The 122,180-nt window shown below is 55.0% G+C and overlaps 8 protein-coding genes across 9 annotated transcripts; 5 read left to right on the forward strand and 3 right to left on the reverse strand.

Moving 5' to 3' along the window:
- Window positions 1-39,943: 39,943 nt before the first annotated feature.
- On the forward strand, window positions 39,944-53,357 carry CAMK1G (calcium/calmodulin dependent protein kinase IG). Of its 2 annotated transcripts, none has more exons than XM_058039724.1 (13): window positions 39,944-40,071; window positions 42,864-42,980; window positions 45,206-45,334; window positions 45,579-45,653; window positions 46,585-46,723; window positions 47,225-47,348; window positions 47,840-47,915; window positions 49,065-49,177; window positions 50,000-50,078; window positions 50,530-50,617; window positions 51,027-51,631; window positions 51,745-51,864; window positions 52,785-53,357. In XM_058039724.1, exons 2-12 carry the CDS (start codon window positions 42,889-42,891, stop codon window positions 51,839-51,841), a joined length of 1,617 nt encoding a protein of 538 aa, XP_057895707.1. In that variant the 5' UTR covers window positions 39,944-40,071; window positions 42,864-42,888; the 3' UTR covers window positions 51,842-51,864; window positions 52,785-53,357. The 2 variants fall into 2 exon arrangements, with proteins under 2 accessions (XP_057895707.1, XP_057895708.1); XM_058039725.1 differs by having other exon boundaries at window positions 51,748-51,864.
- Window positions 53,358-53,861: 504 nt separating this feature from the next.
- LAMB3 (laminin subunit beta 3) lies at window positions 53,862-76,068 on the reverse strand. Its single transcript, XM_058039864.1, has 22 exons — window positions 76,020-76,068; window positions 75,162-75,319; window positions 67,541-67,655; window positions 67,329-67,402; window positions 67,037-67,216; window positions 66,388-66,451; window positions 65,989-66,164; window positions 65,198-65,318; window positions 64,531-64,719; window positions 64,296-64,451; window positions 63,639-63,838; window positions 62,711-62,822; window positions 62,049-62,421; window positions 61,328-61,488; window positions 60,497-60,705; window positions 59,358-59,561; window positions 58,402-58,546; window positions 57,274-57,481; window positions 56,158-56,299; window positions 55,879-56,055; window positions 54,975-55,128; window positions 53,862-54,198 (listed from the first exon to the last, which is right to left on the reverse strand). Exons 1-22 carry the CDS (start codon window positions 76,066-76,068, stop codon window positions 54,062-54,064), a joined length of 3,504 nt encoding a protein of 1,167 aa, XP_057895847.1. The 3' UTR covers window positions 53,862-54,061.
- A 9,434-nt stretch (window positions 76,069-85,502) lies between these two features.
- On the forward strand, window positions 85,503-86,777 carry G0S2 (G0/G1 switch 2). The gene is made up of 2 exons (XM_058039894.1): window positions 85,503-85,559; window positions 86,238-86,777. The coding sequence occupies exon 2, from the start codon at window positions 86,272-86,274 to the stop codon at window positions 86,569-86,571; it is 300 nt and encodes a 99-aa protein (XP_057895877.1). The 5' UTR covers window positions 85,503-85,559; window positions 86,238-86,271; the 3' UTR covers window positions 86,572-86,777.
- A 4,764-nt stretch (window positions 86,778-91,541) lies between these two features.
- LOC131093035 (11-beta-hydroxysteroid dehydrogenase 1-like) lies at window positions 91,542-96,701 on the forward strand. The gene is given in 8 exon segments (XM_058040036.1): window positions 91,542-91,602; window positions 91,605-91,671; window positions 91,771-91,868; window positions 92,624-92,754; window positions 94,251-94,362; window positions 95,077-95,262; window positions 95,799-95,942; window positions 96,475-96,701. Coding segments are annotated over 8 exon segments (1,026 nt in total).
- Window positions 96,702-98,137: 1,436 nt separating this feature from the next.
- Window positions 98,138-101,712, forward strand: LOC131092933 (11-beta-hydroxysteroid dehydrogenase 1-like). Its single transcript, XM_058039897.1, has 6 exons — window positions 98,138-98,225; window positions 99,582-99,712; window positions 100,146-100,257; window positions 100,343-100,528; window positions 100,976-101,119; window positions 101,492-101,712. The coding sequence occupies exons 1-6, from the start codon at window positions 98,138-98,140 to the stop codon at window positions 101,710-101,712; spliced, it is 882 nt and encodes a 293-aa protein (XP_057895880.1).
- Window positions 101,713-104,206: 2,494 nt separating this feature from the next.
- On the forward strand, window positions 104,207-112,884 carry TRAF3IP3 (TRAF3 interacting protein 3). Its single transcript, XM_058040037.1, has 13 exons — window positions 104,207-104,541; window positions 104,655-104,679; window positions 104,909-104,938; window positions 105,186-105,281; window positions 107,659-107,730; window positions 107,984-108,124; window positions 108,822-108,959; window positions 109,590-109,725; window positions 110,464-110,526; window positions 110,605-110,664; window positions 111,193-111,353; window positions 112,386-112,634; window positions 112,801-112,884. The coding sequence occupies exons 1-13, from the start codon at window positions 104,207-104,209 to the stop codon at window positions 112,882-112,884; spliced, it is 1,590 nt and encodes a 529-aa protein (XP_057896020.1).
- Window positions 112,885-113,609: 725 nt separating this feature from the next.
- Window positions 113,610-114,699, reverse strand: C23H1orf74 (chromosome 23 C1orf74 homolog). The gene has a single exon (XM_058039876.1). The coding sequence runs from the start codon at window positions 114,697-114,699 to the stop codon at window positions 113,905-113,907; it is 795 nt and encodes a 264-aa protein (XP_057895859.1). The 3' UTR covers window positions 113,610-113,904.
- A 613-nt stretch (window positions 114,700-115,312) lies between these two features.
- IRF6 (interferon regulatory factor 6) lies at window positions 115,313-119,289 on the reverse strand. The gene is made up of 7 exons (XM_058039785.1): window positions 119,116-119,289; window positions 118,071-118,275; window positions 117,526-117,648; window positions 117,280-117,426; window positions 116,659-117,051; window positions 116,165-116,283; window positions 115,313-115,874 (listed from the first exon to the last, which is right to left on the reverse strand). Exons 1-7 carry the CDS (start codon window positions 119,287-119,289, stop codon window positions 115,653-115,655), a joined length of 1,383 nt encoding a protein of 460 aa, XP_057895768.1. The 3' UTR covers window positions 115,313-115,652.
- Window positions 119,290-122,180: the final 2,891 nt, after the last annotated feature.

The raw sequence follows: 122,180 nt of genomic DNA on the forward strand, positions 1-122,180 counted from the left end.
AATTTATTGTTATGGCAGCCAGCGCAGCACTCGATCAGAGCTGGACTTTCTGTGCAAAATGCTCCACTAAAAAAAATGGATGGTCCCTGCTTGGAGAGATCAGGAGGCATTTCCAGGGTGATTCAGTTACAGGGAGCCAGCAAAGAAATAACCAAGGAGGAAATGGGAAGGGCTGCATCAATCCTGACTGCTCCCAAACCCCCATTTTCCATACTTTCCTTTTCTACCCTCCTTTCCCTGTTTTCAAATGATTCCACTACACATTAAATTAGGAAGGGGACATCCACACTGTGGATTTTAATTCCCAGGGGAATTAAAACACACTGAGGCTGACATGCTGAGAGAATGAGGCTTTCCCTGTGGTGGTGCACCTCCACCATTTTATCACAGAGGGAGGAGAGTTCTGGAGTAAGAATCTCCCTCTTGAGCACGAGCATTTCAAAGGACAGGAGAATCTGCTGAAGGCTTGGGAAACATCAACACCCTTGGAGATGTTGAATGAAGCACAGATGGTTTAAAAGTGCCTGTGATCTGGTAATCTCTGAGATTCCTGCTCCAAGGAAGGCAGGAGGAGATCTGGAGGCTGCACACCGAGGTGAATTCTGTGCTTATTTAGGAAAAAGAGGATATCTAAGGAAGGGACATGCTGAAAGGAACACCATTGCCTGTGCTGCATCAGGAAAAAGTAACGTGAGGGTTTGTTCCAGGAGAGAATTTATTTATCTTCATTTTCTACCAGCAAAGCATGAAGCAATTTAAAGACATTGGATCATTCTATTCAGTAAAATAATAGAATTATTCAAGATCACTCGAGAGATTTGGGCCCAGGCTTGCAGGTTTTCATTATTTTCTCCATGGCCTTGAGGGTGTGATTCATCTGTGTAAACGTCTGGATCTGAACTAGGCACCTTAGGCTCCTCTGAGAGATAAGAGAGAGAAATCAGCACTTGCAAGGTGTGATTCATCTCCTCCTGAGGCAGACACCCAGGCTGGTCCCACAGAGCCCTTTGGAGCAGCCCTGTGTCAGTGAGGAGGAGCAGAGCTGCCCCAGCCCTGCCTGCTGAAGGGTTGTAACCCCAGCTGCTGGAGGAGTCTCACTTCTGGCTGGCTCTAGGAGAGGAAATGTGGATGTGCCTCTGATAGTACAGACACAACCTAAAAACCAGCCCCAGACCTGTCCGTTTACTTAGGAAAAAGAAAATCAGTCTTCCTTCATCTCCCCAGTTTGTGCTCCTTGAAATCTGTGGGACATGAAATTTTATTCCAGCTATTGAATAAAATATCTTCCCTGTTCTTGGTTGCTTAAATTTCAGTAGCCTGTCATCATCCTTGTGCTTTATGAGCTCCCCCATAAGAAAGGCAGCTGAGGATTTCTGGATCTGCTTCCCTGCTATATTCCAGATGAATGTATCCTAGATTGAGTTTGACAGAAGCAGTATGAGTTCGATTGTTCCTGGAATATCTCATCTGTAAAAGAAGAGGAGAAATCAATTCCCCAGAATACCTGGGGGAAGAGAACAGGAGGAAACAACTCCCTTGGAAAAGGAGGTTTTGCCATGATGAGGGAGTGAGGAAAATACAACTCTGGGGTTGTTTTGCCAATGCGCTCTTGCCTGTCCCGGGGAGCCTGGCAGAGACCAGGCTGGAAGAAAGCAGCAGGGAAAAAAAAACATAAAAAAAAAAACAAAAAAAAAAAAAAAAAACCAGCAGGGAGTAAAGAAGGCCAGCAAGAAATAACAATAATGAGAAAAATGTCACATAAACTGTGAGCGCAGCAGAGGCAGCTGCCTGCCCCTGGAGGGGCTCAGTGCGTGCCGCGGCCTGCGCAGATTCCTGCGGCCTGCGCGGCTCCTGTGGGGCAGGCCCCGGCAGCCCAGAACATTCCAGGGCAGCCATGGCCTGCCAGATTGCTGTTAACTGTGAGGGGACACTCATGGGGGAGTGCCATGGCTCGGGCAGCCTGCTGCTCACTGTGAGGGGGGACACACATAGGGCAGCCATGGCCTGCCAGCCTCATCCTCACTGTGAGGGACACTCACAGGAGAATGTCATGGCCCCATTTCTGCAGCTCCTCAGAAGGGGAAACACACAGGGCTGCCATGGCCTGCCAGCCTGCACAGCACAGGGAGATGGGGCTGCTTGAACACCCCAGAGCTCCTTGAACACCTCAGAGCTCCTCAGAACCCCAGAGCTCCTCACACACCCCAGATCTCCTCAGAACCCCAGAGCTCCTCACATACCCCAGATCTCCTCACACACCCCAGACCTCCTCAGAACCCCAGGGCAGCTCCATGGCACGTGCAGATGCTCAGGCAAGGGGCAGCAGGGCAGGTTGTGGCAGGACAAGTGGAGACGTTGCTGTTGATCCAAAGGGGTCTAAGCCCACATCAGCCAATCTGATAAACGTCAGGCTTCCCCAGCTCCATCTGCCTGGGCCCAGAGCACCAAACTGAGCGCTGCCTCCTCGGCTGCTGCTGCCTGGAGAGCTCTGGAGCGACATGTCCCAGGCTGACCTGGAGCAGAGTTAACTGGGTGAATTTGTCTCCCTGTGTTCTGTAGGATCCCCAGCCTGCTCTAAAATAAAAGCTGGAAGGAGTGGATGGGTAGGAACTGAAAGCACATAAAGGCTCAGCTCAGCAGATCTGTCTTTGTGCTGTCTCCTTCCAGTTCTCATCTGCTGCCTGCTGAGCTGACAAGAGGTGCACTCCAGCTCGGGTTTTTTTTTCCTTTTGCCTCCTGTTGTCTTCACAGAATTTTAGAATATGCTGCCAGATGCTCATTCATGCCAGAGCAGGATGAGTAATAGTTTCTACATTCCGAAATGAGCCCCTCTGATTCATGGTATGTGCAAGTCATTTTCTGCAAACACCAAGGGAATCAAAGTTCCTCCTGGGCCCCCTGTAGAAAGATGAACATGCCAGCAAAACCCTGATTGGGAATGTGGGCAAATAATGCTGGTTTGTGTGTTTGCTCTTTGCCTGCAGTTCTTCCTCTCTGAGCAAAGCCCATCAGCATTTCCATGGATATTACATCCATTATCATAATGAGGAGGAGGTAAATCTTGCTCACCATCTCCTTGCTAATTCTGCCCCGACTGTGCTGCCGTAATCTCCTCCAGATTGCATCTTCTGCAGAGATGCAAGGGCTGGAGCTATGAGATCATGGCCAAAGAAGCCCCAGGTTTGTAGCCATGGCTTTATATGGTTTTTCTGAGGAAAACACACAGAGGAAACCCATGAAATGTCTGCTCTTTCTTGTGTTGCTTCAGAACTAAGAGACTTGTAAATCACTGCTGAATGGGATGCTATATGCTTTTCTGCCTCTATTATGTATTATGGGGAAATTAATAAGTAATGGGATTTGCAAGATGAAAAGCAAGGAAACCCACAGGGTAGGTGATGGAGAGGCATAATTTAAAAAGTCAATGAAAGGTTCCGTTAAATCACGGCTAAATTATGCTGATATTCACCAAAGTCCTATGGTGAAATGCTTTTTTCATAAAATATTGAGAGTCCTTTCTGCAGTGACAAATGAAGGTTCTCCCAGTCCTGGAGGACAGCAGGAGCAGGAGATGAGCCCTGTTTGCCAAGGTGTGAGGTGCTGCACCTTCAGAGCACTGGCTCACCTTCCCCAGAGCTCTTTTTGGAGCTCTGCCTCTTAGGACAGGCTCAGGGAATGGGCTTCATGCAGAGGGATGAGCAGAGGCAAAGCTCTTCAGGGATAAGTACTGCTTGCCTGTCCTTTAATGGAAGGAGAAAGGGGTTTTTCTCCTCATTTGAAGACCAACAGGACCTGGGCCTTCAGACAGGAGCATCCGTCCCTATCTTACTTTCTAAAAATAGGTGTCTTTCCAAAGGAAACCACTCCCCTAAAACATCTCAGATTCAGATAAAGCTCCCATCTTGCAGAGTTATGTTCCCATTTGCATCCAAACTCGGTGTCTGACACTTTATTTTTACAGTGCAACAGAGAGAAAATTTGCTTAGAAATAGCCTGACAAGAGAGGCTGGGATTGAGGAGCTTTACAGCCCATTTTTACTGGGTGATTCCACTTTTATCACGCTGGCATTTTCCTGAGATTCCGTTACAATTGCCCATTGTTCTCTCTTCGGTTTTCACTGGGGCAAATCCCGGTGCCCTCACAATTTTCCATCTCCACTCTGCTCAGCCCCAAGAGGGACATTTCCGGTGCCAAAAACGTCAAAAAAAAGACACAAAGGCCTCATTCTTGTGTCCTTTGGGGCTCTGAACCCTTGAGCATAAAGGCAATGAGGGGAAAGAATATTTCCAGTGAGGTGAGCACATGGAGACCCTTCCTGCTGCTCTCCCCATGCTCCAAACTCCCCAATCCCAGCTGGGCCCCGGGAATCTCCCAGCACTGACAGGATCAGGGCTCCCAGAACTGCCCCGTGGGGCAGCATTAAAGCCTTGCCCTGCCCGATTCCTCCTGCAGGGAATCTCTCCTGTTCCAGGCAGAGCTGCTCGATTGTTTGCAATTTCCCTTCCTGAGGAAGACAAGGATCACTGCAGGGCTTGGGGCATTTTCCAGCAGCGTCTCTGGGCGCTGCTCTGTTTGGGTTGGCGCTGGATTTATCCCCAGTGCAGGCACCGACTTGATCCGAGGGGCTGGGGGTGGCTGAGTGCTCAAAGGGGGCTTTGGGTCGGAGCTGCAAGGAAACCTGGGAGGGATGGAGGTTTCCTTGGGGCTGGTGCTCCTCTGTGCACACCTGACGGGGGGAGGAGGAGCTGCCTGTTGTTTTAAGTCTCCTTTTTCTTCTGTGCTGTGTCTGGGCAGGACCCACACGTCTGGAATGCACCTTAAAACAGCCTTATCTGCAGAACCCATCATTACATGGCAGGTGCTGGAGCCTACTTGATTTTCTCATTTCTCTTCTGTTTCTTCTCCTCCTTCTTCCCTCCCCCTCCACCCCAGGGTAGGAATTTCTGAACCCCAACCAGGGAACCTCACACACCTGGACTCCACTGACGGCTCCAGCGCAGGAAAGCAGTGGGAGGAAGAGCATGAAAAGCCACAACAGAGAGGCCATGGGCTAATCCAGAAGACAAATGCCCATAATATCTTAAACTTGCACAGAAATGTAACGTTAACTTCTCTTCCCATTTACTTGCCCTAGTCCATGATAAAGACACCTTGTTTCCTCAGCAGGCACTCTCCAGAGGTGGTGGCACTTGGCTGGAAGGATGATCTGGCAAAATTCTGTGTCCAAAAGCACTAAAATGAGCATTTAGTGCCAGCTCTGCCATCAGTTCAGTTCAGGGAGAGCTGCTGAAGCTGCTCCAGCCCAGTCAGCCAGCGCACGAGGCTTAAACAGGACAACAGAGCTTTAACCTGGACAAGAGGAGCCACAGAATGCCCCTGGCCCTGCTCAGGGTGCAAAGCTGACGCTCTCATCCTCTGACAACACCAACATGTCTTTGTTCAGAGCTCTGTAACTGCAAGGGCTGGTTTACAATCATTTCCACACTCTGTAACTGAGTTTAAGCCATGTAGGAGTCTTTTCTATCTTTTGTGCTGCATTTTTGTCCCATCAGAGCCTGGTGCTCAGCTTCTGCAGTTATTAAAGCATCATTTGTGTGCCTGCAGCAAAGGGGGAGTGAATGCTGCAAAGCCAGGGCTGCTCTGACTTGGGAGAACTTCTCAGATCAAAGATTTGGGTGCAGGACGGGCATTTAGAGGAAAAACCCTGCAAAGTGCCACAGATCAGCACTGACTGCACCAGATCTGTTTGAGTTAACTGCAAATACTGTTCCAGGATCAGTCCCACAGAACTTGCAGACTCACCACAGAAGGCTGAGCAGTAAAAGAAAATCTGTTGCAGTCACTGATGCTTATTTTTGGTTATTTTCTGCTCTGAACTTGCCTTGCTGCACTCCTGGGCTCTGAGATTTCTGTGAGGACGTTGCACAGCAGCAGCAGGAAGGCAGAAGCTGCAGAGCCCCAGAGCCCCAGAGCCCCAGCCCAGCCCGGCAGCTCCGGGGTGGATTTGGGAGAGCAGAGCCTGGCGCTGTTCTGACTTGTGCAGCAACCACCCAGCCCAGGAAAGCCTCAGGATCAGAAATATGCAAAAATGCTGCAACTGTATTGCCTTTGCTCTGCCAGGCCTGAAAACACAGCCCCCAGTTATGCTTTCCGTGCTGGAAAACCCCAAAACCGCAGCGCACGCGGAGCCGCTGGGATGAATTAAAGGCGCTTTTATCCCTCAGACGTCTCGGGCTGGGGGAGCAGGGGGCACACAGCCCCATCTGGGACGGGTTCCAGCACCTCACAACGTTTGCTGAGCACCCCACACCATCCCAGCCCAATCCACACCACAGGGCTCTGGGAATGTCCCCAACCACCTGGAACTGTCATCCCTGGAAATCCAAATTACACCATCGTGGGGCAGGAGAGAAACCTGCTGCTTCCAAAGCCTCTTGAATTCCTCAGGTTTAATTATCTTACTGGTTCACTTCTGGGAGAAAAAAAAATCTGGCTCATAAAGTTACTTCAGGTCTGTGTTTGAAACAATCCCAGGAATAAATGAATCAATATGAGAAACTAAACATAGAGAGGCATTTTGGGTTTGTTTGATTCTTGGGAAATCTGCATAAATTATTTGAATAAAATTGCCACTCAGCAAATTCCTGGAGTTTCACCTTTGTCTTTTTTACTCTGCCTCTCTTTCCTGTACTGGACATTCAGGAATAAAATCTGTTCTTACACCAAGGTGTGCAATGACCACACACCCACTGACACTGGGTACCAGTCTCACCCCAGAGCTGGGAGGCAGCAAAACTCTGCTTGTGCTGCCTGTGCAGAGGCTTTGGGGAGCTGGATTTAGCTTTATTTTTACAGCCGAAATGCAGAAAGAGAAATTCAAATCAGGGAAAAGCAATAACATCCAAGCCTGCTGCTCATCAGCGCATCACCCCTTAAAGAGCAGAGCCCTTTATTAAAAAGGACACGTCTGATTAAAAAGATATGAAACAAAAGTGATTTTTAATTTTATTGGGGAGCCAGAGTCATTGCCAGAGACAGCCCATGGCAACATGTGATGATGGAGACGAGGGAGGGCGGCGAAGCACCAACACAAATATGGAGTTAATAACTTTTTCACTCTTAGGGAAAGTGCTGTTCAATTCCTGCTGCTCCAGGCGGGTGCAGCTTGAGTGGAAATTTAGAGAAATTGCATCCACCTGCTTCCATCTCTTCCATCCAGGGCCAGATCTTCAGCCAGCGTAAATCAGTTTATCTGCATGCAGCCAGGCAGATTTATGCCAGCTGAAGACGTAGCCCCTGGTCTTGCACTTCACGGTAAGGAGCTTTAAAATACAAATGAGCGTGAACCCCTTAAAATATTCCCCACTCCTGGAACTCAGGAGGAAAACCAGACTTCCCAGGCTGCCTCAATCATCCCCCAGCCTGTGCTGCCCTTGGGGCGATCGATGGCAGGATCCAAAGGTTCAGCCGCGAGCAGCCCCAGGCAGAGGGCGGCTGTGAAAATCCCTGCAGAGCTCCAGGCTGATTTGCTACTTCCTCCTTCTGGAAGGGATCTGGGATAATTCCCTCAAAATGGATCAGATGAAGGAGCTCAGACAGGGCAGGGAGGTGTCACACGAAGCTCTGAGGCTGCCCTGGCACACACACACACCAGGAGGGACCTGTGCCCATGCCGTCCCAGCCACAGTCACAGGATGGAGGTGCAGGATGGTTTGGGCTGGAAGGAGCCCCAGGCACCACCTGGTCTGAGCCCCCTGCCAGTCCCAGCACAGAGATTGTGTCTGAACAGTGTTTCCCAAGAAGTGCCTTGAGGACAGACAGACACCCTTAGAGGCAGGACAGGGCCAGGTCACTCAGCCCTGGGTCTGGTTTGGTTTTCAGTGGCAAAGGAGGAGTTCTGGGCTTTGCTCTGCTCACAGGGGAGTGAGTCCTGGTTGGTTTTTTCTGAGAACACTGAGAGATGTCTGCAAAATCACTTTCTGCCCATCCAAGTCAAGATAAATCACTCGTCTCTAGAGCAGTTAGTGCAGACTTTTCCACTGTTCATGAACTGAAGTCAACAAAAAAAGATTACTTTCTAACTGTGAAACAGCTTTCAGTCTTGGCTGAATGAGACACGTTCCCTAAAGTAGCACCTATGTTTATATTTAACACTCATTTCTTACACATCCAAAAATGCCCTCTCGGAACATGAAAATACAAGATAACATCAGGGAAGGCAACCAAACACCTCCTCACTCAATCATTAACAGAACAATGCCAGACTGGGATTCTGCAGAAAGCCCCACTACATCAGCTCTGCAAAAAGCCAGAATGTAAAACAAGGTCTCCTGTGGCAGGGATTTTGCTGAGAGTTAGAAATCTTCAATTTTTAAAGAGGCAGAGGGATCCAAATCAAAATTGAGCTGCCTCTCCTCCTCCTCCATCTCATTACAGTTGTCATCATCAAAAATCCGAGCCGAGATGGCACCTCAGCCAGGAGAGGCTGGGAGCGATGCTGCACAGTGAATAATGCAGGAGAACATCCAGCGCAGCAGCTGCCTCTGGTGCTGCTGGCAGGTGGGAGCAGCCCAGCATCTGCACAGCACTCACAGCCCTGCATTTTCATACCCCCAAGGTGGGGCCTGAGCTCCTGAGGTTGGCACTGTCCTGGAGAGGAGAGGAGAGGAGAGGAGAGGAGAGGAGAGGAGAGGAGAGGAGAGGAGAGGAGAGGAGAGGAGAGGAGAGGAGAGGAGAGGAGAGGAGAGGAGAGGAGAGGAGAGGAGAGGAGAGGAGAGGAGAGGAGAGGAGAGGAGAGGAGAGGAGAGGAGAGGAGAGGAGAGGAGAGGAGAGGAGAGGAGAGGAGAGGAGGGGAGGGGAGAGGAGGGGAGAGGAGAGGAGGGGAGAGGAGAGGAGAGGAGAGGAGGGGAGAGGAGAGGAGAGGAGAGGAGAGGAGAGGAGAGGAGAGGAGAGGAGAGGAGAGGAGAGGAGAGGAGAGGAGAGGCTGGGCTTCACCTCCTCCTCCTCTCCAGGTGGGATGCAGCACATGGGGCCTCTCTTTGACTTTGCAGCTTCAAAGGCCCCCCAGAGAAGGGGATTTTGCCTTTGGAGGTGTCACTTACAGACACAGAAACAGAAATTATGGGTTGTTCCCTTCAAAGCTTCAGATTCCAGACTGCGTCACACAGCTGCCCCATGCACATCCCTGAACTCAGCCAGTGCTCGCTTGGCCAGAGGAATGGAGCCTCAAATTACAAATTATTTCTCTAAACCCCATTTAAAAGGCCGTGGGTGTTACTCTAACACATCCCACCACAAGCAAGGTGCACACACACAAATATTTGACACGCAGGGCAGAGCCTGGACGGCCCCAGCTTTGCAGGAAGGTGGCACCGGCCGTGCCCAGGCAGGCTCCCCTTGCAGCCGAAGCTGTTTTCTGGGGCTGTGAGCGGGCACTGCGGGCAGGAGAGCTCACGGAGGCTCTGCCAGCCTCGAGAGCATCCCCGACAAGTCGAGGCAGCCCCGAGCGGCAGGAGCTGGGTAGGGAGCGTTCCCAAAGGCGGGCCCGGCCCCGGCTGCAATTGCTGCTCAGATAAGCCGGCGTGTTGCTGCTTGCCGGGCAGGGAAGGGCTGGGGCTGCTCCCGGCGCTCCGAGCCCGGCACAAAGGCCAGGAATGAGGCGACAGAGCCCCGCGGAGCCCGGGGCGTGCTGGAACAGCTCCGCAGCCCGCGGGAAAGGCGCTGAGCCCCGGCACGGCTCCGAGCATCCCCGCAGGCTGGGCAGGGAGGGCTGGCATCCCGGGATGGGCACCGCGGGCATGGGCAGGGAGGGCAGGCATCCCGGATGGGCACCGCAGGCTGGGCAGGGAGAGCTGGCATCCGGGATGGGCACCGCAGGCACGGGCATCTCATCCCAGCCCCTTACCTTTCACTGTCCCAGGTCTCTGGGCAGCAAAAACACAAAAAGAGCCCCCAAACAGAAAACGAACCTCTCAGTATTTTCAGCTTCACTCATCACAAGATAAATCACGTCATGAAAAAACAAATCCCCACTGCTTATCAGGAAGTGGATTCAAGAAAGGCCAGAAAGGGATGAAAAAGCCTCCAGAAGCCAAGGATACAAATTAAGCCCAAGTTTTGCACTGCTACATTTTGAAACTCAGCTTTGTCAGCACTTGCAGCGTTATGAAGAGGGAGCCAGGAGCTCTCTGGTGTTTTTGGGATCACACACACACACGCTCAGGAGCAGCGATTGCACAACCCCAGGGCAGCCACACTCCACATTTCACAAGAAACCCCAAGTTCTCCCAAAATGCCCAGGCTGGCATGAGTACAGAACCACCCTGCTCTGTCCAGTGCTGCTTTCCTGGAGGCTGAGGGAGGAACATTTCCCTCCAGTCACGGAATCTGTCACTAGAGGCTGGCAAACCCCCCAGTGCAGGGGGCAGAGCAAAGCCTGCCCTCCGCCACGTCTGTGCTTCACCAGGGAAGAAGATCCAAGGCTGGGGCCCACAGATTCCTTGGAAAACAAGTCATCCCACCACCTGCAGAGTTTTCAGGCTCTTTAAAATGCCTGCAATTGCAGAATGTAATTTTTTAGCATTGTTTTGAACTCCAGAGCAGAGGGAGGAACGTTACCGCCGCATTTCCAGGAAAGAGTTGCTGTGTAATTTAATTTCCCCGTACATTTCTGCAGTATAAATAACAGAGATCTCTGCAGACGTTTGTCTGTGCCTGTGACTCACTTGTATCAGCTGCCTTATGTGTTCCCTCCTCAGCCCTGAACTTCTGCCATCGGGTTTTTCCTTTGCTTGGGAGCACGGGAGGCAAAATTCCAGCCCAGGACAAGGCAAACAGGGCTCCTAAAACCCAGCTGTGCACAGAGGCAGAGACATCCAGTGATCTGCACGCTAAAGCAATGCAAAATGTTTCTTTCAGGGCATTAAAATTCACTGAGGAATCAGAAATTTCATCTCCTTTGCTTAAAAGTTCATTCTCTGTGAGAGCAGATGCTGAGACTTTTTTCTTGCTTTTTTTTTTTTTTTCCTTTTGCAAACATTAAACTGAAAAATACACTCCTTAGCAATGCTCTGGTGGCTTTAGACCACATACATCAGCTTAAAAGGTTTATTTTTAAATGACTGCTGCATTAGTTTTGTCAGCAGGGTGATTCATTCTGCCTCCTCACCACCGCAGGCAGCTCCAGAGCCGAGGGTGGGCACAGCGAGGGGTTAATCCTGCCCTGACTGGGGCTGCAGAGCTGATTGTGCCCGATGTCTGCAGCAGGTGGGTCTGGAGGATGCATCTCTGCACAAATATCTTTGTTAATCAGGTTTAGACAGAGTTTACAGGTAAAACTCCCTGACAGCAACGAGCTGCCCAGCCAAACACTCTGTTAGGGTTGTTGGTCTGATCAGTGACCCTGTGGTGGGGGAAATCGTCTCCTAAAGTTCTGTTCCACTGCAGAAATCCAGGAATTACTGTAAATCTCAGTTCTTGACCTCTCGCAGACACAGAAAGCACAGGTAACCCTCCAGTAATTAAAACACAGCCACTCTGATCTTCAAAGGCAGAGCAGGCCCGGCTCCCTCCAGAGCCTTGGGATGCTGCTGTACAATTAAGGTATAAATCAATCTCTAATTATTTCCTTTGAAGGTTGTTTAAGGCCTTGCCCCGTGCCAGCCCCTCTGGAAGGGCTGAGCAGAGATGGGGCAGCAGCTGCTGAATCTCCTCCTCCTGGGGAGCCCTGCAGAGCCCGGGCAGGGGCCCTGCCCAGCCCCGCTGCTGGGACAGGAATTCTCCATCCTCCCAGGGAGGAGGAGTTGGCACCGGGGCTCCTCATTGTCCTCCCAAGGAGCTCCAGCTCCAGATTTGCTCACTTGAGCAGCGCAACTGCATCCCGCCACCTGCACCAGCCCCGGGCTTGGCACGGCCTGAACGCTCCAATTTATTCACTTTTTCTGTTGTTCCAAGAAAAAATAATCATTTTATCTCCACCACAAACCTGCCTCACACCAGCACTGCTTGGGGGCTGTTGTTTTCCCAGTCACTGAATGAGAAGAGCCCATTTCAGCTACACTCAAAGGCTGTGCTGCCTTCTCCTCCCTGGTTTATCACCTCGGGATTTGGCTGGTGAATCACACAGTGAATCATGGCATTGTTAAGGCTGAAAAAGACCATTAAGAGCAGCAAGTCCAACATCAGCCCAGCACCAGCACTAGTCCTTGTCCTTGAGAGCCACATCCACACCTTTAGAACAATTCCAGAGATGGGGACTCCACCGCTTGGACAAAAAGATTCCAAAGCTCGAAATGTTAATTTTGCAGCACGTGTTTCTCGCTGTTCCCAGAAAAGCTGGGCGAGAGCAGAGAGAGGAGCAGCAGAGGGAAGGGACTGGCTGGGAATTGCTCTGCTCCCACAGCCCCCAGCCCAGGAGCAGGGCAGGAGGCAGGGGCTGCTCCAGGATCAAACAGCAGCTCTGGCTCCATTCCGAGCGGCCCCAGGGCTGCTCTGCCTTTCGTGCCCGTGGGAGAGGGAGCAGTGCCCAGGGAGGGGGCAGCAAGGGCTGAGCACGGCCAGGGAGAGCAGGGCAATCAAAGCAGGGCTCCGTGGTGCCCCTCTCTGCCATGGGCACAGCAGCAATGCACGCTCCGGGACTCTGTCCAGCCCTCACTCCCATGCAGCAGCTGCTTTATAAATACATTTTCACAGCCATAAACTTCTGAGGCAAAAGTGAAAAACCCCGAGAGATTCTTCTCCAGCTGCTTGTGGAGTGGATTTACAGTGGGCAGTTGCAGGAGACGTGGCCCTGAGCTTCCCTGGGCCGTGTTTGATGTCTCAGACCTCCAGACCCTGTAAATTGATCCCATTTATGGGACAAATTTAGAGGTCAGGGCTGACAAAGCTTCAAGACCACACAGGTTTGCTCCTCGGGAGCCGAGGGATGGAATGTGCCTGCAGAGCCTGCGGGGCAGAGCCTCCATCCCCTGACACGTTTCCATCAGCAGGGCTGGGCTGTGCAGCAGCGCTTTCGTGATGTGCTGGCAGCTCTTCCCACCTAACGGGGACGTGTTGAAAGTTAAAGGAAGGGGTAGTTGACATAATTGGGTATTATGGAACAACAGGACATTCCTGCAGCTCCCCGTGCCCCAGCCAGTCCCTCCCTGTCTGTCCTTGACAGCAGCAGCTGCAAACTTTAAAGGTATTTGTTATTTTCCAGTAGGAGATAAAACAAATAAAAGGACCGATTTGTATCTGAAAGAACAACAGTGCCGGCTTCAAACTGTGCAGAGTGAAAATTGTGGCAGGTTTGGCTCTTGGTTTCACAGAGCCCTGAGAAAATAAAAGCAGGCAATGAACACTGATAACCTTCAGTTCTTATTTGTCACATGAAAAACACTGACTTCCTTTTCTCTGAAGGTACTGCAGGAGCCACATTTATAGAGTGATGTGCTCACCTCTGTGCTTGAAACATGTGGGCAAAAATCAGAGATTTTCATTCCTGACTGTGGGCACTTGTGCTGGAAACTGCTGCTCAGGGCAAGTCAGTACAGCCCAACTTAGAGCAGCAAACCTTGTGACCTGTGTCACTGCTAAAGCAGCCTGGCTTTGGAAACTCCAATTTACCCAATAAATAAAAGGAAAATCACAATTTGTGTGCAGTGGAAAGCAGTGTGGAAGAACAGGAGTACACTGTTAGCACTACAGAAAGAAAACAAAACGAGCAGTGAGGTTTATTTTTTTGTTATTTAGTTATTTACACCCTCCTCCACTGGAAGGGCAAACCAGCTGGAATATTTCCCTTTGTGCAGATGAACAGACCTAGAGGACCCAGAGCTCTGCCTCCCAGGGTGTTTTGGCTAAATGCAAGGCATGGGCACCTCGAGCCTGGCAGGAAACCCTGCTGTGCCCACCCTGCAGGGCAGCCCCAGTGCCAGCCAGGGGTGGGCACCCCCTGCCAAAGCAGGGCAGAGATAAAGGGGCAAGGAAAGGAAGGCTCCAGAGAGTCACAGAACACACAGAGTCCCACGATGAATGGGATTCCTTTGGAATGGAAATGAAAACCAGAGCATGGAGGCCCTTGGACAGAGCATCCCTGCATTTCCCAGAGTTCTCCTCTCGGAATTCTGTACAGGTTTGTACCCCAAAGGCCGGTTCTGCCACCTGAATGATGACTTTACAGGGGTTACATCACAGTCCCTATCTCACCACTCACGGGGCACTCAAGAGCCAACACATCTCCCATTTCTTCAACAGCTTTGGAAAAGTAAGATGAAATATTTCTTGTATGGAGAGGTGAGTTTAAAAAAGGCAACTGATGGGGCAAGAATTAAAGTGGGCATATTGAAAACGCTCTCCTACACTTTGGATTAACACTTTGGGTTTATACCAAGCCCCGGGAGCGCAGGACGAGGAGCAGCAGGGCAGGCTGGCGAGTTCTGGGGCCGTTCGGGAGCTTTTGGAGCGCGGGGCGGGCCGGGCCGGGCAGGGAGGAGCCCGCAGCTCCATTGGCTGCGGCCGCAGGTGAGCGCGGGGATAAAGCCGCACCTGCGGGCCCGGGAGGGGCCGGGACGGGACCGTGCTGTGCCGGGTCCCCGCCCCCGGGGTCTGCTGCAAGCACAGCCCGAGCCCCCAGCTCAGCCCCCAGCCCGGTCCCTCGTGTCCCCAACCTGGCTTTGTTGCTCTGGCTGGAGTTCAGCGCCGCGGGACGGGACTGGGACGTGCCCAGCAGAGCCAGGTGAGTGAGCGACCCTCCGGTGTCCGCAGGGCTCGGGGACACCTGGGGCAGGGATGGGGACACCTGGGCAGGGATGGGGACACCTGGGGGACACAGGCGCAGGATGCGCTAACGAGCTGCCCTAATTAACCCGCTCCTGTGGCAGGGTGCAGCTGGTTCCCTACAAACACCGAGGAGCTGCCCTTGGCTGCGGGGCAGCAGAGGCCAGGATGTGGTTTCTGAAAGGAAAAGTGAGACCTTCCTAAGCAGTTCCTGGGATGTTTTAAGTCCTGGTACAGGTACTGAAAGCTGCAGTTGATGGTACATGGGGAGACGTTCCCAAAGCAGCAGGAATGTGGAGGCTGCTGCTGTTTGAGAACACTCAGGTTCAATCACAACGCTGCAGTTGCTCTGGACTTGCACTGGTGTGACAAATACCAGACCTGAGCCGCTGTCCAGGCCACCATTTGTAAGGATTTAACTTCTTTTCAATCGGTTGACTCTTCTCTTGATTTTCTATGTGAATCACTTAAAATTGTTCCCTATCCAGTGGTATCCTAAGAAGTGAAACATTTGGAAAATGGTCACACTTGGTAGTTTGCCTCATGGAGAGGATTTTATTCTGATTTAGTTTGAGTTTGCCAAGGTCTTTGAGGTCCAAAGTCATTGTGATGTGGTGCAATGGGATGCTGACGCTTACTTTGGGTGAGCTCCCTCCTGGTCTCTGGGATCAGAGGGACTGGGGGCTCAGGCTGCCCCTGCCCCTTGCTGTGGATCTCTTGTTTGTGTTGGCTGTTGAGTTCCAGCAAAAGTGTCCAAAGGCTTCTCTCACTTTCCAAGAGAGAATCAGAAGCTTGGACCTCAGTGCTGCTGAGCAATCAGGTTCCTCTCCATGTGCAATGCAAGGGGTAAAGCCAATTTCAAATGTAACTGATTCTTATGGGGTAAAACTTCCTCAAAACCAAGAGAAATTTCCCTTTTGAAAGAAATAGCAGCCAATTGCAAGGAAAACATTTGGGGAAGTGAGAGGATAATGTCTGAGAAAGGCAGGGAAATAATGGAACCCCTGAATGAGCAGGAGCAGCCCAAAGGCTCTTGCTGGGCACCACACCTGGATGGGGCTGTGGAAGTGCTGACTCCGGAATTCAGGGGGTCAGAGCTGAGCCCCTACCCAGGGACAGAATTTATTTTGTATTTTCTCTCAGGATGGGGAGCTCCTGGCACTTCTCAGAGCACGCAGGGCATGGCACTGAGTTTGCAGAGTTTGCCATCCCTGGGGAGAAGGCAGAGCCCTTTCAATGCTCAGAGCATCTGCCTTGGCTCCCCCACAGACAAAGGAACACAGAAATGTTTGCTCACTTGCTCTCGTTAAAGTTCAGGCAAGTCCAGCACAATTTTAGCTGACCTTTAGCTGAAGGTTTGCCCTTGTGAGGATGCACCAGACCTTTGCTGCTGTTCAGGTGAAGCTGCAGCCTGACCCCCAACACTTCTCCCCAGCAAAAAGCAAAAATCAAGGGGTATCTCATTAAAATTTAAAAAGCCCAACTCCCCACACTTTAAATTGGCTGCTCAGGAGTGAGGGGAGCCGTTGGAGGTGGGGCTGGTATTTCGGGTTTTTATTAGCATCGATTTGATGTGCCATTCCGCTGATGAGCACTTTGATTTAATGATGTGAGCTGCTCCCGAAGGAGGCTGCAGCTGGGCTCCGAGGGGTTAATGCCCCGCAGCTCGGCAGAGGCACTGAGGGGCGAGCCCGTCCCAACTTGCCCGATAAAAGGCGTTTCAAAGCAGGCAGGATTGCACGGAGGAATTTCGGTTGATGGGTTCCTGCCGAGGCCACCCTTTCTCAGGGCTTACCCAAAGCTCCCGACAAGTCCTGACACAGCCGGGGAGAGGCTCCGAGCTCTGCCTTTAACAGCGAGAGAGAAACACCCCGAACTATTTGTTCTGCTAAATCGTCCATCAGCACCTCCGCGCTGGGGTTTGTGGGCTGGGCTTTTGGGTGGTTTTGGTTTTTTTTAAAATTCAAGTGCAGGCAAACGTTGCAGTTCGCCCTCAAGGCAAGTTTTGCGCCCTAACCTCTCTTTTCCCAAGCTGGGAAGTGCAAGCCAATTAAAATTGGAAATCTGAAGTTCTCCAAGAGCGTGGGAGACTTGCCAAAAGTGAGAGCTGGACCCTCCTGAGAGCCCCGGCGTTCCCAGGAGGGAGGAGCTGGGAGCTTCATTTGGCAAAGCCACCCAAACTGGAAACACCATTTGCAATTCCTTGTTGGGACGTGGAGAATTTCCATTTCATTCATGGAATTCGTGTGTTTTGATGTAGATTTGTTTTGGTGATTGTGGTTCTTTAGAGGAGAAGCAAAATGCAATGCTAAGGATATGCATTATATTCTTATTTATTAATTTTATCTATATATAAGGTAAAATATTTAATCTATAATCAGATTCCTTTGCAGGAATCTCAGAAATATCTTCACTGCACAGATGAAGGGATGGGTTGGACTTTGATGAGGGAATTTTCCTAATAGCCTTAATGTTCATTATTTTTGTCTCTTTCACAGATGGGAAGCTCTCAGGAAGAGGCTGCACACCTTTTAGAGCGTTTTTAACTACTCAAAACTTGAGGGTGCCCCAGGGCAGTCCCATGAAATCCAGGACCCATCTCCCAGAAGAGACAGGGGCGGCCTGGCTGGGACAGGGTTGAGTTCCCTGCTCTGTCCGGGCTTCCCAAATTAATGGGATTATCTCTCCCCTATCTGGGCTAAAGGGAAGCAGTACCTTAACTCACTCCCGGGATGGCCAGAGGTCTTTAAAAAGCTCCAGCACTTGAGGCAGATCGCCTCCAGGCATTCCTTGGGTTTGTAAATTCAGGGTTTAAGGCGAAGGGACCCTGGCCATAATCTGGTCGCACCTCCCTTGTAAAACCATGAAAGACAACAGCACCGCCTTGAGCAGTTAATTTGCAGGAGCTCCTGGTTTTGGTTTTTAATTTGCCAGCTCCTGGTGGCTGGAGGGCCCTCAGTAGATGGAGAACGTGAGTAATATGTGCCACATCCCGGGGCCAGCTGCTCCCACAAGGAACGGGACAAAGTGGCCAAAGTGGCTGCTGTGCTCCAGGCTAAATTACGGAGGTGAGCACCAGGGATGTGTGGGGGGAAGGAAATTAGGATTTCAGCCCAGAGAACCCCTCCAAGCTCCGAGTGCACACCTCCACACACACCTGACCAGCCAGGCCTCCCTAACACCCCCAAGCACCCCAAACCCTGCCCGTGCTCCGAGGGCAGTGAGGAAGGACACCCATGGGTTCTGTTGGCCTTCATTCCACCGGAGTCTGTCTCCAGGGCAATGAGGAAGGACATCCATGGGTTCTGTTGTCCTTCATCCCACCGGAGTCTGTCTGGAGGGCAGTGAGGAAGGACATCCATGGGTTCTGTTGTCCTTCATTCCACCGGAGTCTGTCTCGTAGCTAACCAGATTTCAGTGGAGTGAAGCACAAGAGGCATGGAGCTGAGCCAGCACCGAGGAGCTGCTGCCCTGCAGAGGGGGGCACCACTGGAAATGGGGGTACACCAGCAGAGACCACACTGCAAACAGAGAGGAGCAGCACGAGGAGCTCTGCAGTGACCCGAGTACCTCCTGAAAATCCGCAGTAAGCACCCTCTGCCAGCATGTACTTCCTTTCTGCATCATGTGTAAAGATTAAAAGTCTACAAAGACCACAAGCTGCTTTCTGGAAGGTTTAAATACCTTATTAGCAGGAAATTAAACCCTAAAGTGGATAAATGAGCTGTGTAACATCATCCCTTCAGTCATCTTCCCGCCAGGATGGGACAGCCAGGGAAGAAACCAGAAACGAACCTTGCTTCAGTGCACTTGCACCAGTGAATTCCCTCAAAAACCCCTCCCTACAGAATCCCAGCCACGCCTCCTTCCCTCCAAATCCCCTGCCACACCACCCTCAGAACCTGTAAAAACTCCATTAATATTTTAGACCCATTTATTTAGTAATAAAATGAATGTAAATAAGATGGAAGTTGAGGGAGAACTCAGATTTTTCAGGCTGAGCACAGGAAAGATCTTTCAAGGTGTCAGTGTAAATTCCTTGAAGGTTAATGCAGTTAAACATATTTGATGCATAAATGTGTCACATCTAACGCTAATCATTCACCACTTGTAATTGCCTTTTCAAAGTCCTCACCTCCCTGAGACAAATGCAAAAAGAAATGAGATCTGGCAAATTTAAAACAAAAAAACAAATAACGTCTCGCTCCCATCAGGATGTATTATTCGCCTTGATAGATTTAGTAGCAGATTTCAGGAATTTATTGTCCTGTATTATTTCTCAGCTGCCTGCCCCTTCTCTCTGTTTGGAAAAGCATTCAGGAGCCTCTTGCTGATGGTTTTTCCTACAGGAACAGAGCACAGGAGGGAGCAAAGCCACAGCCACCATCTCCCCCTGCCCTGGTGCTGAGCTCTCCTCTCAGCAGTGCCAATCTCTGGTGTTTATTCCCAGAGCCACTCCTGGTTGAACATCTCACAAACCAGGTTGTCCTGCTCAGTGCTGAGCTCACCCTCGAGCTCAAACCAAACCGTTCCAGCCGCAGCCCAGAGCACAGGAGGTTTGCAGATGGGGCTCTGGCCAGCCCTGCCCTGGTGCAGCTTTCTGTGCTTTCTTGTCCATCTCGTCCTTCATCTCTTGAAATTCATCACCACCAGAACCAGTCCTGGGAGCTTTTCACAGAATGGTTTGGTTTGGAAGGGATCTTCAAGGTTCCACCATCCCAGGCTGCTCAGAGAATCCCACCCAGCCCTTAACGCCTCCTTTTCCTGAAGGGCTTTCCCTCAGAACCTCTGGGAGCTCAGCAAGCCACTCTTTGCAGCTCTGGTGGTGGGTGACAAGGACACTGGGAACAACTTGAAGGTTTTTTTCCTTTGTTGTTCCAGCAAAACAAGGAGTCCAAGTGCACCAGGGTAAGTCTCGCGTGTCAAGCACAAGTGGATGACAAACACGCAGCTTTGTGTATTTACCAACTAAAATCAATAAAACAAGGGGTCCTGCCTTGCCCCAGGTGTGGAGGGCAGAGTTCTGTGCTTCTGCTGAAGATCCATTGGAGCACTTTTGCCTTCCTTCCTCCCCTGAGCTCCCCAGCCTCCCTCTGCAGGGCAGGAGAGGCCAGGGCACGAGGACACAAATAAATCTGGGTATTAAAGACATGCTGGGGACATTCACAGCACCACAAGGCACATATTACTCATCCGTTTGTTCTTTCTCCCTGTGTGAAGGACACTTTGGGTAACAGTTTTCCATCCAGTGAGGCGAGGCACGTAATGAGGCAGCAGCCAGGCTGGCAGAGCCGTGCAGAGCCTGGACGGGGCTCTGTCAGCTCGGGCTGACTTAGCAGAGCTCCCTTCAAGCTGACAGGTGCTGTGTAAATGCAAGCTCGTTATCAAAGCAGCCACGGCTTGCTGCTCACACTGATGTAGCACCAGAGACAGGAAAAACCCTGCAGTCACTCTTTGGAGCAATGTCTGCAGTCTGAGACTGAGCGTTGCCAGGCCTTGGAGAGCAGCTGGTGATACAGATCTGGCACTTGAGACAGGGGAAGGCTCCTCTCGGGGGACAGCAGTGACAGCAGGGCCCAGCAGCCAGCAAGTGCCAGCAGCAGGGTCTGCTCCAGCACTGGGGAGCTCCTGAGGCAGCTCGTCCATCCCCAGTGCCCTGTCCTGGGGCACCTCGTCCATCCCCAGTGCCCTGTCCTGGGGCACCTCATCCTCAGTGCCCTGTCCTGGGGCACCTCATCCATCCCCAGTGCCCTGTCCTGGGGCACCTCACCCCAGTGCCCTCTCCTGCCTCAGTGCATTTGCACCAGTGCATTCCCTCAAAAATCTCTCCCTACAGAATCCCCAGCTGTGCCTGCTTCCCTCCAAATCCACACCACCCTCAGAACCGGTAAAAACTCCATTAATATTTTAGACCCGTTTATTTAGTAATAAAAGAAACGTAAATAAGATGGAAGTTGAGGGAGAACTCAGCTGTTTCAGGCTGAGCACAGGACACATCACCCTCACCCCCAGGGCCCTCTCCTGCTGCACTTGGGGACACCAAACCCTGAACAGCTTCTGTCACTGCAGCTCGGTGAGGGAGAATCCCAGACAGGGCTGGATTTGGGGCACCTTTCCTTGGGGTGTGTGTGTGCTGAGGTGCATGAAAGCCCTCAGGCACGGGTACCCCTGACCTGTTGGAGGAAAAGAATCACACAAATAATCACACAAATAATCACATATGACATAAATAATAACATAGATAATAACACAAAGAACAACACAAATAATAACCCAAACAATGACCCAAATAACCCCGAGCAGGGCAGTTCCCACTCCAGGTTCACTGACTGGGAGCAGCAGCACAACATCAGCGAGTGCTCACCCTCTGCAGCCTCCTGGGAAAACCTGAGCTGTCAGGAGCTGAGGGATGCCTGAAACAGCACAGAACCAGGCTGGCTGGTTCCAGCAGAAAATCTATCCTTCCTGAGTATTCCCCAGAGGAAACAAGGTGAGGAATGGCACTGCTAAGCCCAGGGAGACACGCTGCTGGAAAAGGCACGAGTGTTCAGGTTTTTTAATGGTTACATCTCTGTGTTGTGCCTCAGTGCCTCACTTAAAGCAGTTTTGATTGAGGAGCCAGCCAGGCCTCGAACAGCATTTCACTATAGAGCTCCCAGCCCCTCGAGCTGCTCCACATAGACGCTGCCTTGCCTGGTGTTAACTTAGCCCAGCTCAGAAGCAGAGGGGAGGTTCGGATGAGAGGCCCTTTAGAAACCCTTTACAAATGTAGATTTGATTGACTGACTGATTGAACTTAATTGCAGACATTCTCCTAATTGTACACTTAATTACTGACACTGTGTCAAAAGATTTCTGATGCAGCACCTGGAGGACAACCTTGCAAGTGCCAGTCGGAGCCAGCTGCACCAGGCGTGGGGAGGTGCCACAGCTTGGAAAGGGGGGGGAAAAATCATAATATTTTAATAATATACAATTAGGGCTCCACCCTCCCTGCACCAGGCTGTGCACATGCACACAATCCCAGGCCGTGCCTGGGAGCAGAACAGGAACAAAGGCTGGGTAATGACAGCCTGGTGACAGTGCCACCCTCCGCGAGCATCCCGCAGGGACACAGGGAGGGCACGGTGCCAGCGGGGTGGCGGCGCTGCCACAGCTGCAGGGCGCCCCAAACGGGGGAGCTGTGGGTGGCAATGGGGAGCAGAACAAGTGTGGGAGCTCTGGGCGGGGATGGGGCGCCCCAAATGTGGAGGTGTGGGTGGGGATGGCAGCAGAACAAGGAGCAAACCCGCGGGGCTCAGTTTGGGGTTCAAGCCCTCAGATCCTCAGTGGCATCGTGGGGTCACTGCAGGTGTCCCTGGGGATCCCTGCCCGCCGTCAGAAGTGGCTGCAGGAGCTCTGAGTGCTCTCCCTCACTTTTCAACACCAAAAGGAGCCTTTTGGTGAACGCCAAACCCCGAAGCAGAGCCCACCAAAACTCCAAGACAAGCAGCAGAGAAGACTGGAAGTGTTTCGCACCCACAGAACTGCAATTTGCTGGAAACACCTGGAGCCTCGTTAATTTACCTGTGACATGTTGCCATACTTAATTGCCTTTGACAATTAGTAACATTTCAACACCTCCTTTAATGGCCCAATTATGAGAACACTTGTCTTCCATGCAGCAGATAGAGGAAAATAGATGGGTGAATCTCCAGTGCAAAGCTCCTCTGCAGGTATTTTAATGAAGAAGTCAAAAAACAAACCCCAGGAGGCCTCTGGGCCGTGGTTTGGTGACACGTGTGTGTACCCAGGGGCTGGCACGGCCTCCTCACCATCATCATCATCACTGCAGAGTTGATTACAGGGAGCACACTCGGGGTTTGATTCCCTCTCTCTGGTAACAGAGAGCATCCTCAGGTACCAAACCCCTCACCATCATCATCATCACTGCAGAGTTGATTACAGAGAGCACACTCGGGGCTGGATTCCCTCTCTCTGCTAACACAGAGCATCCTCAGGTACCAAACCGTGTCCCCAGAGCAGGACAGGCACAGGGGAGCACAGAACCTCTCCTGGTCTGTGAAATCTGCCAGAACAAAGCTCTGCAGAGCTGCCTGGCCCCGTCCCTGCAGGCTGCCCCTGCTCAGTGGGACACAGGGAGCTGCTCACAGCTCTGCAGGCTGGGCACAAACTCTGATTTAACAGCTCCTCTGGGCAGCAGGGACTGGGGGAACCTTGCTGCTGCTGCTGCTGTAATGGGAGCAGTCCCTGCTGTGCTCACACAGAGCTCACAACAATTCCTCCTCTGCCTTCCCTTTGTAACAGCAGCTCCCCATTACCTGGATCAGGGTGCAATCCTGTGCTGCCCACTTTGTTCTCTCCCTGGAGCTCGTGCAGCAGGAGCAGCTCAGGAAGCTCCCCAGCCTCAAAGCTGCTCCAAAGTGGCTCCTCCAGAGGAGCAGGTGGAGTCTCACCGCTGGATGGAGTTTATGAATAAAACAATGTTTTATTAAACTGCTGTTCCATTTTGATTGAACAGCGTTTGGGCTACAGAGGAGCAGACATATTCCTGAAAGTAATTGGTTTTCCACATCTGCTTTCCTTTCTAATTGGACTAATTACTTCAGTGTAGGATCATGTTCACTACTCTCCAGAAAGCAAGAAACCTTGATTTACAGTGAGAAGAGCAGCAATTAGAGAGAATTAATTCATACGGCAACATCTAAATAAATCATATTATGAGAAGACAGCAATGTAATTATTGTGACTGGTGACTCCCTGGTGGAGAAACATCATCCTTAAGCTGAAATCGAGCAGCTCAGTCCTCCGAGGAACCCACCCCATCCTCGGGCTGCACAGAGCGTGTAGTGCTGATTTTCAGAGCTAATTGAGGTGCATTGTCACAAGCAATAGGTTCTAACACTGCTCAGGAGCCGAGGAACAGCAATCACAGCACGACAGGTCCGTGTTGTCCTCAGGACGCAGGGATGCTCGTGGGTAGCAGTGCCAGCAGAGGAGCAGGGGTTCCTGAGGGGTGAGCTGGGACTTCCCTCCTCTGCCCAGGCCAAGCCCATCCCAGGCTGGTTTATTTAGGGTTCAGTCAGGAGAAAAGCCGAGCACGGGGCTCAGGAGAGGATTCTGCTGCAGCCAGGGGTGAATGCAGCCCTGGTCATCCCTGGGCAGTCTGTGCTGCCCTGGGGATGGGGATGAGACTGCTCCTGCTCCGCTGGGAGTGCTCAGAGAGCTCCTTCCACCTGCCTGCCATTAACTCTGTCCTTAATTAATGCCCCTCTCGAGTTATTAGTGCCGCTAATGATCATTAATGACATAGCTCTGTCCTCAGTGGCATTCTCAAGAACGTTGGGAAGCCTCTGCTCTCCCCTGCTGCTGTACTTCCAGAAGGAAACCCACAATGGCTTTTTTAGGGGAGGAAAGGGATCATTTCTGAAAATCCTGAGCCATAATTCCATGGTGTACATGGAGCAGCTCCAGGTTTCTTTAGCACACCCAGAGGGAATCACCTCGTGTGACTGAATTCTCCCAGAATCACCCCACGTTACTGAATTCTCTCAGTGTGCCTGTTCTGCTCTCAGGTGTCTCTGTACCAGGACCCAGGGCTGGCACTCCCTGCTTGTTGTGCTGTTGTTGGGTCCCCAGGACGAGGTGAGAGATGAGAATTGACTCCAAGTTCTCAGAAGGCTGAGATATTCTATTCTATTCTATTCTATTCTATTCTATTCTATTCTATTCTATTCTATTCTATTCTATTCTATTCTATTCTATTCTATTCTATTCTATTCTATTCCATTCCATTCTATTCCATTCTATTCTATTCCATTCTATTCCATTCTATTCTATTCTATTCTATTCTATTCTATTCTATTCTATTCTATTCTATTCTATTCCATTCCATTCCATTCCATTCCATTCCATTCCATTCTATTCTATATTAAAACTGTACTAAAGACAGAGAAAGGAGACATCAGAAGGCTGGAAAGGAATGAATAGTAAAAACCCATGACTGACCAGAGTCTGACACAGCTGGACTGGGATTGGTGATTAATTAACAACAATTCACATGGAACCAATCAAAGATGCACCTGTTGGTGAGCACATTCCAAGCAATCAGATCATTATTGTTTTTATTTCTTTTCTGAGGCTTCTCAGCTTCTCAGGAGAAAACTCCTGGCCAAGGGATTTTATAAACCATCCCAGTGACCCCTGCCCAGAGCCAGCAGCCCCTCAAGCTCAGGGAATCAGCAGGATGGGATGTGGGGCCTGGCTGGCATCATCCATCCCCCAGCACTCAGCCCTTTCCCCTGCCCATCCAAACCCTCTGCAGGACCCCCAGGAACCAGGGAGATCAATTGTCCCTTTGGACAGGGGCAGGCAGATCCATCCCCACAGCCCACCAGCACAGCCATCCCTTCCATCGCTGCAGGGAAAGGTGTTCAGCACCTCCAACACCCAGCCTGGGGCAGCCGAGCCCGGGAACTGGGGGCTTTGAGCAGATTTAGGAGCCTCAGCTCCCTCTCTTATTATTTACTGCAATTCAAATCTCTCCTTTTCCTCCTGAGAGCTTTTCATAGCTGCCTTTAAATCTCAAAACGCTTCCAAAAAAAAAAAAAAAAAAAAAAAAAAGGAGAAAGAAATCAAATAAAGATGAAGAATTCCCTCTGCATTGAGAGTTTTTCCAGACTCAGGCATTTGCATACATAAGGTGAGGATCTGGGGATGGATTCCCTTCATCCCATACCTGAGGCCATTTCTGTGCAGGAAACGCGGAATGAAGGGGGTGAAATGCTGCACAAAGGGGGTGAAATGATGCACAAAGGGGGCGAAATGCTGCACAAAGGGGATAAAATAAAACATTGCCCCCAGCCCAGCTGCTCTCTGTGCTCGCTCTTCAGCCACAACTGGCAGGAATTTGGATTTCAGACACGAGGAACTTCTCAGCTCAGGACTGAGCCCACGTGTGTGCAGACACCTCCAGCAGAGCAATAAAAACTCTCCAATTTCACTGCCTTGTTCCATTTTTATCTCAGTATTTGTTACCTCAGCCAGGCAGGCCTGGAAACAGAGTACTGGGGAAATGATCTAATTACTCTGGAAGCATGGAAGGGATTTTTTAATTGATTTTAGCCCTGTACATCCCTAACAAAAATACAGATGCAGAATGAGCAGAGGTCCAAAAAGAAAATTAAGGCCACAGGAAGCACAAGCTCATTACAAAAGGAAAAGAAGTACAGTAATAAATATAGCCAAGTATCACAACAGTGTAAGAACTATTTTGAAGGTAAGTGGAACAGCTAATAATTCACAGCCATTATTCTTTTATCATTGTTCAGCTGAAGGTTGAGAAGATTTTAAAACTGCAATTATGAACAATAGATTTGCATTGAAATCAGCTCCTCTGCTGCCTTTTTCCCTCCTCTCCCCTCCTCCTCCTCCTAAATAAAGAGGTGGAAGCAACAAAGAAAGCAACATCTTAAATACAAGAGGGAGAAGGGGGTTTAAAGGAATATCCACACAATCAGATGCTCCAAAAAAGGGAGAGAAGTGGAGCCTGGCTCCTTGGGCATCTCTTGAAAAACCAAAGCAGTTCAGCTGGGTTCCTTGTGCCAGATGAGGAAAGGGCCCTGTTGGGGACAGATCTTTGCATCCTTTAGAGCCTCAGTGCCCTCGGTGCATCCTTTAGAGCCACCCTGGGCTCTCAGTGCCCTCTCTACATCCTTTAGAGCCAGCCTGGGCTCTCAGTGCCCTCTCTACATCCTATAGAGCCACCCTGGGCTCTCAGTGCCCCCTTTCCATCCTATAGAGCCACCCTGGGCTCTCAGTGCCCCCTTTCCATCCTTTATACCCACCCTGGCTCTCAGTGCCCCCTTTCCATCCTTTACACCCACCCTGGGCTCTCAGTGCCCCCTTTCCATCCTGTGCACCCACCCTGGCTCTCAGTGCCCCCTTTCCATCCTGTGCACCCACCCTGGGCTCTCAGTGCCCCCTTTCCATCCTTGGCACCCACCCTGGCTCTCAGTGCCCCCTCTCCATCCTGTGCACCCACCCTGGCTCTCGGTGCCCCCCTGGCCCTCCTCAGCTCCCCGGGGAGGGGAGGGCTCAGTCTGGGGAGGGAGAGCCCCCAGGGAAAGGCTCAGCTCAGCACAGGGAGAGCCTGGAACCCCTCGGGCAGAGGCAGCAGCCCCCCTGCCCCTCCCAGCCCCAGCTCTGCTGGCCATTCCCCCCCTCAGCAACCGGAGAAATTCAGAATTCCTGCTGCAGCAGTGCCTGCTTTGGTTTCCAGTCCTGGTGCCTCCTTGCCCGGGTCTGCTAATGACCGTGGATTAATGAACAATTACAAGGCTTCATTCTGCTGCCATGTAATTCCAAGAAAGGAAGAGCATCTTTCTGGAACATTGTGCTTGAAAAACAAAGGGGAGCTTTGACTGTCAAGTCACTGATGTTCCCTCTTCACTTAAAAGCTTTCCAATTTACTTACAAATTATAGTGTTTTTAATGCAAATTAAGCACTAGAGAACATTCTTTCCTTCCCCCAGATTAGCAAGAACCAAATTGACCAAGAAAGCCAAACACGGAATCTGGACTCGATGAATATTTAAAATAATTTTAGTTATTTTAATTATTCTGATTGGTGAAGGATGATGCTGTTAAACCATCGGGGCTGAGGCACGTGGCTTTGCTGTGTGAGCAGGGGAGGGGTTTGTGATGCCTGTGATCAGAGAACACCCTGCGGTCTGGTGCTTTCTGTCCAGGGAACCTGGGAATATAATGTAATATAATATAATATAATATAATATAATATAATATAATATAATATAATATAATATAATATAATATAATATAATATAATATAATATAATATAATATAATATAATATAATAATATATGGGTCAGTGAAGGTATCCTTGGGCAGGGAAGGTGTCCCTGCCATGGCAGGGCTGGGGTGAAGGGATCTGTCACACCCAGCCCAGGCCGCTCTGGGATGCCAGGCCAGGCCTGATGGCTCTGGAATGCTCCATGAGCTCTGCACAGCCCCAGCTGGAGCTCCTTGCCCCCACCTGGGCCCTGTGACCTGGTCCCTCCCCAGTGCAGCCCCCTGGCTCCTCCAGCAGGGATGCAGAATGCTTTGACCCCAAACCAGGGGAGCAGAGCAGAGCAGAGCCCGGGCTCAGGAGGCAGGGACTGGAAACAGCTGCAATTGCCGGCAAATCCTGGAGAAACCTGCTCCGAGCGGGGCCTTTTTGCCTGTTTGCTAAATATTTCCCATTAATTTCTATTTCATACTGCTCCAAAGAGCCGCAGTGCCCACGGGCAGGGTCCCAGCTCTGTGCAGGGCTCTGGGCACGGGGCTGCCCCCAAATCTGGAACCCCTCCTGCAGCTCCCACAGAGCTTCCCCTGCTCCAGGGGCTGCCAAACTCCCCCTCGGCAAAAGGGAGAATAATTCAAGCTCCTACCTACACGAGCTACCCAAGGAAAAGACACAAAACCCACAAAAGCCAACTAAGCAAACAAAAAGGAGATAAAAGCAGTTTGCTTTAAGGCAGCAGCTTTTCTGAAAGCCTGCAGTAAATCTTTAAGATTATCAATAATGAACACATTCAATGTCTTTTTTCGTCTTCTTTTAAATCACTTCTTGCAGTGGAGAGAAATCCGTCCGGGGGGTTGTTCCTATGTGAGCTGCATTTATTATCGAGGGATTGCGAGCGCTGGGGATGGAGAGAGGGAAATGAGCCTCGATGGGGCTGGGGAGAGCTCAGCTCCCCTCCAGTGCTTGCTCTGCTCACTCACAGAGCCCTGATGAGCCCGGGATCCCTCTCGGCCCAAAACAGCCTTGGGCAGACATCCCTGCCCTAAAGCAGCCCCAAAGCAGCAATCCCTGCTCCAATCCCTGCCCCAAACCAGCCCCAAACCAGCCCCAGTCAGCTGTTATTGCGCCAAAACAACCCCAAAACAGCCCTGGCCAGCTCTTATTGCCCCAAACCAGCCCTGGCAGCAATTCCTGGCCCAAACACCAGCCCAGAGAGCTGGGCTTGGGTCTCAGACTGATGGGATGGGCTTTGAGTCACAGAATTTAAAAACCCCATATATTCAGACATTTTCATGGGGCTGCCTTTGGGGTTTGGTAGTTGTTGCTTCTTTGGTTGGTTTTTGTTTGTTTTTTTTTTCCTTTGGGGCTATTTTGGGGAGGAAACAAAGCCACGCTCCCCTCCTAGCCCAAATCATTGTGTCAGAAAATGCTCCTGGCCAAAGGCATGAAATGAAAAAGAATGTGTCATTTTCTCCTGCTAATTTTTAATTGATCACATCCACCACGGAGGTGGAGCTCGGCTGGAAAGGGTCTGCACCAAACAGCTCCTATTTGTCTGTGATTTCCCTGGGGCATCTTTTAAACCATTAAAATTTACAAACAACTTCATTTCTTATTAACACAGTTCCTTAATTGCTTCCATGGGAAAAGAGTCAAGTTATTTGCATCTTCTTTTCTTGGGGCTCCAGGGCTTTGGAGCAAACATTTAAGGATGAGCTGTGAAACGGAGCAGGAGCTGTGCTGTGAGCCAGGCCAGGCTGCTCTGCACACCCCACCAGGGGTTTCAAACCTCCTGCAAACCCAGGGCTGGTTTGGGGCACGTTTTGGGGTAACCTGACATTGGCAGCTCACAGCAAAGCACCTCCCTTGTCCCCAGAGCTTCCAGGGAGGGCAGCACTGTCACCTGCAGGGCTGAACAGCAGAGAGAGCAGCTGTTGGGCACAGAGAGAGCACCTCCTGCCCTGTGGGAACACAGACAGCACCTCCTGCCTTGTGGGAACCCTCAAACCTCAATGCTGACACAGATCCTGCATGTCCCCAGCATGGAGAGTTCCCAGCCAAGGAGGTTCTCATCCCTTTAGTGCCCTGCTCCTGCAGGATCCTGCTCCATGGATGTGTCTGAGCCCTGCTCCTGCTCCCTGGATGTGTCTGAGCCCTGCTCCTGCTCCCTGGATGTGTCTGAGCACTGTTCCTGCAGGATCCTGCTCCCTGGGTGTGTCTGAGCACTGTTCCTGCAGGATCCTGCTCCCTGGACATGATCTCAGCCCTGTTTCTGCTCCATGGATGTGTCTGAGCCCTGCTCCTGCTCCCTGGACATGATCTCAGCCCTGCTCCATGGGGACCCAGGCTGTGGGAGCCCATTCCCAGCATCACCCACAGCTGCCATGGGATTCCCCAGCTCCTCCCACGGGCCCAGGCTCTGTCTGAGCTGCGGGTGCAGCCCCAGGAATCACTCCCAGCACATGGCACCGCGTTTGCCACAGGCTGACACAAATTCCACAGATTCGCTTTCCATCCACAGCCCGCGATGTAAATCCCGGAGCTATATTGGAGCTGGATCCCACCCAAAGCCAGGAGTCTGCTGCTTGGCTTGAAATATCGCTGGGAAATAGAAAGGGATCCTTTCAGTTAATACTAATTATTATTCAGTCTATCATTAACAGCAACTGCACTTTGATAGACGGGTTGGGAAGCAGCTTTGGTTTGCACTGATGAGGCTGTGACGAGTTGCCAAACTTTTCTCATTGCTGATAATTAGCTCCTGTTCCTTCATCAGCTGCTCCTGCTCCAGCAGCGAGGCTGCTCCTGCCAGGGGTCTGAGACAGCAGGGATGGATCTGAGCAGGATTCCCAAAATTCCGGGTGGGCAGGGACACTGCCTGCACCAGGGCAGGGGGAGAAAGAAAAATAATATAATATATAATATATAATATATAATATATAATATATAATATATAATATATAATATATAATATATAATATATAATATATAATATATAATATATAATATATAATATATAATATTAATAATAATAAATAAGCTTTGCAAAGCTCGAGCTGCTCCTCCTCTCCCCAGCATTTCTAACACCACAAACAGGATGAATGCCCTGATGGTGATGGCAGCTTTCAGGTTTCCTGCTGGTAACCACAGAGTGGCTTCAGGTGTGTTTTAGAACTTCTGACACATCCATCAGGGTATGACAAAGAGAGCTGGGGCACAGAGAACCCATTAGAGGAGCTTTGCTCAAAATTCCTGGCAGTTGAGTCATACTTCTGTAAAATAAAGCCTCTGTTGATGTCTCCTCGGGGCATAAGAAGTGTTTATAAAATACCCATTACGCACAGGGATTATGAGCAATTTGGAGATTTATTCTCATACGTGAAACTGATAAAAATCTCCGCAAATTTCAAACATTAATTTCGCCCAACGTCACTTTGGCAGCTCCTTTGTTCTGGGGGACAACGGTAACCAATGTTCCAGTGACCTCCAGTGGGGAGCGGCGAGAATACAGCGCCCCTGGGCTGGACAGGATACCTCTGCAGGACGGACAGACGGACCAGCGCTGCGAGAAAACCGCCCTCGATTTTTATTTAACAGTTCAAACTCAGCCCCATCGTCTGGTGCAGAAACTCCGGTGAAAATCTTCCCTGTTTGGACCTTGCACAAAGCCCAACCAACCCCAAATCCTGCAGGTTCTTCACCTTATCATGAACCAGCACCAGCCAGGGGCTCTGTCTCATTCCTGGGTGTCTCCTGATGCTTTCTGAGCCACCAAGAACCAAAGAGTTTTAGTCCAAGTTCAATCCCCCCCTTCCTGTTTTTGGTGGGGAGAAAAGGAGGATGGCAATTTGGAAACCACGATCACCATCTGGCCCTGATGGATATGGGCAGAACTCTGGGTAATAAATGCAGGATTTATTTAAACTCCGCAGAACAGAGAGCAGGGGAGCACATCAGGCACACCCAGCAAGGGGAACTCACAGGAACCACCCTGACATGAGAGGAGAACCCAAATCCTGGAATGGTGCTCTGGATCCGAGTCAGGAGGGACACCAGGACTAAACCAAGACCAAAATCTCTCCTGATGCCACCTTCCACAGCCCCAGAGCTGCAGGGACATTCATCCACACGAGGCTGGCCCCAGCCACTGCTGCCTTTGGAGCCCCTGGAGGAGCCCAGAGCAGCTCCTGAGATTTGGTGATCCTGGATGGACACCCCAGCCCCAGGGACCCCAACAGTCCCACAGCCACCCCAAGAACACCTGAGCAGCTCCTGGGCATCCCAAAGCCCAGCAGCATTCACAGGGAGCCCCACATCCCCAGAGCATTCCCCTCACGCTGTTTCTGATGGCACAAGAAATACAATGGCGTGTTCTGCCTCTTTCTTTCCATAATTAAAGAACAAACATTTCCCTGGGAAGTCACTGAAGGTCCCAGAGCACCATCCCTCACTGCACAGAACTGCTCAGGAGGGTAATTCCTCATCATGGAGGGAGCACCAGGGCCGTGCAGGGTCTCTGTCTGCCACTGTCTGCACAATATCAATGTAGAAAATAAAATATTGGCTCCAATCAATACTTCCCTGGCTCCTCCATCCATCAGCCCCCCTCCACTTGATAAAAGTCCTCCCATGTCACGTTTGCCCAGCCTGATGAGATCACAGCACCTCTTCCCAGCATGAGTGATGGTGTGGGGATGTGTAATTGTGCAATAAATCACCCCCAGATCAAAGAGCTGAGATCCTCTGGGTGCCAGGGAGGCACAGCCAACATCAGGAATACAATAAGTTAATTAATTGCTGCAAGATTTTCACCACCTTGAGACAGGTGGAGTGTAACTTGTCACACCCTGGAAGGCCCAGCACCAATTCCTGGGAGATCCAGAGCACCTGAATTCCTGGGGATCCAGAGCATCTGAATTCCTGGGGGATCCAGAGCACCTGAATTCCTGGGGATCCAGAGCACCTGAATTCCTGGGGATCCAGACCCTCCTGGGGGATCCAGAGCACCTGAATTCCTGGGGATCCAGAGCACCTGAATTCCCAGGGATCCAGAGCATCTGAATTCCCAGGGATCCAGAGCATCTGAATTCCCAGGGATCCAGAGCACCTGAATTCCCGGGGATCCAGACCCTCCTGGGGATCCAGAGCACCTGAATTCCTGGAGGTCCAGAGCACCTGAATTCCCGGGGATCCAGAGCACCTGAATTCCTGGGGATCCAGAGCACCTGAATTCCCGGGGATCCAGAGCATCTGAATTCCTGGGAGTCCAGAGCACCTGAATTCCCAGGGATCCAGAGCACCTGAATTCCCAGGGATCCAGAGCACCTGAATTCCCGGGGATCCAGAGCACCTGAATTCCCAGGGATCCAGAGCATCTGAATTCCCAGGGATCCAGAGCATCTGAATTCCTGGGGATCCAGACCCTCCTGGGGATCCAGACCCTGCTGGCTGTTCCCAGCCCTGTCCCAGGCACAGCCCAGCACCAGGAGCTCCCTCAGCCAGAAAGGGGAGCCACAATCCATATATGTGAGCTCAGAAAAACCCCCCAGCATCCAGAACCCTCCGCTTCACAGGCACCTGATTGCAGCACCTTTAATCCCTCCTGTCAGCCCTGCAAGATCAGGCATTAGCATCCCTGTAACCTCTTGTTCTAATTAAGCCGGCAGAACTCTGGTGCTCACCTCCCCAGCAGCTTCAAAGCAGCTCTGGCAGGCTCTGAAGTGTTTGTGCTGTGGGTGAGTGGCCCTTGTAGAACACAAACCATAATGAACATGCCACGGGAAGCTTTCATACGAGTGTGCAGCCATTAGCCAGTGGGTTTGGGCTGCAGAGCCCCAGGTTCAGCTCAGGGCAGCTCCCAGGTGTGCTGTGGGAGCAGGCAGGGCTCCCACACCCTGCAGGCACTCAGGGAGCCCTGCCCTCCCCCAGAGCCCCCCACTCACCCTGAGTGCTGCTCCCCAGGGCCTCAGGGTGCCAGGGGAACCTGGGGACACTGCCAGGGGCCTGGGGGGCACTGCCAGGGGAGCGTGGGCACAGAGAGAGGGCCAGGAAAGCACAGGGAGAGGGATGCTGCCCAGGGATGCTGCCCAGGGATATTGCCCAGGGATATTGCCCAGGGATGCTGCCCAGGGATGCTGCCCAGGGATGCTGCCCTCCTGGAGCTGAAAGGAGGATTGGTTTGGGGGGCTTTCCCATGGACACTGACCCCATGGTTTGGTATTCATTATTTAGTATTTAGTATCTGCTATATAGTATTTGGCATGTAGTATTTAGTATCTAGTATTTAGCATCTACCATCCAGGATTTGGTATCTAGTATTTAGTATCTAGTATATCTAGTATTTAGTATTTAGTATCTGTTATCTAGCATTTGGTATCTAGTATTCAGTATTTGGTATCCAGTATTTAGCATTTAGTATCTCATATTTAATATTTAGTATCTAGCAGTTTTTAGAATCCAGTATTTAGCATTTTGTAGCTAGTATTTAATATTTAGTACCTAGTATTTAATATTTAGTATCTAGTATTAGTATCTAGTATTTGATATTTAGTATCTAGAAGTCAGTATTTAGTATCTGGTATTTGATATTTAGTATCTAGAATTCAGTATTTAGTATCCAGTATTTAATATTTAGTATCTAGTACCAGTATTTGGTATCCAGTATCCAGTACATAGTATGCAGTATTTAGCATTTAGTATCTAGTATTTAATATTTAGTATCTAGTATTTAGTATTTAGTATCTAGTATTTGATATTTAGTATCTAGAATTCAGTATTTAGTATCCAGTATTTAATATTTAGTATCTAGTACCCAGTATTTGGTATCCAGTATTTAGTATGCAGTATTTAGCATTTAGTATCTAGTATTTAATATTTAGTCTCTATTATTCAGTACCCAGTACCCAGTATCTAGTACCCAGTATTTGGTATCCAGTATCCAGTATTTAGTATGCAGTATTTAGCATTTAGTATCTAATATTTAATATTTAGTCTCTATTATTCAGTACCCAGTACCCAGTATTTAGTACCCAGTATTTGGTATCCAGTATTTAGTATGCAGTATTTAGCATTTAGTATCTAGTATTTAATATTTAGTCTCTATTATTCAGTACCCAGTACCCAGTATTTAGTACCCAGTACCCAGGACGTTGTACCCAGGCCTCTGCCCCACTCCCCAGCAGGGTCCCTGCAGCCCTGAGGTTCCTCCCCTGCTCAGGCCTGGCCCAGCTGGGAGCAGCTCCGGGCTCAGGGCACAGCCCAGGGCTCAGCCCTGGCTCAAGCTGAAATCCCCAAACTGATTAAGGCTCAGCAGGGCTGGTTTTGTTTCTCTGGGCTGAGAGGCTGGGCACTTTCTCCCCTTGCAGTGAGAGCCGCGGTTACAGGACAAGGGCACAGAGAAGGTGTTTTTGTGCAAATGTCACCAGCTCCCTGCACAAACGCCTGGGGCACTGGGGGGCCAGGTCCCCTAAGCACCCCTGCTCTCTGTGCCAGGCTTCAGAGAAGGTAAAAAGGCAGAAAACCAGACAGAAAAGGAAAGTAAAGCCTGAAATCCATTTTCTCACGCAGCTTGTCCAGTCCTCCACAAGCCCCCAGTTCCATTTCTGTGCCGCTGTCCCAGCACAGCTTTGCCAGAGGTTTGCTGCAGGGAATTCCTGATCTGAGCACAATTCACCTTTCCTCATCACCTGCATCTGTCTCCCCTGCTGGGTCTGCCCAGAGCAGATTTCAATAAAATCCTGGGGCCACAGAGCTTCAGCTCCTTGCCCCCGCTCTGCCCTTGGCCAACATGAATAATAATTGAAATAAAAAAAAACAAACAAAAACCCCCCAAAAACAAACAAACAAAAAACCCCCAAAAACTTGAAACACACAAATCCAAAAACAAACTCAGAAAGCAGTTCTTGGTGGGGGAATCATTTAATTGGAAATCTCAGTGCTTTTCCAAACATCTCTGCTGGGGTTCACTCCACGCTGGTCTCTCCCAGCTCAAGAACACCCTTGGCCAAGTTAACCTTTGGAAAGGTTCTTTTATTGATCTGCTGCTCCACAGACATTTACATTTCTTGGAGGGAGGGACAGGCAGGGAAGAAAATTAAATTACTTTGCTCAGTGATCTTAATTATCTGAAATAATTATCTCCAGTCAATTCTCAAAAAAGAACTCTCTGGAGAGCAGTGTATTTTAGTTTGGATAAAGCAAAAGGAGCTGGGTCCAAAGGAACACATTTTGTAACTTATTTAGGAATACTCAATTAACCCTCTGAGTGAGGAATCCAATCAGAGCTCCTCCATTACACTTAATTATTGAAATCCATTTGTGGGGAGGCACAGAAGGAGGGATCTAAAGCAGCTCCCTGTGCCTGAGAGGGTGATTTTAGCAAAGAGCTGAATCCTGTGCAGGGACTGTGCACTCAGGGGTGATTGTGCCTGTTTTGGGGCTGTCTGGGGCATTTCTGTGACTTCTGTGGCACTGATGGAGAAGTCGGGCTGAGAACCCTCCTGCAGCCTCACTGAGGGCCCTGCAGTGAAATTAAATTAACATTTCAGTGGCAGTGCAGGTTCTGAGCAGCCCAGGATGGGAACAAACACCCAAAACTGGGCTGGTCCCACCGCAGGAGCTGCTCTGCTCAACTCCCACCCTGGCCTTAAACCAGGGTGGTGTTGGAGGGTTCAACCAAAGCAAACACACTGCTAAAAATAAATTGGAATCCCATCTGTTGCCAGGCAGGGAATGCAGCCCCAACAGCCAGGAGGGGGATGAAAGGCTGCAATAAACACCTTGAAATGGTATCTGAGAAATTCTGTGGCCTCGGGAAAACGGTCTGGGTTTCTCTTCCTCCTCTTTTAATTGGTTTTTCCTGAGGGGAACAGCGAGGGTGGGTTTGTGCAGCACGAGCAGAGGAGCAAACAAACACTGAGATTGTTCATGTTCCAATGAACTTGTGCTGGCAAACGGGATTTCATGGGCAGGGTGGGCTGCAGGGGGCTGGGGGTGAGCACAGAGCCAGCAGGGTCCCCACAGATCCCAGGAAAGCCCTGATAAATGGGATTTCATGGGCTGTAGAGGGCTGAGGGTGAGCCCAGAGCCAGACCAGACCCTGCTGTGTCCCCACAGATCCCAGGAAAGCCCTGATAAATGGGATTTCATGGGCTGCAGGGGGCTGGGAGTGAGCACAGAGCCAGACCAGACCCTGCAGCGTCCCCACAGATCCCAGGAAAGCCTTCCCACTGCCAAAGCCATCCTGTGCCCAATCCTCTGCTCCAGAAGGAAACATTTTGCAGCCACTCTGAGGTCTGTGGGCTCTCCTGGTCACTCTGGGTGCAGCAGGACTCAGCCCTGGGAACCCCAATTCCCCCAGGGAGAGGCAGAGCAGCCCCAAAACCTGAAGGGTTTGAGCAGAGGGAGCAGCACAGAGCCCTCTCCACGCCCTGAGCCTCCCCAGATGCACCAAGTGAAGTTTTGCTCATCAGGGATGCATCATTAACCCCTGGAGTAAACATCCGTTCAAACTACATAATTAGCACTGGGTTTTTCAATGGGCTAATGAGAGGCCCTTTTAGGGCCCTAATTGGCTTCCCCTTGGTGAGCTCTGGGTGTGGGCTGGCAGCACAGGGAGGGCTCTGTTGGCAGAGGCTGCAATTCCAGCCAGGATGGCCGAGGGTGCCCCAAAGCCTCTCCTCGGGGGGCTCTCAGAGAAAACATCGCTCAGGTTGGAGAAATGCAGCCCCAAATCCTGGCCGGGGGTCAGTTCGGGGATGGAGCTTTGGGCAGGGGATGAACACAGCCCCAAAGCCTGGCCGGGGGTCAGTTTGGGGATGGAGCTTTGGGCAGGGGATGAACACAGGTCAGTTTGGGGATGGAGCTTTGGGTAGGGGATGAACACAGCCCCAAAGCCTGGCTGGGGGTCAGTTTGGGGATGGAGCTTTGGGCAGGGGATGAACACAGGTCAGTTTGGGGATGGAGCTTTGGGCAGGGGATGAACACAGCCCCAAAACCCAAATCCTGGCCGGGGGTCAGTTTGGGATGGGGATTTGAGCAGGGGGTGGGATGTGTCCCAGAAAAAGCAGGTTTGTATGGAAAAGACGGAGATGCAAGAGATGGAGAGAATTATTTAGGGACGGATGATGGAGCTGGGCAGTAAATGTGCCACTGAACAGGGTAATTAACAGTAATGCTAATCAGCGGCTAATTACATAATTCTTTGCCATTTTTAAAGGAATGGGTACCATGTCATCTCCAGGACCAGAATTCCCAGGTTAAGGAGGACGTGCAGAACCTGAGGCTGAGCTCCTGGGGTAACTCATTCACCAGTTTATCCACTGAAGTTTAAAAACGAAGCTGGAGAAAAGAGCAGCTCCTTCCCATTGAGGCTCAAAGGATCCAGACCCAGCTCAGCTCATCCCCACCACGCCCTGGGTGAAGGAGCCTCCCTGCTTTACAGAGCAGGTTTAGGGCAAAGAGAGAAGCAAACAGTGCTCCCAGGCTGAGAGGAACGTGTTATTGAAATGCACTTTATTTCAAGGAGCTCTGCCACAATCACCTGCCCTGCTCAGGCTCCCAAGGGCGCCGCTCGTGTTCTCACAGCTTTGCTGCAACCAGGGCTGTTCCTGCGCCTCTCCTCGGCTGCATGGGCTGTGCTGCATGGGCTGTGCTGCAGTGCTCTCTGCTGGCCCGGCCCGCAGCTCCAGGGCTGTGGCGGTGTGGGGATGCTTACAGGGCTCCCAGGGTGAGGGAACAGACACGGAGAACGTTGGCTCCGTGTTTAGGAAGGCTTGATTTATTATTTTGTGATATATGTTATATTAAAGCTATACTGAAAGAATAGAAGAAAGGATTTCATCAGAAGGCCGGCTAAGAATAGAATAGCAGAGAATGATAACAAAGGTTTGTGGCTCAGGCTCTCTGTCCAAGCCAGCTGACTGTGTTTGGCCATTAATCAGAAACAACCCCATGAGACCAATCCCAGATGCACCTGTTGCATCCCACAGCAGCAGATAACCATTGTTGGCATTTTGTTCCTGAGGCCTCACAGCTTCATCTGAGGCTGGCACATCAGGGCTTCTCTTTGTGCTCCTCAGCTCTGCCTCGAGCTCCTCCAAACCATCCCAGGATGGCTGGGAACGCCCTAATAACCCCCCCAAAAAATCTCTAATAAACCTCCCCCAGAAAAAAAACCAAATAACCCCCCTAATAAGGCCCTCTAAATAAACTTCTCTGACAAAACCCCCCCAATAAATCCCCTAATAAACCCCCCAAAACCACCCCTAATACCCCCCCTGAAAAAACCCTAATAAGCCCTTCTAATAAACCCCCCAAACAAACCCCTTTAAATAAACACCCCTAAAAAATCCCCCTAAATAAACCCAAATAAATTCCCCTAAAATATCCCTTGAATAAACCAAATAAACCCCCCTAATAAACAAAATGAACGCCCCTAATAAACCAAATTAACCCCCTAATAAAGCCTCTCCCACCCCTCTGGCTCTGGTGTCTCCCCCTCACTCCACAGGTGAGGCCTTAAGTGCCTTTCCAGGTAAATTCCATGGAAATTCCCCCCAAACCTTGCCCTAAAGGGAAGCTGCACGTTCAGAGCCACCTGCAGGAATCCTGACCAAAATCCCTGGGATGGAGCCTGAGCAGCAAAGGAACAACACCCCAGAGCCTCTGCCTTGGGACCGAGCTCCTGAGGGAAAATATTCCCAGAAAAAGAATGGGAATTTCAAGTATTGCCCCAGAGCTGATTTATCCCTGCCGTAAAACTAAACTCCACAATGATATGGACTTTTCCCATGCATTATTCTAGATGGCAGTGTGAATCAACTGAGGATGCAGTCAGTAAAGTTGTTATTGCCAGCTCTAAAAATCCCACAGCACTGAAAAGATCCAAAGAATTATTAATATTTCCTCTATTCACATGCGCTGTGCTTGGGCAGGCACTCACAGGGAGGATCTGAAATTCAGAATAGAGGCGTTGTTTGGGGTAAAACAGCCCCAAATTGGGGGCATGGCGATTCACCTCTGCCCAATGATTGCTCTCTGGGGTTTGTGCCATTCAGGGACGGTGAGGAGTATCCCCTGCTCAGGCTGGAGCTGCTGCTAGGACAGCCAGGGCAGTGTCAGAGCAGTGCCACAGGAGTGCCAGCCCGTGCCAGGGCAATGGGAGTGGTTTCCAAGCCCTGAGGAGTTGTTTGGGTGAGGAAGGGAGCCTGGATTTCTATTGGGGATGTCTCAGTGCCAGCAGGAGCAGCTGCTGCATGCCCAGCCCCAGCCCTGAGCCTGGTGGCACTGGGTGGGGACAGATCCCGGTCCAGCCCTGAGCCTGGTGGCACTGGAGCCCAGCCCTGCAGCACTGTCCCCGTGCCCTGGTGGCTCCCTGGCGGCTCCCTGGTGGCTCCCTGGTTACCATCTCGGCTCCATCTCCTCCTCCTCCTCCTCCCCGGCTCTAATCCCCGCAGACGGCGCCGAGCGGAGCCGCCGGCAGGAGCAGCTCTGTCTGTGCTGACCTGGGTAAGCGCAATTCCCTTTCCTTACGAGCCCTTTGCCGTCCCTGCTCTCCCGGTGAAGCAGGTGGGGTCCCCGCTCGCCTGCTTTGATTGAAATTGCGTTTATCTTGTAGCAGGGAGAACACCAGAGGGCTGCTCCTCTGTAGGATCTTCCAGCACTCGCGTTGTGTTCGGTGATTTCGTAGAAAGCTGTCTCTGACATTTTCCATCCAGAGTACTGTAGGGAATCTGGGATATTTCCCATGAAAATGGAGATTTTCCGGTGTTCCCCAAGTTGGAGTGGATGCTGTGGAGGGGGATGCAGAGCCCTGATGTGGGTTTGTTTTTAATGGCGAGCTCGTGGCTTCGATTTCTTGTTCTTTTGTCCCTGAACACGGCGGCTGTCCTGGCACTTCATTCATTCACTCATTCATTCATTTGTTCATTCACACGCAGATTTGCTTGCTTTGCTGTATTTCTTTTAAAAATCAGAGCCCTTTGAATTTGCATTCCCCCTTTTTTCCCCATAAACTTCTAATTGCAAAGGCAAAGCCCCGCAAGCTGCATGTCTGCTCCCCCTGCCCATGGAAGTTTGTCACGAGAGCATTAATCATGACTCACAATCGTTCTGCTAATGCAGAGCATCATCCAGGGGCAGGGGCTGCCTGCAGATGCGTTTGTGGCTGTGGGACGGGGGAGCAGAGCAGATTTCCTCGGGAATGATTTGAGCAAGGTCATCGGAACAGCCCTTGCACCCTGAGCAGGGTCGAGCTGGATCAGGCAGAGCAGAGCAGGGCTTGGCTCGGGCTGAGGGGAGCCCAGAGGTCAGACACTGATATATCCTCTGATATCACAATTGTTTATTATCTTCTGATATCACACTTGGTTATTATCTTCTGATGTCACACTTGTTTGTTATCTTCTGATGTCACACTTGTTTGTTATCCTCTGATATCACAATTGTTTATTATCTTCTGATATCACACTTGCTTGTTATCTTCTGATATCACACTTGTTTGTTATCTTCTGATATCACACTTGTTTGTTATCTTCTGATATCACACTTGGTTATTATCTTCTGATATCACACTTGTTTGTTATCCTGTGTCCAGGTTGCAAGCCCAGGTGCAGCCCTGCCTGTTGCTGTGCTTGTTATGGCGGGCAAGGGGAGGCTCCACAAAGCCAAGCTGAGTTCTGCACTTCACCCTCAGCCCCAGAGGGTCTCACCTGCATGGGTTAATGAGCTTTGCCCTCTCAGCCCCACAAGGTCTCACCTGCATGGGTTAATGAGCTTTTCAATCTCATTATGCAACCCTGGCACACCGGAGTGCTCGCAGTGCCAGGAGGTGAACGGGCACAAAGGGCACCACAGCCCCTCGTGGGATCAGGGGTTAAAATCATGTGAATTATTTAAATAATCCTTTAAAATAATGTGAATTTTGGGTGCCCCTGGGTGCCCTCTGTGTGCATCCCAGGGCTGGGATCTGTCCCCAGGCCCAAAGTCCCTTTAAAACAGGGAACTTGTTGAATTCACAATGAATTAAACATCAAAACACTCCGGGAATGGAACTGAAATGAGCCAGGATTGAAGCCCGGGGTTTGGTGGGCCAAATCTCAGCAGTGAGTGTCCATCCCCCGTCCCAGGGCTGGCACTGTCACCTCTGCCAGGCCAGCAGGGTCTCCCTGCCCTGTTCCCTCTGTCCCATCAGCTGCTCCCAACCAGGACAGGCTCCAGCACAGAGCCCAAAATGCCACTGGTCCCCAGGGCCAGCCTGACCTACTTGGGGAATTTATTCTCCTTTTTCACCTCACATTCTGTGTTTGGCAGCAGCCAGGGAGAGCAAGGGGAGCTCCTCTCAGTTTCCCTGTCACTCAGCACCACCCTGCCAGCTCTGATATTTGTTTAGAGTGGATAAAACTCACCTGCCATCACCAGGTGAATGTCTGCCTGCAAATTCTCTTTCTGTGATATTCCAGATCTGTAGGTTTGGGATGGGCAGATGACTGCAAAGAAAACGTTATTTAGGGACTTAAAATAATTGGCAGAAAGATTTCTACTGATTGATCAGCGTTTTTCTGAAGGACTTTTGACCTTCCCTGGTTTCAGACAGCAGGATCAGGCTGGGCTCTGGAAGGAGCTGGTTTCTGTGAGTCCCACAGGCATCGGAAACCCAGAGGTAAATAAAGGTCAAGTTCACGAGGCCTTCGGTGATTTCATGGACTGAAAGCATCAGCTGTTTACAATCGAGTCAATTTCGGTTTCAATAATGTTAAATTAACCTTTAAAAATTGTGTCAAGGAGCCGAACACCCTGCAAACGTGCTAATTAGGGAGATAAAGTAGGTTCAGGAGGAATCCAATATCCAAGCAGCCTCTCATGGAAAAAGACCTTTGAGCTTCTTCTCTGCTTGAGTACTCCTGACTTTTCCAAATGGGGTAACAAACATCCAGGAGAGATTTTGCTTTGTCTTCTGAAGGTTCAGCTGTGTCCCACTGCCCTTGGCTCCCCTCCTGCTCCCCATTCCCAGGGATGCTCCCTATTCCCAGGGATGCTCCCCATTCCCAGGGATGCTCCCCATTCCCAGGGTCACTTTTACATCGATTTTTCCCCGTCTCCAGGTCCCTGTCTCAGGTTCCAGTGTCCCTCCAGTCCCCAGACCAGATCCCGTGATGGGATTTGGGGTCTGGGGAACATTTCACAGCTCCCAGGCCAAGCTCTGACCCCAGCTGTGACTGGGGGGTCCTGGGCTCCCTGCAAACACAGACTGTGGCAGTGACCTCTCCTCCTCATCCTCCTCCTCCTCCTCTTCCTCACAGCGTTCCTGCTTCCACTCTGGAGGAGATGGGGCGCAAGGAGGAGGAAGGCAGCGGCTCCTGGAAGAAGCAGACGAGCAACATCCGCAAAACCTTCATCTTCATGGAGGCCCTGGGCTCGTGAGTACCCACAGGAGCTGCTGTCCCTGTGTCCCTGGGCACGAGCAGCCCCAGCCCTGGTTCCCCAGGCCCAACTGGCCCTGCTCAGTGTCCCTGGGTCTGTCCTGGGTCCCTCCTCAGTGTCCCTGGGTCTGTCCTGGCCCTGCTCAGTGTCCCTGGGTCCCTCCTGGCCCTGCTCAGTGTCCCAGGCCAGGAGCAGGTGAGGGATGCCCAAGGTGCTGCTGCTGCTGCTCCCGCTCCTGATTCACCCTCCCCAAAGAGCAGCAGAGCCCCCAGCCCCAGGCACAGCTCCAGGTGCCCCTGCCCTCCCTGTAGAGCCCCCTGCCCTCTCTGCATCCCCCCCTGCCCTCCCCACAGCCCCCTGCCCTCCCCACAGCCCCCTGCCCTCCCTGCATCCCCCTGCCCTCCCTGCATCCCCCTGCCCTCCCCGCAGCCCCCTGCCCTCCCTGTAAAGCCCCCTGCCCTCCCTGTAGAGCCCCCTGCCCTCCCTGTAGAGCCCCCTGCCCTCCCTGCAGCCCCCTGCCCTCCCTGCAGCCCCCTGCCCTCCCCACAGCCCCCTGCCCTCCCTGTAGAGCCCCCTGCCCTCCCTGCAGCCCCCTGCCCTCCCCGCAGCCCCCTGCCCTCCCTGCATCCCCCTGCCCTCCCTGCATCCCCCTGCCCTCCCTGCAGCCCCCTGCCCTCCCTGCATCCCCCTGCCCTCCCCGCAGCCCCCTGCCCTCCCTGCATCCCCCTGCCCTCCCTGTAGAGCCCCCTGCCCTCCCTGCAGAGCCCCCTGCCCTCCCTGCATCCCCCTGCCCTCCCTGTAGAGCCCCCTGCCCTCCCTGCAGCCCCCTGCCCTCCCTGCATCCCCCTGCCCTCCCTGCAGCCCCCTGCCCTCCCTGCAGCCCCCTGCCCTCCCTGCAGCCCCCTGCCCTCCCTGTAGAGCCCCCTGCCCTCCCTGTAGAGCCCCCTGCCCTCCCCGCAGCCCCCTGCCCCCAGGGACCCTCTCTCGCAGGACAGGTTTTTGCCCACTCCTGCTGCAAGGTCAGGGCTGGCACGGCAGAGCACGACAATAACAAGTTGTATATTTAGCTCAGGAGCCCTGACTCAGTTGGGGAATGAAACAAAAACAAGGATGCTGGAGTTGTACAATCCCTCCCTGTGCGTTAACAGCTTCATTTGCCTATTCATGGGCATGAGACAACAAAACATTCCCAAGGTTGTGGGGGAGGAATTGAATTACCTCCACCAGCAACTTCTGTCATGGACAAATTCTCTGTGACTTCTGAGCCCACGAAAAAGCTCCCAAAGAAGCAGCTCCTCCAAATTCTGAGCCTTGTCAGCCTCAGAGATTAATTGAATTACCCAGCAGCTTTCACTGAGGGAATGAGGTTAGAAAAAGCTTTGTTCTCTCCTTGCCCACTTGTTGATTCATCATTTTTAATAAGGAGCATAATTATTATAAACTGTTTGGGACAGAGATATAGAACAGATGCCCCAGCAGCTGATTTGTAGGTTGTTCATTTCCTACTATTGCTTTAATAGGAGAATTTAACATTAGAAATTGGGATTTTTCCCACGTGCATCGCTCCAGCTCTCTGAAGAATTAAAATGAAGATCTGGGACTTAAAACCACCTCAAAGTTGTTTTCACTTTCCCCCAGGCTCCACAGCACTGCCCTTCCTTGCCCTGAGCCTCCCAGCAAGCCTCATTTAAGGCCTCAATTAAGGAGCTGCATCATTAAGGTTTGATGAGGATTAGTGGGGACTGGCCCAGTGTCACTGTCACTGCCCCAGCCTCGTGCTCAGCCCCAGGACAAAGCTGGATTGGGGTTTTAGGCAGGTTATAAATACCTGATGCTGCTGGGGGGGGCAGACACTCCCTGTCACTTTGTCCCCAAGGGGACACGGGGACAGCAGCAGCAGAACAAGGCTGAATTAAAGATTAACTGGAATTCTCCTGCCTCTTTGCATGCTGGACCTGCAGAACGTTGGGTGGCACAGCCCAAACTGCAGCTCCCTCCTGGGCTGTGCAGAATGAACATTTTCTGTACAGGAAAAATTGTGGGGTTTGATTCTCATTGCATAACCTTGCCTTGAGCACCCTGAGTTTGGGGCTGCTCCAGTACAGCCCCAGCTTTAGAATCAGCACCCACGTGAAGTTCCAGCACATTGTTTCGTGTGCTGTTTCCCCTCTCTGTCAGTCCATCCCATGCCCCTGAAATACAGTTTCTCCCCTCTCTGCAGAGGTGCCTTCTCAGAAGTTTTCCTGGTGAAGCAGAAGAGCACTGGCCAGCTCTTTGCTCTGAAATGCATCAAGAAGTCTCCTCTCAACAGGGACAGCAGCCTGGAGAATGAAATAGCAGTGCTGAAAAAGTGAGTGTGACAGCCCAAGGAGCGTTCCTGATGTGCTGGGGGCTGTATTTAAAGGGTCTGGCCCCACTGATGGTGCCCCAAAAGGAATTGGATGGACAGCAGTGGTCCTGTGCCATGTAGGGCAGGGACAGCAGCCCCAGAGCCCCCAGTGCACTCTCCCTGGTGATTAAAGCAAGGTGGCCGCTGGCTTTTCCCCCCTCTGCCCTTGCCAGGATTTGTTTCTGACACACATTTCCCTTTGCAGGATAAAGCATGAAAACATTGTGACTCTGGAGGATATTTATGAGAGCACAACCCACTTCTACCTGGTCATGCAGCTGTGAGTACCAGCAGAGCCATTTTGGGGCCACACAGAGGGGCAGGGGATGTGTGGGATGTCAGCACCCACCTGGGCATTCCTTGTGCCCCCTTGGCCCATCCCCATGCCAACAGTGACTTTCTGAACCCCGATTTGGATCTATTTATGCAAATCAATTCCTGACACTTTAGCAGGGCAGAGCCAGAAGTATTTCTAATTAAAGCTGTGCCACGCAGGGTTTCTAGAAATGGAATGGGCACCGTGTCAGCAGCAGGGAACGGCTCTGAGCATCCTCCTGCCTGACTGCAGGTTCAGTGCAGAACAAACCCTTGGCCACTGGTGGGGGGAGCCTGAGGCAGGGCTGGGTACCAGCACTGTGCCCGTGCTCAGAGGGGCCTGAGGGTGAGGGGAGAGACAGGATCTGACTCCATGCTTCAGGAGGCTGATTGATTATTTTATCATATATATTGCATTAAAACTATACTAAAAGAACAGAAGAAAGGATTTCTTCAGAAGGCTGGCTAAGAATAGAATAAGAAGGAATGATAACAAAGGCTTGTGGCTCAGACAGAGTCCAAGCCAGCTGACTGTGATTTGCCATTAATTACAAACAACCAACATGGACCAATCCCAGATGCACCTGTTACATTCCACAGCAGCAGATAATCATTGTTTGCATTTTGTTCCTGAGGCCTCTCAGCTTCTCAGGAGGAAAAATCCTAAGGAAAGGATTTTCCATAAAAGATGTCTGTGACAGCAGCCCCAGCAGGACTTGCCTCAAAGCTCCCCAGAGTGCCCAGGTGTGCCAGCAATGCCCACTGGCAGCCTGGCGTTGCACCCAGGAGCTCCCATCAGCCTCAGCCTCCCAAAACCTGGTGAGGGAGGAGCAGAACTCAGCTGAGCTCACACAAAAGCCCTGTTTGTGTTTATTCCAGTCCTTTTCTCTGCACAGGGTGTCTGGGGGAGAGCTGTTTGACAGGATCCTGGAGCGGGGAGTGTACACGGAGAAGGACGCGAGTCTGGTGATCCACCAGGTGCTGACAGCTGTGAAATACCTGCATGAGAATGGCATCGTGCACCGGGACCTCAAGGTGAGCCCTGCCTGTTGCACCTGTGCTCTGCCCCCCCCTCACCTGCCCTGCTCCACCCCCTCTGCTCCTCTGTCACTGCCACATTTTATAAAAATTCCCTTTCCCAAGATTTTTCTCCCGAGAAGCCTCAGAAAAGAAATGTAAACAATAATTATTTGATGGTAGTTTGGAGGTTGCTTACCAACAGGTGTATTTTTGATTGGTTCCATGTGAATTGTTTTTAATTAATGATTAATTCTTGTTTAGTTGTGTCGGGACTCTGGTCAGTCACAAGTTTTTTATTACAATTTTTTTAGCTTTCTGATTTTTTTCTTCTTTTTTCAGTGTAGTTTTAGTATATCATTTTCTTTTAATATAATATTATAAAATGATAAATCAGCCTGCTTAGAACTCAGAGTCAATTCTCATCTCTCACCTCATCCTGGGGACCTCACACCAGCACCACAACAATTGGTAACCACACTCCTCTTTTCCATTTTCCTGCCCCAAATGTGTCCCCAGCCTGAGAACCTGCTGTACCTCACCCCCGAGGAGAACTCCAAAATCATGATCACGGATTTTGGCCTGTCGAAAATGGAGCAGAATGGGATCATGTCCACGGCCTGTGGGACCCCAGGATACGTGGGTGAGCAGGGGCAGGAGTGGGTTTGTGCTGGTGGAGTTCCTGGAGAAAGGGCTGTGCACATCCAGGACATGCCTGGAAGGGGGAAAGAAATACATCAGCGTGTTGGTAACAACATGGGACTCACAGAGGCACTGCACAGACCCTGTAAATGAGTGCAGGGATTGAAAAACCTCTACGTTTTAAAAATGCAAAGAAGATGGTAATTTTTAAGGGAAATGTATCTATTGAAAAAATTATAAAAATTATTTTAATGCAATGGGATTTTATTTAATTCCCACCAGACTGCACTGGCTGGATCAGCTCTGTGGTTAAACCTCAGCATGCAGGCAGAGACTGTCTGTGGTTCTTTCTGTAAAATGGCATTAAAAAGAGCCAAAAACCGCAGACAACTCAGCTGGGAGATGGGGCTGTGCCTGGCTGTGACTCCTGCTGCCCCCAGTGCTGGATAACCCATTATTGCTCAGGGCTGCCTTTGCTTTGCTGTCCTGCAGCCCCCGAGGTGCTGGCCCAGAAGCCCTACAGCAAAGCCGTGGATTGCTGGTCCATCGGGGTCATCACCTACATCCTGTGAGTGCCACAGGGCAGCAGCAGCTGCTCCTTTTCCTTTGTCCTGGCTTTGGGAATTGCTCCTTTTCCTTTGTCCTGCGTTTGGGAACTCGCTCCTTTTCCTTTGCTCTGGGTTTGGGAATTGCTCCTTTTCCTTTGCTCTGGGTTTGGGAACTCACTCCTTTTCCTTTGCTCTGGGTTTGGGAATTGCTCCTTTTCCTTTTCCGTGGGTTTGGGAACTCGCTCCTTTTCCTTTGTCCTGGGTTTGGGAATTGCTCCTTTTCCTTTGCTCTGGGTTTGGGAATTGCTCCTTTTCCTTTGCTCTGGGTTTGGGAACTCACTCCTTTTCCTTTGTCCTGGGTTTGGGAATTGCTCCTTTTCCTTTGCTCTGGGTTTGGGAATTGCTCCTTTTCCTTTGTCCTGGGTTTGGGAATTGCTCCTTTTCCTTTGCTCTGGGTTTGGGAATTGCTCCTTTTCCTTTGTCCTGGGTTTGGGAACTCGCTCCTTTTCCTTTGCTCTGGGTTTGGGAATTGCTCCTTTTCCTTTGTCCTGGATTTGGGAATTGCTCCTTTTCCTTTGCTCTGGGTTTGGGAATTGCTCCTTTTCCTTTGTCCTGGGTTTGGGAATTGCTCCTTTTCCTTTGCTCTGGGTTTGGGAATTGCTCCTTTTCCTTTGCTCTGGGTTTGGGAATTGCTCCTTTTCCTTTGCTCTGGGTTTGGGAACTCGCTCCTTTTCCTTTTCCGTGGGTTTGGGAGCTCCCCCAGACCTCCCTTTTCTCTGTGGAGCACAGCACTGAATTCTTCCCAAACCCAGAAATTAAAGGGATGAGGGGAATCGAGCACAGCAGAGGAGATGACAGGAATCCCATTTGCTCTGCCTGTGCCTCATCCTCGGCTTTGTTTTTCTCCAGCTCCCTACAAAAACCATTCCATCTTCCCGGGGACTTTTTGTTTCGTTTCCTCCCACACTCTCAGCTCGGTACCAGCTGTGGCTTTGTCCTCTCACTGCTGCTGCTGCTGCAGGGGAGTTTTTAACTCTTTTGTGCAGCTCTGCTGATCCCCTGAGCAGGGAGGGACAGGGAGGGGACAGAGCACCCTTGTGACACCTTGTCACCTCTGTGCCCACTCTGGGCTGCCACTGAAGGGCCCCTGTGTCTCTGCTCTGCCCCAGGCTCTGTGGGTACCCTCCTTTCTACGAGGAAACCGAATCCAAACTCTTTGAGAAGATCAAGGAAGGCTACTACGAGTTCGAGTCTCCGTTTTGGGACGATATCTCCGAGTCAGGTAATGAAGGGGTGGCACTGCATCAGCTTTGAGGCTCCTTCCAACCCAGACCATTCTGGGGTTCTGTAAGAAGGGAAACTGTGCATTTCTCCCCCATTTTTTCCCTTTGTCCTGTCTGCCACCATCTCACCAGCCCGAGCTGCTCCTGGAGCTCACTGCAGGCAGCATCCTTATTTCAACATCAATCTTTTATACAAACAAACAAACCTAGCAGGGGGTGTGCTGGGGTTTAATAACAAACATCACAAACCTTCCTGCAAGAAAAACAGAGGGAAAAAAAAGGGGAGAGATGTAAGAGCTCTTCAGGGCAGCTTCTAAATGTGCTCAGTTTTCACTTCATGGTTTCTAGAGTTATTTTTTGGGTGAATAATTCAATTCCAATTCACACACTCTAAGAGTGAAGTTTGGTGCATGCAGAGTTGATGTTTTTTCATCTGGAGCCTGTCACTATAAGAATCTTCCTTTACTGGAGTAATCATGGACTTATTAAGGGTGGAAAAATCTCCAAGTCCAGTCTTTGAGTGAATCCCACCACACCACATCACCAAGTGCCATCTCTCATTTTTTGAGCGTTTCCAGGGACGGTGACTCCACCACTGCCCTGCCCAGCCCCTTCCAGTGCCTGACCACTCCTTCAGTGAAGGAATTGTTCCCCAAATGCCCCTGAACCTCCCCTGGAGCAGCCACACAAACCCCTCTCCTCGGGGCTGACCTCTGTGCTGTTCCTCCAGCAGCATTGCCCATGTTCTGCTGGGATCAGCTCTGGAATAAGGGGGCAATAACGGGACAATAACCCCTCTCTCTTTTCCCCTTTCCCAACAGCCAAGGACTTCATCCGGCACCTCCTGGAGAAGAACCCGAGCGCGAGGTTCACCTGCGAGGAGGCCCTGAGGCACCCGTGGTGAGCTGGGGGTGCCCGGGGGTCCCAGGGGTCGCTGAGTGTGCTCATTGTGCTCTGTGGGAGCAGGGAACAGGAGTGTCCCCAGCACAGGAGTGTCCCCCACCCCGTCATTAACGTCATTAACGTCATTAGCATCGTTAACGTCATTACCGTCACCGCCTCCCCCGCATCTCCAGGCTGGCTCCTTCTTGTGTGCACAGAAAGCAAACCATGAATAATTAAGGATGCAATTTGTGCATATTTGCCTCCACAAACAGAGGCAGAGGAGAAATCCCACCCTGAGCTTTCCCAGGCTTTGAAGTGTGTGTTTGTGTTACATTTTGTTGCTGTTTTTCCTTTGGGTTTAATTATTGCTGATTGAACGTACAAAGCAGTTCGGTGCCTGCAGAATGTGGAATGCCTTACAAATGCCATCTGCCTACGAGCCCATTTTCTTCTCTTCCATCTGCAGGATTAATGGAAATACAGCCCTTCACCGTGACATCTACCCATCTGTCAGCGCTCAGATCCAGAAAAACTTTGCAAAGAGCAAATGGAGGGTAAGTGGCTGCTGCTGGAGCCCAGAGCCATTTCACCAACAACACCAGTTGCTGTCAGCCAGCACTGAGCTGGGGGGGTGAGCACCCAAACCCTGGGATCCTCCAACGCTGGGATTGCCTGCAGTCCGTGTCTGCAGGGTGATGGCAGCAATATTCCCAAAGTGAGATTCACCCCAGCCGTGGAGCAGAGGGGTCATTTCCAGCTGTTCCCAGCTGTTCCCTGTCTCCCTGGGCTGGAAGCAGCTGTGAGCTCCAGACACAGCAGCGGCCTGCACCCATGGCAGGTGGTGTTTGTGGCAGAATGTGCCCATCCCAGACAGCCAGTGCTGGCAGCACTGGTGTCACTGGGGGGGGTTCAGCGTGTGCTGCCATCACCAGCTGCTCACTGGGCTTTTGTCTCCCTCCCCAGCAAGCCTTCAACGCCGCGGCCGTCGTGCACCACATGAAGAAGCTGCACATGAGCGGCCACGGGGCGGCCGAGGGCTCTGTCCCTGCCCCAGAGACCCCCGAGCCCCCCAGGCCCAGCAGCCCCTCGGGGACCTCCCCAACAGCAGCGCCAGGAGATGACAAGGACACAGCTCAGGGCTCCTCTCAGGGGCGCTCAAACCCACCCAGACCCCCTCAGGAGACAGAAATGGGGGAGGAAAAGCTGCCAAGCCCCCCAGAGGAGGGACCCCTGCCCAGGGACAGCAGCCTGACCCTGTTGGATACCCCTATCCCCTCAGAGGAGGGACCCCTGCCCAGGGACAGCAGCCTGGCCCTACCAACCACCCCCAGACTGGTCCTGCCAGACAGCCACAGCCCCCTGGAGGAGGAGGGACCCCTGCCCAGGGACACCCCCAGCCCCCCAGAGGAGGGACCCCTGCCCAGGGACAGCAGCCTGGCCCTGCCAGACAGCCACAGCCCCCCGGGCAGGAGCTCCTGTGGCTGCAGCCCCTCCTGTGTGGGCCATGAGAAGAGCAAGGCGTCCTCCTGCTCCGAGACAGTGCTGCTCAAAAAGTCGTCAAGATCCCAGTAGGTATCCAGGTCCCTCCATGAACTCCCAGCAGATGGAACGGGAGACAATTCCCCTACAGAACAATCCTCAATAATTGCAATTTCTCTTCTTTCTTTCACCCATTCCCAAGCAGCCATTTCAAGTCAGAGGTTCTCGTTCCAGTGAAAACCAGTAAACACTCGTCTCACTGTGGCACTGGGCAAACTGGAGTTTGTTTGATCATGTGATGGAGGCAGCCACGTGCTCAGAGGTGAGTGCCCTGCAATCCAATCTTCAGCTGCTCCTAATTAATCCAATTAGGGCAGGCAAAAGGGAAAGGCAGAAATAGCACAGTGACTGTACAGAAATAAACAAATGCAGGGTTTTTGCAAGAGAAAAATCCTTTCACCAACACCTCTCCAGCCATGACTCAGCTCTCAGCTTCCACCAGGGCCAGGCCAATCCAGCTTTTACATCCCAACAAGGCTGCCCAGGAACCTGAGAGAGGAAGCCAAGCTTGGGTTTGTCACACCAAACTCTGCACTGACTAATAGGAAAATGTTACTAAGCTTTTAATAACTTTTAATGTTATTAATTAATGGGAAAAACACCGATGCAAACCTGTCCCTCAGCTGGGATTGGGCTGTTCACCAGGTCTCAGCTGGGGCCATGAGCAAAGGGCTCAGCACAGGCAGCTCCTCTCTTTGGCCCAGGCAGGTTTGAAAGTCTTTGTGAGCAGAGCCCATTTTGAAAAGAGAGGCTCATTCTGTAAAGCAGAGTAAAACAATGCAGTTGGATCCCATTTGAGCACAGCCTGGCTCAGCCCTGCCATCATCTGCACGCTCTGTGTGTGAGCAGTGAGCAGCTCTGCTGTCAGCCCTGCTCTGAGCAATGTCCCAAAGGTGAGCTCCTGCTGGCACTGCTCTCCTCCAAAGCCACAGCAAGAGAGCTCCCTGCTCTCATGTCCTGTGCCAGTCTCTGCTGATGGGGCTGTTTGATCAGCACAGTGGATTAACAGCACAGACAAACGCAGTTAGAGCCACTGCAGACTCCAGAGAGGCCAATTCAGCAATCAGAGCTGTGACAGCCCTTTGTGAGAGCCACAAAGGGACCCGAGCTGTGCCTGCCCCACCACAGCTCATTAGCAGGGGAACAAAGCCCCGTCCTCACCTGGAATTGTCTCTCTTGCAGGACCAGAAGGGCTCTTTGACTCTTTTCTGCACTTGGGAGCCGGCAGTGTGAGCAGAAAGGAGGCTATGCCCTGCCAGCAGCCCTGGAGGGCAGTGACCAGCTGGGCCAGGGGCACAGCAGTGCCAGGATCCATCCCTGCAGGCAGCTGGGGCTGCTTCTGGATCATTGCAGCCCGGAGGAGGCGAGGGAAGGTCTGAGGCTCCAGCTCCCACCCCCAGTGTCCATTCTCATAGGGCATCCTCAGCTTGTGTTCCCTGCACCCTGTGTAGCTGTCAATGCACCGAGGCCCCGCGCAGCATCAGCCCCACAAACCAAAGCCATGCAGAGCTTCACTCCCGGGGCAGCTCCCTTGTTTCTACAGCCCTCACCCTCTCCTCTCCTGGCCTTGGTTGGCCCAGGCTCTGGCACGCTGGAGTTCAGCTGCCCAGCCCTCAGTGCAGCCCCAACAGGAGACAGAACCTGCTAGAAACCTCCCTGTGTGTGGCAATGCCACAGCAAGGTCTGAGCTCCCCCTCCGAGGCTGTCATTGCACAATGAACACTTGCTTAATAAAGCTGAGATTTGTTTTGTAAAGGGCTCTTGGTTATTCATACAGATCTGACATGGAAATGGTCTGTCAAGTCCCTCCTAAAGCTTTCCCTGTGCATCCCCGACCTGCCCCCACTGGTGTTTTTCTGGCAAAATGTTCTGTGGAAAATAAGCAGATTGTGGCAGAAAATCAAACAAGACATCTGCCTTCACCTTTGACTGAGAGCCTGTGTTTGTCTGATTTGCATAAATGTAGGGACCTTGTACAGAGGGAGATAAAATTCTCCACTTCTCTGATCTGCTTATTTGAAGGAAGATCTCAGAGGGAAGTACTGAAGCCGTGGCATGTTTGAAGAATTAACTGCAGCACAGATAAAAAGCTTTAGAAGACCCCACAGGAGGGCTTTAATTTGAACAGTGAAATTCAGCTTAAAGAGCTTGAATTGGCTAAAAGAAGAAAAATTAATTTCCTGGTTTATAAAACCCTCTGGAAATAACAACCTGGGGATGTGTTTATTTGCCATGGGAGCCTGAGGTCTCTCCCCCTTTTTCCTCCAACCACTGGGCAGCTCTGGCCAGTCCAGCCCCCTCCATGGGGGTGCTCCTTCGCTTCAGTGCAGCTATTTTCCAGAGGTATGGAAAATTGACTTGCTAAAAATAGGGAACTGGGCACAGGAGAGCTCCAGCTGGAAAGTGGGATGAGCGCAGCAGCCGGGGTGTGCAGGGGAGGCAGCCATGCCCCGGGCTGCTCAGGAGCAGCTCTCGTAGTAGGCGACTTTCCTCTTGATGCTGTCCCGGATCCTGCCCACCTTCTCCTCCAGCCCCGACAGCCGCGACACCCTGGACACCAGAGCCTTGTTGCCTTCCTGAATTTCTGACTCCAGAGCTGAGGAGAGAGGGCAGGGAAGGGAAGGGTTACATGGTGGGGACGGGCTGAGCCTCCGCCTCGCTGCTGCACAGCTCTGACAGGGCAAGAAAACCAACATGCTGCACTCCCTCTAAACAGCCCCCAGACACCATTCCCTTTAGTTCTGAATGCCAGAAAATGGAAATGAGTGTGTGGAGGAACATGGGAGCACAGTGGCACTGCAGGCAGGGCTTCCCTTCATGGTGGCACCCTTGAAAAGTCTCCATTTCCTGGCACAGCAGCAGCAGCTCCAGCCCACATCCCACCCTCTCACTGCCCAAAGTGCACTGTCTCCTGTCACAGACATCTTTTATGGAAAATCCTTTCCTTAGGAGTTTTCCTCCTGAGGAGCTGAGAGGCCTCAGGAACAAAATGCAAACAATGGTTATCTGCTGCTGTGGGATGCAACAGGTGCATCTGGGATTGGTCTCATGTGGTTGTTTCTAATTAATGGCCAATCACAGTCAGCTGGCTCAGATTCTCTGTCGAAGACAGAAGCTTTTGTTATGATTCTTTCTCATTCTATTCTTAGCCAGCCTTCTGAAGAAATCCTTTCTTCTATGCTCTTAGTATAGCTTTAATATAATATATATCATAAAATAATAAATCGGCCTTCTGAAACATGGAGTCAGATCCTCGTCTCTTCCCTCATCCTCAGACCCCTGTGAACACAGTCACAGTCTCCCTCATCACACCACAGCAATCCAAGCCCCTCCCCATGGCACAATCATGGCACGGAGTTTTGAGAGCCTTACTTTGCATCCTGAGCATGATGGCCACGGTCTCCTGGAAGAGTGCCTGTGCCTGCTGGCCGATGCTCTGCACCCTCGCGCCCCGCTCGCCCAGCGCCGGGCCCTGCCCCAGCCGGCTCTGCAGCTCCGAGTACAGCTCCTTCACCTGGGCCAAGGCCTGGAAGGGCACAAACACTGCAGGTAACACCCAGCAGCCTGGGCACGGGGCATTGCCAGTGCTGGATCCTGCTTGCATGTTAAATGGATGATAAATGTTAAACAGAGCATTGTCTGTTACCAAATGTGTGCCAGTTTGTGATGCACCCAAAGACTGACCAACAGACAGCTCCACGAGGCAGGAGGCCTCAGGCAGGACAGACCAGAAATGAGGGGCCAGCAAGGGGCCTTAGGGCTGGGAATGGCCCCAGCAAAGGGCTTTAGGATTGGGAATGGCTCTGGAAAGGCTCAGCAGCAGGACGATGCTGTGGTGTGACAGCTCAGCAGCCATGACTGCACAGGAATGTGCCATGGCATCACCGAGGGCACAGCTGGCAGCGGGCACATGCCGAGTTGGTACCTGCTGTGGGCCGGTACCTGCTGGGCCCTGCTGATGCCTGCTCTGAGCCAGTACCTGCTGTGAGCCAGTACCTGCTGTGACCTGGTACCTCCTGGGCCCTGCTGGTACCTGCTGAGCCCTGGTGGCCTGCTGTGCCCTGCTGTGCCGCCGTGTCCCGCATATCCCCGGCCCTGCTCTGAGCTGGGCCCTGCTGTGGTTTGGTACCTGCTGGGCCCTGGTGGCCTGCTGTGCCGCCATCCCCGCCATGTCCCCGGCCCTGCTCTGAGCTGGGCCCTGCTGTGGTTTGGTACCTGCTGGGCCCTGCTGTGCCCCTGTCCCTGCCGTGTCCCCGGCCCTGCTGTGGTTTGGTACCTGCTGTGCCCTGGTGGCCTGCTGTGCCGCCGTCCCCGCCGTGTCCCGCGTGTCCCCGGCCCTCAGGCGGTTCTGCTCCGTGCTGCGCTGCAGCTGTGACAGCCGCTCGGCCAGCCCGGCCAGCCCGGCCCCCATGGCCACCACGTTCTTCTCAGCTGGCCCGAGCACGGCCTCGATCTGCGGGCACAGGGATCAGAGTCACAGCCAGACTCTGCCCGTGCCAGCCCTGCTGGCTGAAGGACACACACGGGGCACAGGGAGGCCGCCAGGGTCCCTCACCTCCTCCACGCGCTCCCGGATGAAGCGCAGCGAGAGGCCCGAGCCCCTGAGGACCCTCCGTGCCTCCAGCAGCACGGCGTTGGCTCGCTGCAGGTTCCCCAGCACCTCCTCCACGCTGCCCTCCACTGCGTTCGCCCGGTTCCTGCGGAGAGGTGGGAAGCAGCCAGGAGTGAGGGTGGAAAAGGCAAAGAATGGGAGTCCAGGGCACAGAGGTTTGGTTTAAAATCTTGGGAAACAGGAGAGGATTGCTGCTGGCAAGGTCACAATGTCCCACCCCCAAAACCCACACATCTGGACTCCAGCAGGTCTCCTTGTGAGAGGAACATCAGTTCCACTTCACAGCCTCAAGCAGAGGAGACAAACTAAAAAGGGGAGATAAATGCCTTCCTCCAAACTAGTCCGAAACATTTATTTCATGGTGCACGACAAGGTGGCAAAGGGAAAGCAATAACCATGGAAGCAGCCCCAGTGAACAGTTTGCTGCTCGGGCTGGGTGACAGAGCCCTGGAGAAAGCCAGGCACCTCTGCCTCATCACTTCCAGCAGGTTAAGCAGGTGTCAGACACTGCCAAGGAGTTTACAGATTTATCCTGCTGACCTTCTCGCTGGGGTATTGCTGCAAGTCAACTTGTGACAAAGCAGATGCTCCAAATTGGCAAGGACACCCTGTAATTACTTTTTAAGGGACCGTGGAATAATTGTCCCAACTTTCACCCAGAAAACAAATAGCCCATTAACTCTCCCCATGCTCTCTTGTGCAATTAGGATGTAGGTCACCAATATCAGCTAATACCAGGGCAATGCAGTCATCTCCCAGCACAGGCACTCGAGATAAGAGCAAAGCCTCCCCTGCTTTCCATAAAGCCCTTCTTGTCCTGGAATCTATAACAGGATCTATTCTGGGGAGATTTATCTGCACTGGGGCCCCGGGAGGTGTCTGGAGATTGCAGACTCGTTCCTTTAGGCACTGGATGGACACAGAAGATCCTGGCCTAAAACTTGGGATTGTGCAAGTCAGGAGAGCTCGGGCAGAGCAAGATTGGAGCCCAGCTGAGAACCAGCAGCTGCAGCCCAGCCAAGGGACCCTCGGCCGGCCGTGGCTTGAACCCCCACCCACCTGGCCTGCTCTGCCTCCTGCTGCAGCCTCTTGGCCCTGGCCACGTCCTCGGCCGTCTGGGCAAGGATGTCCTCGGGGCACTGCAGCTCCGCCGCCAGCTTCTGGATCTCGCTCATCCTCCTCCGGACTGCGGCAGCATCCGTGGGGAGGCGCAGGGACAGGACTGACTCACTGATCTCCTGGATGGAGGCAGGGTCTGTGTCCTTGTCTGCAGACAGACAGATAGACAGCGTCGGGGAAGGGAGGAGGAGGACAGACACCCATGCACGTCTCACACACACCTCCTCATTCCAGGCAGCCTCCAGCATCCCTTCTGGACCCACCTCTTAGAGTTCCACGCACTTCTCATTCACACCAGCAAAGCCTTCAGGAAACAGCTGAAGTGATGCCCGGAGTTTGGCAATGCTAACAGCATGGCTGAGCCCACAGCAGCCAGGCAGCCCTCACTGAGCAGATGAGGGTGTGTTTCAAGACAAGCCTTTTTTCTTTTCACAAATACAAGTTAATAAATCAGAAGCAGGCAGAGCCCAAGGGACATTAGCCCCGCGATTAGCTCAGAAATATCTTCACTCATCATTAACACCAGGCAGCACCAAATGACCTGATTTTCTTATTCAGCTAATGCTCAGGAGGCTCATTATGTTATTACAATCTGTCTGTGAACAATAAGTCATCCCATCAGTTTACAGGACAATAAGGAATCCTCATCTGATTAACAGCCTGTTCCAGAGAAGGGTCATCTGTCTGTCTGTCTGCATCAGTGAGCGTGGCCAGAAAACCTCAGTGCATCAGGTCACTGCTGGCTGCAAACCCTCATTCCTGGAGCATCCAAGGGACACCTAGATGCTCTGGGCTGGTGACAAGGCGGGGATTGGGCACAACTGGGATTGTGACCTTGGAGGTCTGTCCCAAGACCAGTGTTTCTCTGACCACTCGAAACAGCAGCCGTGCCATGCAGGAGGCAGGCTGCAGCCCTGCCCAGCCCTGGTACCTGCCATGCAGGAGGCAGGCTGCAGCCCAGCCCTGGTACCTGCCATGCAGGAGGCAGGCTGCAGCCCTGCCCAGCCCTAGTATCTGCCATGCAGGAGGCAGGCTGCAGCCCTGCCCAGCCCTGCCCAGCCCTGGTACCTGCCAGGAAGGCGCGCAGGCGCTGCAGGAGCTGCCGTGCCCGCCTCACGTCCCCCTGGAGCTGTGCCCTGCTGAGCCCCAGCTGCTCCGCCAGGCGCCGCGTGCTGCTCTGGATCTCACTGGCCGACAGCTCTGTCCTCTGGATCTGCACACAGAAATCAATCACTGCTGGGGCCTCTGCTCCCTCCAGAGCTCGCAGCCCTGGCCTGGGTCAGGCAGGATGCTATAATGCCATAAGGATGCAGCAATACCCTGCTCTCACTGTGCCAGAGCTTCAAAGGGCTGTAAAGGTTTATGACTGAGGGTTGGGTCTGCAAAGGAAGCTCTCAAAGAGGGACAGCACCATTCAGCTTTTAAAAACACCTTTGAAATGCATTTTGAATCACTTTGGAACCTCACTTTCTCTTTGCAAGGCACAGAAAGAAGCTGCAAGAGCCCTAACCCATGAACTCTTTCCGGTTGCATCAAACGTGCAGAATCTGAGAGTTTTCCATATTCCCAGCCCTCCTGCCACACTGATCCCAACCCAGGAGGGAGAGAGGTGTCCTTGTGCTGTGCCCAGTGCCTTCAGCTGGGGAGGCAGGAAACACACAGAAATCCACTCCAAAATCCCTGGGCTTCTGAAACTGCCCAAGGGGTTAAGCCGTGAGGTGGGTATTCCTCACTCTCTGCTGTGGTAAGCAGAGCTCCAAGCATGGACGGGCAGTGCCCACACTCATAGCCATGGATGGGCAGTGCCCACACTCATAGCTATGCATGGGCAGTGCCCACACTCACCAGCTGTGCACGGGCAGTGCCCACACTCACCACCTGTGGACGGGCAGTGCCCACACTCACCAGCTGGGCACAGGCAGTGCCCACACTCACCAGCTCTGGACAGGCAGTGCCCACACTCATAGCCATGCATGGGCAGTGCCCACACTCACCAGCTGTGCACGGGCAGTGCCCACACTCACCAGCTGTGCCGTGTCCCGCAGCCGGGCGCTCAGGCTGCTGAACTCCTTGGCCGCCCGGCCGGCCGCAGCCAGGGCGCCGCTGGCCAGCGGGAAGAGGCCGTGGCAGGGCTGGCCAGCCCCGCAGGCAGAGCTGTTGTCCCGAGGGCACAGCAGCCCCTGGCAGCGGGCAGGGGTGCACGGCTCCGCTCGGGCCCCTCCGCACACCTGGGCAGGGAGAGAAGAGCTGGGGTTGGGCAGTGCACGGCTGGATGCACCTCGGTGCCCTCAGGGAGGCAAACGCAGCCCCACAGGGATGGCACACCCTGCCAGGGGAGCTGGGACTGCTGAGCCCGTGCTGCAGGAGCTGTGTGGGCACGGGAGGGAGCCCAACAGGCTGGCACTGACACGGGTGGCACAGCACAAAACACTGGAGATGTGCCAGTCAGAGAAGGGCGGGCAGAGCTGGATGCCCCCACCTGAGCCAGTGGCACGTGGCCAGCATGGCATCACCAGCCTGAGCTGCAGCAGAAACAGGAGCCAAGCCCCAGTGGCTCCCAATGAGTAACAGCACATCTGTGTGGAGCAAGCCTCCGTGCAGAACCACCCCTGTGCCCAGCTTGCTTTGGGGGAGAGCTGCACCTGAGAGCAGCCCCTGGGAGCAGCAGCTCCATCTCTGGCATCTGTCAGAGCTGCCCCAGGCTCTCGGTGCAGCAGGGCACCTCCCCGTGCCCAGCCAGGCCAGGCTGGTGGCTCAGAACGTGCCGGTGCCCCCAGCAGCAGAGAGGGGAGGGAGGCTGGTGGTCTCCACAGCAACCGACACCGAAATGGGTCTCCATGGCAATAACAGAGCGGCGAGGGAGAAATAAGAGAAACCTCAGCCAGAAATTAAGGGGGTCTCAGAGATACAGAAGTGACGTGAGACAGTCCCTGCAGCGAAAAGGGCAGGCTGGGAGGGGGTGGAGGGCAGAGCTGTGGGATCTGTGATCCCTAAGCAAGGGATGCTCAGCCAGCTCTCCAGCTGAGTCTGTCTGGACAGTGCTTTGTGTCCTGCCGTGCCTGAGGAGAGGAGCAGGGCTGCAGGATGGGATCCTGAGCTCTGCAGGGCCCCTTGAGAACCAGCCACACCCCGGACAAGTCACAAACCCGCTTTCCATCCTCACCTGGTTGATGACAGGGGTGAGGTCGGGCCCCGAGGCCAGCTCTCCCTTCAGGGCCAGCAGCCGGGCCGTGTCCCCGGCCAGGTCCCCCTGCAGCCCCTGGGCACTGAGGCGGCTCTGCCTGGCCTGGGCCAGCAGCCCCGGGGCTCCCCCGGCCAGGCTGGCCGCGCTGCTGGAGCTGCGGTGGGCAGAGCGGATGGTCTGCAGGGCTCCTGGGGAACCGAGGGGACAAAAGGCACAAATGAGTCACAAACGCAGCACAGCCCCTCGGGGAGGCACTGCCCCTGCCCTGCACCGCATTCCTGCACAGGAGAGGGCGCAGGGTTAGTCACCGAGACATCACCAAAACTCCTTTTGGTTATAAACACCTTCCAGCCATTCCCTCAGAGAGCTCCTGAAGGACTGGACTCAGGGCTGGAGTGTAAACTGAGCTCAGGGCTGAAACTAAACTGAGCTCAGGGCTGAAACTAAACTGCAGCCAGCCCAGGCACGCCCGCTGATGCTGGCCTTTGGCAGGGCAGGACAGATTTCAGAGCCTTTGCCCAGCTCCTGAGCAGCCCCATCACTGCCCTCCAGCACAGGCTGGAAGGAGGGTGGCCAGGACACACAGCTCTGGGCAGACAGAGAGGTGCAGAGTGAGCAGTCCTGGCTCCCTTCCCCAGCCATGGGCCAGGCTGCGTGGGCAGCACCTGGAGAGGAGATAGATGTGGTTGCTGTTCTGACAGCAGGGTAAAACCCCCCTCTCATCCACCAGCCAGGGAGAAACCCCAGGCAGTCACACTGAGGTAAATTAATGAGTGCAAATGAAGAGATGTTGCAGCTGCGGAGCTGTACCTGACAGGTCCGTGCTGAGGCTGCTTTCAAACTGGGTCTTCTTGCTCTGGTACTGGGAGCTGGTGACAAACAAGCTGCTGTTGAGGGCTTCCAGCTCCCTCGACAGAGAGGCGGTGTCATCCAGGAAATGAAGGTCGGGATTTATGCCTCGGAGCTGCTCCCTGGCAGAGAACAGGAACAAAATGAGAATTAGAGAGAGAGCAAAGCAGACAGAGAGCAGGGCTGAGGGGGCCACCTGTGCTGGGGCACTGCCAGCACCTGGCAAAGGGTCACTCCTGAGCCCAGAGACAGCCAAGGACACGCCAGGGCCTCACAGGTTTGCAGAGAGGAGCTGGGCTGCAGCCCCTCCACAGCAGGGCCATGCTCATGGCAGGGACCAGGAGTGATGGATGTGCCCTGGGAATGCCACCACGCAGCCCTGAGTGCCACCACGCAGCCCTGAGTGCCACCACGCAGCCCTGAGTGCCACCACACAGCCCTGAGAGTGCCACCACACAGGCTCCCCACACTCCTCCTGCATCGGGGACATTGTGCATGGGACAGGCAGATGTGAAAGCAGGACAGGCACATGTGGGAGTGCTGCTCTGCTGCTTCCCTGGTGAGCAAAGCCGGGCACGGCAGGGACAGAAATGAAGCAGAACCGTGCAAGCATCCCCCAGAGAAACCCCAGCATTTCCCCGTGGATCAGGGCTGCGCCCCACGGGCAGTTCCCATCCCTCACCTGATGACAGTCAGCACACTGCCTGCCTGGGCCAGGCCCTGCTGCGTGCCAGGGGGGTGCCCCAGGATGCCCAGCGCCTGCTGCAGGTTGTCCTGTGCCCGCGCGAGGCGGGGGTCCAGCTGGGAGCCCCCCGTGCCTGCGGGCAGCCGCGCCGTGGCGTTGGCCAGGCTGGCCTGGCGCCGCTGCAGGAGCTGGATGTCCCCGTCCAGGGCGTGGAAGCAGGGGTGGCAGGGCTGGCAGCCGGGCTGGGAGCTGCAGTGCCCGCGCTGGCAGCGGTCGCAGCGCTGCCCGGTGACCCCGGCGCGGCACAGGCACCGGCCCGAGGCCTGATCACAGCCCCGCTCCTCCGTGCCCTGGAAATCACAGTCACACTCTGCGACAGGGGAGGGGAGGGAGAGACAAGGTGGTGGTGAATAACTTCATATAGCTGTGTGAAATCAGCCCCTTAATTAGGGTTAATGAGTCCCACCCCAAGCTGATGTCCATCCTCTCCTGCTGGCACAGGCAGAGGAATGGGCAGATAACCCAGCCCTGGAGCTGGCACAGCCCCTGACCCTACAGGGCCAGCCCAGGGGGCCCAGGACTCACCCAAGGCTGCCCAAGGGAGGGCACTGGTGGGTAAATCTGCGTGCCCACCAGGGAGTACCAAGGCCAAGCAGTACCTGTGCACCCTCCCCGAGCATCCCTGTAGTGCCGGGCTGGGCACTGCCGCTGCCCCACGGCCGAGCACGTCTGTCCTGTGAAGCCGTCCCTGCACGGGCACTGCCCTGTGAACTGAGAGGGCAGCACGTCAGGGACGCCTGGCACAGCTCTGCCCCAGCTGCTTCTGACCACCAAAACCACCCATGGACCATTTCCCCTCTCAGTGTGTGCCCAGGCCGTGCCCGAGGTGCCCCTGCCAGGCTGCAGCTCTGGCACAGGATGCAAACAGGCTCCAAACAGCCCCAGCACCACCAGGAGGGGGCCCAGCCTTGTTTCAAAAACAAAGCAATCGCCCACGAGCAGCTGCTTTGCCATCTCAGGTCTCCTCCCCACGCTGAGCTCATTTGGAACCTATCTTAGGCTCTTAGAATTTGTCATGGTTTGGGGTTTTTTGCATTTAACTTTAATTTTCCCAGTTGCCTCTTAAGCCTGAAGTGGCACACATGTTTTTCATTGACAAATGAGCGTAATTAACTTCCCTCGCCTGGATGAAGATGTCTTATTAGGACTTCCTTGATAAATATCAGGCTTGTTAAGTGACTTAATCTTGCCTCAATAATTACCACTTCCTTTCATTTTCCTGAATAGTCTGTCGTGGTGTTTTCTAAGAATCAGGAGAAGCAAAATAGGAGTGGGATGCACTGGGGAACACACGGCACTTTTTGTGAAGGTTCCTATGGATGGGGCAGGACAAAGGAGCCACCCAGCAGGTGAGTTTGGTGTTCTGACAGGTGACAGTGAGGGGACACAGAGCCGTGGCAGTGCCACCCTGGTCTGGGCAGCTCAACCCTGAGAGCCCCTCCCAGCGGGAAGGGGAAGGGGAAGGGGAAGGGGAAGGGGAAGGGGAAGGGGAGCCCCCAGGAGGAGGCTGCAGCGGGCTGGGGGTACCTGGTTGCACTGGGGGCTGCGGGAGCCGCGGGGGTGGCAGGCACAGGGCTGGCAGCCCTGCCCACTGCCCAGGCCCCAGTGCCCGGCCGCGCACTGCCCACAGTCAGTGCCCACCACGTTGGGCAGGCAGGAGCAGCTGCCGGTGTCACCATCACAGGGCGCGGTGTCCTGCCGTGTGCCCAGGGCGTTGCAGGTGCACCCTGAAACAGGGAGGGCATGGGTGAGGAGCAGCCTTGGGAGGATTCCCCAGATACCCAAGGGGGACTCGCCTCCCTCCCTGCCCACCTGAGCTCAGGAGATCTGATCCACACCAGGCTCTGACAGCGTCCCCCAGACAGGAGAGCTGCACCTGCATCACCCCCTGAATCCTGGGAGCACTCAGGACACAGCTGCACCCCCCAAACCCCACCTGCCCTGTGCTTTTTGTTAAACTGACGTCTGAAACCACCCCAGGAGCACTCAGGACACAGCTGCACCCCCAAACCCCACCTGCCCTGTGCTTTTTGTTAAACTGGCACCTGAAACCACCCCCAGAGCTTTAATAAACCTTTACAAAATGGGCCCTTGGCTCGAGAATCCCAAACCACAGCTGGGCAGGACACAGCTCCCTTTTGTAAGGGGCACCCCAGGGGCAGGGGGTGTCCCAGGGGTACTCACTGCGGCACCCAGCAGGGTTGGCACCAGCCAGTTGGGCAAAGCCTGGCTTGCAGAGGTGGCAGCGGTCGCCCTGCACGTTGTCCTTGCAGACACAGCGCCCTGTGCCCGGGTCACACACAGAGCCGGGCACGGTGCCCTCGGGGTCACACTCACAGGCTGCAAAGGGGCAGGAAAGGGCCCAGCTGAGGGGGCAGCTCCTGGGGCAGGTGTTGGGGGGTATTTGGGGGGCACTCACGCAGACAGGCCTCGGGGTGGCTCAGCTCCCGCCGCGGGTTGCGGAAGAAGCCGCTCTGGCAGCGCTCGCAGTTGATGCCCTCGGTGTTGTGCTGGCAGCTGTCACACACGCCCCCGCTGGCCCCGCCGCTGGCCCGGTACAGCTCGGGGTCAAAGTGGCACGAGGACGAGTGGCCATTGCAGTCACATCCTGAAAAACCCCAGCAAACGGCTCTGATGGGGCCAGCACCGTGAAATCCCCCCCGGCTGCAGCGGCGGCGGCACTAGAGGGTGCCCAAGGCTCCCGTGTGACACCCGTGACAGCCCTGTGGTGGCACCAGGGCGCTGCTGCAGCCGCGAGAGGCAAAGGTGCCGAGACACCGTGTGAGCACAGTCCCGCAGAGCCCCAGGAAGGGCTGGGGGCTGCGGCTGGGGGAGATTTGGGGCAGGGGGATTTGAGCCAGGTGGGATTTGGGGCTGGGAGCTGCAGTCAGGTGGGATTTGGGGCAGGTGGGATTTGGGGCTGGGAGCTGCAGTCAGGTGGGCTTTGGGGCGGGGGCATTTGGGCCAGGTGGGGTTTGGGGCAGGGGGATTTCAGCCAGGTGGGATTTGGGGCAGGGGGATTTCAGCCAGGTGGGGTTTGGGGCAGGGGGATTTCAGCCAGGTGGGGTTTGGGGCGGGGGCCGTACTCTGGCAGGCGTGGGGGTCGCTGTCCTCGGCAGGTGCCCAGGGCCGGGCGTTGAACAGGGCAGCGCAGCGCTCGCAGTGCGGCCCCGCCGTGTTGTGCTGGCACACACAGTGCCCGGGCACCTGCTGCACAGACAAGGGGTCACACACCCACCCTGGGGCAGCGCCTCAGCGCGGAGCCTCACCCATTTGTGCCCAGCAATGAGCCTCCCACAGCCCATTCCTGGTCACTGTGGCCAAGGAGCACCCCAGGCTGGCAGTGCAGTCATCCCAGCGGTGCCCATGCCCGTGGCAGCCCATGGCAGAGCCATCCCAGGGTGCCCATGCCCCTGGCAGCCCATGGCAGAGCTATCCTAGGGTACCCAGGTCCCTGCCAGAGCCATCCCAGCGATGCCCATGCCCCTGGCAGCCCATGGCACAGCCATCCCAGTGGTGCCCAGGTCCCTGCCAGAGCCATCCCAGGGTGCCCATGCCCCTGGCAGCCCATGACAGAGCTATCCTAGGGTGCCCAGGTCCCTGCCAGAGCCATCCCAGTGATGCCCATGCCCACAGCAGCCCATGGCACAGCCATCCCAGCGGTGCCCAGGTCCCTGCCAGAGCCATCCCAGCGATGCCCATGCCCATGGCAGCCCATGGCAGCGCCATCCCAACGGTGCCCAGGTCCCTGCCAGAGCCATCCCAGCGATGCCCATGCCCATGGCAGCCCATGGCACAGCCATCCCAGCGGTGCCCAGGTCCCTGCCAGAGCCATCCCAGCGATGCCCATGCCCACGGCAGCCCAGGGCCAGCTCACCGTGCCCTGCTGCTCCCCCGCAGGGCTGCAGTGCTCGGCGTGGCCGTGGCAGAAGCAGCTCCCCAGCACCTGCAGCTCCGTCACGGCATAGAAGGTGCTGGGGGAGTGGTAGCCCTGGCGGGGCACGTGGGGCAGCTCGGTGAAGTTGATGCGCAGGTTGGTGAAGGGCCCCAGCCCTGGTGGGGACAGGGGACGGGTGAGCAAGGGAAGGAGGACGTGGCACAAGGAGCAGCAGCTGAGCCATCAGCAAAGACCAAACGCTGCTCCTGCATGGCCCAGAGGAGCAGCTCAGGGCTCCCCAGGGGTTACCCCAGCTCAGCACTTCCCAGCACTGCAGGGAGAACCACGAGGAGCCTCATTCCCTCTCCCTTCCCAGCCCTGCAGGAGCCCACCACTTACTCCCAACGACCTGGCTGTAGGAGGAGCTGATTGTAGACCCCAGGTCTTGGACACTGAATTTCACCTTTGAGGGGAACAAACAGGTTAAAAAGCAGGAAACTCGAGCTGCTCTCTGCTCTGGGCACTGCGTGTGCTGGACTTGCCTCTGCTCAAATTCACTAAACACAGTTAGAGCTGCAGGGGACACACCACCTGCCTGGCACAGAGCAGCAAAGGTGGTCCTGCAGAGGAGCAGGGATCTCCCCAAGGGCTGCCCTCAGCACTGCTGGCTGCCACGGGCCCCACCCCTCACCAGGTGTGCCAGCCTTCCATGCCACACCCATCACCAGGTGTGCCAGGTTTCCATCCCTCACCAGGTGTACCAGCCTTCCATCTCCCCCATCCCTCACCAGGTGTGCCAGGTTTCCATCTACCCCATCCCTCACCAGGTGTACCAGCCTTCCATCTCCCCCATCCCTTACCAGGTGTACCAGCCTTCCATCTCCCCCATCCCTCACCAGGTGTACCAGCCTTCCACCGCTCCCACCCCTCACCAGGTGTACCAGGCTTCCATGCCCCTCACCAGGTGTGCCAGGCTCCCAGGCCACCCCCTGTCCCTGCAGCCCTGCCCACCCCAACCCCAGCACTACCCCAAGCCCCCGGTACCCACCGTGCCCCCGTGCCCGGGGTGCCCCCGCAGCTCCTGGCACCGGGGGTCGTGCCAGCCCTCGGGGGAGCCGGGGCGCACGTGGGGGAAGGCAGTGGCACAGTCAGATGCCAGGTACTGCAGCACCTGCCACGTCCTGCCACCGTCCAGGGAGCGCTCGATCAGCATCGCTGCGGGCGGCGCCTGCGGGCAGGGACAGGCACACGGGCTGGCACCAGGCTGGCACCGGGGCTGGCACCAGGCTGGCACCGTGCAGCGACAGCTCATGAGCACAGGAGCTGCCCCACACACCCACCCTGAAGTGCAGCACCACACTGTGCAGCTGGAACATCTGCTCCAGGTCCAGCTGCAGGGACACGCGCTCCACACCTGCGGGCACAGAGGGCACCGTCACAGGGGGACATGGGGACAGCACCGGCCATTTCCTCCTTTGCTCCCCGTCCCCAGAGCTCAGCACCGTGCCCCCCTCCCCTCGGGCGGGCTGTTGGCAGCCGTGCGTGCCCTCACCGTTCTGGGACTGCCACCAGCGCGCGCGGCCGGCCGAGGACAGCACGTTCTGCACGCGGTGCCCGCTGTGGCTGTGGGGCAGCCTCGAGTCACACCTGCAGCACTTCATGCTCCACTGCAAAGAAAGGACAGTGACCACCCCTGCAGAGGCTTCGGGGGTGAGGAGGAGAGGCAGGCTGGGTGCATTGAGGACCAGGGAGCACCAGCACAGCTCAGTGAGAGCTGAAGGACCGTGATCAGTGAGACCGATGACACTCAGGCCGCTCAGCCTGCACACCTTTTTGAAAGCCACAGCTCAAGGCTTTATGGACTATAAACTAAACCCAAAACGCCTTTGACTAACACAGATTTTTGGCAAACCATCAGAACTGTGGGTTTTTTAAGCAACCCCCCTGGTTTCCGCAATACCGACACTGGCTAGAAAGCCCTTTGCAGCCTTTCAGCGCTGCTTTGCCCTTTCCACCCGGCCCAGGGCTGTCTCTGCTATCCCGGGCTCAGGCTGTGCTCAGCCCCAGGGCTGTCCCCCGGGAGCAGAGCGGGAGCTCGCAGTGGGTCACAAGCCAGGGGGTGGAAGTCGAGTGGCTCAAAGTTCAGCCCTTCACTTGAGCAAGTGACCCGGGGAGTAAACAGAGATCCAGCAGGGCAGCGGGAGAAAGGCGTCCCCCGGGAGCAAACAATACCCAAATTGTCACTAACCAGGCAACGCTCCCTGCGGGCACCAGCGGCCACCAAGGGGCTGGATCAGGAACGGCAGAGATTGAGCAAGGGACAGGGAAGGGATGGAGAGCAGCCGAGGGTGGGGTGGGCGAGGACCACCAGAGATGGAGACAGCCAGGGGGGCCCAGGTGGGAAGGGCAGGGCCGGGGCGATGGGGACTGGGAGATGGGGAATTGGGGAAATGGGGAATTAGGAATTAGGAGATCAGGAATTTGGGAGATGGGGAATGGGGCAGATGGGGAATTTTAGGAAAAGGGGAATTAGGGAATTAGAAGATCAGGAATTAGGAGATCGGGAACAGGGAGATGGGGAATTGGGGAATTTTAGGAAATGGGGAATTAGGAGATCAGGAACTGGGGAGATGGGGAATTGGGAGATGGGAAATCAGGAATTAGGAGATGAAGAATTAGGGAGATGGTGAATTAGAGGGATGGGGAATTTGGGAGATGGTGCCAGAGCCCACAGCAGCATCCCTGGGGACAGGGAAGTCCCAGCTGAAGCTCTTGGAGAGGAGCCAGGGACTGCAGAGACCTCTGGGAGGGGGAAGATGCTGCTCAGACCATGGAATGAAGGGCTGGGCGCCTCCAGCCTGGTGGAACAGGTTATCCAGAGAAACTGAGGCTGCCCAGCCCTGGCAGTGCCCAAGGCCAGGCTGGATGGGCTTGGAGCAGCCTGGGCCACTGGAGGTGTCCATGCCAGGGCACTGGAGCTGCATCATCTCCTCCAGCCCAAAGCCCCTGGCAGTCTGAGGTGTCAGTGGCAGCAGAGGAGGCTCCCAAATGGAGCAGTGGGACACGTCTGTCACTGTCACATCCCGCAGGGATTAGGGAGGATGGAGCAGAGCGTGCCAGGGGTGGCAGAGCCAGCCCTGAAGGCTCAGAAATGCCACCCTGGCTGCAGAGGGGGTCTGGGCCTGGCAGGGGCACAGCTGGCACTGGGAGGGCAATGAGACACCCTCTGCAGGGCTGGCAGGGGCTGCAGTGGCTCTGGGTGACTCCGGAGGCATGGGAGTGCTGGGAGCCCAGAGGGGAATCAGCTTTCAGGGTCTGGGCAGGGCCAGGGGGTGACAAGGGACAAACAGCACTGCACAGGCGCCCTGTGCTGAAACCTTCCTCAGGGTGCTTAAAGAGAGGAGCCAAATCCTGCCCAAACCCTAAAGAGGGCCCTTCATAGGCTGGGGAGGGGACAGCAGGGTGGCAGCCGCTGGGACACAGTGACACCACCATTAATGGCTTCCCCTTCAAAAATGAATTTGTGGTTCACAAAAATCAATCTGTGGTCTCATTCCTCACACAGCCCAGACCTGGGTCTGCTCTGTCCCAGGCCTGGGAACCTCGCCCAGCTGGGTGCACAGTGGGATCCTCACTTGGAACCCATCTGTTTCCGTAATTTCCACAATCTTTATGTTCTCTGTCTATAAATACCCCACATAGGAATTGGCAAACTGCAGTATTTATAACAATATCACAAAGTACGCAAACATAGCACTGAAAATATATAATCATGCCATTTCCCTGGCTCTACCAGCGAGAATCACAAATAATTTAATCAGGACTAGGCAGAGCTCATTTCAGAGAATGGCCACGAGCAGCAAATTGTCAGGGAGCTGCAGGAATTATCCACAGAAATAATCTAGTGAACAATTGCCAGCGGTGATTAAACTTCCCACCAGTCCTGACTGTGCTCAGCAAATGGGAAAGGAAGGTTTCCTGCAAGGGGAAAGGTTAATCTCGGCTAAATTATTCATTAGGAGTGACTCGTGCATACTGATGAGCTCATTCACACAGCCAGGGACAGCGTGGCTGCAGCCCCACTCAGACCCAGTGCTAAATCAAAATGAAGCTTCAGGGCGTGAGACAAACCCTTCCCAGGCAGCCCAGGGCTGTGCTGGCTGCAAAAATCTCCTTTAATTTTTTCCCCCCTCAGTTTTTTAATTAAGACTAAAATTAACACTGGAAACCAAATCCATGTCACATCCTCGCAGTGAGTTGTGAAACCCCCGCATTGCACAACAGCAGGATTTGCCCCGAGCAGCTGTGACTATGTGGCTCAAAGTTCCTTGGGACAGAGGGAATTACCAAAAATGAGTGAGGAGAGCTCCAGCAGCACGTCCCTGCTTCAGCCCTTTGCCATTTCCATTTCTGGCCGGGCTCGGGGGATGCCTGGGAGCTCCAGCTCTGCGTGAGCAGAGGCAGGGCAGCCCTAAAAGGGGCTCTGGGTCTGCAAGGGAATCTCTTCACACCCTCTGTGCCTCCAGGCTGCTCCAGTCACCCCAAATCCGGGTTGTGGAGGCTCTGGGGTGAAGGGAAATTCATCCCAGACCTCTGAAAGATAATTCACAGCACAGTTGTGTGAGAGGGGAAACTCCTGTGCTCGGAATAAATAGAGTCATGTCTCAGAAATGAATGGAAAGGGGGAAAAGTCCGCAAAGAACAACCTGAAAGTGGCTGAGCACGGCAGCTCTGCGTGCTCTCCTCCTGCCCTGGCCTTGTGACCCAGCTCCTGAGCAGCTCCCTGCTCGTGCAGGGCAGCAAAGCTCACACGGTTCAACTGATGGCCCCTGCCCAAGGGTATTTCAGGAGCTCCTGCTGCCATTTTAACGTGAGCAGAGAGCCCTTGAAATGAAACCCTCCTGGCACAGCAGCAGGGCCCAAAATAAACTGCGCTTTTCATCAGCTGGGAGGGAGGCTGAGCTGTGCAGGCATGGAGCAGAGACCCCTCCAAGCTTTGGGGGTCCCAGCTGTGCCCCAGGGCACAGAGCACTGTGCCAGGCAGCCCCTGGCACTCAGCCCTTGCACACCAATATTCCACAGGGACACCAATATTCCACAGGGACGCCAATATTCCACAGGGACGCCAATATTCCACAGGGACGCCAATATTCCACAGGGACACCAATCACCATTCTGATTCTATCTGGGAACACTCTGGAAAGCAGTGGGGATTTGCACACACACACAGATTTGGGGTTATTAACAATGGGGTGGGCAAAGGGCCCTGCAAAGCCAGGTTATGTCATTCCCCATTCCAGCCCCAGGACACCTCTCTATCCCAGCACTGGTACCTGCAGCAATGGCTGTGCCAGGCTCCTGGAGCAGGGCACAAATCCATTCCTTGGCCATGGCAAAGGCAGCAAAAGCTCCCAAGGCTCTGCCATCATGGTTAAACTGCCCAGTGAGCAACTGGCATTCCCTAAACTGGACTGGGATTCAGTCTGGGAGCACAGATCCAGCACAGAACCAGGGAGTTCAAAGGGATCACAGTGCAGTTCCCAGCCCCACACAGGACACCCCAAAATCCCAGCCTGGGCCTGAGGTTCTCTGTGCCATGACATCAGCATCACTTTGGAAATGATGCTGGAAATGAGCTCTGAGTTTTGCTCAAACACAGAGAGATCTCTGCCCCCAGCTTGGATTTACCCCAGCTTCAGGGGGGCAGCAGAGGTGGGGTGAAGGCAGGAGTTGGACAAACCTCCCAGGGATGAGGTTTAGGAAATGCAGTTCCTCTCCCTCACTCAAAAGCTGAGGTGGGCAAAGGCAGGAATTGGACAAACCTCCCAGGGATGAGCTTTAAGGAAATGCAGTTCCTCTCCCTCACTCAAAAGCTGAGGTGGGCAAAGGCAGGAGTTGGACAAACCTCCCAGGGATGAGGTTTAGGAAATGCAGTTCCTCTCCCTCACTCAAAAGCTGAGGTGGGCAAAGGCAGGAGTTGGACAAACCTCCCAGGGATGAGGTTTAGGAAATGCAGTTCCTCTCCCTCACTCAAAAGCAAGCTCGTGGGTGCTGCTTTCCTCACCCCATCTGTTCTCACATCAGCTAAACCTCATCTGAAACGCGCCAGGCTGATCTGACAGGCTGCAAAGCCCAGCCTGCAGCAGCTTATCCCACAGCCCAGCCGGTGCCAGGCAGGGAGGAGGTGTCTCCCAGCATGTGCCAATCTGCAGCCCCCAGGCCAGGAAAATGAGCTGCAGAGAGGGAGGGGGGAGCAGCCACGGGAAATGGGCTGTGCTGGGCAGGAGGGGGCACAGCCCTGGAGTGCCTGAATGCCTGGTGAGATCAGCCCTGAGCAGCAGCCTGGGCAAACCCCTGACAGGACAGGGAAAAAGCCAAACCAGAGCCACGCTTTGGTCCATCCAGCCTGGCTGGAGTGCACAGATCCATTCCCCAGCTCTGTGCAGAGCTGGCTGGGTGTGAGGGAGGCTGAGTGGGAGGCACAGCTCTCCCTGCCCCAGCCCGGGGTGGGCTCCCAGCTCCCCGAGGGATTTGGGCAGGTGGCCCAGCCCCAGCACAGCCCCAGAGCTGTCTGGCACGTCCCTCCCAGCAGATATTGGCTGATATTTTTGGAAGAAGCCAAAGAGGAGCCGGTGCTGAGGCTCCAGAGCAGCCCTGCCAGGCAGCTGCCCCCGTCCATCAGCACAGGGAGCCTGGGCTGTGCCAGGGGTGGGCTCACATCTCCCTCTGGAACTCTCCTCTCATCCCCCTTTACCAGCTCCATGGCACCAGAGCTGGTAAAGGGGCTGCCCACCCTCCTCATCCAGGCACCCGCAAGGCTCAGGTGAGACAGGCAGAACATACACATATATTCTGATATATATATATATATATATATCAGATACATTTACATATATTCTGATATTTTTCATATATATATATATATATATATATATATATATATATATATATATATATATATATATATATCAGATACATTTACATATATTCTGATATTTTTCATATATATATATATATCAGATACATTTACATATATTCTGATATTTTTCATATATTCTGATATATATATCAGATACATTTACGTATATTCTGATATTTTTCATATATTCTGATATATATATATATATCAGATACATTTACATATATTCTGATATTTTTCATATATTCTGATATATATATACCAGATACATTTACATGTATTCTGATCGATAGTTAAATGAAGTGCTAACTGAGGCTGACCCACCCCCAGTCCATCCCAGCCCGTCCCACCGAGCATCCCCCAGCCCATCCTCGCTGCATTTCCCGGTCCATTCCCGTTTCCCTGCCCTGCAGGCTCCATCAGCAGCCCCAGCCCGAGTGCTCCCAGCCGGGCCATTGCCCTGCCCGGGCTATAACGGGCAATGCCAAGCCCCGGCCAGGGATGGAGCAATCGGGAGAGCAAAGAATAAAGGTTACAGGGATCGGGGCCGGGCAGACAATGGAGCAGAGGCTGCGGCTGATCAGTGACCACCAGAGTTGCAAAATTGGGCCCTGGGGCCGGCAGGAGCCACCCCTGGTCCCCTGCCCTCTGCTGAGCTTGCAAAACCACCCCCGGCTCTGTGCCCGTTTGGCAACTGAGCCGCAGCAGGGCTTGTCACCAAAAAGAGCCCTAGAGTCTATAAAAAGCAAGCCCGTTTAATTTATAGGGTGGGAATAGGGAAATCGAGTTCACTTTTGCTTAAATTAGGGAAGTAGAGAAAGGGAGGGAAGGATTAGGAAATGCTGAACCCGTGGGGATTTCTCCCAAGTTGAGAGCTGGTATAATCAAATACCTCCATCAGCAATTACAGCTGCAGAACAGAAATCAGGGGATTTGCTCTCAGTAACTCTGACTCTCTCATTTCAATAAAGGAACAGAATGTCAGGAAGAGAAGAGCCCATTCCCAGAGCTGCAGAACCCAGCTCAGCACAATGTTAACAGCTCACATCCCCTTTAACCCTGCTGCTTGTAAGGCAAGGGACGAGGGACACGAAAGCCAAAGAGTTTTGGGATTTGTAGCCTGGAAGAGACGAGTGCAGAGCTGCTCCTGCAGCCTCATCTACAAGCAGAAATTTGGAAGGAAGAGCTAATTAAGGCACAGGAAGCAGTTGGGGTTTATTTGTGAGCACAAACGCTCATCCCCGGGAGCAGCAGCAGAGCTCCAGAAAAAGGGAGTGGAGGAAATGCCTGACTGAGACTGTCAGCAGGAAAAGGACCTGAGGGAGGGGAGATGCTGCAGCCAGCCCAGCACGCAGGAGGATTGGATGCTCACACCCCTATGGGACAGGAGCTGCCCCTTCCTGAGCCCAGGGATGAGTGGAAATGTGTGCAGCCCAGCCAGGACAGCCCTGGCTCCACCACAAATCCACAGCCACAGCTTGGCCTGCAGTTTGCAGAGGATGGAAACCACAAGGCTGACTCACAGGAGCTGGGCTCCAGTGCAGAAAGCTCTGCCCCACCGGGGAGCTGCCACTCCTTTCCTCTGGAGCATCCCTTCCAAAACTGCCTGTCCTGCACTGAACCCTCGGGGCTCCTCCCAAGGCATTTTCAGGGTTAACAGCAGCCACAGAAGGCTGCAGGAAGTGCTCACACCGGGGACACATCACTCTGCAGCTCCCAGATCTGTGCTCGGGCAGATTTATCCCCAAATTCTCCCTCTGGCTCAGCAGCAGGGTGGGAATCCGCAGCTGGATGCAGCATCATCCCCCAGCCAGCAGGATCTCCTGCCCCCACACAACCAGGGACTGGAAACAACTTCAGCAGCTTTTCCAAGCTGGAACGCTCCCATTTATGACAAGCAGATATGAGTCCAGTTTATAACTAAAACGCCCAGGGACAGGAGGGTTGGGGATGCTTTGTCCCCAGTGCTCCGTGCCAGAACCTTGGTGCCAGCTCAGCCAGGGGGATGGCAGGGAAGGGCTCCAGGGACAAATCCCAGCATCACAGGAAGATTTGGGTTGGAAAGGACCTTAAAGCTCGTCCCAGTCGGGACACATCAGAGTTCAGAGCCTCCTCCAGGCTGGAGCATCCCTACGGGGTGGGGAGGATGAGGAGGATGGAAGCAGGGAGGATGAGGGGAGGAAGGCTCTCCCATGCCCCTGGAGGTGAGGAGGATGAGGGGAGGAAGGCTCTGGGTGAGGGGAAGGGGCCGTACCTGTCCGTGGGGGGTGCAGTACGTCTCGGGCTTGCTGAGGCCGCAGGTGGAGGAGGCTCTCAGGTGAGGGGCCCGGCCCAGCAGCAGGTCCCCGGGGGCCGGGTAGCAGGCACCGCCCTGCGAGCAGGATCGCTGTGCTGCCAGGGGCTGCAGGGCAGCTGCAACAGCGGGAACGGGGCTCAGGGGGTGCCAGGGGGCACAGACGGCAACCAGCCCCACAGACAGACAGACAGGGGCACAGACAGCGAGCAGCCCCACAGAACCAGGAGCTGCTCGCTGCACCAAACCAGCCATGCCTGGGACAGCCTCCCCAGGGCATGTGTGAACAAGAAGGGTGTTTCAATCTGAGGTGAAATATTTTTTTTTAATAACAGTGCTTTGTACTAAGAGTTACTTCCAAAGCACCTCCTCGCCCTGGCCCCAGGTTTCGGGCTGCAGGGATGCTCTGTGCCTTGCCCATCGAGCTGAGCAGCCCTGGAGGCGTCCCCTGGCCCCAAAACCAGCCCAGGTTGGTGTCCCCTGGTCCTGCAGCTCAGGACAGAGAGCAGGCTCCTGCCACCCCCAGCACTGCAATCCAGCCCAGGCTGCGCTGCTGCAGCTGCTGCACAGCCTCCATCAGCAGCACTGCTCTTTACTGAGCTCCCATCAGCAGCACTGCTCTTTACTGAGCTCCCATCAGCAGCACTGCTCTTTACTGAGCTCCCATCAGCAGCATTGCTCTTTACTGAGCTCCCATCAGCAGCATTTCTATTCACTGAGCTCCCAATACCAGCGTTTCTCTTCACTCAGCTCCCAACACCAGCATTTCTCTCCACTGAGCCGTTCCCCGGCTCTCTGGCAGCCCAGGGTGAGCCTTACCCAGCAGGACGAGCACTGCCCATGGCCACAGCTGGCAGCGAGGCTCCATCCGGCCACAGACACGGCTGGGGAAGGGTTTGAAGTGAATCTGAAAAGAGCAGAAATGTCAGTTCAAAAGCTCACTCCGGGTCCTCCTCCCTTTGTTACTTCACAGGGAGGCACTTCTAATTAATCTACACAGAATAGCGTGGGGGGTAAAAATCAAGAATAATGAAAGGAAAACCAGATACTGAAACTGAATTTGCCGGCAGTGCAATGAGCCCCTGACTCGGCCCTGCGGGTGCCGGGTGGGATGGGGCTGGAGGGGATGGAGTGAGCACACACAGAGCCCTGCAGCCCCCGGGCACGCTCTGGGTGCCCCAGCCCCTCCGTGTGCCCCAGCCCCACCCTCACTCTGCGCTTCCAGCCCCAATCCCAGCTCACATTCCAGGAGAAGCAGAAATCCATAAAAGCCTCCCGTGAGGGTCTCCCGCAGGGAAAGGAGCCCCGTGGGACAGCCCAGGGAGGGAATGCTACCAGCACACACCCACAGCGAGCAGAAACCTCACCTGGTCTGTCCCCTGTGGTGTCCCCTGTGTCCGTGTCCCCGGCAGAGCTCCGAGCGCCGGCCGCTCCCGCAGGCTTTAAACGCGCCCTGCCTCACCTGCAGAGAGGTGCTGTGGGTGCAGCGATGACAAAGGAGTGATTCAGGGTGAGCCCCAGACATCCACACCCTGTGAGCGCAGCGCGGCTCCGGCAGCGCCGGGCGGGCACGGGCACGGGCACGGCGGGGGAAACGCGGATGGGGGCTGTTTGACACGGATGGGGGCTGTGTAACCCAAATGGGGGCTGTTTGATCCAAATGGGGGCTGTTGTACACGAATGGGGGCTGTTGTACACGAATGGGGGCTGTTTGACGCGAATGGGGGCTGTTTAACCCAAATGGGGGCTATTTAACCTAAATGGGCTCCTTTAAACCCAAATGGGGACTGTTTAACCCAAATGGGGGCTGTTTAACCCAAATGGGCTCAGTTTAACCCAAACGGGCTCAGTTTAACCCAAATGGGGGCTGTTTAACCCCAATGGGCTCTATTTAACCCAAATGAGCTCAGTTTAACCCAAATGGGCTCAATTTAACCCAAATGGGATCTATTTAACCCAAATGGGCTCCATTAAACCCAAACGGGCTCTATTTAACCCAAACGGGCTCCCTCCAGGCAGGGCTGGCTCGCTGCACTCACTCCGGCCGCCAGGGCAGGGCAGGGCAGGGCCGTTGTGCCAATGGAAACACAACTTCATTATTGTTATACGGCTGCAGCAAAGTCAGGAACGTCTAAAGCCCTGTTTGGAGTGAGGGCAGCTCGGAGCACAGCCACCACCCCCGGCGCTGCCCGCACGCTGAATTCCAGCTAAAACTGCTTTCCATCCTCAGCAAAATGGAGCCCTTCCCACGTTCTCCAGTGAAACAACCCAAAGCTCCTCTCCCACACCGGTGGGGGCTCAGCAGGACCCTCCAGGTGACTCCAGGCCCCTCCTGTTGTGCCGCTGTCGGTGTCACCCGGTCCCATCCGCACCCCGAGGGACACAGGCCCGCCAGGCTGAGGGCCAGCAGCTCCCAGCAGGGCTGCACACAGAGCTGGAATAAAAAATTAATAAAAAACAAAAATATCGTGCCTCGGGCTACGGAGTGTGCGAGCTGGGCTGAGACGGGGCACACCTGGGCACACCTGGGCGTGCTCGGCAATGCGGTAACGCCGCATTCCTGCTCGCCAGCCCCGCCCGGGGCAGCAGGGAGGCAGAGCAAGCCCTGGAATGTCGGGAGGGAGAGGAGGGAGGGATGGGACGTGCCCCGAGCTGCCGGCTCATCCTCGGCACGGCCGAGCCCTCAGCGGCACCTCGGGGTGTACAGGGTGCCCAGAGAGCCATAACAGGGCTGAATATCGCCCGCAGCTCAGGGTCCGCAAGCTCAAACAGGGTCCGAACCGAGGGAAAGGATCGTTTATCGAGTATCAACTGCGAACCAGTGAAAATGGGAGAGACTCGTTTATAGAATATCAGCTACAAAGCAGTGAAAATGGGAGAGGGAAAATCAGCTGCGGATGGGGGGTGCTCAGGGACGGGGGATCCCAAAAGCCCCGGTGACAGGGCGGTGGCAGGTCCGGGTTGTGGCGGCAGGTCCGGGTTCTGGGGGCTGTCAGACCTGGAACAGCTCCAGTGCTGTCCTGGGCGGTAGGGAGGGAATGTGTGACAGGTGGAGATTGAAACTGCTGGTGAAAATGCACCACGGCAAACAAATGCGAGCGCTGGAGCAGTCTGGGGTGGGTGGGACAGACAGGGGGACGCTCACAGGGCCCGAGCTCCTCTCCAGCCTGTGCTGAGCTGTGCCAGGCTGTGCCACAGCCCTCCGAGGGCTGGGCCAGACATTCCCTGGAAAACAAACAGCATTATGAACTCCTGCAGGAAATCGGCTCTGAGTCACGGGACATCCCCTGCCCGGGACACTGCCCAGGAAAACCGAGAACCGCTCCTCCAGGGGCAGATCATCACCAAAAACCGCTCCTCCAGGGGCAGATCATCACCAAAAACCTCTCCTCCAGGGGCAGATCATCACCAAAAACCTCTCCTCCAGGAGCAGATCATCACTGAAACCTCTCCTCCAGGGACAGATCAGCACCAAAAACCTCTCCTCCAGGGACAGATCATCACCAAAAACCGCTCCTCCAGGGGCAGATCATCACCAAAAACCTCTCCTGCAGGGGCAGATCATCACCAAAAACCTCTCCTCCAGGAGCAGATCATCACTGAAACCTCTCCTCCAGGGACAGATCAGCACCAAAACCCTCTCCTCCAGGAGCAGATCAGCACCAAAAACCGCTCCTCCAGGGACAGATCAGCACCGAAAACCGCTCCTCCAGGAGCAGATCAGCACCAAAAACCTCTCCTGCAGGGGCAGATCATCACCAAAAACCTCTCCTCCAGGGACAGATCAGCACCAAAAACCTCTCCTCCAGGGACAGATCAGCACCAAAAACCTCTCCTGCAGGGGCAGATCATCACCGAAAACCTCTCCTCCAGGGACAGATCAGCACCGAAAACCGCTCCTCCAGGGACAGATCATCCCCAAAAACCGCTCCTCCAGGGGCAGATCAGCACCAAAAACCGCTCCTCCAGGGGCAGATCAGCATCCCTGCCGCTCCCCGTGCCGGCAGAAATACAAAAGGAACCGAAATCAGCGGCGCAGCACTGCACAAAGAACATTTAATCCCTTGAAATGCAAAACCTGTGCTAAGGAAAAGGATGCTGCTTCAGGATGGTTTTATAGTTCAAGCACACAGAAATGGAACAATACTTAATGCTGCTGTTCCATTTTTCATTGAAGGATTAACAATGTCTGAAGCACAATTCCTGAAAGCACACGAGCAGCTGCTTTACAATGGAAAATACCAGGCACAGGGATGATTTCCCTCTGCTGAGCAGGATCTTGGCACAGAGAGGGCAGGGTCTGGACTCCCAGCCCCTGACAGCCCAGAGCTGGGTGAAATCTCCCATCACAGCCTGAGTCCTGTCAGGTGCTGCTTCCCTTTTTGTGGGAAACACCTGCAAGGGCCACGGGACGTGGAGCTGGAAGCACTGAAGCTGCTTGGGAAGAGCAAAACTCGGGAGGGTTTGTCAGGGGTGAGAGGTTGTGTCTCACGTTGTGACTTTCTGGTAACCCTCTCGGTTGGAAGATTAATGATATCAGTAATAAAAGAGGTTTTCCTCCACCTAATCTTTTAATTTTAATTCAAATCAAACCACCTTCTTACTCCAGCAGAGATGATTTAAATCACTGGCTTTGCTAATTACCATGATCTCCTTTAAAAGCATTTCAGGAATTCCTGACGAAATTCCAATTCCTGTTCTGAAAACCTGCTCTGTAAGCAAATAACACTTTGAACCAAAACGCCACTGACCTACTTTGGGTTTAAATTCCAGTAATTCTGGGAGCTGGCTCCAAAGGGCAGCAGCCCTGTGAGCCCAGCCTGTGTGGGCACAGCTGTGGGCACAGCTGGCACAGGGCCGTGCTGCATGGAGGGCACAGCCGTGGCCAGCACAGGGCTCAGGAGCTCAGCAGTGCTCCCAAATCCCTCCCACAGAGCTGTGCAGCAAAGCAAAGGCTCAGGACTTACCCTTAAATTAAAGTGGGTTTTCCTTTTCCCCCCCTGCTCCTTTCCCCACCCCATGGGGTTCCCTGTGGCCTGACCCACGATGGGTGGGCACAGAATGGCCCAGTGTCCCCAGTGTCCCCCAGTGTCCCCAGTGTCCCCAGTGTCCCCAGTGTCCCCAGTGTCCTTGTCCCCAGTGTCCCCAGTGTCCCCACTGTCCCCAGTACCCCCAGTATCCCCAGTACCCCCAGTGTCCCCAGTGTCCTTGTCCCCAGTGTCCCCAGTGTCCCCAGTACCCCCAGTGTCCCCAGTGTCCCCAGTGTCCTTGTCCCCACTGTCCCCAGTACCCCCACTATCCCCAGTATCCCCAGTGTCCCCAGTGTCCCCAGTATCCCCACTGTCCCCAGTACCCCCACTGTCCCCAGTGTCCCCAGTGTCCCCAGTGTCCTTGTCCCCACTGTCCCCAGTACCCCCAGTACCCCCAGTATCCCCAGTACCCCCAGTACCCCCAGTGTCCCCAGTGTCCCCAGTATCCCCAGTACCCCCAGTGTCCCCAGTATCCCCAGTACCCCCAGTATCCCCAGTGTCCCCACTGTCCCCAGTATCCCCACTGTCCCCAGTATCCCCAGTGTCCTTGTCCCCAGTGTCCTTGTCCCCACTGTCCCCAGTACCCCCAGTACCCCCAGTGTCCCCAGGCTGCACACCCCCAGGCACAAGGGACACGGTGCAGGGCTGGCAGGACACAGGCTGCTCTGTGCTCCCTTCCCACCGGGCCCTTGATAAAATTACCCTTGCAGGGGAGCAGCGTTATTTTTGTCACGTCCCCGTTTTCCAAACAGGAAAATATTCCATTAGGAAAGCGTCCAGCTCCCCTCTGGGGGGGTTTTGGCTGTTCCAGGCACTGGAATGGGGGGATCTCTGCACCCATTTGGTGCCAGCCAGCAAACCCCCCAAAAGCCTTCCCTGCAACATCCAGGGCAGAGTTTAAATTGGCATTTAGGGACATTTGGGCACCCCCTTTAAGGCACAGAGTCCCCCTGTGTGACACCAAGGACACGCTGTTTGCTGCTCCTGCCTGCCACCTTTGAGCTGCCCAGGTGGAACAGAGGCTGCTCCCACCTGTGCTGCCCTCCCTGGCTGGAATGAGGGGTGGGCACAGCCCATGGAGCAGAAAATAGCCAGCAGTGCCCGACCCTTGCCCACTCATGGACACGTGGGGGATGAGGCAACAGCTCGGTGCAGTTGTGGTGCCCAAGGAGCTGCACCAGGGGCACGGGGCAGTGCTGGCACCAGGTGCAGGGACAGGGCACAGAGGCACACAACAGCAGCAGGGTCCCTCGTGTCCCTGTGACCCATCCAGGACAGCGATGGCCCCTCAGCCCCACAGCAGAGCAGGTCAGCACACTGCCCAGGTCACCACGGCCCGGCCACGCGCCCAGAGCTGTCTGCAGCCCGTGTCCATCACGGCCTGGGGAGGCTCCTCTGGCACGGCTGGGCTGTGGAACCACACCTGCATTATTTTATTCATTTTCAATAGGACAGGTCCTTAACACACCTTGCTGGGCTTTAGGGTTTCCTTTCCTTTTTCTCTCCTTATTCCCTTGAGTGTTTCAGGGCGACACTGCCTCGTGCTGTGCCCGAGCAGATCGGGCACCCTGGAAATGTCCTGGGTGGGGGAGTGCCCTGCTATGGGGCAGTGCCCTGCTATGGGGAAGTGCCCTGCTATGGGGCTGTTCTGGCAGCAGGGGCAGCTCCCCTTCCCTCCCAGCCCCTTTCAGAGCAGCTCTGCTCCTCCCAGAGCCCCCAGCACGCACCCGGGGCATGGCCAGCGCCTGCCGAGCCCCTGCCCCTGCCAGCCTGGAGTGTGCCAGCCCGGGGTGTGGAACCTGAGCTGTGCCCCTGCCCCTGCCAGCCCGGAGTGTGCCAGCCCGGGGTGTGAAACCTGAGCCCCTGGAAGGCTCCGCGGGGCTGGGAGCAGAGCCCAGCTCAGCCCAGCCCGGCCCGGGCAGCGCTGCCATCCCGAGAGCATGGCCAAGGGCAGCCCTGGTACCAAGGTCAGCCCGTGGTACCAAGGTCATCCTCGGTACCGAGGGAATCCCTGGTGCCACCCCATGACACCAAGGTCACCCTGGGGTAGCGAGGTCACTCCGTAGCACTGAGGGCACCCCGTGGTACCAAATTCAGCCGTGCCCAGGCAGCGGTGCCAGGAGGATGCTCAGCTCTGGCAGAGGCAGCAGCAGCCCCGGTGCAGCATCCCCTGAGCTGCCAGAGCAGCATCTCCCGAGCTGCTGGAGCCCCATCCCCTCTCTGCCCACCCCAGGCTCCCCTCCCAGCCCATCCAGGTTAATCCCCGGCTGCTGACGCTGCTGGCGAGGTTCAGGCCCAGCTCTTCCCCCCGATGACGTTAAACCCGCGCGGCTCCCCCGGCCACAAAGCCCGGGTTAATCAAAGTTGCGATTAAACCTGACAGAATCCCCATGCAGACGCTCCTAAATAAGATTTAGAACGGCTAAAATTAGTCTAATTTGGTGTTAATCATTAATCGTTTTAGCCACACTTAATTCAATTTAAATGTCCACACAACGAGCTTGCATAGACTTTGTTACTGAAATCTAAGCCAAAATCGAATTAAATGTTGTTAAATTAGATCAACACAATCCGAGTGCTGCCATGAGAAGTGTTTGCCAGAGATGATTATCAGCTGATTGGTTAATGCTCAAAATTATCCTGAGCTCTGTGCTGGCCCAAAAGCTCCAGCTCTCAGAGCTTTGGGAATGCATGCACATCTCCATCAGTATTTTATGAACAGAAATTCCCTCCCCAGCCCTCAGGAAAAGACTTGCAAACATCAGGTCCAGCAGGCAATAAAAACCCTGCCTGAAAAAAACCCAAAACAACCAAAAATCGTTTTTGTAGGTGAAAAGTCACAGTGACAGTGCCCTTTGTGTCAGGGGCCGGCTCAGCTGAGCCGCTGCTGCTGCCGGGGCTGGGCAGGGCCGGAGGGGCAGCACAGTGACCCCAAAGAGCCACAGGATTGGGACCAGCCGTGACCTTCACCTCCCCTGTCTGGCCGCTGTCTCCTCCGGCTATCTTTTCTCCAAAAGCCTTTTTTTTCCTTTTTTTTTTTTTTTTTTTTTTTTTTTGAGTGTTGCAGAAGGGAAAAAACAGAGCCCGAAGTCAGCGATCAGCTGCAAGCTCGGCCGCCAAGTTGGCAGGGAAGATAAGGACCCTTTATTTAAAGTAGAAAACCCCAGACGCTGAGGAGGGATAGACGAGTCTTTAGCAACTTTTACAGCCAGTCTTGCAATACAGTTTCCTAAGCACATTCAAAACTTGCAAAAAAAAAAAAACCAAAAAACCCCAAGTTTTCAGCAGGAGCGTTTCCTTGGAGCGCTGCAGGGCCGGGGCAGGCTCGGGACGTGCGGGATGTGAGGAGCCAGGGCTGAGTCACTGCCCCACACCCGGCACAGCTCAGAGACAGGGAAATCCCGCAGATTCGAGGGCTGTGCCCCTTTTTGGGGTGGTACAGCGGTGCCCAGCCTCGTGGGCAGGGAACCAGGCAGTGTGGGGGCATCAAAGCTGAGGAGGAGGAGGGGAGGAAGGCAGGAAGGACATGAACTTCACCTCCTTCCTCATGCACCAACCTCTCCCTAAAACTGCTGCTACAACACCAGCTGATATTTTAATTTCTACACACTGCCTGGCAGAGCAATTCCCATCCTCTCAGCCACATGGATCTGCCCAGAAGTCTGACCCAGAGTCCATCACCAACAACTTCTCGTGGCTTTGGCAGCCCTCTGGGCTCAGCTGGGATGTGCAGGAACCCAGAGGGTTCCTGCAGTGTCTGCTCTGCTGGAGCTGCAGCCGCAGCAATGATGGGGGTGATGATGATGATGATGATGCAATCGTTGTTGCATCATCAGTAATGCCGGGGGTTATTGGTGCAACACAGCCTGGCTGCAGCCCAGGATGGGAACAGCAGCGTCCTGCAGGTGACACAGAGAGTGGCACTAAGGGGGACACAAAGGGGGTGACACAGATTCAGCACCAAGCGCAGGAAAAGTCAGGAGTGGATCTGATTTGATGTAACTTCACCATCTTTGGAGCTTCCCCAAGTTCCCTCACTCCCAGGAAGTCAGGGGCTGTCACACCTGCAGAATCACCTGCTCGTGGTTCCCTCTGGTGAGGCACCTGGAGAAACCTTCCACAAGGACCTCACAGCCCAGCCCGGGTGACACTGTCACACCTCAGTCTGATGACAAGATCGCACTTTGGCTGGGGTGACACTGTCACACCTCGGCCTGGTGACACCGGCCTGCTGTGTCCCTGGGGTGTTTTCTCACCCCCTTGCCTGCGGTGTGGCAGCCAGGGCAGGGACGTTTTGGTGAATTGGCCACTGGCAGCCAGGCAGGGACATTTTGGTGAATTGGCCACTGGCAGCAGGGCAGGGACATTTTGGTGAATTGGCCACTGGCAGCCAGGCAGGGACATTTTGGTGAATTGGCCACTGGCAGCAGGGCAGGGACGTTTTGCTGAACTGGCCACTGGCAGCCAGGCAGGGACATTTTGGTGAATTGGCCACTGGCAGCAGGGCAGGGACGTTTTGGTGAATTGGCCACTGGCAGCCAGGGCAGGGACATTTTGCTGAACTGGCCACGCACAGCCCCAAGCCCTGACCCAAACCCTGCCCTGTTTTGGGAGCTGTGGACACAGACCCTCTCCCTGCCTCCCAGGCAATCACCACAGCCACTGTGAATATATGAAATTGAATAGATGAAATATTTATTGCAGAAGCAGGTACAGCAAGTCAGGCATCACGTCTCTGTTTCAGGAATTAGACTGAGACAATCATGGGGGTTTTTTTGGAGGAAGGAAAAACATACGTTTTTTTAAGAGAAAAAGGAGAAATGGAAGGAGGGATGGGAAAACGCAAGGAGAAATGGAAGGAGGAAGAAATGGAATGGGGAAAAGAAAGAATAAAATAATTACAAAGTGGGGGAGGAAAGGGTTTAAAAAAAAATAATTAAAAGGTCTGGCCGGATTAGGGCAGGAGCTGCCAGCGCGGGGGGGCCGGGCCGGCCCCAGCTCCGGGCCCCGCTCCCGGCCCGGCCCCCGCCCCGCCCGCCCCGGCGGCGATAAAAGGCGGCGGAGGCGGCCCCGGGCAGCGGCGGCAGCGCAGCGGCTGCGACGGCGACAGCAGCAGCAGCAGCAGCAGCAGCAGCAGCAGCAGCAGCAGCAGCAGCAGCAGCAGCAGCAGCAGCAGCAGCAGCAGCAGCAGCAGCAGCAGCAGCAGCAGCAGCAGCAGCACAGCCTCGCGGCGACTGCACCGCTCACTGCACCGCTCACTGCACCGCTCAGCACAGCCCGCAGCAACACCGCACCCTCACTGCGCAGCACAGCCCGCAGAACACACCAGGTAAGGGCTGCGAGGGGATGGATGCCACGGGATGGGGATGGGGATGCGAGGGGATGGGATGCTACGGGTCAGGACGCTGCACGAAATGCGCTGGACCAGCAGCGTGTGCCCCCCACCGCAGCCTGGGCTGGGTGCCTCTGTCCTGGGCAGGGTGGCTCTGGCTCTGCCCTGAGCAGGATGGTTCTGTCTGGGCAGGGTGATTGTGGCTCTGCCCTGAGCTGGGTGACTCTGGCTCTGCCCTGAGCAGGATGGTTCTGTCTGGGCAGGGTGACTCTGGCTCTGCCCTGAGCCGGGTGATTGTGGCTCTGTCCTGAGCTGGGTGACTCTGGCTCTGCCCTAGGATGGTTCTGTCTGGGCAGGGTGATTGTGGCTCTGCCCTGAGCAGGGTGATTGTGGCTCTGTCCTGAGCTGGGTGACTCTGGCTCTGCCCTGAGCCGGGTGATTGTGGCTCTGCCCTGAGCAGGGTGGCCCTGGCTCTGTCCTGGGCAGGGTGGCCCTGCCTCTGTCCTGGGGCACCGCAGGGACAGGGTGGCTGCGTTTTCCTGAAGCAAACCTTCGGCAAATTCCCCGCTCCCCATTTAAGCCCGGCTGCGGGTCTGCGGGGAGCTCAGGGAGCTCAGGGAGCTCTGCCACCACAGCAGCTGGATCAAACTCACGTCCCTCTCCCTTCTCCCCCAGAAGCCACACCAGAGCCCGCTGCTGCCGAGCTGAGATGGAGACCGTGCACGAGCTGATCCCCTTCGCCAAGGAGATGCTGAGCCAGAAGCCCAACAGGAAGATGGTCAAGCTGTACATGGTGGGCAGCGTGCTGGCCTTCTTCGGGGTGGTCATCGGCCTGGTGGAGACCGTGTGCAGCCCCTTCAGCTCCCAGCCCAGCCCGGAGGACGAGGAGGACAAGAACAAGCCCGGGGCGGCCCGGGAGCAGCAGAAAAGGGAGGATTTGGTGCTGGCCAAGGGCAAGGCACAGCCGGCGCTGCAGAGGGCCCTGGTGACCCGGCAGCACGCGTCCTAGGCGGATCCGCACAGAGACTCCACCAGGGGGGTTCCAGCACGCAGGGAAGGCTCGGCCCGAGGAGGCTGCACGTCTGACACCCGCCACGAGAGAAGGGCTTTATTTGCTGCTGTGCAGCAGTGGGGAAAAATACCTTTTGTTGGTATAAACCTGTGCGCCATGCACAGCGTGGTTTCTTATTTTTCATACGGACGCGTTTTACACCATTTTGCAAGATCAATAAATATTTTCTATGGTACCCGTGTTCTCTCTTGCTGCTGTTATTGTCAGAGCCCTCTCGTGCTGCTTTGCTGAGGTTTTGCTCCCACCTCTGGCTCCTTTTGCGGGACAGTGGAGGAGATAAACCCTGAGAGGCGGCTCTGGGGCTGCTCCGTCTGTCTGTCTGTCCCTCCGCTCCCTCCCCAGGGCCCAGCTGGGCAGGAGGTGACATTTGTGTCACACGGGCGCCACATGGCCCGAGCTGGAGCTGGGGTTACCTGGGTTCAGTGGCACAGATCTGTCCCTGCCATGGCCACGTGTGCTCAGAACTGGTTTAAAATAAACCAAAACCCACTCTTGCCCTGGCAGCCCTCCAGCAGGCTCCAGCTGCTGCTCAGCTAAAAACCCTAAAGCCAAAACCCTTCCACCTTCCTGGGTTCTTTCACAGACCCTAAAACCAAAACCCTTCCACCCTCCTGGGATCTTTCACAGACCCTAAAACCAAAACCCTTCCACCTTTCTGGGATCTTTCACAGAGCCTAAAGCCAAAACCCTTCCACCTTCCTGGGTTCTTTCACAGACCCTAAAGCCAAAACCCTTCCACCTTCCTGGGATCTTTCACAGACCCTAAAACCAAAACCCTTCCACCTTCCTGGGATCTTTCACAGACCCTAAATCCAAAACCCTTCCACCTTCCTGGGATCTTTCACAAACCCTAAAGCCAAAACCCTTCCACCTTCCTGGGATCTTTCACAGACCCTAAAGCCAAAACCCTTCCACCTTCCTGGGATCTTTCACAGAGCCGCCACAGACACCTGAGAGTGCAGGGTAATGCTGGATTCCAGAGCCACAGATGGAAAAACACAGAGATGGCACAGCCTGGAGGGTGTGGAAATTGTTCCAGGCTCCAGGCTCCACTCAGAGCCCTGCCAGGACCATTAGAGGACTTTCACCTATTTAAAAAATGTTCTGGGGCTTAGCAAGAATCTGTTGCATTTGGGACTGTGTCATGTCAGTCAAATAAAGTCTGCAGGCAGCCAGGGCTGGGTGATCCTGGCCACATTACAGAGGGGAGGGCAGCACACAGGCCCGGCTAGTCCTGACCAGGGCAGGAAATCTCCTTATCGGCTCAAAGACACCCTCAGGACAGGAGGAGCAGCAGGACACACAGCTCATGGAAACTGGAGATGCACCAGCAGCGTGCCGCTCTCAGCTCACAGCACAGCATTGAGCCAAACACTGGATCATGGAAAATGGGAAAGCCCTGCCAGACCTCAGTGCCCAAGGCACAGCTCCTACATAAGAGCAGGACCTGAAAATACCAGAGTACGGCTGAAGTTCACTATTTCATTTTCATAATACACAACCCACAATTTGTTTTGTTGATGATTATTTCTGTTACCCAAACAAACCCAGCAGCACAGAGCGGAGAAAGAATCCTACCCAGTATCTGCCCAAAAATCTGCTCAAGCTTTTAAAGTACTTTCTCCTCATTAAAATGATAGTGTTTTTTAAAAAATAGTGTTTGAGAATTACCTCATTTAGTCTGTAACTAAATGGATTCAGTCTGTAACTAAATGAATTTAGTCTGTAACTAAATGCCCTTGGGCAAGGCTGAACTTGCCCTTCTCTGGCAAGGCTGAACAATCCCCCCTCACTGATACCGATGGGAGTTTCATGGGAAAGCTGGAGAATTCAGGCCTGAAGGGATGCACCAGCTCCACTGCCCTGCCCATCCCTGCTTTTAGAGAGGTTTCACATTTCCAGCAGGGAAGGCTGGGCTGGAATTCCTGGGCACGCCTGGTGTGAGGACGCTGCAGGGAGACGGGGGCTGTGGCTATGGCAGATCACAGGTCCTGCCAGATCACAGCCAGGGGACACTCCTGGACAGCCCAGAGCTGTGTCCATCACCTCACATGGATCAATCTCACCATGTGACAGTCCTGGACAGCCCAGAGCTGTGTCCATCACCTCACATGGATCAATCACACCCAGGTGACAGTCCCAGCCCATCCCAGAGCTGTGTCCATCACCTCACAGGATCACATTGAGGGGACAGCCTGGAGCTGTGTGCTGTCAGCTCACAGGATCAATCTCATCAGGTGACAGTCCCAGCCCATCCCAGAGCTGTGTCCATCACCTCACATGCATCAGTCACACCCAGGTGACAGTCCTAGCCCATCCCGGAGCTGTGTCCTGTCAGCTCACAGGATCACATTGAGGGGACAGCCTGGAGCTGTGTCCATCACCTCACATGGATCAATCTCACCCAGGTGACAGTCCCAGCCCATCCCGGAGCTGTGTCCATCACCTCACATGGATCAATCACACCAGGTGACAGTCCCAGCCCATCCCGGAGCTGTGTCCATCACCTCACATGGATCAATCTCACCAGGTGACAGTCCCAGCCCAGCCAGGTGCCCCCCCAGAGTCCCCAGGTTTGCTGCCCTGCTGCTGCTCCTCCTCTGCCCAGGGCTGCAGCCCCGAGGTGATGAGCTTACAGCAAAGAGGGTTGGGAGCAGTCAAAATAGCCGCTCCTAAGGCAGCTAAGGGGATTAGACAGCTAAAGCACAGCCCTGGCCCTGTCCCTGCCCTGCGCTGGGCACTGCACCCAGCTCACCCTGCAGGGCCAGCCTGGGGCCAGCCTGGGCACTGCAGGGACCTGGGACCCTCTGCACAGGGGGAATGAGACCAGTATTGATCCCTGGTTTTACCCCACAGCACCCCACAGAACCCCACAGCATCCCACAGAACCCCACAGCATCCCACAGAACCTCACAGCATCCCGCAGCATCCCACAGCATCCCACAGCACCCTACAGAACCCCACAGCACCCCACTGAACCCCACAGCACCCCACAGCATCCCACAGCACCCCACGGCATCCCACAGAACCCCACAGAACCCCACAGAACCCCAGACCATCCCACAGCACGCCACAGAACCTCACAGCATCCCGCAGAACCCCACAGCATCCCACAGCACCCTGGAGCACACGGGGCCATGGCCACAGCCCCTGCAAGGTGCCAATTGCAATTTATAATGAAAACTGTTTCATTACAAACGCTGGGACAGAGCAGAGACACACCAGATGGGACCGGCGAGCAGCTGGGGAGAGCATTTAAGGCTGAGTTAAACCCAGACCCTCAGGACAAACTCCTGGCACAGCCACACGTTGCCCCCGGGCTGAGTTACACTGCTGGGCTCCCATGAGGATGGTTTCTGTTGTTCTGAGACCTGTCTGAATGTGGTTTTTTCCAACCTGCGAACGTGACACTTCCCTGGTACGTTAAATTCCCAGGAAAAATGCAGCTGGCACAGAATCTGGTGAGTCTTTGTGTGCAGCCATCTCTCCCAGATCTGATTTCAGCCCGGAGCTGCCATCCAGCCCCTCGTCCCAGGGGCTGAGGCCTCTCCAATGCAGGGCTGGATGTGTCCAGAGAGCCCTCAGTGCTATTTGCAGTGGGCACGGACACTGCAGGGCTGCCAGGCTAAATTTAGGGGTGCAGATAAGGATGTCAGCCCCAGGCACCAGCCCCAAGGGCACTGGGGACGTGGATAGCAGCCAGGGCTCCCAGCAGCCGCTGTCCAACCATGGAACTCCAGGGCAGCAATTCCCAATTTGGTCACACAGGGAAAAAACACAAAAAATTTAGGGCTTGGAAACGACTTGAACATCACAGTGTTTGCTGTAAACCAGCAGTGGGCAGAAATGTGATGTCAAACCAAACCAAAAACATTCTCCAAGCCTCTCATCTCCCTTGGGGCTGGGAGTGCTCTTCCAGTGGTGCAGGCTGGCAGGATGTGCGAGGAGAAAAGAAAATGAGGGCAGACCCTGATATTGTGAGGGCTCTGTCTGCAAAGAAAGACAGAGCTTTCATGGCTCTGCTCATGGCAAAGGGCGCTGGGACAGCCGGGGAGGAAAAATAATACTTTAACGTCTATGAGATAAAAGAAAGGAAAATCCTCCGCATTTGATAATGGTTTGAAAAAAGCCAAATATCGCTCAAAAAAAGGAAAAAAAAAAAAAAAAAAAGAAGCAGAATCCAAATTCCTGCCAAGTGTTTTCAGCCTTGGAGCTGCCTGTGCAAACCTGCCTGAGCTGGGCCCTGGAACGAGCTCCCTGCAGGGCTCCCCAGGCTCCCTCTCCCCTCTGCTGGGGTCTGCCAGGACAAATCCCTGCCCGGAGCAGGGCAGGAGCATCCCCCGGGAGCGCAGCCCCAGCTCTGGGCACAGCTCTGGGCACAGCTCTTGGCTCTGGCACAGCTCTGGGCACAGCTCTGGGCACAGCTCTGGGCACAGCTCTGGGTACAGCTCTGGGCACCGCTCTTGGCTCTGGCACAGCTCTGGGCACAGCTCTGGGCACAACTCTGGGCACAGCTCTTGGCTCTGGCACAGCCCTGGGCACAGCCCTGGGCACCACTCCGGGCACAGCTCTGGGCTCTGCCCCTCCAAGGCTGGCAGCAGCCAGGATCACAAACCCCTTCCCCTCCACCAGCCTTTCCTGGGGCTGTTTGGGGAGCAGGAGCTGCCCAGTCCCTGCTGCCAGCCCCGCGGGGCACAGAGCAGCCCTGCCCAGGGTGCCCAGCACCGTCTGGGGGTGTCCCCGTGCCCCGTCCGTGCCCAGGGCCTGCAGGAACGAGGGACGACGCTGAACCACCTGCACCGGGCTCCCTCTGATGCTCTCCGAGTGAAACTTGATGCTGCTCGGCAAAGACACACCTCTTCCAGGGTGTTGTGCAAAATTCTGCATTTTAATGTAGGACAGGAAATATGAAAAGAGCCGGGCAGGACCCAAACAGCGCCGCTGGCCAGGCCGAGCTGCAGGGAGCAAAGCTTGGCTTGGCTTCTCCATCCCCCCAGCCGCGGTTTTCCAGGCCTTTGGAAGCCGCAGCTCCTCGGCTGATGGGTTTTTAAAGGGTCACGGCGCTGCTTCCCTCAGGAGCAGCTCTGCACAGGGGTTTTTGTTCCTTCCTTCTCTCTCCTGCTGCATTTCCTGGCTCCACGGTGGGATGGGTCGGTTGCAAAAGATTCTCATTCCCTTCCTGGGACTGGTTTTGGCCTTCTGGTTCTATTCTGCGAGGGACACCTTCAAACCGGGTGAGTATCCAAAGGGACTCTGCCTTTAAGGAAAGAACGACAAAAAGCCACGTTTGGGTGTTTTGCACGGAAACCGGTCAGAGCTCGGAGCAAGGCCGAGCCTTTGTGGGCTGCTGGATACCGAAAGGGGCTTTAGCAAAGATTTAAACCAAACTGAGCAGGGAATGTGCAGAAAAACCTCCTGAGGGAGCAGGTGAGGCAGGGGGAGAGGGCACTGGGTGCTCCATTTTCCTGAGTGCAGGAAAAGAGTTTATAAACGGGGTTTGTAAGTGCTGAAGTTTGGAGCACACACTCAGTGGGTTGCTTTTGTTACAGAGTAGTTGGGGCTTTGATGAATTTTGTCCCGGTTTGTGGAAAAACCTGCTGGAAGAGTCCAGAGCTGTCCCTGTGTCCCTGCATTCCTCGGGGGGCTGCAGCAGCTCCACAGCTTTTTCCATGGGATGGGAGAGCCCTTTCCATGGGATGGGAGAGCCCTTTCCATGGGATGGGAGTGCCCTTTCCATGGGATGGGAGAGCCCTTTCCATGGGATGGGAGTGCCCTTTCCATGGGATGGGAGTGCCCTTTCCATGGGATGGGAGAGCCCTTTCCATGGGATGGGAGAGCCCTTTCCATGGGATGGGAGTGCTGGATGCTCTGCACTCATTTACCTTCCAACTACCTGCCAATCTGGAGGGCACCCAGGGGTTGCTATTTCTCAGTTTTGAGGTTTCTCTGATAGCACAAGGCTGACTGCAGGGCTGTGCCTGTGTCACAGAGATGCTCCGGGGCAAGCGGGTGATCGTGACGGGAGCCAGCACGGGCATCGGGGAGCAGATGGCATATCACCTGGCACGGATGGGCGCCCACGTCCTGCTCACGGCACGCACAGAGCCCAGGCTGCAGAGTGTAAATGGGCACGGCTGGGCACCACGGCAGGGCTCACCCAGACATGGGCACGGGAGCTCCCAGCATGGCCATGGGAACAGCCATGGCACACAGGGTCACACATGGGCACGGGGACAGCACAGGTCACACCTGGGCATGGGGACAGGCACGGGTCACACATGGGCATGGGGACAGGCACGGGTCACACCTGGGCACGGGGACAGAGACAGATCCCAGCTGGGTATGGGGACAGTCACAGGTCCCACCTGGGCACAGGTCACACATGGACAATGGTGATAGTCACAGGTCATGGTGACACAGCCCTGTGCTCTGGGAGCTCCTGCACACCTGGCATTCCCTCCTGCACACACACACACACCTGGCATTCCTTCCTGCACACCTGGCAGTCCCTCCTGCACACACACACACACCTGGCATTCCCTCCTGCACACCTGGCAGTCCCCCCTGCACACAGATCTCCCCACGCTCCACACCGCAGTGTCTGAGCTGCACACACATCCCCACACACCCTCATTCCACAGCAGGCTCCTGCCCCTGCTGCTGCTCCTGCATTTCCAGCCAGACTGCCTCGGGTAACGCGCTCACCCAAGGAATCATTTTCCAGGCTCCCTTTGAAGCTCACAAAGCTCCAAACACACTCCCAAAAGCCCAAACCACTGGTTTTAGGTGGGGACACATCACAGGGAGCTCCGACACCCACACCTGAGAGCCAGCGGGCTCCGGGGCAGGGAGGGGTCCCCAGGCAGGGATGGGGTTCCCAGGGCAGGGATGGGGTTCCCAGAGCAGGGATGGGGTCCCCAGAGCAGGGATGGGGCTCCCAGAGCAGGGATGGGGTCCCCAGAGCAGGGATGGGGTCCCCAGGGCAGGGATGGGGTCTCCAGGTCAGAATGGAGTTCCCAGGGCAGGGATGGGGCTCCCAGGGCAGGGATGGGGTTCCCAGGGCAGGGATGGGGCTCCCAGGGCAGGGATGAGATTCCCAGAGCAGGGATGGGGTTCCCAGGGCAGGGATGGGGTTCCCAGGGCAGGGATGGGGCTCCCAGGGCAGGGATGGGGTCCCCAGAGCAGGGATGGGGCTCCCAGGGCAGGGATGGGGTTCCCAGAGTAGGGATGGGGTCCCCAGAGCAGGGATGGGGTTCCCATGCAGGGATGGGGTCTCCAGGTCAGGATGGGGTTCCCATGCAGGGATGGGGTCCCCAGGGCAGGGATGGGGTTCCCAGGGCAGGGATGGGGCTCCCAGGGCAGGGATGGGGTCCCCAGAGCAGGGATGGGGTCCCCAGAGCAGGGATGGGGTTCCCAGGGCAGGGATGGGGCTCCCAGGGCAGGGATGGGGTCCCCAGAGCAGGGATGGGGTTCCCAGGGCAGGGATGGGGTCTCCAGAGCAGGGATGGGGTTCCCAGGGCAGGGATGGGGTCTCCAGGCCAGGATGGGGTCCCCAGAGCAGGGATGGGGCTCCAGATGAGCCAGGCAGGTGCTGAGCCCTGCTCCTGGCCTGGCAGGTGGTGCGGCGCTGCCTGGAGCTGGGCGCAGCCTCGGCGCGCTTCGTCAGCGGCTCCATGGAGGACACGGCCTTGGCCCAGCGCGTGGTGAGGGAGGCACAGACAGCGCTGGGTACGTCTGAGCCCGCTCTGCACACTGCCAGCACCCCGGCTCCTCTGCACTGCTGCCTCTCACACTGACCCTGCTCCGCTGCCTGCACTGCTGCCTCTCACACTGACCCTGCACCTCTGCACTGCTGCCTCTCACACTGACCCTGCTCCTCTGCCTGCACTGCTGCCTCTCACACTGACCCTGCTCCTCTCTGCACTGCTGCCTCTCACACTGACCCCGCTCCTCTGCACTGCTGCCTCTCACACTGACCCTGCTCCTCTGCCTGCACTGCTGCCTCTCACACTGAACTGCGCTCTGCCTGCAGCCCTGTGGCCTCCTGGCACCCTGCTGCAGTGCCACAGCCCTGGATTTCATCAGCCCGGTGCCGGGGTCTGGGGGATCCACAGCTCTGGCCATTGCAGCCAAGGGTCACAGCTCAGAAATGCTCCAGCCCTATAGGGAGCTCCCCTCTCCTCTCCCTCCTGTCCCACTGACAGCTCAGGGTGATTTCCCTTGGGCTGTGGCATTTGTGTTTCGAACTAACAAAATACATCACAACAAAATCTTTCCTGGCAGCCACCATCCAGGCTGTATCCCTGCTCTGGAGATAACAGGCCACAGCTCTGACCCAAAAACCTGATTTCCTTGGATTGCACTTACTCTGCTCCCAGGAAATGTTGTTTTGCTGCTTGCAGCCCTCTCCCCCAGCACTAATGCCTGTTTTTCTGCTGGCAGGAGGCCTGGACATGCTCATTCTGAACCACGTTGGTGCATCCTACTTTGGCTTTTTCGATGGGGACGTTGAGCACGTCCGGAAGCTGCTGGAAATCAACTTCCTCAGCTACGTGGCCATGGCCACGTCAGCCCTGCCCATGCTGAAGGAGAGCGAGGGCAGCATCGTGGTGGTTTCATCCATGGCAGGTGAGCGGGCAGTGCCAGCAGGCTGGGGACATGGGACTGCCCAAAATGCACCTGGGCTGAGTGCCAGAGCAGCACACAGGGACACCAGGCACCCTCCAGGAGCCATAACTGCTTAACACTAAAACCCCACCAAAACCAGCCCCAACACCCAAATCCAGATGGGTTTGGGGTTCTCTTGACGGAATTTGTTTTCTGCTCAACCCAATCTCCCCATTTTGGTTTTTGAGCAATTAAACCCCACAGTGCTGCATTGGTCAGGGCTCTGGTGAGCAGCTCAGGCCAGGGATAAGTTCCAGCTTTGCTCCATCTCTCCTCTCTGAGGGTTTTGTGGTTGCTGTGGGCTGCCCGTGTCCTGAGCAGAGATGTGAGCCACAGCTTTGGCCTTAAGAGCTGGAAGCCAGCAGGAATGTTTGTAAGGCTGCTGTTCAGGTGGCAGGATGGCACTTCCCTGGTGAAATCCTCACCGAGGGAGGGCAGAAGAGCAGCTCAGGCAGAGCAGCCTCGTGTGCTAACACAGAACTTCCCTCTGTGCCCAGGTAAAGTCGGGTTCCCCTTTACCGTCCCCTACTCTGCGACTAAGTTTGCCCTGGATGGATTTTTCAGCTCCCTGAGGCAGGAGTTCGCCATTCAGAACATAAATGTCTCCATCACGCTCTGCATCCTCGGCTTCATCGATACAGGTGAGAGCAGAGCTGTGCCAGCCCTGCCCGGGGCTGGGCATGCCCACCCCGGCTCCTTCTGCTGCCCCCTCAGCCTGTCCCCCCGGCTGCAGGGGGATCCCCCCCGTCTGCCCCCAAAAACAGCCTCAAAAGCCTTTTACTTCCCTGTGCCACGTAAATCCGGGCACTGCTTACAGGCTGGCACAGCCCAACACCCACTGTCCCTCATCCCGGGGTTTCCACTCTCCCGCATCCCCTGGGAGTCCTCGTTCTCCCCATATTCCCCAGAGATCCCCACTGTCCCCCATCCCCGGGGGTCCCCGTTCTCCCCCCCATCCTCGGGGGTCCCCGTTCTTCCCCCCATCCCCGGGGGTCCCCGTTCTCCCCCCATCCCCGGGGGTCCCCGTTCTCCCCCCCATCCCCGGGTATCCCCACTCTCCCCCATCCCCGGGGGTCCCCACTGTCCCCCATCCCCGGGGGTCCCCGTTCTCCCCCCCCATCCCCGGTTATCCCCACTGTCCCCCATCCCCGGCGCTGACGCGGGGGCGCGCAGACCGCGCGGTGCGCGCTGCCGCGGAGGTGCTGCAGGAGCGGCCGGCGCCGCGGGACGAGTGCGCGCTGGAGATCCTCAAGGGCGCGGCGCTGCGCCGGAGGGAGCTCTACTACCGCTACAGCTCCACGCGGCTGCCGCTGCTGCTGCGGGACTGCGCCGCGGAGCTGCTCGACTACCTGGTGCGGAGCCGCTACCGCCTGCCCGCCGCGCCCCGCCCGCCGCGCTGAGCCCCGGCCGGGACCCCCGGAGGGTCCCCTGTCACCGCAGGGTCCCGGGCACCGGAGGGTCCCCTGTCAGCGGCAGGGTCCCGGGCACCGGAGGGTCCCCTGTCAGCGGCAGGGTCCCGCACCCCCGGAGGGTCCCCTGTCACCGGCAGGGTCCCGCACCCCCGGAGGGTCCCCTGTCACCGGCAGGGTCCCGCACCCCCGGAGGGTCTCCACCCGGGACGGTCCCGGTCACCGTGATGGTCCCCTGTCACCAGGACGGTCCCGGTCACCGGGAGGGTCCCCAGCCCCCGGGAGCGTCCCGCACCCCGGCAGAGCCCCGGCCCTGGGAGGGTCCCGGCCCCGGGAGGGTCCCCTGTCACGGCAGGGTCCCGGCCAGCCCCGTTCCTCCGTTCCCGGCCGGTTCGCGATGCGCTGGCGGCACCCGCAGGGACGGAGCGGGACCCGCGTTGGCGGCTCCTCCGTGCCCTGCTGGCCCCGCCCGGCCGCGGAACGCTAATTACTGAGCTAATTATTAAATAAAGTGTATTAGCCGGACAGCGCTGCATGTGCTGGCGGGGATTTATGGCCTTTCCCAGCTGTTCACGGGCACTGCCAGGGATCCAAGGGCGGGCACTGCTGCTCTGGGCACCTGTGCCAGGGCCTGCCACCCTCACAGGGAACAATTCACTCCTAATTTCTCCTTACCCACACAAACCAGCACACACCGAGCGGGTTCTGTGCTTTAAATTTCCAGAAAATCACCATCAAAGCCATTTGCCACCTGCCCAGCAGGCACTGAGCAGAATGACCACCCTGGCAAAGCTGGAGATCTTTCCTATTCATCCACTTGGCTCCTTTACTGCCTTTTGCAGCCCATGGATTCCTCCACTGGGATGTATTTTAAGGGTAAGAGCCACCCAGCAAAATGACAGTGTTGCCCCCATGGTGATATCCCAGAGGATAACCCAGGATCGTCGGCAGTGGATGGGAAATGGAACCTGCGCCCTGCTCTCCCCAGCTCTGGCTGGGGACGTGTACAGGAGCACTGCTCAGTGAATCCTCAGGCAGCCAGCGAGGGAGGGAAGGGAAGGGAAGGAAAGGAAGGGAAGCTCCTGGTTTAGAGGTGGAGAAAGGGATGTCCGTGGTGCTCCGAGGGGACACTGCTGTCCCAGCCCCTGGGCAGCCCCCAGACCACTGCTCGGTGCCTTCCCTTCTGTCCAAAAGCACACCTGGCACTCCTGGCAGGCCCAGGGTGCAAAGGGACAGCCTAAAGTCCAAAGCCACACGCTTCATTAGGTTAATGTTTGCTAAATCACCGGCAGGGCAAAGAAAAGGTCCATCAGCAAACTTGTGTGAGATAAGAGCCAGCTCAAAACTGCCCAGCCCCATTCGCGAGCTCCAGCCACCTTCACCTCCCCGTGGGGCTCGTCTGGCTCCTGCCTTTCCTCTGCAGAGGGATGGGCTTGCTGCTCAAGATTCTCATCCCTTTGCTGGGAGCAGCACTGGCCTTTTATTTTTACTCAGCACCTGAGAACTTCAATGAAGGTGAGTCCCGGGAGAAGCAGGGAGAAGCAGGGACCAGCAGGGAGAAGCAGGGACAAGCAGAGACCAGCAGGGACAAGCAGGGACCAGCAAGGACAAGCAGGGAGAAGCAGGGACCAGCAGGGACCAGCAGGGACCAGCAGGGAGAAGCAGGGACCAGCAGGGACAAGCAGGGACCAGCAGGGACCAGCAGGGACAAGCAGGGACCAGCAGGGACAAGCAGGGACCAGCAGGGACCAGCAGGGACAAGCAGGGACCAGCAGGGACCAGCAGGGACCAGCAGGGACCAGCAGGGACCAGCAGGGACCAGCAGGGAGAAGCAGGGACAAGCAGGGACCAGCAGGGACCAGCAGGGAGAAGCAGGGACCAGCAGGGACCAGCAGGGACCAGCAGGGACCAGCAGGGAGAAGCAGGGACCAGCAGGGACAAGCAGAGAGAAGCAGGGACCAGCAGGGACCAGCAGGGACCAGCAGGGAGAAGCAGGGACCAGCAGGGACCAGCAGGGAGAAGCAGGGACCAGCAGGGACAAGCAGGGACCAGCAGGGACCAGCAGGGACCAGCAGGGACCAGCAGGGAGAAGCAGGGACCAGCAGGGACCAGCAGGGAGAAGCAGGGACCAGCAGGGACAAGCAGGGACCAGCAGGGAGAAGCAGGGACAAGCAGGGACCAGCAGGGACCAGCAGGGACCAGCAGGGAGAAGCAGGGACAAGCAGGGACCAGCAGGGAGAAGCAGGGACCAGCAGGGACCAGCAGGGACCAGCAGGGACCAGCAGGGACCAGCAGGGACAAGCAGGCTCCACAAGCACCACCAGAGGGACCTGGACGGGGCTGGCACAGCCAGGGAGGGCTGAGGGGAGGTCAGGCTGCCCCAGGCAAGGGGTCAGGGCATGGGGAAACTCACAGGGCTACACCGGCTCTGATGGGACAGTGCCTGACCCCTGCCAATGACTTATCCGGGAAACAAGCACTTCTCCCTTTAAACATTCAATCCTTTATTGGCCAGCTCCCCCTGCTCCCTGGGCAGGGGTGCAGAGCTCAGGCCTCCCCACCCCGCTGGGACTAGGGTCAGACTGCAGCAGGGTCTGACCGGGCTGCCAGGGGCACGGGGGAGCCGCAGGGACAGGGAGGAGCAGAGGGGCAGCGAGGGTTGTGCCAGGGGTGTGCCAGGGCTGTGCCAGGGCTGTGCCAGGGCTGTGCCAGGACTGTGCCAGGGCTGTGCCGGGGCTGTGCCAGGGCTGTGCCAGGACTGTGCCGGGACTGTGCCGGGGCTGTGCCAGGGCTGTGCCAGGACTGTGCCGGGACTGTGCCGGGGCTGTGCCGGGGCTGTGCCAGCACTGAGCTCTGCACCCTCCTCGGCAGAGATGCTCCGGGGGAAGCGGGTGATCGTGACGGGAGCCAGCAGCGGCATCGGGGAGCAGATGGCATATCACCTGGCACGGATGGAGGCACACCTGCTGCTCACGGCACGCACAGAGGCCAAGCTGCAGAAAGTAAACGGCAAGGGGGGCGTGCTGGGCTGGATGTGATATTCACCCCAGCCTGGGCACGCGGGCACACCTGGTACCTGCACACCCACCCTGGGCACACCTGGTACCTGCACATCCACCCTGGGCACACCTGGTACCTGCACACCCACTCTGGGCACACCTGGTACCTGCAGACCCACCCCAGGGCACACCTGGTACCTGCAGACCCACCCTGGGCACACCTGGCACCCTGCAGACCCACCCCAGGGCACACCTGGCACCCTGCAGACCCACCCCAGGGCACACCTGGTACCTGCAGACCCACCCCAGGGCACACCTGGTACCCTGCAGACTCATCCAGGGCTACCCCAGCAGCAGCCCTGCCTGGCCCAGCACAGGAGCAGCCCGGGCTGGGGCTCCATGCAGGTGGGTCCCTCAGAGCCCCTTCCCTCCCCAGGTTGTGGAGCGGTGCCTGGAGCTCGGCGCTGCCTCCGCCCGCTACATCAGCGGCTCCATGGCCAGCCCCAGCCTGCCCGAGGAGGTGCTCAGGGAGGCTGAGAACACCTGGGGTAGGTGCTCCCTGCTCAGCCCCGCGCCCCCCAGCCCCTGGAGGGGCCGGCTCCGTGGCTGGTGGCACGGCTGCTCTGCCCACAGGGGGCCTGGACATGCTCATCCTCAACCACATCGGCCAGAGCGGCTTCACCTTCTTCAGCGGGGACGTGGAGCACGTCCGCAGCCTCATGGAGACCAACTTCGTGAGCTACGTGGCGCTGGCCACGGCTGCCCTGCCCCTGCTGAGGGAGAGCGAGGGCAGCATCGTGGTGGTCTCATCCATAGCAGGTGAGCTCCTGCCACAGCCCTTCCTCTCCTGCCACGGTCCCTGCTCAGACTGCTCCAAAAGGCACAGGAGGGACCACGGGCAGGGCTGGCACCCAGGGGCAGCACGTGATTAACTCTGCACAACTCAAATCCTCTGGGAAATTTATCTCCTGTCCTGTCAGGCTCTTGGCACCCTCTGATCACCTTCCCATGCTGCAGTGCAGGTGATTTCACACTGAACACACATTGGCAGTACCTGGGCATCTCTGCAGGGATGCAGAAGCTGCTCTGGAAGGCTCTTTGTGCCATATGTCACAATTTGAACATTCCTGAGTGTGCTTTATCTCTCAATTTATCCCAACACTCTAAATCCCAGCACTGGAGCTACTGGCAGGGCAAGAGGAAGGGAAGCTGTGCAGCCTGGTGCCTGCCCAGCACCTGAACACCTGCCCCGTGTCTCTGCTCCAGGTAAAATTGCCGGCCCTTTTACTGCTTCCTATTCGGCAACCAAGTTTGCCCTAGATGGATTTTTCAGCTCCTTGAGGCAGGAGCTCATCATAGACAAGATCAACGTTTCCATCACACTCTGCATCCTGGGCTACATCAACACAGGTGAGCTCAGCCCCGCCAGGAGCCCGTCCCAGCCCATTCCAGCTGAGCCCAGCCCCTGTCCCTGGTGCCAGTCTGCTCTGCCACAGCTGCTGGAGCCTTCCCTGCCTCTGCAGCTGCGGGAACGGGACCCCAACCCTTCCAAAAGTGAGCCCTGAGGCCTCGGACTCTGCCAGGCTCAGTGAACTCAGGGGTGGAAAGCAAAGGGAGGGGAAGGACATTTATAATTGTCACTGTCACTGTTCTGAGTTAAGCACTGTTCTGCTCGTTAAGCAGTCTGATCCCAGAGCCTGCGGGTTCGGCTCTGTGGCTCTGGGGTGCCCCGGACCCCCCAAAGCCGCTGCGTCCCCCCGAGCCGTCCCCGTCCCGTTGCAGAGAGCGCCGTACGGGCCGTGTCCCACGTCATCCCCGACACGCCGGCCCCCAAGGAGGAGTGTGCCCTGGAGATCATCCGGGCCGGGGCCCTGCGCCGCCGGGAGCTGCGCTACCCCGGGCCGGCCGTCGGCACCGCGCTGCTCCTGCACGGCCTGGCGCCCGAGCTGCTGGAGGGGCTGCTCCGCGGCAGCTACCGCCTGGAGAACGTGCGGAGAACGTAGCCTGGGGCTCGGGGACACCCGGGACACCTGGGCATGGGCTGGGACACCTGGGGACACCCGGGACACTTGGGCATGGGCTGGGACACCCGGGACACCTGGGCATGGGCTGGGACACCTGGGGATGGGCTGGGACTCCAGGGACACCTGGGGATGTGCTGGGACACCTGGGATGTGCTGGGACACCTGGGGATGGGCTGGGACTCTGGGGACACCCGGGACACCTGGGACACCTGGGGATGGGCTGGGACTCTGGGGACACCCGGGACACCTGGGGATGGGCTGGGACACCTGGGCATGGGCTGGGACACCCGGGACACCCGGGACACTTGGGCATGGGCTGGGACACCCGGGACACCTGGGCATGGGCTGGGACACCTGGGGATGGGCTGGGACACCTGGGCATGGGCTGGGACTCCGGGGACACCTGGGGATGTGCCGGGACACCTGGGGCTGTGCTGGGACACCTGGGATGTGCTGGGACACCTGGGGCTGTGCTGGGACACCTGGGATGTGCTGGGACACCTGGGCAGTGCTGGGACACCTGGGGATGGGCTGGCATACCTGGTCTGTCCTGGCGCACTTGGGCTGTCCTGGCACACCTGGGGCTGTACAGGCACACCTGGGGCCAAGCAGGATGGGTCTGACTGTGAGCCCAGCTGCTCAGGAAGGCTCTGCCTGTGAACCCAGCTGCTCGGTGCCCTCTCCACACCCTGGGGCATCCCTGTGCTGACACCCTGGCAGCCTGGGGCAGGGCACTCCAGGAGTCTGTGAGGCAGCACAAAAATGTCCTTTTTAGCAATAAGCTCTTGTAAAGGGCTTTTGGCAGCCAGGAAGCACTTCAGAGAAGGGCTGCCCAGCAGCAGGTTCCTGCTCACCCTGCAGACACTGTTCCCCTGGAGAGCCACCGAGGCAGCTGAGCCGAGCCCTGGCCCAGGACCAGGCTTTGGGTCAGGCAGCACAGATCTCCCAAAGCCACGAGAGGGTCTCCGAATCTGGAGATTTCTGTCACACATCCCTTCCATGCCGGTCTTTGTAGAAATAAATCCAACGTTGCTTTGAGATCTCTGCTGTTCTGGGTGTTCTTTCTCCACGTGGGAGCCCTTATCAGGGCAGGGCGCCCTTATCAGCGCCCAGCTGGCTGAACCGACCTCCTCCCGATTTGCATTAACGCAGCTTTCACTTCTCTAAAGACCTTAATGAATTTCTGCCATTCCTGACCTCTCCTCAGCTGCCAAAACACGGGTTTTATTCCCCTTTCCAACCTGCAAGAAGCCTTCCAATAATAGCATTACTGTGCTTCCCCAAAGCCGCTCAGGGGAACTCCGTCCCCGAGTGCCACGGGCAGCTCCAGCTCCCCCGACTGTCACAGAGCAGCACGGGGAGATGCCCAGGAGATAACGGAGCTGCTGGTTCTGCCTGGGGCCAGGCTGGACCCTCGGGGCTCCTGAGATGAGCCTGACCCCGCTGGGCCAGGCTGCGGGCACCGACAGGAACCGGGGCTCGGCCGCAGCTGCTGCAGCGTTTCCTGTTGCACAGAGCGAGCAGGAGAGCACAGCAGGAGCTGCTGGGCATGAGGAGGGCAGCTGGGGCGTGCTCCCGCCCTGAGACACCCGCCTGGGCACGGCACCCGAGGGGCAGGACAGGAGCCTGGCACAGGTGAGTGTGCGGCGCCCGCAGCGCCAGTTCTGGGGCTGGCAGAGGCCGAGGGCAGCACCAGGCACCTTTTCCCTCCTTTTTCACCCCAATTTCAGCCTACACAACCTGCACTGGGGAGCTGTAACATGAACCAGCAAGAAGCAGAGGGTTTTTCCTGGTTTTCCTTGGAGCAAGAGGTGTAACAGCTCGGAAAGCAAAGGTAGAGGACAGGTTTAATTACAGAGGGTAATTTGGGGTAGCAGAAGGAGGAAATGGAGCATTGGCTTGTCAAGAAAGCCTGCAGGGTGTGCTCAGCCCCGGGTGAGTAATGGGCTGGGTTTCTCTAAGCTTTATCCTGCTTTTCAGTGCATTTTTGGTGAGCTGAGGCTTTTACAGCCCTGGGACGGGCTGGGCAAGGCAGAGGCAGCACGGGTGGGAGAGGAGAGAGCTTTTCCTGGTGGGAAGAGATGGACGAGTGGAGGCTGAGCAGAACACACAAAACAGAGCAAAATAAGTTGAAAAATGCTCAACTTTTGGAGCAGTGTCCCGGCTGGGGCTTGTGGGCACCTTCCCCACCCAGGCACCACCCCAAAAATGCTGCTCACATTCAAAGGAGACCCCTACAGTAAAAGAAAGCACCAGGAACGAGCTCTGAGCACCCCACAGCTACCACCAGGGCAGCGTGAAGAATTACAGAGCATATTTTACACAAACTAAACAGCATGGGAGTACCCTGGGTGCGACTGGCACTCCTGAAGCACTGCCCCACACCCACAAACCCCAGAAGCGGCTGGATTTCGCTGATCCCCCGTGTTCTGGGCTCTTCCACAGGGCGCAGCCCCCAGGGCACGGGGCCAGCATGCCCAGGAGGGCAGAGAGCTACGAGGAGAGGAGCGAGCGGCGGCAGGAGGCGCGGGAGCGGCTGCGGGGCAGGGTCAATGCCACCTGCTGCAGGGCCACCGTCACCCCGGGCCGGGGCACGGCCGCCAGCCCCCGGCAGGCCGAGTTCCTCCGCAGGAGAAACCTGGGCCCCGAGGCCGGGGGGGCCCTGCCGGGACAGGGACGGGCGCGCTCGCCCAAGGAGGACGGCCACAGCCCCTCCTGGGGGGCATCGTCCCCACGCTGTCCCCTCGCCTCCACAGGGACACAGACCCTGCCCGGCTCGGCCGTGACGGACTCCAGCCAGCAGACAGAGTGAGCAGCTCTGCCCTCCCTGGCCGTGCCCCACAAAGGTTGCACAGACACAGCTGGGGAGGGGCGTCCGCCGGAGACCCTCCCTCAGTAACGCTCTTTGTTTGTCCTTGCAGCTGGGGAATAGCAGTTTTAAACAAGGTAAGCAAAGCACAGGTGATGGAACTCCTGAAAGGTAAACTGCTGTGGGGATATTTCCACTTCTCTGGAAAAACTAACCCAATGGGCCCCAGCAGGCTCTCCTTCTCCACCCAAATATAGGCTGTTAATTCACTTTTATTTAAAAATATTTCGTTTTTTGTAGCAAGTTCATGCCATATTTATAAACTGAAACAATCCTATTATTAAACACCTGCCCTTTCCCTTTCAGGAAATGGTGCAGCTCTCCAACTACCTGAAGGTAGGTACCAAACAGTGCTCAGCACCCACTGGGACAGCTGGTTTTCACCAAGAATAATACCTATTACAATTATTAATATTGCTGAATGAAGGGGTGTTAAAAGGCCAGTTTTAACGTGGCCAAAAAAGCCAACAGACCCCAAAGACCTGGAGCCCAGGCAGGGTCAGCCCTGGGCTGGGGGCTCTGGGCTGGGGGCTCTGGGCTGTGCCCCAGCTCTGGCCCCACTGACCGTGTCCCTGTCCCACAGGAGGCCCTGCACCGTGAGCTGATGCTCAAGCAGAAGATGGTGATTTTACAGGAGCTCCTGTCCACCCTGCTGCAGGCTTCAGAGAAATCCTGGCAGGTACCAGAGAGCTGCAGGACCCCCCATCACCTCCCCTGCCTCTCTCCTCAGGATGGGTGGGACAAACAGCAGAAAAGGCCCTTTATGTCTTCTATGAGGATGCAAAATTAAGATGATACATTTTATGTGATATATGAGACTTTCTGATAGGATCCTTAAATCAAACAGTTCGTGCTGTTGTGGCATTAAAAAAAAAGTGGTTTGAAAGTTCTGTTGGGGCAGAGAAGCGAGTGATTGGGTGAGGGGGGACAAAACTTGTGTTAGACACATCCTGTGGTGAGAAACTTCCGCCTTTGCTCGCCCCTCCAATATAACGTGAGCAGGAAAAAACAGCCAGCCACAGGTGCAGGAAGTGGCCACGAAACCTCAGAATACCAACAGGTGGGTGCTCCTTGCTGCTCGCTGCCCTGTGCAGGACAGGAGAGACTTTGCTGCTGCCTCTTGCATGCTGCTGTTCCTCAGCCTAAAACTCAGCTTTTCATTGGCCTAAAATCAGCTTTTTATTGGCCTAAAAATCAGCTGTACCTCAGCCTAAAAATCAGCTTTTCATCAGCCTGATAATCCCCTTCGTGCTGGAGCCAACAGGGAGATGCTGCTGCTGGGAGGGGATTCCATGAGGCAGGTGGGGCTGGCAAAGGGAGGGAGGGATGGATGGATGGATGATGGATGGATGGATGGATGGATGGATGGATGGATGGATGGATGGATGATGGATGGATGGATGGATGGATCATGGATGGATGGATGGATGGATGGATGGATGGATGGATGGATGGATGGATCATGGATGGATGGATGGATGGATGGATGGATGGATGGATGGATGGATGATGGATGGATGGATGGATGGATCATGGATGGATGGATGGATGGATGGATGGATGGATGGATGGATGGATCATGGATGGATGATGGATGGATGGATGGATGGATGGATGGATGGATGGATGGATGATGGATGGATGGATGGATGGATGGATGGATGGATCATGGATGGATGATGGATGGATGGATGGATGGATGGATGGATGGATGGATGATGGATGGATGGATGGATGGATGGATGGATGGATGGATGGATGGATGGATAATAGATGGATGATGGATGGATGGATGGATGGATGGATGGATGGATGGATGATGGATGGATGGATGATGGATGGATGGATGGATGGATGGATGGATGATGGATGATGGATGGATGGATGATGGATGGAGGGATGGATGGATGGATGGATGGATGGATGGATGGATGGATGGATGGATGGATGATGGATGGATGATGGATGGATGGATGGATGGATGGATGGATGGATGGATGGATGGATGATGGATGATGGATGGATGGATGGAGGGATGGATGATGGATGGATGGATGGATGGATGATGGATGGATGGATGGATGGATGGATGGATGGATGGATGGATGGATGATGGATGGATGGATGGATATGGCACAGCCACATCTGTGCACAGCTGGAACCTGTGCAGACAGCGGAGGAGGAGAGCTGAGGAAAACCAGGCAGAACATTGCACATCTAAAATTGCTTTTCAAAATTCCACCTACGTACTAGGAGCCTTTAGCTCTTTGCACCAACAGCTGAACTGGGAAGATGGAGTCTTTGGGACTGTAAATGTGCTTCTGTGCAAGTTTAACCAGTGCTGAGACACCGGCAGTCTGGTTTGCTCGGCTCTGTCAGCTATTCCTGTAACACCGGGGACTTTCTTGTCAGAGTCGTGACTTCAGACGGCAGTGGGCACAGATATTGGTGTTCTCAGTACTGGCGGTGGAAACCAGCCCACGTGAACTCTTTGCTAGCAATGTTATGTGAATTTGCATGCAGTCTGCTTCCACGGGGCCTGAGCAGCCTGACTAACACCGAGACAGGCCATGACAGTGAGGAAAATGAATCATCCCCGTGCCCTCGATCCCCCTGCCCAAGTGCAGATGTTGCGACACAGACCCAACCCACTTTCTAAGGAAAACAAGCAGACAAGAGCGTTCCAGCAGCTGGAGCTTGAGGCAGGGAGGGAGGGGACAGAGAACAGTGGCGACAGGCAGAGCTGAATTTCTGCCAAAGCCAGCCACAACAGCCCAAAATCCCCTTGCTCCTAACTTGTCATGTCACTGCCAGCACCTGCACTCAGTAACCAGAGAAACGCCTCAGGACAGGTTCTCAATCCATAAAAGTGTCACTTCCCCCATATCCCATTTATTCTGAGGCTGGGAAGGTTTCCTTGAGCTCTCAGCACTGAAGAGACTTTGATCTGATTACAGATAAAGGGAGGAAATGAACCAAAACACAACCCAGCAAAACATTGGGGGCACATTGTGCAGTTCATGATTTCACATCTCACTTCAATTGCTTTTCCCCAGGGCCAGCTGAACGAGGACAAACTGAGGTGTAAACTGCGGGTGCTGGAAAATCAGCTGCAGGCCTGCAGCCAGGTAATGCCTGCTTCACTGACAAACACGGCTGAGGAAAGGCAGGAAAACAAAAACCAAGCCTTGTCACTGGGCCGGGCCTCAGTTTCTACATCAATCTGATGAGATACCGATCCAAAAAGGACTTTAACTCTTTGCTGAAGCAATGCTTCACAGCACATTGGCAGCAGCATTGACACACTCCTTGCTAACACTCATGTTTAGCAAGGTGAGAATCTGACACATAAAGCACCTCAAGCTCTTTCTTTGTTTCAAGAGTTACTCAAAGGAGTGTGTGAAGAAGATCCTGATCGAGATGGAGGACCAGAAGCAGACCTATGAGCAGAAGGCAAAAGAGGCTCTTCAGAAGATGCTGGAGGAAAAACTCCTAACAGAGCAGCAGCTGCAGAACTCTCAGGTGAGCAGTATGTCTTACACCTGCCTTGGCTTTAATTTAGCCCAGCTGTGACAAAGAAAACCCACATGTCAGGGAAAGGTGGTGACAGGCTTGCCATCAGCAGCAAAGATAAAAAAATATGAAGTTTTAGCTACTCAGCAAAGCCCAAAGCAGCTTTAGTGCAACCTGTACTCACTCCAAAAGCTGCACACCAGGTTACAGACAGCTCACAGCTGGGGAAGTGTACTCGGGTTTGTCAGCTCCAATTGCAATCCCTTCCCTCCCACCATCCCTCTGGGCCATTCCTGTCCTGCTCACACCATCAGACACCGGGCCAGAGGGCTCCAGAGCTGGCTTTTTCCTGCAGTTGCTCATTTATATGAAAATAGGATTTCCCCAAGAGGCAGCAAATTGCTTTGACCCACGGGATAACATATCTGCAGAAAGACAAGTGAGCTTTATCCCAAGTACCACCGGGCTCCTCCAGCCTGCTGGCAGCACAGGAAAGTGTTCCAGAGGGAGCGCTGCCCTGCTTGGCTCTGTCCATCAGATGGCATCAGCCCCACACGGGTTTTTGTGCGCTGCTGCTCTGGGGGAGCCAGCGCTGCCCAGCACAGCCCGGCTGGCAGCACCAGGGCAGGCTGGCAGCGTCCCCCGGGGCCTGGGGCACGCTGGGGCCTGGGTTACAGCCACCCCTGGGTCCCTCTCTGCTCCCCAGAGAAGCCTGGCAGAGATGCGAGAGGACCTCGCCCTCTGGAAGGAGCACAATGCCACACTCAGAGCCGAGCTGACCAAGGAGACCACAGCACACACCGAGCTCAGAAACAGCTTCCAGGCTCTGCAGAGCGAGCTGCAGGTACGTGGGCTCCCTGCAGGAGCAGCCTGCTCTGGGATTTTGCTGCTGTTGGGTGCCCAGAGCAGCCGTGGCTGCCCCTGCATCCCAGGGGGGTTAATCCGCATTCATATGGGGATAGTTCTTCTGAGTCGGGCGTTATTTGGGGATAGTTTTTCTGAGTCGGGGGTTATTTGGGGATTGTTTTTCTGAGTCGGACGTTATTTGGGGGTAGTTTTTCTGAGTCGGGGGTTATTTGGGGGTAGTTTTTCTGAGTCGGGGGTTATTTGGGGATAGTTTTTCTGAGTCGGGCGTTATTTGGGCGAGTCAAAAGTTTAGTGAAGTTAGGAGGATGCGCAGGGTCAGTGATAGGGCCAGTATGAATAGGATTATGCTTATTACTCTTCTGTGGGTTCAAACCAGATTCTAAGGATTGGAAGTCGATTGTAATTAATATATTAGAAGAGTAACATACATCAGTACATAGAGATGTAGAGGGATAATCACGCGGGCCGGGCTGGACACTGGGGCTGGGGCAGTGGAAGGCGGTGCGGGGGCAGCACGAGGAGAGCTGTGAGCCCCGCCAAGCCGGCCCGCTGTGTGTCTGTCTGTGTGTCTGTGTGTCTGCCTGTCTGTCTGTCTGTCCCGGCGCAGCGGGCGGACGCGCAGAGCCAGCGGCAGAGCCGGGAGCTGCGGGCGCTGCGGGACGAGCGCACGGAGCTGCTGCAGACAGCCAGCGCCCTGCGCAGCGACAACGACCTCCAGGCCGGCCTCATCCGCCGCATCCGAGGTACCGGGGCCGCCTGTGCCCTCCGGGAACCGCCAGGGACCCGGGCAGAGCTCCCGAAGCGCTCCCCGGGGCTCGGAGCAGCGTGCGCACCACGCTCATTCCAGCACACCGAGGCTGCTGATTGCCACAGCCCCCCAAAACTGTTCCTGGCCAGACTAAAGAGTTCAGACAAGTGGTTTTGCCAGAGGAAAGGATGTGATGGGAGACCTGAAAAGAAATAAAAACCTGAGATATGTCCTCAGCTTGAGGCAGGACTTGCCACCCTTGGCAGAGCATCAGCCCCGGTGCTGGGTGGTGAGGGCAGACAGAGGAGCTGGGAATGTCCTAAAGCACGCTTCAGACACAGCCAGGGAACTCACACACGTTATTTTAAACTCACAAACGTTATTTTGAACTCACACACATTATTTTGAACTCACACACATTATTTTGAACTCACACACGGCTATTTTAAAACATAATTAGGGAAGAGAAAGCAGGTGGCAGTTCTAATCTCATAACGGGTCCTGCATGAACAGCTTTAAAATAAACCATAAATGACTTGAACAAGAGGCACAAGAGAGAAAGCTGCCAAAAAAGAAAGGGGAATAAACAGCTAATAATCACATCCCTTCAGACAAGAAAGTCCAGGGCAGCCAAAAACATCTGCTCCACTCTACACGTGGAGAACAGAAAATACCATCCTTGCATAAATATACACAGATTTACACCAACCTTGATCTTCTATCCTTATTTCAGATAAATTGCAAAAAGAACAAGAGCAGAAAGAGACACTGGAGGCAACAATCAGCCATTTGCAGAGTAAGTAGCACAGAAATGCACAAACTTAGAGGTCTCCTTTAGTGCTGTAGACAATAACGGTGCTTTTTGTGTTCCCAGGCGTGATCCACAACCAGAACAACCAACAGAAGAGCCAGGAGGTGACAGTGCAAAGGACAGGTCAGCAAACTTTGTAACCCCCACGTAGCGCTCCCTGGACACAGGAACACTAGCCCTGACCCTAGGAAAGTCTGCAGTGCTCTAGAATAAAAGGTTATTTTAAAGCTACACAGAATGAATTGTTTTGCTAGCTAACATCAAAACTATAAACATATTTATGATGGCAAACACTTTAAAAAATAAATGGATTTCACTGCAAATTCTACCTCAGTGGCTCCACCATATTTTTTCCAAACAAAACACATTCCAGTTTGTAATTACAATTACAGCTGTACCTGACAAAAAGAAAGCAATAAAAAAGGCATTTTAACTCTCCCTCCCCTCCATTTCTGGCAACTGCTTAGAAATATTGCTCTTAAGATGATGAACTTGTAGCTACAGCAGACAGTGATAACAAACTCAGCTCCTGTGTCTTCTGCTTGGTGCATAGCACACCAATATTATCCCTAAAGTGTGCTGAGTAAACAAGAGCTAGAGCCAGCCCAGAGCCTGGAGCTGTTTCTCATCAGAAGCCTGACTCTTTTCTAGACCAGGTTTCCACCACACAGACCCCACCTCTCACTCCTGCCAAGGAGAAACAAAACGCTCTGTCAGAGCAGCCCGAGGAGGAGGAGGAGGAGGAGGGAACAGAAAGTCTGAAGGATGAGATGCAGAAAAGGACACTCCAGCTCACAGCAAAGGAGAACGAGGTGAGGAAGGCACTCAGCAGAATCACCAAAGCTCCTGCAGGTGCCCGGGTTTGGCTCCTGTAAGGATTACCTGCCCCAAGTTTTATCCTGAACCCCCAATGAAGGCCCTGCACACAAGGGCAGGGTGCAGCAGCCTGGGCTGCAGTAGCAGAGCTCTCCCTGTATAAATCCCTCTGCTCCCACAGACAGGAGAGCCTCAGCAGCCCCACAGGGAAAAGCCAAAGCCACGCTTTCAGAACCAAGCCCCTGAGCAGAAAGGAAGGAGAGGAGGAAAGGAAAATGCTTGCAATAGTAACAACAATAAATATAACAGCAAGGCTCTGCTAACAGAAGCAATGCCTGTACAAATGGGCTGCAAGAAAACCCAAAAAGCCAAAGCCTTTTACACACACTTTGCCATCAAATCAGCCTTCTGCCAACCAACAGCCCCTCAATTCTTCTAGCAGTGTTCAGCCAGCAAGGATCTATTAAAAAGGACTTATAAAAAACCAATATAATTTAGTGTCGCAGAGCTGAGAGGCACATAGGAAAAGAGCTTGTGCTGTGTCTGCTGGCAGCAAAGCAGGCAGGTGTGGGAAGCTGGCAGTGCCCCAGCAGTAACCCTGAGCTGTGCCCTGTCCCTGCAGGTACCCCAGGTACCCAGCAGCAGTAACTCTGAGCTGTGCCCTGTCCCTGCAGGTACCCAGCAGCACACTGCAGTAACCCTGAGCTGTGCCCTGTCCCTGCAGGTACCCCAGGTACCCAGCAGCAGTAACTCTGAGCTGTGCCCTGTCCCTGCAGGTACCCAGCAGCACACTGCAGTAACCCTGAGCTGTGCCCTGTCCCTGCAGGTACCCCAGGTACCCAGCAGCAGTGACTCTGAGCTGTGCCCTGTCCCTGCAGGTACCCAGCAGCACACTGCAGTAACCCTGAGCTGTGCCCTGTCCCTGCAGGTACCCCAGGTACCCAGCAGCAGTGACTCTGAGCTGTGCCCTGTCCCTGCAGGTACCCAGCAGCACACTGCAGTAACTGAGCTGTGCCCTGTCCCCGCAGGTACCCGAGGATGCTCAGCAGAGCCGTACCCAGCTGCGGGTGAGGCGCTGCAGCCGCTGCAGCAGCCCAGCAGCCCTGGGGGCACACAGAGCCCAGGGGACCCCTCCTGCCGACAGCCCCTCGCTGTGCCCGCAGTGCTCGGAGCTGCGCTCGGAGCTGGAGGCGCTGAGCCAGGAGTACCAGTGGTGCCTGACCCGGCTGCGGCAGTGCCGCGACGAGCTGAACCGCTCCCAGGGCAGCCAGGCTCAGGTGGGAGTTCCTGCCCCGACCCCAGTGCTGCACACCGGCCTGGGTCACGTCACCTCCCCTGTGCCCTGTCCCCTCCTCTGAGCCCTGCGGAGAGCACGTTTGCTAGGGCTGCCATGGAAGTGGCGTCCCCCAGCACACTCCCAGTAACACTAGCTTCTCCTGGCAGAGACAGCACGGCCCCTGGATCCCTCTCCTGGTGGTAGTGGCAGCAGTGGCCGTCGCCGCCTTCCTGGCGACGTACAGCCTGTGAAGGAGCTCCCCGATGACTGACTTCACTGCAGGAACTGACCTCTGCTTCACCAAGAGCAACCTGACCTGACCTGACCTGACCTTCTGCTGCTTTGTGTGCGCACATTGGGTTTGTACCCCGAGCTGGCGTCACTCCAGCCAGCTCCTGTGAGCACAGGGACATCACCCCTTCCCTTGGCTGCTGCGGTTGCTCTGTTACTGCCAAGGGCTGCCCTGCCCAGCCCTGAAGATCCAAGGGACAAAGCCCCTGTCAGGACGAGAGGGACAGGGCATCCTGTGCCCGTGCCATCCAGCCTGCCTGGGGTTTATACCCTGAGTTCCCCTCCTGTATTTACGGCCTCCCTAAAAGGGAGGTACTCGATCCTGGGCTGTCTCTACTTTTACCTGACAAAGGAACCCAGCTCAGGGGGTTCCTCAGCACAGTCCCCTCACACCCACTGCTCTATCCCACTCCTCCCGCCTCCCTTGTGGCCAAGCATCTCCACAGCCACACCTGCTTCCCATCACTGCCAGCATCACAAGAATTCATCAGAGACAGGGGTTTAAAGTCCCTTTTGCAGCTGCACTGCGCAGGTTTTACAGCAGAACGTGGCCATCATTCATGTGCAGGCTCAGATACAATGACATCACCTCCCATGGAAGTAAATATACCTGAAATATACACGTAATGTACACGTAGTAAACACACATGGAGCCTACAATAAACTTCACTAATTCAAAGCACTGTGGTGTTCAAATAATTTATTAATCTTCAGCTGCTCACTGCAAATAAACACACACTGACTTTGCAGGGTGTGATGTGCAGGCAGGCAGGACTGAGGCAGCAGAGCATCTGGGAGCACACTTTTTTTTTAAAGAAAATATATTTGGTTTTGCCACCGGCCTGCAGTGACTGTCACAATTCAGCCTTCAGTGCTCAAGGACCAAGAGAGACGCAGGGGACAACACACACGGAGCTGGATCTTCTGCCTTGGTCCCTGATGCAGTGAGGAAGGCTAAAAAGTCTGAGAACACACGTGCTTTACAAGGCGACCGCTGGAAGAGACACGACCTCGCTGGAGATGCAGAGATCTACAAAGTCGCTCTGAGCACCGAAAGCCGCCCTGAGCTGCTGGCACCAGGCATCCAGCACGTCCCGGAGCTCGGCGCACAGGCTCTCGGGGACGCTGAAGGAGCAGATCTGCACCCGGAGCCCGTCCTTGATGCGGGGGCAGCAGGCCCGGGCCGTGAACACCCTCAGCGGGGTCAGCGCCAGGCAGTTCTCGGCGCCCTCGGCGAAGGTGTACACGGCGGGGTAGCCCAGCAGCGCCCCGGCCACGGTGCACAGGTTCCAGCCGCTGGGTTCCACCTCGCTGGCGGTCACCGGCTCGGCTCCGGCGGCCTCGGCGTCCCGCAGGTGGCCCAGCAGGGCGGCGAGGTGGCGGCGCACGGCCTGGGCCTCGTCAGGGCCGCAGAGCGCCGGGCCCCGCCGCGCCGCCGACACATCCACGAGCGGCGGGGACCGGTCCCGGAGCCGGTCCCGGGCCAGCCCCGGCCGCAGCACCAGCGCCGAGCCGCCCATGGCCAGCACGTGCAGCCGCTCCGCGGCCAGCCCGGCCTCCCGCAGCCGGCCCAGGTAGCGCCGCAGCTCGGCCGGGCCCGCGGGGCCGCAGTCCCACAGCAGCGCCGGCTTCAGCCCCGCCGCCACCGCCAGCACCTCCCCGGCCGCCTGCAGCGCCCGGGCCGCGGGCAGCCGCCGCCTCCGGCCGGGCCCCTGCGCCTCCCGGGCCGCCGCCACCAGCAGCGGCACCGGCAGCGCCGCGGGGCCCGGCGCCATCGGCGGAACCCGCCGCGGTTCCGGGGCGGGCCCGAGATCGGCCCGGCCCCGGCGGAGCCGCCTCCTGCGGGGCGGGACCGCCTCCACACGGCCGGGGGAAGGACCGGGAGAAGGGCCGGGGCAGCGCCATGGCCGGGGGAAGGGCCTGGGGCCGGGCTGGGAGCCGGGCTGGGGCAGGCCTGGGCAAAAGCAGAGCGCAGGGACAGTGCCCACAGCCCGGGCACAAAGCAGAGCACAGGGACAGTGCCCACAGCCCGGGCACAAGCAGGGCACAGGAGCAGCCCCTGCAGCCCGGGTACAAAGTAGGGCACAGAGACTGTGACCGCAGCCTGGGTACAAAGCAGGCAATGCAGGGACAGCACTGAACTGTGCTGCAAGCCGCTGACAGCTCTGTACCATCGCTGATTGCTCAGGGTTGTACAGATCTGAACAATCAGCCCCCAGCAGACCAGAGATCCTCCAGAGATTGTTTCCAACCCCATTCTGTTATATATGCATTTACAATGCCTGTGTATATGCATCCCTATAACCTCCCCCCTCCCGACTAAAAGGAGTTCAGCCTTTGACGTTGCTGCTACAGCCCCGTTAAAGAGAAAAAAATGAGACAAGGTGATATTGTCCAGGCAGATTTAATAGAGCACAGATTATTTTCTTTCTCTCCTTCCAATGATCATGTGTTTATATACATTGTATTATAGCAGATTTTAAAATATTACAGAATTGAAATCTGATGTATACAGAGGAGTTGTTTAAGCAAACAGCTGAAAAGGGTGAAGGAGTTAGAAGCATTCCTGTAATCCCCTCTGTTTTGAGCCACCTCCAAAAACAAAAGCACCACGAATTGCTGGAATTGTAGAAGATGACGAGATTTACAGATGTTATGTATTCAGACTGAGGCAAGGCACAGGTTAAGAAGCTCTCCTGTATATGTACACGGCCAGAAGGCAGGGTCGTCACTGTGCTGGGAGCGGCTGTGCCATGTGCATGGCCGGGGCCTGCATGGGCCAGCCCTCCTGGTGGTTCTGCAGCAGGCGGTAGAGCTGCTTCAGGTGTGCCACGATGTTGTCCTTGATGTCGGGCGTGGAGATCTGCAGCCGCACGCTGCCGCTGTCGAAGGAGCGCGTGAAGTCCCCGGAGAACATCTCGTAGATCATCCGCGCCACAACGGGGATCACCTGGTGAAAAAGTCCCTTTTTTAGCCTAAAGGCATGTGGAATGGCCCTGTTTCTCTGCAGGAGCCCCTGTCCTGGATGCAGAGAAGGTTTCCACAATACCCTAAAACACACAAACCAATTCCTTTCAGCACATGTCACATTTGTGTTTGCTCTCCCAAACCACCAGTCTGAGTGGAGTTTCCCTGGTGTCAGAAGCCACAGCAGAAAATAACAGATCTCAGTATCCAGGGGAATTGATCCCAAACCAAACAAGGCTGGCACATGTCACCCCCAGAGCCCCAGTGCCCTACCTGCACCACGATCAGCTTCCTCTCCCTGGGTTTTCCATCGGGCCACTCTTCTCCAAAGCAGAAGTAGATCTCGTATGGTGGCTGTTTCTCAATTTGTCCCTTCTGATGGGCAATCAGCTCTAGGAGGAAAAGCAGAGAGCTGCAGGGTTGTCCTCCTTAGGCTGGAAACACCCATGACATCCCACCTCATTGCCTCACCCTGGTCTTACCTACACAGTCCTCTGGCACCTCTCACACAGTTACAGCTCACCCCTTGCACGTGAAGTGCTTTCTTTAAAAGCAAGGCCCTCTGGTGTCTCTCAGAGCGTTAAATGAGTGTACAGTGCCCTTCTCCTGCCCCACACTCACTCCAAACTCCCCTGAAGTCAGGGGAGCAGTGGCCTGACCTGCTGTCCACACCTGGTGCACCCAGGCAGAGCCCAGTGCAGACCACCCTTTCCAACAGTGCCATGCCCGGTGTCCAGAGCTGTTCTCCAGAAGCAGAAGTCACCTACCGCTCAGGAAGGTTTCCAGACAGAAGAGCTTGACCTTCTTTTGCCTCTCGATGAGGTTTGGGGTGGTGGAGGAGGGGGCACAGGGCCCAGACCAGTACACCTTGCACTGGCAGAGGCGCACGGCGTAGATGGCGTGGCCGCTGACCTCCAGGATCAGTCCCCTGTCCATAACATCCAGCAGCCGGCTCGTGAAGATCTTCTGCCTCTCGTTGGTGATCTGCTCCGTCCCTGGGAACTTGACCTGCTCCAAGCTGATGGGCCCAAAGAGCTCCTCCTGGTCTGGCATAGGGCCCAGCTCCCCGTAGAAAAGTCTGCAGCCCTGCGGGTTGCTCACGGTCGTCGTGGGCCCGGTCTCCTTTCCTCGATACTCAAACTTGATTTCCAGGTCTGTCACTGAGAGAGAAACCATCAGTGTGGCTTTTCCTGGAGCACCAGCAGCAGGGACACCACACAAGCCCTGCTGCCCTCACGGGAATATTTACACCACACACAATTCTATTTAAATGACACAAGTTCTCCTCACTCACTCACAAACGGCCACAGGAAAAAAGGCCAAACACTCTTTTCTGTGGGGTTTTAAAGCACAAAAGCAGAAGCACTGTCACAAGCCCACACACGTACTTGGCAGGGAGCTGATCCAGAGCTCGGGGCTGCTGAAGAAGTCGTGCTGCAGTGCCGTTGGGGGCATTTCCATGTCCAGAGGTTCATTCTTTGGCCACACAGTTTCAGAGCTGCAGTTTTCTGCACTGGCTGGAGCCATCGGAGAATCTACAAAAAGGCAACAACTCCTCAATAAATCAAGATTTTACTTCAAGCATGCAGCAACTTACAAATACCTTCACTAATACATCAGTCTGTGCCACCAACCATTGATGTTAAGAAATGGAAACGTCTCTTGAATTGGGACATGCTGAGATTGATTCAATTCTTCCTCCTCTTCATCATCAAGATCATTATCCTTTTCATCCCACGGAGCTGAGCCAGTGGAACCTGCAAACAAGCACATTCTTGTGGGTGGATGATCAGCATGAAACACTGGCAAAAGATCATCTTCATGTTGGATATTAATTTGTGCATTTTTCAAATTTCAGTAAAAAATTATAAATCTGATCCATACAGCATGCTAATTTCAGTTTAATATATAATTCTAGAAAGCAAAGGTTAAAGTGTTGATGAAGTAAAACACAGTATTGCCAATATTAGACTGTTTAGCAGGAAAACACACAACTGTGTGCAGCTTTATTAATTTCAGGACTAAAGGATGGTTCAGAGGCCTTGCAGTTTAAGTACAGGCTTCACCTGGGAGCTGCTCCTGCTGCGCAAGGGCAGCTGCAGAGTTAACGCTGAGGGAAGGAGCTCCCTTGGAGCAGTGCCTGCCCAGGAGCCAGCCCAGGAGCCAGCAAGGCCCTCACCTGGATTAATGATTGATCCCTGCGACTGCGGGATGTCGCACACTTCATAAATTTTAATCGGGTTCATGGGCACCTCCTTGGTGCCATCGTACATCAAATTAAACTCCCGGCTCTTGTTGAGCGCACATCGCAGCTGGGCCTTCCACTTTGCAGGGTCCGGCTCGTCCACTCCTTCCTGGTACTTTCCTGTTTCCACAGCCCATGCCTGGGGACAAAGTACAGCCAGCTCAGTCCAGCCCTCCCCACAGAGCAGCTTTTATCAGAAACCCAACCTCCACACAAATGCACTGTAAAATCCTTCTCTTGCAGAAGTCCTAGGTAGAGCTCTCGTGATAACAAAAAAGGAAATTCCCACTTTAATAGTTTTTCCATTAAAAGAAAGTGAAGGAAAAAAAAAAGTAAATCCAAATTCCAAAGGAATGTTCACAATTTTGGGTTAGAGGTTTTGTGGGTCTCAGATTCAACACATTTTTGAAAGGGAGCCTGTGCAGGAGGAATGGACTCGGTTAAAATGGAGTGGAAGCACAGCCACAGACATCTGGCTGGCCTCTCCCTCTCTCACCCCAAAATCTGATTATTGGTCCAAGATGCTTCCAAGACAAAGGTCAGAAATTCCTCAAAGGAGCGCAGGGAGTTACAGCGAATCCCTTGGGATAAGAATATTAGGGACAGCAGCGATGAGTGCTTGTGATGAGCTTGTGGTGGACCTCTTAAGGCTTATGTAACAGCATTTCATGGTTTGCTGCCAGGAACAAGCCAGTGACCACAGCCCAGCCTGGGCAGATGGAGCCAGCAGCAGTCATCTCCCAGAAACCAAGGATCACACAGCACCCAGCCTTTGGTGGTGGGAAAGGGTTAAAGAACTCAACACCACCCCAGGCAGTGCCAAGCTTGGCGTCCAGGTGCACAAAGTGGCTTTTCTGAGGTCAGATAAATGAAACATGCCTGCAAGCAGCTCCCGAGACGCCTGTCCAGCTCCAGGCCAACAATCCAGCCCTTTGTGTGTGTTCCAGAGCCCTGGGATGCCCGAGCCCCCCCGGCTCACCTTGAAGATGGTGTTCTCCTCCTCGTGCTGGGGGCTGTGCCGCGTCGCGTGCTTCCAGGGGATCTGGAAGCGCTTGGCCTCGCGGTTCAGCCAGATCAGCCCGGGGTACATGCCACTGTCCACCTGGGCCACCAGCCACGGCTTCAGCCGCACCCTGCGCGGGTGGAGGGCCATGCTCTGCAAGGGGGACAGCAGAGCCATGCTGGAGGTTACTCGAGCCTCGATGGCCTCAAAGAGACTGAATTCACGCAAGTGGAAAGGGCCCTGTGCTGTGTAACTGCTGCTGGTTTTATGTACTGCACCCTGAGAGCACCAATTCAGGTTCAGCTGGGCGACTCCTCTGCCAGGGAGAGTCACACACACCTCCCTGAGGGGGCCCAGAGCTGTTTCAGGGACAGCAGCTCACATTCAGTGTCCCAGGGTGTTATTTGTGCTCAACGAGCACAGGGAGCGCCAGCCCTGAGCAGAGCTGGGCTGCAAACCCCGAGCAGGAGATAAAGGCACCAACAAGCCACAGCAAGAACAGGCAGCAGAGTTTCCACGCACACCTTGAGAAGGGGCTGATCTGATCTCTGCTCCTGCAGTCCTGTCAGACTCTCAGCAAGGAGGAGAAAGGCTCACCCCGACTGGGAGGGTTTAACTGAGGCACAGGGGCCGCTCTACCACAGCCACAGACCCTGAAAGTAATTTTATGGCTTTTCCATGAATGCCCTGAATGCAGCATGATCACTGGCGAACAGCAGTGACCTGTAATAACCAGGATGTTTATCCAGAAGGACATGAACTGCAGGTCTGCCTGCGCTGCTGCTAAAAATCGACTGCTGTTTACTTAATGTTTTTGTTAAGCAGCCCTGTGCTGCTCATACAATTGCAGCCAGCCAACAATATTTTCCTTGTGTAGAACAAAGCCAAACAAACAGAATTAGCGTGTGTCTCTCTCTAAGAAGAGGCAACATTCAGAATCTTTAGATTTTGGGAGGGGATTTCTGCACTACGTGTGTGCTGAGAAGGTGCATCTCCCATATTCCTTTGTAAATCCTGAAACAGACGTGAGAAATTACAAATATTCCCATTAATAAAGCAGTTACAGGACAAGTAAAACCTTTGCCATAAGCCCTGAATATTGCTGGAGGAATTGCAAAATGTGTCTGGTAGCAGAGATGGAGAAGATTAAAAAAAAAAATCCTATCCAAGAACTTGTCTGGGAACAGGTTTTATTTGTTCAAATACCTGCAGATCCCATTCAGAGGCAAGCGCTCACACAAAATTAATCCAAACACAACTCAGTTTATCTGTTTATCTTCTCTGCAAAGAAAATGTTCGGCTTCAACTGCAAACCATTTTCAAATAATAGTTTGAAAATGTGTGGGCACATTAGCAGACTGTTTCCCAGGAGCTGCAAAGGATCAGGAAGCAATCACCAAAATTATTTTAGTGTTCCTGAAACTTTGCTGTGTTGGTTCTCCATGTTGAAAATGCTGTCAGAATTTAACCTTCAGAAGTGTGCTTACAAAGACACAAAGCCCAGGTTAATCCTGGACTTGGAATTGAGACCAAAATCAGGTACTGATTCCTCTTGAAAAGGAAAAAAAAAAGTGACGTTTTGAAGAATCCTTAGCGCGGCTGCTTTCCACCATTTCTTTTAACGTTACATCTCACTTAACGTTACAAGCAGTCCCTGCTAATACCGTGTGCCGTGCACACACCTCTGCAAGGCACAGAGTAAATTCAAACCCCCAGAAGAGCAGAGGTTTGTGCCCCTGTCCCAGCAGAGGGGTCGGGTGACAAGGTGGGTGCTGGCAGGGATTGTCCCTGGCCCACAGACAGCGTCTGCCAGCACTCAGCACTACAATGCTTTATGACCTTTTATCACCAATGACTTGTTGACACAATAACTGAGAGCAAATCAACTTGAATCCCATTGCTGGGCTCAGACGGTGAGTCAGCCTCTCAACAACCTTCAACTTCGATCCGGTGGGTTCCACCAATGCCAGACACCTGGGGAACAGCTTGGTACATCCACAGTGGGTTCCACCAATGCCAGACACCTGGGGAATGAATGCCTGGGCACATCCACGGTGGGATGCCAGACACCTGGGCATGGCTGGGCACACTCACAGTGGGTTCCACCAATGCCAGACACTTGGGGATGGCTGGGCACACTCACAGTGGGTTCCACCAATGCCAGACACCTGGGGAATGCCTGGGCACACTCACAGCTCTGCCAAGGCAGAGGCTCCTCAGTGCACAAACCCAGGGACTGTCCATCTCCCTTTATTCCCACTCAATCTGGGTGCTGGGTAGGGATAATTAGCACATCCCTGTGATGCTAATGCATCTCTGGTCAGTGATGTAATTACTGCCTGTACCCTAATTACTGGTATTTCTCCTTGGGCCCAACAAGAGCCACTCCGAGCCAGGAGGGAGCAGACAGCCTGCAAGCACTCCCCGCAGGGCTGCAGAGGAGTGACCAAGGTCAGGGACAGCCCCGGTCCCTGTGCTGCCACTCGGGGCCCTGGTGAGGTCCCAGTCAGTTCAACAGCCCACGGAGCACCAGGAAAACCATCCTGAGGCCCAGCTCAGCTTTGCTGCACGGATGCTTTTGCTTCTCGCCTGCAGATCCAAATATACTCAGTGTTCCTGCTCCACCTCATCCATTGAAGCCTCTGAAGATGGAAGGGTCTTCTCAAGGTTCACTGCTGCGAACCCACAAACCCCTCTGCTTTCTTGTTACCTTCGTTTGACTGTATTATCCTGGATTTCATGGACCTGTATTCATTTCTTCAAAGGCAAGCCTTCCAAACAGGCTGAATTGCCGACGCTGAATCACCTCCCTGCACCGGGAACCTGGGGCTCCCACATTTCACAGCTCCGTACATCTCCCGCCTCCCACCACCCCTGCTGTCCCCAGCACACCCGAACACGATCAGAACTCTGAATTCCCAGTTTGCACACCCCAGTCTGGTCAGCTCAGCCCCCACCACGGCCGGGCAGCCCCTGAAGTTGGAAGAGGCACGAGCTGTTACACAAACTGCGGGGATTTGGGGCGTAACAGCCGCGATCCG

The sequence above is a fragment of the Melospiza georgiana genome, chromosome 23 (assembly GCF_028018845.1).
Source record: "Melospiza georgiana isolate bMelGeo1 chromosome 23, bMelGeo1.pri, whole genome shotgun sequence".
NCBI lineage: Eukaryota > Metazoa > Chordata > Aves > Passeriformes > Passerellidae > Melospiza > Melospiza georgiana.

Excerpts from the sequence above, each read along its gene's own strand:
- CAMK1G (XM_058039724.1), top strand. The coding sequence starts at position 42,889 with ATGGGGCGCAAGGAGGAGGAAGGCAGCGGCTCCTGGAAGAAGCAGACG. Across the intron at positions 47,349-47,839 it reads TGGGACCCCAGGATACGTGG|CCCCCGAGGTGCTGGCCCAG; the intron begins GTGAGCAGGGGC and ends GCTGTCCTGCAG. Across the intron at positions 49,178-49,999 it reads GGACGATATCTCCGAGTCAG|CCAAGGACTTCATCCGGCAC; the intron begins GTAATGAAGGGG and ends CTTTCCCAACAG.
- LAMB3 (XM_058039864.1), bottom strand. The coding sequence starts at position 76,068 with ATGGAGCCTCGCTGCCAGCTGTGGCCATGGGCAGTGCTCGTCCTGCTG. Across the intron at positions 64,452-64,530 it reads CCACCCCGAGGCCTGTCTGC|CCTGTGAGTGTGACCCCGAG; the intron begins GTGAGTGCCCCC and ends GCCCCTTTGCAG. Across the intron at positions 62,422-62,710 it reads TGCTCGGGGAGGGTGCACAG|AGTGTGACTGTGATTTCCAG; the intron begins GTACTGCTTGGC and ends CCCCTGTCGCAG.
- G0S2 (XM_058039894.1), top strand. The coding sequence starts at position 86,272 with ATGGAGACCGTGCACGAGCTGATCCCCTTCGCCAAGGAGATGCTGAGC.
- LOC131092933 (XM_058039897.1), top strand. The coding sequence starts at position 98,138 with ATGGGCTTGCTGCTCAAGATTCTCATCCCTTTGCTGGGAGCAGCACTG. Across the intron at positions 100,529-100,975 it reads GGTGGTCTCATCCATAGCAG|GTAAAATTGCCGGCCCTTTT; the intron begins GTGAGCTCCTGC and ends TCTCTGCTCCAG. Across the intron at positions 101,120-101,491 it reads CCTGGGCTACATCAACACAG|AGAGCGCCGTACGGGCCGTG; the intron begins GTGAGCTCAGCC and ends GTCCCGTTGCAG.
- TRAF3IP3 (XM_058040037.1), top strand. The coding sequence starts at position 104,207 with ATGCCCAGGAGGGCAGAGAGCTACGAGGAGAGGAGCGAGCGGCGGCAG. Across the intron at positions 108,125-108,821 it reads AGCAGCTGCAGAACTCTCAG|AGAAGCCTGGCAGAGATGCG; the intron begins GTGAGCAGTATG and ends TCTGCTCCCCAG. Across the intron at positions 108,960-109,589 it reads CTCTGCAGAGCGAGCTGCAG|CGGGCGGACGCGCAGAGCCA; the intron begins GTACGTGGGCTC and ends GTCCCGGCGCAG.
- C23H1orf74 (XM_058039876.1), bottom strand. The coding sequence starts at position 114,699 with ATGGCGCCGGGCCCCGCGGCGCTGCCGGTGCCGCTGCTGGTGGCGGCG.
- IRF6 (XM_058039785.1), bottom strand. The coding sequence starts at position 119,289 with ATGGCCCTCCACCCGCGCAGGGTGCGGCTGAAGCCGTGGCTGGTGGCC. Across the intron at positions 117,052-117,279 it reads CTGGATCAGCTCCCTGCCAA|TGACAGACCTGGAAATCAAG; the intron begins GTACGTGTGTGG and ends TTTCTCTCTCAG. Across the intron at positions 115,875-116,164 it reads GGAAGCTGATCGTGGTGCAG|GTGATCCCCGTTGTGGCGCG; the intron begins GTAGGGCACTGG and ends CTTTTTCACCAG.